The 144,179-nt window shown below is 40.8% G+C and overlaps 1 protein-coding gene across 1 annotated transcript; it reads right to left on the bottom strand.

The window, feature by feature from the left end:
* Positions 1–24,858: 24,858 nt before the first annotated feature.
* On the bottom strand, positions 24,859–113,120 carry LOC104033102 (carbohydrate sulfotransferase 9). The gene is made up of 3 exons (XM_075706097.1): positions 113,012–113,120; positions 44,593–44,630; positions 24,859–25,956 (listed from the first exon to the last, which is right to left on the bottom strand). Exons 1-3 carry the CDS (start codon positions 113,109–113,111, stop codon positions 24,859–24,861), a joined length of 1,236 nt encoding a protein of 411 aa, XP_075562212.1. The 5' UTR covers positions 113,112–113,120.
* Positions 113,121–144,179: the final 31,059 nt, after the last annotated feature.

Genomic DNA, 144,179 nt, shown 5'->3' on the forward strand with positions numbered 1-144,179 from the left:
GGGACGTACTGTACCAGATACTCCTTCTGACCATTAGAAAACAGTGCAAGACCTGAATCATAGAATCATAGAATCATAGAATCATCTAGGTTGGAAAAGACCTTTAAGATCATCCAGTCCAACCATTAACCTACACTACCAAGCCCACTCTAGACTAATCAAGGGTAGACCAGACTAAACCATGTCCCGAAGTGCCACATCTACCCGTTTTTTAAACGCCTCCAGGGATGGTGACTCCACCACCTCTCTGGGCAGCCTGTTCCAATGCCTGACCACCCTTTCCGTAAAGAAATTTTTCCTAATTTCCAGTCTAAACCTCCCCTGGCGCAGCTTAAGCCCATTTCCTCTTGTCCTATCGCTAGCTACTTGGGAGAAGAGACCAACACCCACCTCACTACAACCTCCTTTCAGGTAGTTGTAGAGAGCGATAAGGTCTCCCCTCAGCCTCCTCTTTTCCAGGCTAAACAACCCCAGTTCCCTCAGCCGCTCCTCATAAGACTTGTTCTCCAGACCCTTCACCAGCTTCGTTGCCCGCCTCTGAACACGCTCCAGCACCTCAATGTCTTTCTTGTAGTGAGAAGAACTACTTTGGGCATGGAAACCGTGGACAGAAAGTCCTCCCTTAGCTTCTGCTAGAAGATTGTAGGTAATAATTTACACCAGTGAAAAGCAAGTATAATGTACAACACTATCAATTCAGGATGTTTGGGACAAATCTGTACACACAGCAATTAAAAAAGGCATGCCTGTGTGTTAAATACTTACCAGTCTCAGTTTATGGTAAATGGAGGTGATCAGAAAGTACAAATGTAGGTGTTTCTCTCACGTTTGCCTGCTCTTCCTCTAAAGCCATGTCATAAAGGATACCAAGAGACATTCACAATTTGACGGCAAAAGAAAAACAGCTGACTGGATGTTTGTCTTTCTTGTTTTCAAGCTTCACTTCATTTACTTATGTCTTGAGCTTAGTCAAGTGGGGGTGCAGTCATCATTACACAGCTCTGCTCTTTCACCTGGTGCGTTTGATTTTTCAGTCTATGCCCTTCACAACCCACTACAGTGATTCCAGAAACTTCAAGTCCTAACACTGTCTTATTGACATGTAAGACCATCATATACTTCATATACTCACAGACCAACTTTTTATGTCAAGGCTGCAGGAGGAGTTCCTCACAGTGAAAGGATTTCAGTTAGGATGTTCCTCTACATAAGATTTTTTTCTCCCCTATTTCCTTTTCCCCCTCTGCCAGGAGTTACTGTACAAAAAGCTCCTTTTTAGTGCTCTGTTTCAAACACCTGTGGATTCCTTTGATGTAGCTTGAACGTGCCACATCTTTTCCCACCTGCATTTGGTGAAGTCATCTGATTATTTCAGCCTTTTACACCAAGGCTACTTCTGTCATACAAATCCTTTTCTTTGTTTATCCAAAAGCTACAAAAGGCACATGTACAAAACTCAAATTTCTTTCCTGTTTTGGAGCTGGCTGTTTGAAATCAGGGCTGAGGTTGCTTTCATAGCTTTGCCCTGACGACACGCTTGTTCTTTGGCACCTTGCAGACTCGGCTCCTGCAGCCCATTTGTTTGTTCACAAACAATTTGCTTAGCAAAACCAATAATTGCTTTTCCTTTTCTTGCAGATAGCATATATCGGCTCTTTTTGATCTGCGGAGCAGATCAGTGCCACATAGAGAAGGCAGAACATTAACAGCTTCTGTCATTGCTACCATTCTAATTGCGATAGATCTTCTGGAGGATTAGACAAAGGTTGTGGCCACATAAAAAGAGAAAGGCAATGCTTCGGGCACAAACCTGGAGCACATTGCACCGTGCCAGCTCTGTTCAAACACACACACTTGTGTTCTGTTGAACGCACAGAAGGTAAGGAAGACAGCCCTTGAGATGGCATTGAAACACAGAGGAAAGCTGCCCCAGTTTGTCCAGGGATAAATGATAAATTGGGAGATAAATGTTGGGAGTTGGGACCACATAGATTTTTTTTTTTTTTTTTGGCTTATGTATTTTCATCTTTATAAAACCTGGGTTAACTCATTTTGGACCTCTGCCCAAAGATGAAATATTCCTCCTGCTGCTATGCTCAACACAGTTAAGAAAATAACTTACAAAAGAATATATATGAAAAATTTAAAAATGGTGTTAATGTTCAATCCATGTCTGAGGGGGGGAGAATGCACAGTGGAATCTCGCTGTGCCTCTGCTTCTCCTTCACTGAATATTAAGTCTGAGTGTCTACAGTCATTTCTAGGGCACCATGAATTAAAGATCTCCATAGGAACGTAAGCCATGGTGAGAAGATGCTGCAACACGTAAGACACATCCCCATTCTGAACAAGGACTTCCCAGACAGTTGAAGCGTGCTGGATCTGGGCTTTCGGTTTGGTCTGTTACGGAGGAGAGGGCACACTGCCAAAGTAGGAGAGGAATGTGCAAACAGCTAATTCCAGCTAAAACAATATGAGGGAGAGAGGCAGAAAAACTCCCAGCACTAGATTCTGTCACCGCACTGAACAGGAGTGTGGGAAGAGTCCCTTTGCTCCTATGGTGTGTCTCAGGGACATCCATCCATCCATCCTGGGCAACTCTGTCAGATCTGCTTCATGGGGTTTGCCAGATAAGACTGAAGCAGAGAAAAGAAAGACCAAAATCTGGAAAAAAGGACATAATTTAGAAGCACTGGGTGTTTTCTTTGTAGCCCTTTTCCACTTGTACCCAGAGGATCTGGACTGCTCTCCCTTACGTTGCTGCTGTTAAGCTCCTCACCTCGGTTGGCTCCTCTCTCAGCACCACTTCAGGCTCCCAGTTTCCAAAAGAAATGAGGCTTACATGCATGTGCTCACTCTGTCCCCCACTATTTCTCTGGGTGTTCCTGCCCTTGATCTTGAACCCAATGGCCAATTTCAGCGACAACTGATGGAGGATCAGAAATCCCAAAGCTGTTCAGGTTCCTGCCACCCCCATGAGCATGAGTGGCCAGGGAAGGCTGCAGGTGACCGCAGCAGGAGACGCTCCAGGAGGATTTTCAGAAATGCCTGAGTGATGGAAGGACTTAGCTGCTGTTTTCAAAGTGGTGCAGACTCCTAGGACACAAAATTCCTTTGACCTTCCCTGGCTCCTGTCGACAAGAAGGTCTGAAAACAGGCTGTAAGCCTTTCAGAATCCACTGACGCTTGCAGAAACTCTCAGACTTTCTTTTCTGACTGATTAAAAGTTTTATTCTGTTGCCACTAATAAATCCCCCTCCCCTCACCAATTTATGTTTTATAAGCTTGGGTTAAGCTTTGTCTACTAAAAGGATCTTACATAAAACACTGCTTACTGAAATGTGATCTTTGCACATTTCTGAAGTTTTAATTTTCCTGTGGTGTAATCTTGTTACTTAGGTCATTCATTTTGTCACGCCTTGGTATCAGTCTGGTCCAGGTTTGGCTGCAGGGCTATGTTCTCCTGACATTTAGAGCAAAAATTCCCTGGGAAATCAGTCAAGAGATTTGATGTTGCTGCTGGCCAAGCTCCAGTGGGTTTAGTTTTACTCTCCTTCTCTATTTATTGTGGAATCTGTCTGTCCACAAGCTGCACATTGAGTTCCATGCTAGAGAAGGAGAACTGAAAGGGACAAAATGGCCATTCAGTTGGGGGATTCTTTCAGGCTTTTCAGAAAGGTTTTACAAGAAGCTGTGTGCTTAGATGACTGCTGAGCTTTCTTAGCCCTGCTCTATTACCTTCCTCATGAGACAATTTGGATTGACTGCTTTTTCTTTGCTCTCTCCCCCCACCTCAATAGGCAGCAATTGCAGTTGGAAAAGCAAAATTAAGATATAAGTAGTATAGACTACCACCTGGAGGCTTTTAATCTTTAGAAGTAGTTTAATTTCAACATGGCATGGACATGCCCTTTGCTGGGAATATGGGAAAAAAAGTCCTTTTTCTCCCCTTGTACCACAAACTGCTGCAACTGCCATTGCAAAAAGCTGCCTCAGTGGCAGAGACAGCAGGATTTGGTGAACTGGAGGGGGGGGGAGCAGGAAAGCAGACCTGGGCACTCATGGCGGGTACAGGAGAGTTGGGGGAAGAATCCCAGGTAAACTGGAAATGGGGGGAGAGAAGTAGCTCTCTTGCGGAGGGGGACAATGACATGCAGCAGCACAGGGCAGGGTGCAGGAGGGTCTGCATGTGCCAGGAGGGAAAAACAGCCCAACATGCTGGTGACCTGTGTGCTGAGGGTTGTGTAGTCTTAGCCAGTGGGGCCACAGAGATTTGTCTAACTTTGCTAGGTGAGACACTGAAATTCGGTTAAGCGCTCACAGATTTTATCAGCCGCAGAAAACGTAGTACTCCACTTTGTATATACCACTGTTGTATGCTCTTTAACATCCAGCCATGCTTTCCTGACTGATCTGAGTTGCTCTCCTTTACGGTCCAGCTGCTGTTTCTAAGCTCCTCACCTGCAAAGGCTCAGCCTCTTCCCTCCGAACCACTTCAGGCCTTCAGTTTCCTACAGAAACAGAGCTCAAAGAATCATGGAGTTTAAGACTAGACAGCAACAAAACATTTTCTAGTTAACTTTATATATCATAGACCATTACACTTTACTTCATGACACATTTCATGAACTCAATAACTTATATTTGGTTAAATATATTTTACAAAAAGTATCCTTCCTTGATTTGAAAACTTGTGGGATAGAGAATTCACCCATTCCCTTGGTAGCTTATTCCCAAGACTAATCATTTTCATCACCAGAAATGGTCTTTGTCTCTAAACTGAGTTTGTGTGAATTCATCTGCCATATAGTGGTTCTTATGCTATTCTCTCCCAGATTAAAAAGCCTCTTGTACTTCTGTTGTCTCCCCATGAGGATACTTATATAATGTGAGCAAGTCATCTCTTCATCATACTTTTGATAAGCTAAGCAGACTGAACTCTCCAAGTCTCTCACTCTAATGAGATTTCTCTAACTTTTTTTTTTCAGCTCTTGTTTGTGCCTTCACCACTTTTTCAACATGCTTTTTAAAATGCATTTTTAATACTGGACTCCCAGCAGGCATATTCTGAAGTAAAAGCATTTGTTGTAGCACATCTAGGAATTGAATTAGGCCTTCTTACCGCAGCGTTGCACTGAGGAAGCATTCCTCCTCGCTTCTCCGCAATAACCCCTCAGTCCTTCTCAGGATACAGACCTCATTCTGTAGGTAAGTCTTGTTTCACTCCGAGACATGAAATTTTGCAGACATTCTGTCTGACAGTGATCATGCTAGACAATAATACACTCTGTTGGTTTTGGCCATCCTTTTCTCAGTGTACTAATTTAAGTCATTTTCAAACTTTACTGGCAGCGATCCCTTCAGATCCCTTCCAACTGCTGCCATTACTACTCCATTAACTACTTTCAGAGATCTGTCAGCCAGGTCTGAATCCCTTTACAGCTCCACGGCTAATGTACGGTGGTAATGCTTTAAACAAATGTCACTCGGGATTGTGGTAAAGCCTCTAGAAATACTTAAACACATTGCTCTGTGCTGCTACCTCTGTCAGCCAATGTGTAATTTTAAAAATTAAATCTTTCCTGTGTTGTTGTTGGTTTTCTTGTTCTTTCTATTTTTTTTCAAGGTTGAGGCTCAGTGGCATAGTATATTTGACATGTGGCCCGGTGCTAGGAATCTGTTCTTTGGCCAAGCCATCTGCTGTATGTAATATCATGATAATATATATAATACACATGTAGCTTCATAGCGATAGGTTTTATACACCTAGTGGAAATGTATGCCATGAATGGGCTTATGCAGCATGTTCTGAGAAAGACAGTTTTGCTTCAGATCATTCAGGCTATCTTTGTAGATTACAGTAGTAACTGTCTTCTTAATACTATGTATTTTACAGGGTTTTTCTTCCTTCACAACATTAATACCTTCTAAAAGCTAAAACCTCAGGCCATAGAAGTGAAGATGTTGATCTTTTTTCTATGTGAAGGTTCTTCTTTCATTGAACTAACTGAAAAGCAGGGTCTGACTATGAATATTTACAAATTCAAGCTCTTTTGTCTGTAAGCTTCTAAAGAAAATCTGACAGTATGTTTTTCTTGAAATCCTTTGTACAACATTAGTTGCCTTTCTGACAGTTTTTCATGTTTACAGCTTGAAAAAAAATTAGATGAAGCCTAATAACTTGTCATACAGGTGCCACATTTTTACTTGACTAGGAGAAAGGTTTTAAACTCTGAAATGGCAATTGGAGTTATTCAGTATCTTTCATGGCAGAAACTGTATGGCTCCAGACATTCTTGTGTTGGCTCAATTGTCGACAAAGATAATAGAGATAGAGATTAATAAAAAGAAGCAAACACTTCTTGCAGCCATCTTCAGCTTTACTGATACCAGCTTCTAACCACTGAATGGATGGATGGACAGTTGGTTCATGAACATATGAGAACTGATCAGTTATCAATGTTTCGCCTTCATCTGCTGAAGTCCAGTGAATGTGCTCTGGGAGCACATGCAGCCACAGCAAACAGTCTTTTGAGGCCCAGAGCTCTAGTCCAGTATTCGCACATTTTCTGGCACCCCACAGGGGTGGCGGGTGAGTGGCTGATGCAATTCACAGAGACTGGATGAAATAAAGCACAGGGCCAGAGGGCTCTCCTGCTTTATGCTACTTTCACAGCTTGTCTTTCTTTCTAAGCCACATTTTCTCATCTAACCTCCATGACTGCCTTCTATGGGCACTTACAGATTGGCAAGCTGCTCTTTTGCAAAGCCAACTGAGGGAAAAAACAGCTGTGAGCTGTGTGATTAGTTAAAAAAAACCCAAACCCGAAGTACATTTATTCCAGAAGACTTTAGAGATAATAAATACTTTTTTGACGTGTTTGCAGACTTACCGTATCAATGCAGAGCAACCAGTCTGAGACCATTCTTCATGACTTACCTCTTTAGACTCATCAGTGTTCTCTTATCCTGCATCCACGCTTTGAGTAGATGGTAGATAGCCCTGCTATAAGTTGCTGTTTACAGTGGATTTTGTGAGTTTCGTTGAGAGAACTATTTTTGTGAAGACAGGTATTGTGTTAAATTAGTGTTAGAAAAGGAGGCACATATGGCTAATGATAGCTCGTCGAGGGTACAGGCCAAAAAAGTCTGATCCCTGTTAAAAATAGATCTACCTTTATAAGAATGCATGCAGAGAAAGGGAAATTTCTGAGACGTTCATGTTTTCACATGTCCCTTTTTGTATAAGCGAAACATCTACAATACCCACCTGATTTTCAGTTTCACACTGCATACTTGACTGACATGCACACATTTCTCTTACCAGCAACACAGCAGAACCAACATGCCAGTGAAAGGGATTCTTTTCAGCTACGTGCCTCACTGGCACCATTATCGGTGAGGCTCCTGCCATGGCGTGGCCGGTCCTCAGGGTGCCAGAGGGGGCAGAAAAACACCCAGCCCGGTCCTCAGTGTTGCAGGGTGGAGTTTGCGGAATGGGTTCTTAGAAAATGATTTTTGACTTGTAAACTCAATCTATTTGGTACGAAAGGCACAGAAGGGCACATCCATGCAGTCTCGCAATGCAATTTTTTGCTGTCCAGTTTCAGAAACTTGTAATTAATCCTAAAAGGTCACCCTGATCCCAGCTGCTTTGTCTCAAAGAGCTGACAGTGTACCTGAGAAATTGTAGATATTTCCAAGTTTCCAAGACTGTGAAGAGGCATAAAATGCACATGAAGTCCTAGCAACCTGTAGCCAAGAAAGCTCTTCTATTTTTATTTTATTTTATTTTATTTTATTTTATTTTATCTTATTCTATTCTATTCTATTCTATTCTATTCTATTCTATTCTATTCTATTCTATCCTATCCTATCCTATCCTATCCTATCCTATTCACTTAAATTATTTTATTTCTTTCTTTATTTACTTTTCTTTTTTATTCAAGTGAGGATGCTCAAGTGAGTCTTGGAGGGAAAAATAATCACCTGAGTTACAGGCAAGTGTAATTTATTGGAAAAATGGAGAATTTAAGCCACATACAAAAAAGAAAGTGAATGTAAAGCAATAGGGATCATAGTGTAGCCCAAATATCAAACAATTGGAAAATGTGTCAGAGATTTCTAACATGATCCAGAGCAAGGAACTTTTGGACAGGAAACTGTCCTGATTAAGCAGTGAATAAACAAAATGCACCTATTTCCCCACTGTTTCTTTGTGTGTTGGAGATACTGAAAGTTCTAGACCATTTCAGAAGTTTGGGCACACCACTGATTCACTTGGGGTTTCTGATGAGGCCAAAAAGAAAAAGGAAAAAAATAAAAAAGGAGCCTGGGAAACCCTATAACTGTCCAGTCTCAGTGGTGTTGTTACTGTGCCAAAATAAGGGGTCAGGGCATAATAGCACTCGAAAAGCTCACTTGCCGTAGATTTTACATAACGAGTTCCCAGCTTCTCTCATTCAGCCTGTGCCCGGTTCTGCAACCAAGACAGCACAGAGAGCAGATTTCAGCTATAAAGATGCCAGTGGGAGAGCTTGTTTTCCTTTGGCAAATTGCAATAAATTAAAGAAATGCCTCGGCGCTTGCAGGAGCAGGGGACGGGGGAAAGCAGAACTGAAAATGATAAAAAGAATCTCTCAGAATGTCCCAAAATAGTCCCTTTCCTTCTCAATGGCTTGCTGAGAAAGGTATGGGTTTGGCAAAGTAGCCTCTGCTGCTTCCAGTTGAAGTATGTTTAGGGATAGCTTTTTATACTAAAAAGCTGTTAGGCATGGTTTCCTAAGAACTGGGTTCTTCAGCCACACTTAGGAGTCTCCCTTAGGGCCACCAACTTTTCAGAGGTGGCCCTTGCAGCTCGTGTTGATGTGCCTGGCAGCAGTGGTTGCTCAGCCTGCCTGAAAAGTTTTGCCTGCTATCTCCAACTGTTGACTTGCGGATTGAATAGCCTAATGTGTATCAGCTTAAGCTGGGAATTTCAGTCTTAGCAGCACTTTTAAGTAAAACAAGGCAGAAAACAAACTGTGAGGCAGATTCTGCCTGGTAACAGCACTTCCATTAGCGGAGTTTCTGCGTGCAGAGGCAGTGCAGTGTCCTGGACTCACTGCAGCCACTCGGCTGGAGACAGCCGAAAAGAATCAGGGAGAAATGGGAGAAGGGAATTTGTTGGCAGCATGGCTGAGAGAACAATTTCATCCAACTTTGGTTCTGTATTTGTGTTTTCCCTCCTATTCAGGAGGACCTGCAGGGATCATGAGGATTTCAAGTGTCGTGGTTTAGTCCCAGCCAGCAACTCAGTACCACGCAGCCGCTCGCTCACTCCCCCTACCCCGATGGGATGGGGGAGAGAATCGGAGGAGTAAGAGTGAGAAACACTCCTGGGTTGAGATAAGAATAGTTTAATAATTAAAATAAAATAAAGTAAAATAATAATAACAACAATATAATAATAATAACAGTAATAATAATATACAAAGCAAGTGATGCACAATGCAATTGCTCACCACCCGACAACCGATACCCAGACAGTTCCCGAGCAGCGGTCGCTGCTCCCCGGCTAACCCCCCCCAGTATATATACTGAGCATGACGTCATATGGTATGGAATAGCCCTTTGGTCAGTTTGGATCAACTATTCTGGCTGTGCCCCCTCCCAGTTTCTTGTGCGCCTGGCAGAGCATGGGAAGCTGAAAAAGTCCTTGACTAGCATAAGCAGTACTCAGCAACAACTAAAAACATCAGCATGTTATCAACATTCTTCTCCTACTAAATCCAAAACACAGCACTATGCCTGCTGCTAGGAAGAAAATTAACTCTATCCCAGCCGAAACCAGGACAGTATCCACCCCTTATTCTATACCATCTACGTCATGCACAGGCCCTCCCCTTTCCAATGTGTTCCAATTAATCACCACCACTTTCCCTATCTTGATATACACACAGATATCATTCCCTTCGTCTATGGCCCATCCCTCTAAAATGTCCATTGAGTTCATTTAGTCCATGACTTTGGGTTCCATCTGTCATCACAGTCTTTCAGAGCAGGAGAGGTGGTGTGCAGTGTTGGACTGTTGCATGCTGAAGTCAGTTCTCATTCCAACATGGTTTCATCAAAGTTCATTTTCATTAAGCTGGGCAATTCTTACTGCAATACCATTGATGTGGCATATAGCAATCATAATATACAGTATTATATACTTAATATTAACCTACTATATTATTATATTAACATGCAGTTAAGAGATAACATATAGTTAAGAGATAACATACAGTATTATAAAGCAATTAATATTATACAATTCAGTTCATTAGCTATTTTCACCCAAAATCAAATTCCCTTGAGGTACACATTGGGCTTCCCCATCCTTTCGCATCACCCACCAAGTGCACCCAGGTCCTTGAGCAAAAGCAATCCCACGAATGGGTTTGCCTTTGCCAGAGGGGGAAGTAACCCAGACTGTCTTCCCCAGCATATTTTTCATGTGCACTACAGGAACTTTATCTCCTTCTACAGTACGTAAAAGTTTTGATTGGGCAGGGCCAGCTCGATTGGCAGATCCCCTGGTGTTGACTAACCAGGTGGCTTTTGCTAAATGCGTATCCCAATGTTTAAACGTCCCACCACCCATTGCTCTCAGGGTAGTCTTTAACAATCCATTGTATCGCTCAATTTTCCCGGAGGCTGGTGCATGGTAAGGGATGTGATACACCCACTCAATGCCGTGCTCTTTGGCCCAGGTGTCTATGAGGTTGTTTCGGAAATGAGTCCCGTTGTCTGACTCAATTCTTTCTGGGGTGCCATGTCGCCACAGGACTTGCTTTTCAAGGCCCAGGATGGTGTTCCGGGCGGTGGCATGGGGCACGGGATATGTTTCCAGCCATCCAGTGGTTGCTTCCACCATGGTGAGCACATAGCGCTTGCCTTGGCGGGTCTGTGGGAGCGTGATGTAATCAATCTGCCAGGCCTCCCCATATTTATATTTCAGCCATCGTTCACTATACCCAAGGGGCTTGAACTGCTTGGCTTGCTTGATTGCAGCGCATGTTTCACACTCATGAATAACCTGTGCAATACTGTCCATAGTTAAGTCCACCCCTCGATCACGAGCCCATTTATACGTTGCATCCCTTCCTTGATGGCCTGAGGCGTCATGGGCCCACCGAGCTATAAATAATTCACCCTTATGTTGCCAGTCCAAATCCACCTGAGCCACTTCAATCTTAGCAGCCTGATCTACTTGCTGGTTGTTTTGATGTTCTTCAGTGGCACGACTCTTAGGTACATGAGCATCTACATGACGAACTTTTACAACCAGGTTCTCTACCCGGGCAGCAATATCTTGCCACAATGCGGCAGCCCAGATTGGTTTGCCTCTGCGCTGCCAGTTGCTCTGCTTCCATTGCTGCAGCCACCCCCACAGGGCATTTGCCACCATCCATGAGTCAGTATAGAGATAAAGGATTGGCCACTTTTCTCTTTCAGCAATATCTAAAGCCAGCTGAATGGCTTTCACCTCTGCAAACTGACTCGACTCCCCTTCTCCTTCAGCAGTTTCTGCGACTTGTCGTATAGGACTCCATACAGCAGCTTTCCACCTCCGATGCTTTCCCACAAGACGACAGGACCCATCAGTGAACAGGGCATATTGCTTTTCATTTTCTGGCAATTTATTATACAGTGGGGCCTCTTCAGCACGTGTCACCTCCTCCTCTGGTGATATTCTAAGGTTTTTTCCTTCTGGCCAGTCCATGATCACTTCCAAGATTCCTGGGCGACTGGGGTTTCCTATTCGAGCCCGTTGTGTGATCAATGCAACCCACTTACTCCATGTAGCATCAGTTGCATGATGTGTAGAGGGGACCCTCCCTTTGAACATCCAGCCCAACACCGGCAGTCGGGGTGCCAGCAGGAGCTGTGCTTCAGTACCAACCACTTCTGAAGCAGCTCGAACCCCTTCATATGCTGCCAGTATCTCTTTCTCAGTTGGAGTATAGCGGGCTTCGGATCCTCTGTATCCCCGACTCCAAAACCCTAGGGGTCGACCTCGAGTCTCCCCTGGTGCTTTCTGCCAGAGGCTCCAGGTAGGGCCATTCTCCCCGGCTGCAGTGTAGAGCACATTTTTAATATCCTGCCCTGCCCGGACTGGCCCAAGGGCTACTGCATGAACTATCTCACGTTTAATTTGTTCAAAGGCTTGTTGTTGCTCAGGGCCCCATTTGAATTCGTTCTTCTTCCGGGTCACTTGATAGAGAGGGCTTACAATCTGGCTGTAATTTGGAATATGCATTCTCCAAAACCCCACAACGCCTAAGAAAGCTTGTGTTTCCTTTTTGCTAGTTGGTGGGGACATAGCTGTTATTTTGTTGATCACATCCATTGGGATCTGACGACGTCCATCTTGCCATTTTATTCCTAAAAACTGGATCTCCTGTGCAGGCCCCTTGACCTTACTCTGTTTTATGGCAAAACCAGCCTTCAGAAGGATTTGGACTATTTTCTTTCCCTTCTCAAAAACGTCTTCTGCTGTGTTGCCCCACACAATGATGTCATCAATGTACTGCAGATGTTCTGGAGCTTCACCCTGTTCCAGTGCTGTCTGGATCAGTCCATGGCAAATGGTGGGGCTGTGCTTCCACCCCTGGGGCAGTCGGTTCCAGGTGTACTGAACACCCCTCCAGGTAAAAGCAAACTGGGGTCTGCACTCTGCTGCCAAAGGGATGGAGAAAAATGCATTAGCAATATCAATTGTGGCATACCACTTAGCTGCCTTTGACTCCAGTTCATATTGAAGTTCTAGCATGTCTGGCACGGCAGCACTCAGCGGCGGTGTAACTTCGTTCAGGCCACGATAGTCCACTGTTAGTCTCCACTCCCCATTAGACTTTCGCACTGGCCATATGGGACTGTTAAAGGGTGAGCGAGTCTTGCTGATCACTCCCTGGCTCTCCAGTCGACGAATCAGGTTATGGATGGGAATCAGGGAGTCTCGGTTGGTGCGATATTGCCGCCTGTGCACAGTTGTGGTAGCAATCGGCACCTGTTGTTCCTCAACCTTCAGCAACCCTACAATCGAAGGGTCCTCTGAGAGACCGGGCAAGGTGGACAACTGTTTAATTTCCTCTGTCTCCAAAGCAGCTATACCAAAAGCCCACCGGTACCCTTTTGGGTCCTTGAAATACCCTCTCCTGAGGTAGTCTATGCCAAGGATGCACGGAGCATCTGGGCCAGTCACAATGGGGTGCTTTTGCCACTCATTCCCAGTTAGGCTCACTTCAGCTTCCAGTACAGTTAGCTGTTGGGATCCCCCTGTCACTCCAGAAATACAAATGGGTTCTGCCCCTCTATAGTTTGATGGCATTAGCGTGCACTGTGCACCAGTGTCCACTAGAGCCTTATACTCCTGTGGGTCTGACGTTCCAGGCCATCGAATCCACACAGTCCAGTAAACGCGGTTGTCCCTTTCCTCCACCTGGCTGGAGGCAGGGCCCCTCTAACACTGGTCACAGTATTCGCTGTTCACTTCCTGTAAATGTGAATCAAAAGTCCCCTGATCAAGGTCGGAAGTAAAATTAGCCCTCTTACTCTGTCTCGGGAACTGCTCACTGGAAACTGGAGCTGCAATCTTCCTGGGAGAACCTCCTTTCCTAATAGTTTTTCCTTGCAACTCACGAACCCGTGCCTCTAAGGTTGAGGTGGGTTTTCCATCCCACTTTCTCATGTCCTCTCCATAATCACGCAGATAAAACCACAGGGTGCCCCGTGGTGTGTATCCTCTATATCCTCTCTCTTGAGCATAGGGACGTTGACTCCTAATGGCTGAGACACTGGTCCGTGCAGGTGGGGAGTAGGACAGATCCTCTCTGAGTTGTTGGAACTCTTGGCATATTTTTTCAGACAGTTTTTCCACAGCCGAGACACAGGCCCGTAGGGAGGAAGAGAGCTTTTCTTCGTAGTCCCGGAGTTGTCTAGCCACTTCATCCACCGTTGGTGCCTCGTCGTCTTTCCAGGCTAGTATTGCCAACGAGTTGGAATACGATGCTGGTGCGCTCCGTACCACCTTCCGCCACATGGATTGTGTGCACCTGACTTCATCTGGGTCTTTGGTTAACTGTTCATCATTCAGGTCACTGTAAATCACCTCCAGCACGCCTAATTCCCTCAGGTACTGGATACCCTTCTCTACGGTGGTCCATTTGCTTGGGCGGTATAAAACATCCTCCTTGAAGGGATACCTTTCCTTCACGCTTGACAGAAGTCGCCTCCAGAGGCTGAGCGGTTTTGCCCCTTTTCCAATTGCTTTGTCAATGCCCCCTTCCCTGGAAAGGGATCCCAGCTGCTTGGCTTCCCTACCCTCTAAATCCAGGCTACTGGCCCCGTTATCCCAGCATCGGAGCAGCCAGGTGATGATGTGCTCGCCTGGATGACGACCAAAATCTTTTCGCATATCTCGCAGCTCACTCAGGGATAGGGATCGGGTGGTCACCATCTCATTTATGGGTTCTTCCTCCTCTGGTTCTCGTGATGGCCCTGGTTCATCTTCATCCCTTACTAAACGAACTGATTTCCTTGTGTATTTTTTCTTCTGTATAGGGGCAACTGATACCGGCGCAGGTTGGTTCTCTGGTTTAGCCGCAGTGCCTGCCACTGGGGTTGGAGTGGCTGCAGTACCTGTGGTGGGTGTTGGAGTAGCCGCAGTGCCTGTGGTGGGTGTTGGAGTAGCTGCAGTGCTTGTGGCTGTGGTTGGAGTAGCCACAGTGCTCATGGCTGTGGTTGGAGTAGCCACAGTGCCTGTTGTTTTGTCATCAGATCCAGAGACCCTCTCTTTCCCTTGAGGGTACTGAATAGTGTTGAACAGGGCTCGATAGGCATGGGCCAGTCCCCAGCATGTTGCAATGAGTTGTGTCTCTTTGGAGTTGCCAGGGTGAGAACATACTTCTTCCAAATACTTTACTAGTTCTTCAGGATTCTGCACTTGTTCAGGGGTGAAGTTCCAAAACACTGGAGGTCCCCACTGCCCTAGGTACTTGCGCATACGATCCCACACACCCTGCCACTCATAACTCTCCAGCCTTGGGGCAGATCTCTGGATGATATTCTTAAATTGCTTACTAACCTTTGTCAAAACCAAAACAATATTCCCAAGAAGTATCAATAGAAGTATCTTAACTGCCCAGGGATGTTCAAAATACTGAAAACTTTCTGTAATGAGGGAGGAAGCATTATAGAATAAGGTAATGAAGGTGCCATTCTGTAGTTCCTCCACAACAGACGTCTCCGAGGGAAAGGTATAATTGCTAACTCTCTCCATGAGGTGGTACCCGAAGTACAGTAATGACTTGTGTATAAAACCCAGATACAAAACCATGCTCAAGGTCAGGATTTTGATAAGGAACCTCCCAATCAAAACATCCTTAATCACTACAGAGCATAGCGCAATGCACAGACCAACACCAAGCTTTAACATGCACAGCCAAGAAAAGAACATGGTACAGATCAGATGAACTAATATCATGACCGGCAACTGTTAACAGACTCCTTAATACACTCTAGTTAATCTGTTCTTATCTCAAACCCTTCGTGCCCCACGTTGGGCGCCAAAAAGGACTGTCGTGGTTTAGTCCCAGCCAGCAACTCAGTACCACGCAGCCGCTCGCTCACTCCCCCTACCCCGATGGGATGGGGGAGAGAATCGGAGGAGTAAGAGTGAGAAACACTCCTGGGTTGAGATAAGAATAGTTTAATAATTAAAATAAAATAAAGTAAAATAATAATAACAACAATATAATAATAATAACAGTAATAATAATATACAAAGCAAGTGATGCACAATGCAATTGCTCACCACCCGACAACCGATACCCAGACAGTTCCCGAGCAGCGGTCGCTGCTCCCCGGCTAACCCCCCCCAGTATATATACTGAGCATGACGTCATATGGTATGGAATAGCCCTTTGGTCAGTTTGGATCAACTATTCTGGCTGTGCCCCCTCCCAGTTTCTTGTGCGCCTGGCAGAGCATGGGAAGCTGAAAAAGTCCTTGACTAGCATAAGCAGTACTCAGCAACAACTAAAAACATCAGCATGTTATCAACATTCTTCTCCTACTAAATCCAAAACACAGCACTATGCCTGCTGCTAGGAAGAAAATTAACTCTATCCCAGCCGAAACCAGGACATCAAGAAACATCATTCTCCCTTGGAGCTGAGCTTTTGCTCTGCTGCAGTCTTAAGGGTATTTCCATCAGAGATACAATAGCAAAGCAGCAATTTCTTATTGTGCACTGTCACCTGCAGCCATGATTAACATTTCCCCTTCTCATTAGAGGTTTCCCCTCTGTCCCTTTTCTGTTTTGCCTTTTTTTTTTTTTTTTCTTTTTTCTTTTTAAGAGAATACCAGAAGTCACAGCAAAGGTGACAGCTGGTGTCTATGGCTTGGAGTGCATTATAGGTGGTAACACCGTAAGTTCCTTGAAAGCAGAGAGATGCTGCAAACTCTTGCCCACTTCCCCCCCTCCCAGGTTTCCCACCAAGGAACCTCCCCCCAAAACCTGGAGCCATACCCATGATCAGAAGCAGGCACAGCTGCCCAAACTGCAGACCCATAGACCTGGCAGCATCCTGTCCCAGGCAAGCTAAAGAAGCAAAAAGAAAACCTGTGCAAGAGGTAACCTTGCAGTCCCTGCAAGTAGCTTAGGTTCATTTGGAATAACGTTGTGGCTCTGCAACATGCTAATAAAATGTTTATGTGCCGATACAGCATAGGATACCTTTGCATATACAATGCTGCCATATACATTCTCTGCTATAGCCAGAGATGAAACAGAGTTAATCTAAGTTCTGTCTGTACATCCCAAGCGATGGGAACTCTGTTTCTTTAGAAAGTATGTATCTTAATACACATTTAAGATCTTTAAAGTCAAGTGCAGGACTTAAGCTAAGTAACTCCCACCACCATTTCTGAGAAACATTTGGGTGAATGTTATGAGACTCACATATATATATGTGAGGTTTAACAAGGCCAAGTGTCGGGTCCTGCACTTGGGTCACAACAACCCCATGCAACGCTACAGGCTTGGGGAACAGTGGCTGGAAAGCTGCCTGGCCGAAAAAGACCTGGGGGTGCTGGTTGACAGCCGGCTGGACATGAGCCAGCAGTGTGCCCAGGTGGCCAAGAAGGCCAACAGCATCCTGGCTTGTATCAGGAATAGTGTGGCCAGCAGGAGCAGGGAGGTGATTGTCCCCCTGTACTCGGCACTGGTGAGGCCACACCTGGAATACTGTGTCCAGTTTTGGGCCCCTCAATACAAGAAAGACATTGAGGTGATGGAGCGTGTCCAGAGAAGGGCAACGAAGCTGGAGAAGGGTCTGGAGCACAAGTCTTATGAGGAACAGCTGAGGGAACTGGGATTGTTTAGCCTGGAGGAGCAGAGGCTGAGAGGATTCCTTATCACTCTCTACAACTACCTGAAAGGAGGTTGAAGGGAGGATGGTGTCGGTCTCTTCTCCCAAGTAGTTAGCAATAGAACGAGAGGAAATGGGCTCAAGCTGCATCAGGGGAGGTTTAGATTGGATATTAGGAAAAATTTCTTCACAGAAAGGGTAGTCAAGCATTGGAACAGGCTGCCCAGAGAGGTGGTAGAGTCACCATCCCTGGAAGTGTTCAAAAACTGGGTAGACGTGGCACTCTGGGACATAGTTTAGTGGGCATGGTGGTGTTGGGTTGGTGGTTGGACTGATGATCTTAGAGGTCCTTTCCAAGCTTAATGATTCCTAGGTTTTACTTTCATTATAAATAACCCAGCCACCAAGCCAGGAAACATGAAATTGTTACTCTACCCTTAATTGGTTTAGTGGTGGACTTGGTAATGTTCGGTTAATGGTTGGACTGGATGATCTTAAGGGTCTTTTCCAACCTAAATGATTCTATGATTCTATATATTGTATGTGTGCACGTGCATTTATAAAACATGTGCATGCATTTATACATGTGTTTGTGCATGTTTATAGGGAGGGAACTGCTATGTAGTTGAACTCAGCTCTCTGAACACACATTATTTCTCAGATGAATTGTAACTCATTATCATTCCTAAAACTTAAAATTCTGTCTCTGTGTGTGTCCGCTTTTATCAAGAATGAGATAATTCAATAGGCAGGTGCTAGTCTGCCTACATCCAGTTTTTACCCCCAAGTAGCTAGCTTGGGAAAATTAGACTTTAGCATTTAATATCCTACTGACACGTATTCACAATCCACTGAGTGCTGATTTACATCTCTGTGTGCTGAAATGCCCAGATAAACCTTCTCTGCTCCTACACCTTATGTCTCAGAATTCTGTTTCTTGAATGCAAATTATATGGGACACTTCAAATTTGCAAATCTTGGAAAACGAGCAGTATTGGGAGGTTTTGTGGAAACTATGGTCTCTGGAAGGACTTTGAGAAAAAAACCTCTGAGATAGGAGGAATTTCTACATGACAAGGACAAGACAGATATTTGTGCATAGATGGTGACTGACAGTACCATACTCTCAGGCAGACCTAGTGCAGCCTCAATGCCATGATAACATAGATGTGCTGGACTGGAGCTGGCTTACACTTGACAGCTGAGAGTGAACCCGCAATTGGTCTCACCCATTTGTGAAGACATACTTAAAGAGGGCGGGAAATTGTATGGGAGATGACAGAGGAAAGGCAACAACAATTACATATACTAAAAAAAAAAAGTTATGGTTGTGGCCTTGAGATTTTTCCCTTGCCTTTTGTAAGGACTCTTTTCTCTCTCTCAGGGTTGTTAATCGCATCGCTTTCTGAAGACAAATAGAAGAGAGCAACATGGTCTGTATCAATCCAGCCTCCATGTTATTAGTAGCCTCCACAGAGCCATAGACAAAGTGGCTATGTTAGTAGGAGATAAATCCTGAGAGTCTCTAGCAGCCAGGTAAACTGGAGAGTGTCACAAGGGTTGGCAGGACCTCAGGAAGGGCTGGGGGAACACGGCCCTGGGTACTGGCTTATACAGCCCTGGTGTTTGGAAGAAGGCAGGAGTTTGCGTACATGGATAGGATCCTCTAATGTCACTTACTGTGCTCAGATTTCTCTTTCTGCAGAACTCGCTGGTTGAGCATCACTTTATTTAGGGCTACTGCACCAAAACAAAACAGCTTGTCTTTATTTGGGCTCAGAATAAAATGAGACAGCAAGATTCTCACCCTGCCTCTGTCTGCTGTCCTCTGTACAAAAGGAACCGGAGGGGCACTTTCCCCTGGTCAGACAACCTGGCACTGGTTTTATGCTAAGGCAGTGCCCAGGCAGGCTTGACAGATGCACAGTGTTTTGAAACAGAGCTTGCATTCTTAAGGCTGCCAACTGCCCAGAACAGAGCTGAATGATGCACTTCTTGGCTGGAACAAAGCTGGGAAGTCCCCGGCTTCCTCCAAGCCATTGGAAGTAAAACATAAAGAAAGGGCATGAACATCCTAGGAATTAAATTCCATACTAATACCTAATCTCTAATCACAGCTATTTATCCACATAGTTCAATAATTTTAGAAGAGATATGGTATAATTACCTTCCGTTTACAGGACCACCTTACCAGTGGGGAAACTGAGGCAGATAGCAGTTCAAGTTTGTCCAATGAGTCCATGAAGTTACAGAACTTGGAGGAAGATCCAGGTCTCTGAAGTCCAAGTCTGTTACTCCAGCCACAAGCAGAGCTACATCTAACATACAGGAAACCTGTGGGACTCACTGCCATTAGCTACAGCGCCAAGAGCTCAGCTGTTGTCCCCCAAAATAGGTATTTTTATGAATACCAAATTTAATCTAAGACATTCACATTAAACTAAATAATACGACTGGTTCCTCCACCTCCCCACATATATACATTTCAGAAGGCAAATCAATCCCAAGTATCTGGGGTTATGGACAGATTCCCTCTGCTGAGTTAGTTACACCCCCCAGTGCTCTGTGTTCCTGCCCTGCCCTTTGAACTATAAATGAATTGGTCAATACAGGACAGGCGCATCTGTACTTTTTACGAAGTGTAATAATTTATGATCTGATTTTGGAGATTAGGTTCTGAGGCCAAATTCACTTAGTTTTGAAAGCATCACAGCAGGTTACACAGCTGATAAACTGGCATTAACATTACAGTTAAAAATAGTTATCTGATGCATTGATAGCCTGAAGGCACATACAACAAAGACTTTTATATATAACCCACATATACAATACAAAGCTCTATTAAAACATTTTCCTTTCAGAGTTTTGCAAAGTGTCACACTGTAATTTTCATTTAAATTTAAACTACCTTTAAAATTAAAGTGGTGATCTCCAATGACACATCACCAAGATAGAACAGCCCGAGGCAGGAGTAGCTCCAATAAATTTGGCCTTTTGGGGGAGTTACACCAGAGGACATTTCAAGAGGATGTGCCATGTTTGACTGCACTGTGGCTGCACACCTCTGACTTCCAGCAAGCAACAGTTTACCAGCACTTTTAGAAGAGATGGGCGTAATGGCTGTGTCTGAGCTTTGCAAGCCAAATCCTACATGGAAACTGCCTTATGTGGGCAAATATATCAGAATTTGAGAATGCACACGTATGCATTTTAAAAAAAAAAATAATTTATTTTTATTTATTTATTAATCAAAACATTTTTACTTGATTATTAAATAAAATAATTCCATTTTATTTAATACTGATTCATTTTAGAAGAAAGGCAAATATGGAACATTACTTTCCAAAAATCAAGTTTTTGTTTCAGGAGAGAAGCACAACTGTCTGGTGTTTGGAAGAGACAAATGAGCCAAGGGAGCACTCTCCTCCAGCTCCATCCCTCCCACGGACTCACTGTAATGCCTTTACAGCACATTTGACTTGCCCTGACAACCAACCTGCATTAGAGAAGTGCTTAGAGATCTTCAAATGAAGAAATGTTCATAACTAAAAAGCATTTACTGTAATGAAGCCCCTTAAAAGAGGCTCTGCATGCTGCAGCTGATCTCTAGTATAAGCGTAATTGCACCGAATGTTGTGGAGTGTATTTTCATTCCTCTTCTGCATACATTCAATATCATTTTCTGAGTAAAACAAACATCTGTGCACAATTGTGGAGGTGGGATTTTATACTAGTTATAGTGGATGACCTTCAGTTTTTGTTTTTGCCTAGCAGTCTTACAAAATATGTCAAGTTACAACCCAACCTCACACTTTGACCTTTTAAAATTTACTTTTAAAAATAGAGGATATCTTTTATGCTGCAAATTATGCCTTTATAATCCCATAAGTCAGATATCACAGTCCCACTTCAATTATGCTAAACTCTTATGTTAATTTTAAATCATGTAACTTAATTCCTGGCAAAGCAAGCTGGTGATTTTCAAAATGTGGTTAATGAGGCAAAGTACAATCTAGATTCTGCTACTGAGATCATCTGAATCCCTTAGGTTGCTGAAGATGACTATGGAGAGGCTCTTCTTTACAAAAGTCTGGGTTAGATTTTCAAAAAATGAATTTTTAAGTGCAGTTAGGGGCTATGAAATTTGAAGTTGAGCATACAAAGAAGTTAAATTACTTTCACTAGAGCCATAGAACAACAGTGCGGCTAAAACAATTACGCTTCTGTGCACATACATGCTTTAAAGGCCTTAAGTAGTGTCCTCCCCTTTTAAATCACAAATGCAAACCGTACCAGATTTTCAAGATGACAATCTAGGGACCTGATGTCTGTGTCCACAGATGCATGCAAATCAATGTCATTTTCCCTCTCATTTGCAGAAGCCAAACATTTGCTAATAACTTCTTTCACCCCCCCTTGACTCAAACAATAGCTTTATCTAAGACCAGTTAGTAGATGAAATCTTATGAGACTGTACAGCTTTTTCAACACAATTACATCCCCCCAACCCCCGAATCTCTGTCATTCCCTGATCAGATGATAGACTGAAAGTTTGTCACTAAAGCAAGCTCAAGGTGAAGCCTAAGTTCTTCAGAGACTTTGTTATTTACTACTATTTATTTCTCTGTATTAAAGAATTCATACAAAACTCATATAAATTGGCCTCCATTCTTTATTATCATGTCAAACTTTTTTCACTCATATGTTTTTTGGAAAATATTGGTACATGAGCCATTTTTTTTTGTCAGTAAATTGACAATTAATTAACACACATCCACAACAGACAAGACAAAGCAAATATACAGACATCCAAAGGTTGATGTACATTTAATTTTTAAGTAACATCTTCAATGGCCTCCCTACAAGGCAAGAGAGATTCATTCAGCATTTGAGGTGGGAATCAATATTTACAAGAGCAGAGGATCTAGAGATCTCCTGTGCGTCTGTGGAAAAGATGCTTTTTACAGCAAGGTCAAATCCAAGTGAAATCTAAGGCAGTTTTCACATGAGTTAGGAGGCTGGATGACACAAAATGAAAACTCTGGCAGGAGCTTCTCTTTAATGTCCTAATGCATGGTCCTGCTTGAGAGCAACAGTCATGAAAGTGCATGGACAAAAAAAAAAAAGAAAAAAAAAATGTGCTGGGTAAAGACACATGGGAACTCAATAACAGCCATTAACCGGCATGGTGCACAACACGGGAGTGGCAGCGTACTGGTGTCCAGCATGACAGCAGCTGCAAGGAACCAGCTCTCCAGCACAGTGCCCCAGGGGCCGAGCCCTCGGCCACTGGGCAGCTGCGCTCCCCATGGTGCCCCGCGCAGAGCAGTGCACCTCCGGCATGCCCTGCTCTGGGACAGAGCCTGCAGGAAAATCAGGAGGGATTTCTGCCAGCCAAGAGGGGAGTCAGACATCATCTTGAGTCTAAAGGGGGACATTTAGGGACACATTGTTCACCTGAGGAAAGGCACGCATCAGGGCGGTTCAACGGTTGGGTATCCCATCCCAAACACTGGTGTTAACACCTATGGGTCCGTCCAGGCACAGCGACAGCTCACACAAGTAACACTGTGTGCGTTTCCCTGTCCAAGGCATTCCTGCACCTCCTTGTTGGTGCTGAACATCCACTGAACGTGGTGATGATGGCTTGTGGGCTTTTTCCTTCTCCTCTTTGTTCCATGGCCCCAGGGAACAGGCTGGCTTCAGCTATGGGTGCTGCTAGTCACATACAGCACCACCTCCGACTGCGGCTGCCCGGTGTGCTTTTACCTTTCCCCCTCGGAGTGGCTTGTCCTGCTGCGAAGAGAGACGTGCAGAGCCTGCTCGGTTACACACTGGCACCGTGGAGGCTGGAGGTGGCTTTTTTTTCTCTTCTGAGGAGAAAACTGCAGGAGAAACAAGCAGTGAGGGTACATAGGAAATGGTCTCTCCTTTCAGCAGGGACCCACAATTACTCCTGTGGAAGGACTGAAGCCGTACATTTGCCTGAGATGAGGGAAAGGACAGCAATAGCGCTAGTCGTGAGTATTGGTTGGGAACACTGGAAAAGGACATTTTACTTTCATCAGTTTCCCGCCAGCCTGTTTCCTTATTCTACAACTTACTATATCAAGATGCTGGAGCATGATGCCCCAGACCACTCCAGGAAGCAAAGAATAGCTGTCATTTTTATTTTGGAAGGGCATAGGGATTTCTCCCTAGCCATTTTGCAGATTTCTCCTCCTCCTGGGACACCCTGGCCACCCATCTTACAATGCCATGTGCAACTGCGGGTTGCAGGAATGACCGCATGCATTGGTGAGACAGCAGTTGAGGGAGGAGAGGGAAGAGGAGGAGAGAAGGTACCTTTTCCTTTTATAACCAGGACTGTGGGACTCTGGACACAACTGCCTCTAGGATGAATCACCAATACCCATCCCACCACATAACACTGCAGCATCCATTCCACCCCTGGGGTTTGCTGGCTGCTGACAAGGTAGGAAGGACAGCAAAACACAGGTGACTTCAGGAAGCTCTGGGGACAAAACCAGTCCATGGGTTTGGGAGACAATGGGCATACACACCTTCTGTGTAACAAATTGCTGGGAGCTGAGCTGATTATCGGGCACTGGCAGACCAAGAGCGGTCACAGCAGTTGCAATGAAGTTGTTTCTCTGTACAAACCTTATAATGTCCCATAGCTACCACCCTAAGACTTTGCCCTGTCACCAAAGATGCAGACTATCTTGAATATTGGGACCACAGTATGCATCATGTGGTTGACTCCACTGTAAATTAAAATGGTAATTTTAACTCTAGTGCATCAATCAAAATGCAGGAGTGGACTGGGACTTCAGATCACAGGCTTACCCGATTTTACTCTGCTCAACAGTTGAGCTGCTGTGTTATTTGTAGGTTTATGCATTTGTATTCAAAAGCATCCTTCAATAAAAAACAATCAGGTCTAAAACCAGTTACAGTCTAATGGTAATCAAACAACCAAGCCTTGCAACTGAGAATGCTGCAAACATTTTAGAAAATTAGCCAATGCTTCTTTATTAATAAGTGACAGAAAGTAAAAAATACATTCAAAAATAGTTTCAAAAACAATTTCTAAAGCAGACACACCAAAAACAAAGAATCATCCTACTCTGAATGCTTTTTTTCTTAAACCATTAAAAGAACATTAGGTAAGCTAATGCAACAGCTGGCTGCGCTACTGCTTCCACAATATAATCCATAATGGTAAAAGCAGCTTTTTCACTCATTTTAGTGCAATTTATGCTGTTTACAGGTCTTTTTTTGTGCATTCTCCTATAATTTAATGTCAATTGATGTCACTCGAGCTTATAAAATCCCCACTAAGTCAAGACAACTCCACTTAGCAGTAACTTTGTTTCCTTTCAGAGCTCATATCAAAGTAGTTGTTTTGAATCCCAAAATGGTAAATATCTAATAGAAGCCTGAAGCTATTCTGGTGCTATACAGCTGGTGATGTATAATTGAACATTAAGTAATCCAAGTAATAGAAGTCGTAGGTCAGCTGTCTCTCCTCCTTAGACAATTTCTTTAAGTATTGCCTCACTACTTCTGCACTTGTTCTCTCATCAGAGGAATGTCTGTCTTTGAATTTAGGAAACTTCAGCTCGGCTGGAGCACCTACCAGCTGCAAAAAGTAATTGGCATCGTCTTCCAGGGTTTCAAACTTTCCTATAAAATCATAGTTGATGAGGCAGGGATAGCAGAGCTTACTGACTTGCTCCCAATGAATGTCCATTCCTACTGGGCGATGAGGATCTAACAAATATTGGATAAACTCCTTGAACTTAACTCCTGATCCTGTTTTCAATGCTTCTTCATTGGCGTTATGTCTATACTTCTTAATTATTGCCTTCCCAAATACTGGATGGTAATAGCTGTTCGGATGTTCGAACTTATCCCTGAAGGCAGATACCAGTCTTTCCATAGGATCACGTACAAATATAGTCTTGGTGTATGTGTTCAAGCGTGTGTATATCCCTTTTAGGTCATAACTGTCCAGTTTCCTTAGATGCTTTCCATAGTGCACATCGTCATGGGAAATGTTGTGTGCTGAAGTGGCGAGTCCATTAAGCACCATGAGGACCCTTTTCCAATTAGAGCAGCCTGCTTTTGGCACTTCGCAGTACAGGACCTTGTGCCTGTCCTCCACATAAATTCTTGATACCAGGTGCACGAGGTGGGTTCGCAGCTTCTTTCTGCTGTTGTATTTCTTACAGAAGTCATGCAGGAAGGACCTGCGCTTTTCCTGGGTGCTATCCACGTCCTTCCACTTGCCACCCTTGACTAACGTCTTGTTTAAAGGGTGCGGTGCAGGAGGCAAATACACCCCTCTGAACCAGATGAGAGGTGACTCAACCCTCTTCTTCTGGTCAGACAGTTGGCTCACCAAGGAGGCAGCCACCACACTGAAAGGGTCAGCCTTGCCCTGCCAGTGCCTGCCACCTGAGATGGCCATCTCGTGCTTTCTGAGGCCAGGAGGAGCACTCCTGCTCCACACTGCTCTCCTCGGCATCCCCGAAGGAGGGAGTGTGAAGTCCTGCAAACATGGAAAGGAGCAGAGGTTACAATGCAGCGACAGCCCAGCCTAGCATATTCACATTGCAACAGCAGCAAGGATGGCAGTGCACACTTGCGACCAAGCCACATTTAATACTACAAAGTCTCGTAAACCACTTGATCGATAAATCTAATTTAGCAACAAGCTGGGCTAATTACTGAAATACATGCTTCTGAAGCTTACCTGTTAGCACACAGTATGTCTTCCTACAAAAAAAAATAGCTTAAGCCACACCTTTTAAGAAATCAGAAGAGGTTCACACAGGGAGGCTGACAGTCCTGGTACGGGTGGCCAGGTGCTTTTCTCTACCGAACACATTTTCCCCTGTGCCAGCACTGGTTGAGTTGCATGGCCGCTAACAGCTCTCCGGAGCACACTGGCGCAGGCACGCTAGCAGCTGCTGCATCTGCTTCCACCGCTGTGACTTGGAGCAGGCCTTGTCCCCCAGTGGCTGCAAGGGCAGCACTGCTGGCAGGGGACCAACCTAGGGCTCCTAAATAGCTGACATCAGTAGGTTTGAGCAGGTTGTAGTGACAGATGAAATCCTCCCTCCAAAAAGGTCCTATTCCTGTCCCCCTATAGGTAGAGGCATTGGACTGCATGCACATACAGGTGTCTGCAACACGGATGCCTGCACCTGAGCTAGCTGCTTTCACAGCTGATAAGGCAAAATAGGTGCCTTTAGAGCCTATTCCATCTGACTTATTTAAACATCAACATTAATGACATCAACTAACTAAACATCAACTAGTGACCCTGCAAAGAATGTGAAAAGATGAGACTTTCCTCCCAAACATCTCTTTTCATGTCCCCAGCCACCGTGCAATCTACAAGCTGCAGAACTGCAAAGCTTGGATCCGTATTTTGCCATCAAATTCTTCAGGGTCTTGTGTCATGCAAATTGACTGAAGAGTTTCTTGCAGTTTGAATATTTCTGCTCTCTCATTCCCGAGTGGAGTCTTGTGTGTCTACTAAGGCTTGTAGATTTTTTTGCCCTGTCAGTAGGCAAGCCTGCTGCATTGGGACATCTATACAGCTGCCTATTTTCATTACACTTCTGGAGAGGGGGGATGCTGGTCAACAGGTTTTTAAACATCCTGTTGCAAATACCAGATAGCCAAATGGTTAGACAGACACACATGCACAGACTGCTGGACTGCTTTCATAAGCCTAACTTTTTTGGAAACCTACATAAAAAGATTCCTCTGCCATAAACTGATTAAACATTTACTGGAAAGTTGATTTGTGGACTGGTAGACTATAAGTGTGGATTTGGGGGATGGGAAAGTTCATAGGCCGACTCAAATAAGGCTGTTAAAAGTTCAGAGGAACAATGTAAGAAATGGTAATGCATGGAACACAATTTGAATTCCAGTTTGAAATAAACTGTATGGAAAAACAAGCAGTTCCAAGAAAAGTTAGCATATCTTGCAGTGTAATAATTTCCAATGACAAAAACAAAACCGGGGGATCAGGCTATTCTGTATTGCTGCAAACTACTGATGATCAGGTCTTTGTTTTCACTGCATTGAGTAAAATGATTTTTGTATTGGTGAAAGCAAATAAAAGAACAGAGCCATGCAGGACCTGTACAATTGTGAGAGGTGTTTTTAGAGCTGCAAAAGGATACTTGAATTCTTTCAGTTTGACATGGTCAGTTTTTCTAAGATAATTTGTTTTTTTAATTCTGTTGTCTAATATTTCATTCTTTAACGCAAATGAAACACATAGAGATTTATCCCTTCTGCCCTGGGACAGAAAGAATTCAGGAGCATAGTTAGTGTGCAATAACAGAAGGTAGTACTAGTAGTAAACCAGGGGATGACTATGAGCCTAATGGGAATTTCAGCATCATGGTGAATGGTGACTTACAAGTGCTACTGCAGAACCACAGACTTACAAATAAATTAAACACTTTGACCTTAAAAGGAAAACCTGGAACTTAAAAAGGTGAAAATGAAAAATACGGGATACACAGAAATCAACCACACAATACCAGGCTCAACAGAAGTAGGAATAAAGTTACACTACAATGCTGAAGTAACCAAAGATCGTGAACTCATTGGTGTGGCTCTGGGGAATTTTATAATTTAGAAGACAGTCTCTGGTGATATCTGACTGTTCCCCAATGCAGAGAAAATTCAAGAGAGGGCAGCAGGCTTCCTATGGTATGTAATCCGAATTTAGCAGTCTATTTCAAGAGATATTTCAGTGCAAAGACACTTAAACCATCTGAATTTCAAACTAAAGCCACTAAAATGAGCCCTACACTCTAGAGGAAAGTTCAGCCTTCTGAATTCAGCCTGCCATCCTGAGCTAGTGGAAGATGCCTCAGTTCCACCAGGCCAGGAGGGAAAAGGACAGACTGAAATATGTATGGTCTTGATTTTGTTCCATTTCAGACAGTCTGCCTGGGATCCAGGACCAACCTCGGGGGATAACCCAAGGAGATACCAGACGAAGATTGCATTTCAGTCTCAGAAACTGTGAATGCAGCTGTAGGAACCACTACTGAAGGATTTTTCATGGGATGAAAGACTTCAGAGAAGGATGGGCAGAACTATTCAGAGAAATCTCAGGTAACACCCTGAAGGAACAACATATGCACAGTGGGAGTCACTTGAAAGGGGCTCCCTCCAAGCAAGATGAGGCAAAAGAAGGAAAAACCTATCAGGAAAAAAAGCCCCAAACAAAAGGAAAAAAAACAAAAGAGACCTAGGGGAAAAACAATGACATGGGAAGTTCTGAGGACAAAAAAATTATCTAAATATGTAAAATACTATTAGTTGCTTCCCCTTTCCACTTCCCCTTCTCATTGAAACACATATCCCGTAGTGAATATAACAGTATTGGCTAATAAATGTTATTATAAGCTCCATGAGGGGTAGTGTGCTTGCAGTAAATGCTGGCTGTAACTTCCTCTAAGAACAGAAATGGATGGTGATAATTTTCAAAGGCATAAATGGCTGTTACATTGCCATGGAAGTTTTCCAACTTGAAAAAAAAAAAAGAGATCAAACCTTCCTATACACTTGCCTGAGTAACTAGGTTAGTAGCTAGTAAGGGTTAGATGAATGAAGGGATGAATCAAGCTTTACTTTTGATGAGAAATGTTTAACTAGGAAGTTTTCTTGGGAAACTAACAGAAATTGTTGAATAGACAGTGCCATATTTCTTAAAAAAAAATACCTGACAGTCTGGCATATTTAGCTGCTACCACTTTGATGTGCATGACAGAGCTGAAAGACAGATACTCTAAGAGGATTTTAATGTTTTATGATACTAGGCTTACACAAAGTGAGGTGCATTCTTTGGCTTCCTCTTGATGCCAGTGACTTTTCAATGCCCATTTTATGACACTTTAAAGATCTGAACATTTCCATGTTATGTTGATTTTTTTTCACAGCAGGAACAGGAAAAGAAGCAGCTTGCAAAAGCAATAAACATTTTTTAAAAAAACCTTGTCCATTATATCTACGTTCCTAACAGTCCACCTCACAAGCTGCTGAGCACCGTTATTTTGGAAAACACCTGAACATACACCAACAACAGGCAGCATGTAGGTAACCCAGATGAGTCACTAAGTGGATTCAGATCTTCCCAGGTAAACAGTCCTTACCAAACTGTTTGAGCCAAGTGTCCAAGTACAGGGATGGCCATTCATGGATTTCCAAAGAGCTGCTAAGTTTGGGAACCAGCTGCCTGGCATGGGAGATGAACTCCACCACCACCTTGGACAGATGCAAGGGTGTCCTTGAGACATGCTGACAACCTCTGCAGCTGGTTGTGTACACTTCATCTGAGAGTTAAAATCCCATGAAGTGTTGCACCCTTGCCAGTAATTATGCAGGGTGCCTTGTTCTCTGTTTGCATTAACACATTTGAAAGGAAGTTAAGAAATGGCCATGAGTCCAACTTAGAAGAGTATGCACATCATCTCTGTCTCTCCTTAGCTAGGCAGGAACTGAAGATGGGTTTAAAAATTAGTTGAAATACAAGGAAAAAAGGAATATAACAGTGTGAGGTGTTTGGCTACTGGCAGGCAACTCAGTGAAGCTGCTGAAGCAAAAGGCATTTTTGAATCATTAATGGGTTCATGGATTTTTTTGGACATTTTTATTACTGGAAATTCCCTGCTCCTCCCAATCCACAAAAGTATTTCTCCTCACTGTAAAAATAAGTAGCCAATACCTTCTGTTACACACATTGAACCTGTCCTTTCCTTTAATACCTTCACAAGCCACTGGGGTAGAAGAGATTGACTACTGCCAGGAATGGTTAAGACTCATCCAATTATGCTTTGTGGTGGTTTTACAAGGCACGGGTGGGATCTCATCTAGACAGTTTGCAATGAGAGAAACCTGCCATGCAACAAGATAATGATGTATTGGAAAGGATGATATTCCAGGGCTGATTTACAAAGATTTAATGGCTTGCAGAGCAGACAGTGCTGTGTTTCCTAAATGCTTTATTGCTGGATCTTAATTTTTACTAACAAGAATAATAAAATTAAGTGAGCCCAACAGAAAATGTAGGACAAAGAACAGGGGAGAAAAGAAATATTCTTTTTTATTGTGCTTTTCTGTGCTGCCAAATAACTACATTGTAAGTATTAGTAGTGTATGGTTTAGTTCTCAACATCTAGCTAATATGTCTTCTGTCCTAAAACATGCTTCCTGAAATAGTCCTCTGAGGTGCTTCTTAGGAGCAACTGCATGAATCACCTCGGACCCTACTGTGCTCTACCTTTTACTGTGGTTTGCACTTGACTGTTGCAGGTTTGAGTGCCCTGAGGACCCTCTCAGCACTATTATACTAAATAGTTAAGATGGGTGCTCTGCGAACACATGGATATTCAAAGATGATAAAAACGTCATTCCTTAAGACAAGAACAGGTTGAAATATTCTTTTTTCAGATGAAACTTAAGAAAAACAATTATTTAGAAGGACAAAACATTTGTGTTTTCTAATCAACCCAGGCAGGGGTTCTGCAGTACGTACTCACAGAAACTTACCCACAAGCAGCAGCAAAGACCCCCCAATGATGAAATGACAGGAGTTTGAAATACATGCTTGGAGTACATTGTATCTTTGCTTACATCCCAGCCCTTTGGTACTAGGCATATTCAGCAGTGCCAAAGTTCAGCATGAACTGAGAGCACTAGATACTTTATTTCAATGTATAAATGTATTTATTTACATCACTTCTCATATGAGGATTGTATTATAATGACCATATAATTTCAAGACCTTACTTGTTTACCTAGGATCTCTCTGTAGACAACAGAGAGAACAGGGCAGGGGGAGTGAGCGAGCGGCTGCATGGTGCTTACTTGCTGGCTGGGGTTAACCCACGACACAGAGAAAGGCTCTTCTGAGACAAGGTTCCTTTTCTGACTCACTCTCTGATTCTATATTGATCAGGGAGCACATGGAGATCAGTCTCTTAATTTAGGTATTTAGATGAAGGCAGCTTGAATACTGGAGGGCCATAAATCACACATCCTCTTACTTGGGTTGTAGATACGTGTGAGTCTTTGAAAAGGTAATATATAGCTTCAACCTAAACCTTATTTGCTTAACATATCAAGTTTTTCACATAACTGGGCACAGTTAGAAGGATTTCTTCAGCAGAGTTTCATGATTGTGGCAGATGGCTGAGAATTGATATGTAGTTGAAATATGAGGAAAAGTTTGCATGACTCCTATCTTCAGCAAGCCAGTGAAGCCTGGAGCTATTACTACCTCACTTTAGCTGTAAAAATGTGTAGAACTATACTTACACATGTATGTGTAAGTTTTCTTAAGCCTGCAAAAAGGAGGAATTATCCTTTCTTGTGCTAGAAGACTATCTGGAAAGCATCATTCAGAATGGCCAGACTCCTCTACTACTATGCTACCTGAGCTAACATGTAAATATGCTCACAACTTTCTCATACCATAGCAGCTGTGTAGTGTAATGTTGGTGAGCTAAACAAATCCCTACAGGAGCTCCCAATGGAGAGACTATCCAGGCTGGCCACAAGTGACAGGAAATATTTGCTGATGAGGTGCTTCACCTTCTCTGCAGTGGAGATAATCCTCTTGATTCATCACTTGTGCTTAAAACAGCTACTCCAGAGATAGGCACCACTAACCCCTCACCTCTCAGTGGAGTCATGAATTTTTGGCTTATCTAATTTATTCAGGGCAAATCACCACTACTCGATTCCTTACAAGCCAGGCTGACATATGTATTCCTTGTGAATGCTGCCAGTTTAGCAGAGGCACTTCTGTCAGAGATACCTTGTGGCTCATACACAATTCCATTATTGAAAAGGAAGAACGAAACAACTGTGTTTTGAACTTTCATAGTTCTTTCTGCCCCTAAAGTTCTCAAGAACCCACAAAATAGCAGCAAGCTTACCTTTCCTCTGGATTAAGATCTAGGAATATCTTGTCTGTGGAGCCATCAGTCCTGACAGGCAAAACCTTACTATAACAGACCACATTTTCCTACGAGATATGTATCCCTAAAACACATGTACTTGTACCAAGCATCTCTGCAATTACTAGAGTTTGGGAAAAAAAAAAGAAAAAAGAAATGAGTATAGAAGGTGCTCAGAGCTTCCTGCAGAGACTAAAAGGCAAACTTTATAGTTTGTAGCTGAAATACAATTAGGTTCAAGGGAGGTACTTGTGAACACTGAGCCAGACACAAATAAGAATAACTGATCATAGTAAGAAAAAAAAATACTGCAGGTAAATTTTAATTAGCAGATACCAGTAATTTTAAATACTGCTTTTCAAAACACAGCTTTGTGAATCAGTAACTATTGCCCCTTGAATCTGTTAGCAGAAAGTTTGGCATCTCACTGCAGGGTGACTTGGAGTTATGGCAAGGGCACAGACAAAGTGAGTGAAGAAAGAAAGGGCAGAGGGAAAGAGATTTTTTCTTTTTAGTGCAGCGTGGCCCAGTGTCGGTGAATGAGCTGGTGTGGAAAAATTTGAAAGGAGAGCACCAGTCCAGAGCTGGTTTTGGAGGAGAACAACCCAGGCCCACAGGCAATGGGGAAAGTGGAGAGGCCCAATGGGGTAAGATAAACAGTAACATTATCAGGATTACAGTAGTAGTCCTGTCCCCATTTAATAAGGGGACAGGAGGAACCCATTTGTCTTTGCCTGAGACCCTCACAGATACACGACTCCTAGCTTTGCACAGGGCTCCCCTCCTCTCCTGGCCCCCTGCCTTCACCTACAGAAAGCACGGTCACCCATGCTAATGAGGCAAGACAGTCTGCATGAGCCACTTCCACAAGCTGATTCATATGGTTAGCAACTTGGATGAAGGAAATTAATCTCTAATTTTACTTGCCAATTCTTGTTCAAGTCTGGAATTAACTCCCTCCTGTTTCTGCCCTTACAGTCAAGACATTTGGTTTCTCCCAAACATGCTCAGAACGGGAAGGGTAAGAAAGATCAAGGCACAGTTAATAGAAAAAGTACCAATAAACATGCTGTTATTATCAGAAACTAAGTAACATGTAACTTAGTGTGACAGATTAAAGATCCACCAAGACAACTGCAACCAACTATTGAAAACAAAAACAAGCACCCCCCCCCTCCCCCCCCCCCCCTTATTACTAATAAAGAAATCATTGTCAAGGTCAATCAATAGTAATGATAAATTGGCTTCTGGATAGTGCAGTGCTGATGCTGTTTCTCTAGCTTTCTGAAAACAGTTTCATGGGGCTGGTTCTTTGCAGTATAACTTACAGACTTGTAAATAAGCACAGAGCCATGGCAGCCCAGACAGCCTGTGTTTGGACAGAGCCTACATCCAGTTTGCACGGAGTGCTTGTCTCCAGATGTGTAGCTAAGATGCACTGTTAATAAGAGGCAACTTTCAGATCATGGCCCACTTAATACTTGGCCATATTTAGCCCAACTTCCTTCCTATGCAGTCACACTTGTTTTGGGCACAGGTAAACCAGTATGTTCAAACAGCATTTAATTCTGAGCTCAGTCCTCCTCCTCTGTGTGTACTCTATTAATAAAACCTAAGTCAGCCACTGCAGTCAGTGGCCAGAAATCTTCATCAGCCCTCACTCTTATTTCTGTACAGAACAATATCATAGCAAAGCAGCTTAAACAACCTGAAATTCAAAATGGATTCAAACTAAGCGCACAATACTCATTTTATAAAATAGTATTAGAAAAAGACTCTCGGGTTCCACTGACTGGTAGGTTTACTATATATATATACACAGGGAGTTTAAAACTGAAGATGGCACTTTCAGGTAATCTCTGTATATTACATATTGGTCTCTTATTTGAGTTCATTAAATAATGTTAACCTGACTACTTTTTCTTAACTTAAAGTACAGAAGCAAGTCAAATAACCTAAACAGTTCCCTCTGTTGACAAATGCAATTCTCAAAATCATTGCTTCCAAATACATAGTAATTCATATACACAGTCATTTTATGAAGAAGAAAATAAGCAACGCCTCTTGCACATTCACAACTCAAGCCAGGCAGGCATTTTTGACCACATTTCCTATTTTAAACAACATCTATTTTCCTCTTTAAAGATGAGGACTGATGCCTGAGGCTAGACACCAACATCTTTTTATCCAGAAGTATTAGGGACCATGTCTTGGCACTTGCTCATCAACACGCACCCTGCACAGGGGGCACACAGTCCCCATTGCCCCATCTGCATGAGTAGATATATTTCCAGGGAGGGAGATCTAACTGCTGGTCATTAACACTGGAGGTTAACTAACGCTGCATGCTTGGACTGAAACCCTGGCTCCCGTCTTCCAGGGAGCACTGTAACCTCCAGACATCGGATGAGCCTCTCTTTCTCTCTAGTTCACTTTTATATACAGGAGGGATATATAACACGGATCTTACAGGTAGCAGAAGTTGTAGGCTTGAATCTGCTTGGGCAGAGGAAGAAAATGAACATGGACTTCCCTATTTTAGGGAATGACTGACTTAGTTTTCACAGATATCCCAACACCATGTTAAGAAGACTGCCTGGCATACCTGTACCTTATGTGGTCCAGTCTGGCAGGTGTGAGCTTTCCCAGCGAAATGGCCATTTCTGGGTTTCCACCACACTGAGATAAATGCCTGGGTTGGATCTGTCCTGCCAACAGGAGGGCACACCTGTACCCACAGAGCAACAAACCTATGAGGCTCAGCTGCCTCCTCTGGGAGGTGATGCATGAGCAGATGTTGTCACAGATTTGGATTTCAGTTGAATTTAGGCACTTTGGTTTCCTTCCAAACCTGCCCCCCCTGAACTACAATGAAGGTATAGCTACTTAAATGTTGCTTAGATGTTTGTTCTGAGTAGCTAAATGTGGAGCTTGGGTGCCCATAAGATATTTGGAATAAAAACAAGGCAAAGAGCATGTGTTATATGGGGAAACAATGTGATTCTAAGCCCAAAGGTTTTGTGTTGGGTACCAAATCCTTTCCTCAATTACTTTAAAGGAATTACTTCAGCTGCAAATGTCAAGCTACAGACAAGCTGTTCAACAAGATGTTCTTAGAAGTGGCAACACAAGTGGTAGCCTAGTTTTGGAGGAGTTTCAATCACATTTCCCCATCCCATCTCTCCCTGGCCAGCAATTCCAGTTCCTGCCTGTACCCAACTGGCAGCAGTGGGCAACACAGTGGCTCACCACTTGCATTCGTGCTTGCTGGCCAGCCCTCTGCCCTCTCCTGAAATGGATATGGAGCTGGGATAGCAGCCACTGCCTTTTCCCCAGCGAGGACAAAATTTCCCCTCTGACCAGCCACCACCCTTCACAGCTCTGAGATCTTATCTTATAACTGTATCGGAGCTGGCTGAAATTGTTCCCGGCTTCAAATGTTACTGCAGGAGGACTGAGAGGGAGGTGGCCTGGCAGCATGACTGGACAGGTCTCCCTAGGGCACCCAGGGCATTTACAACCAGCAAAATGTAAAAATGAAGATGATAAACAACTGTACTCCTGCCCCACAAAACCCACCATCCCCTTTGAGAAACCTGTAATGTAATGCTGTGCTTCTGCATATGTGGCAATATTTCTCACATTAGTAGCTCTGGTAAGATCTACAGGGATTTTTTTCTGGTAAACAGAATGCATTTCTATCTTGTCTGCAGGTAAACACACTTATCTTCCAGCATAAACGAGACATCTTGCTCTTTTAGAAATAGTAAGAAAAGTTACAAATGGAACTAGGTTCAGCTGAAGAATATTAATGTATATTCAGGCATGAAGAATTCAATTTCCCCCAAATTGCTTTGGAAGAGACAGCAAGATCTCTAGAGGTCTCAAAGCATTTTCCCCTCAATCACAATTAAATCAAATCAAATCACAATTTAATTCAAATTAGATGACTTTATTGGTAAATAAAAAATAGAAATGTATAATGCACTCTAGGTTGGCAAATATCTCATATCTGTGTTTGCCTACATTCATACACTTTTAAACAAATTCATGTGTGCAATTTTACAAAAAATGTTAATAGTTGAGAATTGATTGCATTCATAAATTACTGTGGGACAAAATACACTGTAAATTTACAAAGGAGATTATCCACTGCACACTCCCTCCTCACACTGACTGAAAGGTAGCATACCCTATTTTCACTGAAGGGGGCTAACTCATGTTTATCATAGGTAAAAGAAAATACCCTAGTTTATTCTGTAGCTATCCACTTGGTATGCATTAACCTGCAAGCAGTGCCACAGATGATCAGTGTGCCATCCAAACCCTAACTAGTTTAAGCACCATCCCTCCTTGAAGCAGAGGAATAATGAGAAAGAACGGCGCTATGGTTAAGGGTAGGCGCACCGGCCAGAACCACAGTGTTTGGTTTTGTAACTTTGAGTAAGTCCCTTGACCTTCACACTTCATTTTTCCATGTCTGCAAAACAAGGAAAGATAATAATTGCCTACCCCATGTGAATATTGTGATTCCTAATTTCTGATTAACAGTGGTAGAAAACCCTTGCCATTTTACAGAGCAAGAAGGGACACTCAGAAATCTGAGAATCAGGATTGCAACCCAACTTCCCAGCCCCGATTGCCTTTCATTGCTCAAACCTCACACCATTTCTTTCAATACTTCTGTTGAAGATCCAGCCTTCTTAGTCCATTGCATACTCTAATGCTTGGTTTTTTTCACAAAAAGAACCATTCTTCATAAAATTGAAGATATTTTTATCTTCACACACTGCATGTATGTTCCTGTCTATACAGCCTGAGAAATAGTTTCCTCCAAAAGGATATTGAAGGGTTCTCAAATAAACGTGTCTGCTGTTCTTATTTGAATACTTCCTCCTCCATTTTTCTGAGATTCACCATCTTGACACTATATATTATTTCATCAGTGAAGGACTGTTATGTTATCGGAACTTGAAGGGGGCAGAGGATGGTATCAGGAGCAGCCCTGATCAGCCTGGAAAAAAGAAAATGTTACGTGTAGGGCAAGCCTGAACAATTTTTCCTGTCCAATTTTCCTATCTGATCAGATATCACACAATGAATGGAAAATTAATTTTTAAAAAATGCAACTTCTGCTTACTGGCAAACAAAATGTGCAGGGGGAGCAGGAGGGATCTCATAGTCAATCACACAGGGCTCAGAGGTGCCCACCTCAAGCATATGCATGTAAACAAGTGAGTACCAACAGGACAGCATGATGGGGGAAGCTCTCATATCTTCTCTTGGAAACCAGCATGGCTGGGTGCCTCTCCACAGTGCCTGTACACTATTGCACGTTGGACAGGGAGCAAACAGGAGGAATTAGGGGTCTGTGTGCAGTCTCACTGGGATCAGAGAGACGCAGTGGGACAGCTCACAGGACTGGAGAGCTGCCATGGATGGATATAGGCTCTTCAGGAAAGGCAGGCTGGGACAGCAAGGCAGGGAATCACCCTTTCAGTCAGAGAGCAGTGGGGACACATAGAGCTCTGCCTTTGAATAGATGAGTCAGTGGAGAGCTTGTGGGTCACGACTAGAGGGCAGACCAACATGACTAACACTGTGGTGGATGTCTGTGACAGGGCCCCTGATCAGGAAGAAGTAGTAAATGAGGTCTTCTGCAGACAACTAGAAAAAGCCTCATATTTGCAGGCTCTGGTCTTCACAGGGGAATTTAACCACCCCAGTATCTGCTGCAGGAGCAGCAGAGCAGGGCACAAGCAATCCAGGTTTGGGGAGCGCATTGATGACAAATTCCTAACAAAAGTGATCAAAAAGCCAACAATGAGAGGTTGGCTGCTGGACTTCACACTTAAAAACATGGAAGGACTGGTCAGACATGTGAAGGTCAGGGTGATGGCAGTTGCCATGAGAAGGTGGAGTTCAGGATCCTGAAAAGAAGGAACAAGGCAAAAAGCAGGATCACAACCCTGGGCTTCAGGAGGGCAGTCGTTAGGGTGTTCAGGGACCTGCTTAGATGAAACTTGTGGCATACAGCCCTGGAGAGGAGAAGGGTCCAGGACATCTGGGTGAAGTTCAAGCATCACCTCCTCCGAACTCAAGAATGGTTCATCCCCATGAGAAGGAAATCAAAGCAAAGGTAGCAGGGGTCTGCATGTGTGAAAAAGGAGCTTCTGAAAAAAATTAAATGTAAAAAGGAAGCATACCAGAGGCAGAAGGTGGGACAGGTGACTTGGGGGAATACAGAGACACTGTCTGATCATGCAGGAATGGGGTTAGGAAAGCCAAAACCCATCTGGGACGGATGTGAAAGGCAACAAAAAAAGCTTCCACAGGTCTATCCACAGCAAAAGGAAGACTAGGGAAAATGCGGCGCCACTGCTGAATGGGGTAGGGACCTGGTGATAGATGACACGGGAAAGGCTGAGATACTTGACACCTTCATTGCCTTGGTCTTTACTGGTAAGACTGGCCTTCAGCAACCCCATGTCCCTGAGACCTATGAGAAAGTGTGGAGCAAGGAAGACTTCCTCTGGTGGAGGAAGATCAGGTTAGGGAATATTTAAACAAACTGGACATAAACAAGTCCATAGGACCTGATGGGATGCACCCATGAGTGCTGAGGGAGCTGGAGGATGTCACTGTGAGCCTGTTTGTATTATCTTTGAAAGGTCATGATGATGGGGGAAGGTTCCTGAAGACTGGAAGAAAGCAAACGTCACTCCTGTCTTCAAGGAGGGCTAGTAGGAGCATCAAGGAAACTACAGGCTGGTAAGCTTCACCTCAGTTCCTTGGAGCATGACGGAGTAGGGGATTATTCCTCCCCAGGTGCATGTCACTTTGCTGAACTTCATGATGTTCCTGTTTGACCATTTCTCCACCCTGTTGAGGTCCCTCTGAATGGTGCCACACCCATCTGGTGTCTCAACTACTCCTCGCAGTTTTGTATCCTCTGACAACTTGCTGAGGGTACACTCCGTCCCACCATCCTGGTATGTAATGAAGAAGTTAAACAGTATTTTATTCAGGTGTGACCCCTGGGGTACTCCACTGGTGACTGGCCTCCAGCTGGACTTCGTGCTGCATAGATTTATGAAGGGGAAATCATGCCTGACCAGTCTGATAGCCCTGTACAATGAGATGACTGGCTCAGTGGGTGAGGGGAGAGTACTGGATGTTGTTTATCTCAAATTTAGCAAGGTTTTTGGCACTGTCTCCCATAATGTCCTCATGAAGTACAGGCTAGATAAGTGTTCAGTGGGTTGGACTGAAAACTGGCTGAACTGTTTAGGCTCAAATAGCTGTGCACAAAATCCAGCTCGAGGCCAATCACTAGTGCCCCAAGGTCAATGGTGGGTCCAAAACTGTTTCACATCTTCATTACTGACCTGGATGATGGGACAGAGTGTACCCTAAACAAGTTTGCAGACAAAAAAAACCTGAGAGGAGTGGCTGGTACACCAGAGAGTTATGCTGCCATTCAGAGGGATCTCGACAGACTTGAAAAATGGGTAAACTGGAACTTCACAAAATTCTACAAAGGGAATGCAAAGTCCTGTACCTGGGGAAGAATAACCCCAGGCACCAGTACAGGCTGGGGGCTGGACAGCTGGAAAGCAGCTTCTTAGGAAAAGACCTGTGCGTCCTGCATAACAAGCTGACCGTGAGCCAGCAATGTGCCCTCATGGCAAAAAAGGCCACCAGCCTCCTGGGCTGCACTAGGCAGAACATTTTCAGCAGATCAGGACAGGTGATCATTCACCTTTGCTCAGCCCTGGTGAGACACACCAGGAGCCCTGTGTCCAGTTCTGGGCTTCCCAGTAAAGCAGACATGGACATACTGGAATGAGTCCAGTGTATAAATGGACATGGACATACTGGAATGAGTCCAGTGAAGGGCCGAAAAGATATTTAAGGAATAGGATCATCTGACATACAAGCAGTGACCAAGAGAGCTGGTACTGTTCAGCCTGGAGAAGAGAAGGCTCGGGGGGATCTTAACAACGTATATAAATACCTGATGGGGGAAGGTGGTGGGAATAAAGATGACGGAGCCAGACTCCTCTCAGTGGTGTCCAGTGACAGGACAAGAGACAGTGGGCACTAATGTAAACACAAGGAATTCCATCTAAACATAAGAAAATACTTTTCTGCTGTGTGAGTATCAAGCACTGGCACAGGTTTCCCAGAAGTTGTGGAGCCTCCATTCTTGAAGGTACTCAAAATCCAGCTGGACGTGATCCTGGGCAACCTGCTCTAGCTGACCCTGCTTTGAGTAAGGGGGTTAGACTAGGTGATCTCCAGAGGTGCCTTCCAACCTCAACCATTATGTGATTCTATGAAGCACATGAAAGTGAAGTGATAGCTCAGTTTGTTAAGTGGGCTAAATGCATTAGTTCTCTTGAAGATTTTCAAACTCCTAATTTTGGGGGAACAAAGTAAGTAACACTGAGGAATATGACCCCAAACTGGGAAAACAGCAACAAAGGACACACCTATTAGATAACGTCAAAGTAGCAGCACTTGGAAGCTGGCATACCTGGACTGAACTTTTTCTAGCTAGGTCATGTGAGAGGATGGAGGGGATAGAGGAGAGCACTTAAGTAAACTACAGCAGTGCACAAGGAAAACCAAGGAGTTTGGACTGAAATATGAATTTTTTTCTCATATTAATATAGTTTTATTACACCATGTGCGTACCTGAAACACCCTTCAGGTTGTAAGTTATTCCCCAACATGGTCTGTGCAACAAACTTACACTGTCATTTAATAGAGGTTTGAGTTTTCTTTCACCTCTTTACTTTGGCAGGTGTATACATACTGACAGTACATCAGAGCTGCAGTTATCCCTGCTCCAAGCCTAGGTCTAGCAAGTACATTGCTTCATTACAGTCCTTTCTGTGTTACTGTTTCCCCAACCCCACGTGCAGAAGGGGAAATTGCTACCTGACAGAGATGTTAAAAGACTAAGAGATGGATATGCCACTATAATAGAGTCTGCCTTGAGGGAAGAGCTCCTCAGGGACAGAACAGTGCTTCACAATACAGATATTCTGTATTGTGAAGCACTCTCACCAGCCTCCGGACCCAACCTGCAGCTTCACTGCAGAAGGGACAGACTCAAGTCTGAGCTCAAACAAAGCTGGGATTTTAACCCAAAAGTCTGACTGTGCAAACTACTTCAGCTTCTAAATGCAAGTACGCATATTCTTGTTAGTCCTTCAGAGCTTCTGAGAGGCACCAGGCAAAACCACATGTAGGAGTATAAATTAAGACCAACCACAACACAGACAAATCTGAGTGCTAAGGATGAAACATAAAGGATTGCCTTCAGACACATTTTGGTTGGTGGTCTGTAATGTGGTTTTTTTAGCCAAGACTTCTGTTACACAGAAGTACAAGGTTTGTTCTTCTTTCTTTGCGTTTCCCTTAGCAGTAGTTAACCTGCTACAGCTAATCAGGTTGTACATCGGTGCCAGGATTTACCCTGAAGTTGCAAAGGTAGTTAGAAACAGGTATTGAAAAGCAAAGTGCATACCATTTTTGGATGTCTCTGCTCAGGCAGAGTTGTAGATGACTGCTGCTGTTAAATGAACATGCATACCTATATACATACATGACAAAAAAGGTGCTCAGCGAAAACCAGCAAATGCCTTATGATCAAAGGGAACAAGAGCCAGAAGATGATAACTGTAGTCAAAGGTTTTTAGAAGCAGATACTACCTTGGTGTTTTATCTATGTCATATTTCACCAAATTTTGCTTAGGTTTTAGAAAGAGCTAAGAACCACATAGAAACAACAGCGGTCTTCAAGATGTGAGAGGTCCCCACAGACAGTGAGGGGTTTACCTAGCAGGAGATCACCAGGACAGCAGCCTTATCATTTCCCCATCCCCTCTCTGTTTCAGTCACCTCTCAACAAGACATTTCCTGCTCTTTGCCCCTTTGCACTCCTGCTCCTGTCAAGTCATAACACCGTTCATCTTCTGCAGAGCCACTTCTCCCTCACTTAAATTTCTGGCAGCCAGTTTAACTCAGTGTTGTTGCACTGACTTAAAGGGGACTACAGGATCTTAAGCCAGATAAGTATCTTATCCTGCATATAAAGTTTCAAGTTCAGTATTGAAAATAAACAGAATCCTTCTATGGGAGATATTCTATTAGGATCAACCCCAGTTCAAATCTTTTTATTGAAGTAATATTACTACAAATCAAATATGCAGTGCATGTGCAATTGTGCCCTAAATAATAGACTTGAAAATGAAATTGATTTCTAATTTGAAACATTCTTCCTGTTCTTGGAAGTCAAAAGGAAGTTACTATGGAATGGGCCATTACCAGCTTCACTAGTATCCATTTAAAAGTGAGTGTCTACCATTTGTCCCCAAATGAACTTTTTACAACTTTATTTAGATACACCTTCCACATATCAAGACAATGCAACTTTCCTGCAAAATCAGGTGTTCTTAAGTTAACTGCAGAGAGACAGAGCAGGTGAGCAATTCAAGGAGGGAAAGGCAGTGGCATGCAGGAAAAGACCAAAAGTAGACACACTTGGGTTATGTAATCCACCTTTTTCATCTGTGACAAATGTGCTTTTTAACACAATATGCTCTTCCTCAGAAAAGGGCAATGTCATCCACAGAGCTGATTTTGTCACACAGAAAGTGTGCAGAATTAGGTCTCCAATCAGCCATTCACAGCCCTGTCAATGTAGCCTCAAGTTGTGTTTTAAAAATACAACTGCCCCCCCTTCTGGCCAATAAGGACTCCCAAAAGTGGTTTTGCAAGACATTTCAGGCTAATTTTCAAATGCAGTTTAGTTTTTAAAAGTTAATTAGGCTTGTTTTAGAATATAAACTCTCAGTCGAAGCACAGAACTTCCATTAAGTTTCAAAACATTTCTACACTTATTTAGAAAAAGAGAAGATTTTCCTTTGCTTAGGTAATGTCATATTCTGGGCTAAATATGTTCACCCATCAATTACTCGACATAAAGGGAAGGCTGTAACAACTCTGATGGAAAAAAACTCCGGCTTTTATTTGCTGTCTCAGGACCAAGCTTCCTATAAACTTCCAGACCCAGAAGGGCTTACTCGGTCAGGAGTGGTGCCAGCTCAGGCCACTGGAAGTGACACAGTGACATCTGTGCCATGCTCTGCCACGGCAGGGGAAATGCTGTTAGACCCAAACCAGGCTGCCTTAGGTGGTCAGTCACCTGGCAGGTTAGTCCTCCATCTAGATGATCAATTCACAGATAACAGTGATGTAATAATGCCAATGTCTCAATTTATATCTTGGAAGGACGACTACTTAAGGGAGGGTAATTGCTGGAATACAAACATTTTAATGACTGCTTTTTAAGTGACATTTCAAAATAAATCTCACAAACAACACAGATATCCATTTATATGCCATCTGGTTAACAACATTCAGTAAGAGGACAAGAAGCCGAGGATGAGAAGCAACAAAACGCTTCTGTGTAAGTTGGGTCCTTTCAATCCAGAAGAGCATGTAATTTAGGAAAGCAAACTCTGGGTTTCCTCCTCTCTTTCTGTTTAAGGGATTTTTTTTTTTTCAGTATAGTTCCTATATCCTTTTCCTGATGCTGAAATGCTAAATTGCAATATATAAAAGGTTTTTTTCTAAATAAATACTCCTAACTGATACAGTAATAAAGACAGAAAACACCTCCATAAACAATGTCACAGTTTAGTGAAGCCTCAATGAAAATTCAGGGCAGAAATGAAAACCTAAACAACACTGAAAGACACCACTTACATGTTCTGTGCATGTATTTCATATCAATAGCTTTCTGTTTTTTAAAAGGAATACTAGCAAAGAGGAGAAATTACTTTTTTTTTTTTTAAAGCATAATTCTGTGCTACAAAATTTGATACTAACAAACAAATCACCTCTAGGCTTTGTCCTCACCATCAACGCATTAAGAAGTAGATGAACTAAATTGCTTAAATGGCTTAAATGGCAAATCTTAGGTTTAAATAAGAATGATGGCTACTCTTGTGAACTCAGCACATCTGCAGAGCCAGGCGGTTGTCTGATATGTGGTCCTTAACGTACCTATATAGTTAATATTAGCCTGCCCTGTGAAGTTCTCCTCTTTGTAACTGCTACAATTCTTCTACATGAAAAATTAAGTAACAAGAAGTATGAAAGTGTCAAAATACCTGATTAATTATCTGTTGTTGCAATTTCTCTCCAGACTCTGAAAGAGAAAGAAAATAATTAGTTTGTACATACTTTAATGAATATGATCATGTACATACAGAACAAAACCCAGTGAATTCAGCAAAAAAAATAATCAAACCTTATAATTAAGAAATAGAATTTAACATGTACAAATGACAACTTCAAAATGGAAATCTACCTAAGGTAAAAGAATACAAGCCCCTCTTAATCAAGATATGATAAAAAGAAGCTTGAGATAGGTAGCCAGTCTTGCTAGTCTGGAACCCCACAAGGAATTACAATACTCAAAGCAAAGACAACAAATTTCAAATATGTGCTATGAAGCATCTTAATGTTGTGAGATGTACTGCTGCATGTATACGTGCCTGAGAGACTGGTAGCATCCAGCTCAGGATTTGACCGTTGGAGGAGAAAAGCAGCTTCTGCCATTACCCTAAAATAAAATTACGTGCCTGTGTAAAGGCACCAGCTGGCTCAAGGGAGAAATTCTATCCTGATAATACCCACAAAGTGGCAAGTTGAACTATGGTCTTCTTTCCTTATTCTGGCCACCTTCTGCAGTGTCCTTCAGTGTGCTCCTGAAGACACGATCAAAGCCTAGACAGAACATTGCTTTTCTACAGCCATCTGGGACCCTAGCAGCAATGACACCTCAAAACCATTCTTTCCTTTGAGATCAAAAGGGACAGTAATTTTGCCTCATTTACTGTTCCCGTGCACTAGTTGTCAAAAGGGCAGCTGGTATCAATTACCCTCCCCTTGGTACTGGAAAACATCCACATGTATTGGGGAAAGTCAGGAATTTCACACTTACCTATCCAGCTAGGCTACATGTACTCAGTGTTTCGGTTTTGGGTTTTGGGTTTTTTTTTTTAAAGTAATAATGATAGGACACTGTTTACAACCTGTCAGTATCACTATTAACTGTCAGGCGAGCCTGTTTCTGCCTAACACGGGTGGGTGCCTTGTCCAGCACTGGAAATGGTACCCCATTTCAACAGATTTTTTTTTGCACTGGTATGTGTGGCACAAGATAGAATTTTTAAAATGAGGTGAAAATATTTCAAGTGTTAAAATACAGCATAAAGGTTCTATTAACTAAAGGAAAATCATCTTCCCTACTTGTCCCTGAGAATACTCCTCAAGGAAAGCATTTTAGATAATTCAGATAAAGATAATCACTTTAGGCTATATTATAAGATTGTCTCTGATGATAATTATTTCCTGCACACTTGTGTTGTATTTTTACTTGCTAAATATAAAAATTATGCTTTTTTTTGGGTAAAAAACCTCACAAAACCCCAACTATCATTTAGGAGAGACTTCTCAAGATGTATTCCCTTGTTCACTGAGTTCATCTTTGGGAGAAATACAATTTATTCTTGTAACTAATATTTTAACCAAATAGATTGTTGGTAATAGAAGATTAAAGGAGTATGTGTTTTTAGCATTCTCGAATGATATACAAGTTGCTAGGAAAGCAGAGTGTTTGAAATCTCTGGTTAGATCAACACTATTTTGCTCAAAGGTTTGTGGACTTTGAATACTGATGCTTTCCTGTTTCCCAGTACATTTGTTTTTAGGCTATTTTGATTCACTTTAAAGGAATTTTAATAACTTTCTGTTGACAGCATGGACAGCTGGTCTTGAGAATTAGTGAAAATTCACTTGCTGACTGAGGAAGGAAGTGACATCAATGAGTTTCTAAAGTCAGCCCAGGGGGAAAAGTGCACTCTGCCAGAGTAGCCTTTCATGCCATTGTATTTCCAGTGATGCCTTGAGATGCAAATGGCATTATCAATCAAACTTGTGGTTTCTACCTCAGACAAATATAAAAATGAACAGAAAGACTGGGAAAGACCTTTGTGGCCATTCCTGACACTGCTAAGGAAAAGGTGAAGAAGAATTTATAGTAGTTCTTTCCTTGTTCACTCTTAGTTCTTTCTTTTGGTGATTTAAATACTATAGTATCAAGGAAAGGCAGTTGCAGAAGTGTCTGTATGATATACCAGTAATGATGACATGGGTTAAACAGGACAGAGATTGACTAGGCTGTTTAGGATAGAAGAAAGATCAAATTCAAGGTCACCAGCAGATTGAATACTGTGTTCTCCCATTTATTTGCTAGATGATCCTTGTCCTCATCACAGAACAACTATGTGAATTTGGCATAGTCAGCAGTTGTGCTCAGAAGAGGCCAAGGTCTGTAATAACAGGGATGCTGCAAATTAGGGTGGAAATACACTGGCACCATTATATGGGGAAGCCTGCAAAGTCCCGGTGTGTACTGCACTTTTGTTTTAAAGAGAAAAGCTACAAAAAGCAGTGAAAAACCACAAACAAATGAAACAACACCTTCTTTCTTAGCTTGAACAGTCTCTTATTTCCCTCTTCCTCACTGCTAATAGATCATCATTAAGTTAAAAAGAGAAATTCTTTCAAAACCAGCAACCATCGACTAAAAATGTCCCTACAGAATTCAGCTTAAAAAGAGAAAGGATTTTAAAAGGCACAAGAATGTTACGCTGTGACAACGCCTACAGCGCTGAAAGGGGGTTCAGTTTCCAGCTGATGGCTAACAGTAGGGCAGTAGAAGGGCTTCATCATTGAAAGTAACCAGAATTTTGTTTGTCCTGCTTTTTTTTTTTTTTTTAAATCCCCAGAATTCTCTCACAGTGACTAGTTAGTAATCTGCGTTTTGTTTATGGCACCCTCAATTTCAAGAAGGATGTTTCTGTTTAGGTGCCTTTTGATCACTTGTGGTGACCATCAGCATTCACTAGAGGGATTCAAGAAGCACCACTAGAGAGAGCACTCCAAATTCAAAGGACAGGAGGCAATAGGACACTGATAAAACCTGAACTGTCAGAACACGTCAGCCAGTCCCAAAGGCAACACCCGTGTTAGTCTCACAAAATGCAGCTAATTCTTGAGACTTGCCAGAAATTTCATTGACAGTAGACCTATGCATGCTAAATTCAAAATTTATGACAGTTTTTCCAGAGCCACTGCAATGAAGTAGCAGCTTATGCAAGATGAATGGATGCATGAACATCAAACTAGCTGGGAAATTTAATGTGCCATCTGGAAATTTATATGGAAGCTGCCCAGCAGGTAGCTGGTATAGTCCAAGAGACACATCTTCTGCAACTCAGACTGCATGTGAATGGCTTGTTCTTCTCCTATATGTCTCCTGAAACTTCCTTTTTCTACCTGTCATCTGGCAAACTGTTCCTAAATGGGCTCAATAGTGCCATCTGACCAGTCTTGAAAACACAAGCAAATCGAAAGGCCTTAATCATAGACAACTACACTTCACTGATACTTTTGAGTCGAAAGATGTATTTACCAGCACAAACTATGGTTCTTATTTGCTGAGGCTCTGCTCTCCTGCTGCTCTAGCTGAAGCTAAAACTGGTGCAACTGGATTCCAACAACGGTTTTGCATCAGGACTAGAGAAACAGACCTCCCCCAATTTATTTTTAGTGATTTGCTTTTATCTCTCCAGATGCAAAAAGTGTAAAACAATACCTTTACATGTTTTTGGATGGTTGAGATAAATGGCCTTCTTGGGTTGACCTCAAGCTATATCACTTCAGAAAAAAAAATTACAGCAAACATCCTTTAAAAGATTTCTCTGTATTTTCATACACTAATTAGTATACTAATTCCTGTTTCCAGGGCAAGTTGGGTCTTTCAATTTTTTTTTGCTTGCTTGTTTCTATTATAAGGAAGATTACCTTACTGAGAAGAATAATGTATGTTTTCTAATGTAACTGACCACTGCAAGACACAAGAGTGAGTGTGCCATAATTGATGTTGTCACGAGGAACTGCAACATCGACACCTCAGCCTTACGCACGCAACCTACACAGAGAACAACACGTAATTATGCACACTATGTCCTGCTTACCTCCATACAAAGGAATGTGATATTTGTGCAGGTTTACAGATTAATCTGCTGTAATTCCTTTTAATGTTAAACTACTTCCAGCTCAAATATAATTAAGATCACCAGGTACAAAAGATTCAGATTGGAAATATGAGTACACTCCAACAGAACAAATAACAGCTTGATGCTGTTTCTTATGTTCAAATACTTGGATACATTAAGGATTTTGACAGCATGTTTGTTCCCTAAGTATGTAGCAAATGAAAAAAAAGGTTTCATTTCAAAAGGCAAAAGACTACTACTGCATTTAATTAGAGTGTAAAATCCCTTAAATACACAGATCTGCCAATTTATGTGACGTGACTGCTACAAGTCCTAGCAACAAAGGATTTCTTTTTCTTTTTTCCTCCCAAAAATCAAATCCTAATTTATACTTCAAGCAGCCATCACCAACATCAATAAAATGAAGGCTTTGGAATAAAAAGTCTGTTTCCTTAACTCTTCAGATAATCCTACTAATATCTGTGGCATGGCAGCAAGGCAGGGGACAAACAGAAATTCTGGATCTGTCTCCCCGTTCCCAAGTGTCTGAGGGTTTCCAAGCAGACTGAGAGAAGTGTAGAGAATCTCAGGGGGCACAGCAGACCCTCAGCCTTGCTCTGAAACAGCCATATGCATTGTCTGAAACAGCCATATTCACTTAACTGCAAGTGGGAACGGCACTACTAGGAAATCAGTTTTGAAGAGATAATTCGATATTCTAACTATCAGTTTAATTTTGTTTTTCCAGTTCGTGACAGAAGCACTAACAGCTTTGGAATTTACCTTTTTTTGTAGACTTAAATAAACACATATGCGACTTACTTGGTTATGATCCACCCCACTTTCATTACTGGTTTCCTAAACTACCAGAGCAGATTCTGAGAAATGAAAGGAAACCAAATCACTCATTTGTGACAAACTTCTGCAGCAATTTCCCACGGCACCAGAGCTTGAGGAAGAAACACTCAGATTTGTTGTTCAGATTTATAACTGAGAAGGTGAGACACTAACAGATTATCTTCTGTGTAAGCCTATAACTTGACACACAAAGATTAAAATATTTAGGACAGAACCATACATTTCCTATAAATTATTCACAGAATCTCTGAGATCTGTAGGCATCTGTGCTGGTTATGGCTGGGATAGAGTTGATTTTCTTCAGAGTAGCTAGTATGGGGCTATGCTTTGGATTTGTGCTGAAGACAGTGTTGATAATACAGAGATGTTTTAGTTACTGCTGAGCAGTGCTTACACAGAGTCAAGGCCTTTTCTGCTCCTCACCCCACCCCACCAGCGAGCAGGCTGGGGGTGCACAAGAATCTGGGAGGGGACACAGCTGGGACAGCTGATCCCAACTGGCCAAAGGGATATTCCGTCCCATATGACATCATGCTCAGCGTATAAAGCTGGGGGAAGAAGAAGGAAGTAGGAGAAATTTGGAGTGATGGCGTTTGTCTTCCCAAGGAACCATTACACGTGACGGAGCCCTGCTTTCCTGGAGGTGGCTGAATACCTGCCTGCCAATGGGAAGTAGTGAATGAATTCCTTTTTTTGCTTTGCTTGCTTGGCTTTTGCTTTACTTATTAAACTGTCTTTATCTCAATCTACAAGTTTTCTCACTTCTACTCTTCCAATTCTCTCCCCCGTCCCACCGTGGGGGAGCGAGCTAGTGGCTGTGTGGTGTTTAGCTGCTGGCTGGGGCTAAACCACAACAGCAACACAGCTCCTGCAGATGTGCATAGCATTTTCCTCCTCCTGCTCACAAGGAATTCAGAAAACTGCTCATTTATAGCATTGCCTTCAAAACCTAGTTTAGCTTACTTTTGTACCTCTGTGATAATTATGTAACTGAATATGATTACAGTGGCCTAAAATGTATTAATCTCATCTTCATGGTATTGCATAATCCTTCTCAGTTGTCACAATGCCAACTCATAAGTTGCCCTGGCAGTAGGAAACATAAAAAGAAACCCAAGTTGATACTGATTGAAGCAAATGAAGGAAAGCTGGCCATCTCAAAACACTGAAACTCTCACAGCATTCCAAGGTTTCCCTAGCTAATTTTTCGTGATTACTTTTGATATGAAAACAGGCCTTTAATTGTCAGTCTCTAATAAGGATGCAGAACTGTTCCCTGGGAGGTTCAAAGGACCCTGGGAAACTAAACATTTAAGAAAGCTTAAGTAGCCAAATGCCTTGTGTTGATTAACATACACCATTCAGTTTCCACCTAACAAAGTCATAACAAGAAGAAACCCCAAAGGAAAAAAAAAATTAGACTGACAAAGAAACATTAGTCTTAATAGGACTGAGGGCCCTCATTCATTAATTCCATTGTGCATAAAGAGGAGGGGGGGTTGTAACTCAAATCCATTCCTGGACCAAATCCTGCATTGACTAACACTGTGTAACTGTATTTAGGGCAAGGAGATGTTAGCATATAAGTTAATTAAAAATTTGAAGTTTTACCTGCCCTCTGCCTCATCAGCATTCATAAATATTTTCAAATGAGACAGAACTACCAGATGCCCACTAACAGAATTAGTAGGCAGGCTTGTTTGCCAGTTTTCTTCTAGAAGGTTGTGCTTTATGTATCTGGGAAAAGGGAAAACAAAAATTTGTCACCTTCATTTAAAGATGGAAGATCTGAGATAATGGAAACATGCCAGACAGCCTATTTGGTTTTAACATCAACAAAATATTGATATCATGGTTTGGATGGTTTCCAGCTGAACGTCATGTATATTTTCAACGTCTATTTGGCATTCATCCTGTATCCAACAAGAATAGTTTGTTTCAGTTTTGTTTTACAGCTTACTATCCAACTGCTTTGAAATGCTTTTTCCTTTCGTCCAACTACTTCACATCTTTTTCAGATTCCTGCTCTCTTAAGGAACTGAATGGAGCAAATCATGGATTCCTACTCATCTGCAAATAGGCAGGCAAAGATCAATTAATTATGGCTTAGCAGATGCATTTCCTCAGATTCTGTCACAAATCTGTGATCCAAATCCTAACGTAGAAACTGCCTCAGTTCTCACACTGCAAGGGCCATTGCTTTTTAATTTGAAATCACATGGGCGACCAGCCTCCACTTTCACATTGCTAGTCATGTATGGTGCTTTATATTATGATCGTCTAGAGGATAGGTCACATAATCTGTTTTTGACTATGCTCCAGTGTTGAGCTCAATTGCTTATGCAGTTATCTTCCACAAAATAGGTTTCCGGGCTTTGACACAAAAGAAGCTGTTTCCACCCGTCAGCTGGTCCATTGCAGTTTACCGTATCAGGGTTCTTAGTATGTGTTAAATGAGGGATGGTCGACCCTGATTTTTTTCCACTGAAAGAAAACTAGCTGGCATTTACTCTAAGAGCAGCACGGTAAGAGATACCATGATGGAAAAGACTATGGAAGCAAGTAGAGCTTGAATCTATATACTCAGACTCTACACAGAAATAAAGCTATGGACATATAGAGCTATCTCTTTAATATACCCTGTTATGGTCTTAGGCAGCTGAAGCTTTGCATTGCACTCACAGTTGGACTGAAACATTGCAGTAGTTTGGCTTTGGTTTTGGTTCCTACTTGGTTTCTGTCCATATTAAGAACATATGGTTGCCCCCACCCAGACAAGGAATGTGACTGCAATTGAAATTTGCAGTCACATGGCAAAGCCACACAGAATCATGACCATCCAATCTGGCATATCCTAAGGAAGGTCAGCTGTTGATCTTTCACTTGTAGTGAAGATGAGTCGATATCAAGCTCTGAAGCACACTATCCCCATATAATCTTTAGTAGAATACCCTGGAAATGGCATATGAAGATGAAGGCACCAGTACCAATGAGAAGCAGCACACAAACTCCTACAGGGTTATGTCCACGGAATCTTATTTTGACTCACCTGCTAGGACAACTGCACCACAAAGAGCTGAGCTACAAAGCTTCTCTGGTGTGAATCAGAAGCAGTGGTGTGCAAGATGAGCACGCAGCAAGCCCAAACAGGGGTGGAAAAATCCAGCTTCTTGGCACTAATTACAAAGTAGAGTCCCACAGCAAAGTCTCCATGGGAAGCCTTAGTCTACAGTTTCTGTATTTCAGAAATAAAAAGGAGATGAATCGTCTATACAACATAAGGCCAGGAAGTGACCAGTGGTGATGAGAGCAAATATTCTTTCAATTTACTACTCATTCCAAGTTATGCCTACATAAATAAACTGTACTTGTTTGAATGTGCCATGTTTCTTTGTTTAAGGTCTAAATGTACCACTCTAAGGCATGCTCTTAGCACACTGGCCTCAAAAATCTTCTCTGAAATTATTCCATTTGGAAGTTAAATATTCCCCAATGAGAATGTGACTCTCACAGAAAGACACCACTCATGTTTACAAGGAAGATTACATGAAATTAATCCACTAGTAAAGACCAGAGAGGGAAAAGGAAAAGGTGAAATAGGAGCTCTTTGAAATGGAACCTTAACACCTGGAAAACACAAAAAATTCCCTAAACAGGATAATCTTACAGTGAAAGACAACTAGGAGGAGAAAGGCAAAGAGAAACAAAGCTACAACATAACCTTTCCTAATGCATGGCTCTGAATTAAGATTGGTCAGATATAAAACAAAAACCTACAGCAATCAGTTGCTGCAGGGAGTACAAATTTATCTACGTTTTGTATAACGAGAGTATGACCTTTTGCAACCGACTCTTGTGCTTGAATTCAGCTGTAGTTATTGGAAGTCATTTGTAAAAGGTCATCCATGACTGAGAATATAATATGAATCCAAGATGCACAAGGGTTCAGGTTTTTGCTACTCAAAAGAAACTGGGGAGAGAGAAGCGGGGTGGGAAGCTCAACCACTGCTACAGATTTGGTTCTCAAATGGATTTGGAGAGATGAAATACTCTCGTCAAACTAAGTAGTCAATTTCTGATATGTGAATGTGAATTATTAGAGAATACACAGTTTCTACGTTTGTCATTGATAAGTATGTTACTGAAACGTTACCAAAGAAGGTTATATTACCAAATAAGGCTACTTATTTGCTTATTGTAATTTGAGTAAATTTTTGATGTCTAGAGCACTGTAAAACCTCTTCTTCCCACTGTTTCTCCATACTAAGAAAAGATTATGGATGCTCAGTTTTTCTTGTTATAAAGAAATAAGGTTCTCAGGTAAAGATGGGAGTTTATAGCCATATTAAACATCTATACCTGCCTTTCTGCATACACAACTTCATAGAATCATAGAATCATTTAGGTTGGAAAAGACCCTTAAGACCATCCAGTCCAACCATTAACCTAACACTACCAAGTCCACCACTAAACCAATTAAGGGTAGAGTAGCAACCCCACGCCTCCTGGCTTGGTGGCTGGATTATTTATAATGAAAGTGAAAACTAGGAATCATTAAGATTGGAAAGGATAGTACTGTGTGGGGTTGTTTTTTTATTTTTTTTCCAAAAGAGTACTAAATAGGTGATATTTTAAGGATCTCCTTAAAAGAAGAGCCTATAATGATGTACAAGCAATTCTCAACAAGAAAAGTTCAATAGCCATATAAAAACATTTTAGTCATGTTCTCTGAATGTGCTCTTTGAACATCAGAAAATTCAAAGTGTATCCTCCATACTGACAAGGCAGCTGACTAGGAAAAAAAAAAGGGAGACAATAATTTATGGGTAGAAGTAAAAGGAAACTCGCGTAAGGGAGAACTGACAGTAGTTATTTAATCAAGATCTTATGAGACCACCTCCCCAAAAATCCAAAATCAACTCTTTAGGCTAGTCTGCAAAGGATTCACCACTACTATATGACAGCACGTTTAAGCTTTTACAAAAAAAGAAAAAACCTTGTACACTTAATGTCTTTAAAGCCAAACCTGCAGCTCAAGCTTGTAATCTGCCCTACCACTAACTTTGGCTAGCCGAGTAGCAACGGAGTATATATTGCACATACTGTGGCTAATTGCAACCGCCTCCTTTCCCACAGGTGAAACACCCTGATGCTCCAAGCCTCACAAACAGCACCATACTCTGCTTTGGCAGAAGCCTTTTGCTTATTTTAGAAATGCCCGTTGTGCCTCCCTCCGCGTGCCATCCTTGCTAAGCCAACTTGGATATTGGCAGTGCTCAAAAGTGGAAAGCGGCAGGGGTGATAGAGCAAGTTCAGCTGGAGAAATCATTATGAGAACTGAACTCACATATGTCACTGAAAACATGGTTAAATGTTTCCTTTTAATTAAACAGAGACTGAAAATAACAGCAGTAAGGTGGTATCCAGTACCCAGAAACTGCAGAGTACCCCAATGCCAAAAGCATAAATGATGTGCTGTATCAATTTGATCACTCGGGCAGAGCCTAAGCAGACATTCTCAGGTACAGCACACCTTTTTCATGCACAGAAGGTAAATTGTCAAATGGGCTTTAAAGCCACACCTGCAGGTTTTGTACACACAAACATTTTGTGCCCACAAAAAAATACTGCTGCTGCTTGCAAAGGACCATATGTACATACCAAAAGCTGGTACCTAGGTACAATTTGCATCCATAAAATGTGCAGGTGCAATTTTATGGAGACCTATGAGAAGAACGTGACCATATAGCACACAACTGCTATTTACATAGCAGCTTTCAGACAACAAGCTAAGTAATCTTCCTGTAGGATGTACCGTACCAGGCACAATAAGGGGAGGCAGAATTTTACAGCTGAAGTCGCAGCCATGTTCATGACTGGCAGATTGATTTAAGAGACAAATCTACCCAGTCCTGGTTTGCAAACCATGGGTGTGTACTAATACTGGTAACAATGACGATACCCCAAACTGAGGGTAAGATTAGTGTGTCTTCTGCAAAGGTGAAAAAGGAATTCTGAAAGAGTCCTTAGCACCAGGTGATTCAAAATATTTTTTTATGACTGAAAAAACCCACCTTATTTATTCTTTCCCAGTGAACTGTATTCTTTTTCAGGCATTAAAAAATAATCCTGCATGTCTGACATGAATCAGCATGTGAATTACTGACCAAGTTAGCTTCAGCAGGTATTAAGTGACATAGACATAATAAGGTGTCTTTATTCACATGTAAATTACTAATTTCTACTGAATTGAGCACTCAGGATAAGATATTTCTCTTTTCTTCTGACAGGGGAACACAGACAATATTGTATCTGATTATCAACAAAACTTGTTATTGGCTTCTTACCAACTTCAGGGGCAAGGTCTTCACATATTTCCACAGATTAAGGGGAAAAGGCATATTTCCATTTAGCTTATTATTAGTATTCATTTATAATGGACACAATTCTTTATATGAAATCTAATTAAAGAATGTGAAAAAAAACACAAAGGAAATGTGGAAAAATTTTCTTCAGGTTAGAAGATATTTTGGACTAAAGCCACACCAATTACTTTTACTTAAATAATTAGTGAAGAGTAAAAAAACCCAATTTGACAGGATTGAATTTCCTGCCTTCTGAGGGATCTAAAAAAGAAAATGTGATAACTATGCATCCACCTCCCAGACAACTTTTGGGCATCACTAACATATTGACCTATTGCTGTAATTAAAGTGATTTGTGTACTTTGGATTGTTTACAGTATAAAGGCTAGGTCCAATTATTGCAAGTATATGAGAAGCAAATCTTCAGAAAACTAATTTTACATGTTGACGTTGCTGGCAGGGAGTGAAAGGAGTGGCCAGCATTTTTAAATGAATGGTTAATTAGATGTACAGCGAGAGACTCTGGAATAGCAGAGCTGCAAACAGCTCAGAGTTTCAACTTTCTTCTGTTCATATGAACATATCAGTAATGTCCTTACTTTCAACAATACTTTTGTCCCTTTGGATTACAGATAACTAGCACTCCCAGGATCACAGAAAAAAAAAAAAAAATGGAAACACTGCTGGTTGCTACTGTATAACACCAAATTGAAGTTAAACATAGTAACAAATCCACTGGAATAATGGAAGCTAGGCTTATAGATCACAGGAGAAAGCCATACAGACACAAAGAAAATAAGTCATAAAGAAATCCCTCAATTTTTAATTCTCATTTCTGAGAAGAGAACAGACCACTTCTATTAATGCAACGCGGACTCCTATTTCTTTGCTGGAAAACAAATGGCATCATGCAACCACCTACTCATACTCAACACCCAAATAATGTTAGCTAAAAATACCACTGGTCAAGACACATCACAGTCCTGATTCAGCTAAAAATTCTCATCTTGCTTAACAGGCTGATTTTCAACCATATCAGCCCAGATTAGCCACATCAGCTGTGCAGATGGAGACAGATGTGTAGCTGGGAACAACAGCGGGGGCAAGAAGTCCCCTTCTGGGGAAGCTCACATGTGGATCAGCACAAACCTGCTGTAAATCCACATCCTCAGAGCCCTCATCTGTCCAGCTGCTACTGAACCATTGGCACCAGAATACCAAGATTTGTCACATATGACTGAATAGTTCAGATGAGCAGCAATAACAAGTCTCTTGAGTGTCTGCTATTTTTTTTTAGGGCTTGCATTGTATGGGACACCATTTTTTTAAATACTTTGATACATTGTCTATTTGGCTTTCCAAAAGGTATTTGATAACATCTCTCACAAGATTTCTTAAGGAAACTTAACAGACACAGAAGTAGAGGGAACATCTTTGCATGGATTTATAATTATAAAAGAAAATGTTTAAAAGATAGGAAACAGAGCACAGGAATATGAGAACAGTCAATTCTCACCATGGCAGACAGTCCCCAGTGGAGTCCTGCTCCCTCATGTTGAGGACCCATGCTCTTCCACATGTTCTAAAAAAGCACCCGAGAAAGGGACCAAATGCAGATGACAATGTTTCATGATGATATTAATTTATTTGGGGTGGAAATGATGAAGGCTAAAGAACCTTTTACAAGAATGGGTTGGTAATAAAATGGCATGTGAAGTGCAATTTATGCAAAGTGATGCTAGGAAACTTTTAGGGGAAGACTTTCAATTTAAACTCAAAAGTGGTGGACTCAGTTCGGAGCTCATTGCCACTCAGGAATGAGATCTTGGGGTGGTAAAACTTCTGCGCAAACATCACCTCTGTGCTCACAAGTCAGAGAAAGCAAATTGAAGGCTAGAGGAAAACCAAAAAGAAAGGGTTGTGTTTCTGTATATACACACATTTGCATCTTAAATATTACATGCAATTCTGATCCTTCCACTCATGTGCAGAACTGGAGAAGAACAAAGGAGGGTAAGGTGGTGGACTGAAAGTAGACTGGCTTACAAGGAGCAACAGCTACTAAACCTGGCAAAGCAATGATCCAGAGGAGATATGATAGAGATCTGTAAAATCATAAGTGACATGGAAGGGGTGAATCAGAACTGACTGTTCGCTGCCTCTTCTAACACAAGGCCGGGGGCATCAGATGAAGCAGGCAGATGGCAGGTTCAAAACAAACATGAGGAAGCAGCTCTCCACGCAACTGGGAAAGGAAACTCGGGAACTCTTCGCCAGGGGATGTTACGGCTGCTAAACTTTACATGGATTCAGGGGACAACCAAACAAGCTGAGAGATGGGAAATCCTTTGGGGGTTGATAAGCAAACAGAAAGCACCTCTGGCGCAGGAAGTCCCTGAAACACAAGCTGCTGGAGTTTGGGAAAGTCACGTGAGGGGGTTTCACTTTACTGCTAGGATATTGAGCAAGACAGAGCTTTGGCAACAGCAGCAGTACTGGATGAAATGTGCCACAACACAAGATGCTAAAAAAAGCGCCAAGTTTAAAATGCTTCAGAGTCTGGACAGCCTCAATAAATGCATCCACCGCAGCTTACTGACATGGCTCATGGGACGAGTAAAGCTATGTTCTTTACCTTGCATTGCTCTGAACAGCGGAGGTACATCAGCTAACCGGTGAAATCATTCTCAGTTCTTGACCCCTGGGCACACACAACGTGATTACTATGCTTTTTCCCAGCACTCAGATCCTTTGCACACATACAAGCTGTCTTCTGGTCATGCCAAGGACCCCTAAACCCTGGCAGTGCTGAGCAGGGAAGCAGCCTGTTTATACCTAAGCTCTTCCAGGTGTCACAAATGAAATGTTTCCCCTTTTCTTCTTGTGCTTTCAGGGACCACACTAGAGGGAGGTTGCAGAGCAATGCTCTTTTTTGATCCTACAGTTTTGTTGTCAGAGCATATGTGGGAGATCTTAAACATGGGAGGGCATGTTTTCCTCCTTTGCTGAAGGGGCATAGTGATGTCCTGCTCTGAGGGGATGCCCTACCTATCACGGTGTCCTCACATAGGCTGCTTTTGATCTCTCCTGTTGAGCTGATACACATGCCTCCAACCACAGGAGACTGACCAGTGCTTAGATAAATTTCCAAGGAAAAGAAAGAACAGACTTACTGAATATTAAAAGTATTAGGCTCTGTGTGCAATGAAAATAAACGCAATGACCTTAGTGACTTTCAAAGTTATCTGGAAAGCATACTGACGGCAGGGGATTGACTTGCAGTATCCTAAGCCACATGCTAACACCAGACCATTCTTCCATGCCACAGGCTGGAAACACCAAGTGTTTAGGAGGTATTACAGGAAATTTTTTACCACCGTCAATTTGCTGGTTTTCTGGTTTTGCTCCCTTGGAACTGCACAAAAATCACTAGAGAAAAACAAATGAGCCTTTTTGAGAACTGAGCTGTGCTGGATTTTTTTCATAAAGCAGATATTAATTTAAAGAATACAAATAGCCCAACAGCCATTAAAATGAACTCTTAAGCACTATTTCTAATTATATTGCATTGATTAAATACAACTATATTTTAATTAAGCTTTGTTCATATAGTAGTCCTCCTATGGTTTTTTCTCCTTCTAGAGGAAGAAATGAATCTCTTCTTCTAGAGATTCGTTTTCATGGTAAATAATGCTTATCACATCATTTATTTTAAAAGCGAAAAACAGTATCTGCACAAGACACTAAATATCTTAGTTGTGTTAGGCAAAATCAGCTGTCAGCTTTAAAGTTCACCTGCATTGAGAACCTGCAAGTCAACGCCTGCAGTATTTTCATTGCTGATTCTTATGTCCTACTAGGAGGCCCACTTTTAGCATTCTAAGATGTTACAACTCCAACTGCTGAGTTGTATTAACAGATTGTGTGAGCCCTCCCAGTCTATTTTGACGTAAAATCAAGTTACCTACAATTATGACTGAAGACCAGGCAATGACTTACCCAGCACCGGTACAGTGGAGCAGATATCCTGAATGTTAGTGCCTACTGCCCTCTACCTGCTTCACTTAAAATGCCTAAGCAGCAAAACCAGAGAAAACTTCACTTTCCAATTTTTTAAATTCTCAGTCTAATAATTAAGCTGGTCAAAACTACTCTGATTATAACTGATTTCTAATCTTTTTCTTTTTGATTACAAAAGTAAGAAGTGTTATTCCCCTCTTAGGTTGCAAGCTACATGAGGGAATGCCATTATGAAATGTGCAGATATTTATTTCTTGCATAATTTTATCCTGTTTTCATAAAACCTAATTTTAAATTTCCCTTCACAACATTCAGTGAGATTGTGAATTCAGATGTCCACCTTATCTTTCCAGGAAATGTGGTGGGAGCTGCACTGCAGTGAGGTTCATCATGACAGACAGAGAAAAAAGAATTTCAGCTTGTAAATCTTTGTCCTGCAATATGATCTGTGCAGTGAAACACTTATACAGGCCATCTGAGCACCTGGCACACACTACAGAAGGGCAGACCTTGATGCCTGCACAGATAAGACTGCACCATAAAGGACAAAGTTCCTATAAGCCATAGCAAATAGCTAGCACCATGAATGGGGACCCAGAAAAAGTTTGTCTCAATAGTCTTGACCTGTCATCCAGCCTAAGCGATGCTACTATAATCCACAGTTACCATGTCTGACTTGCATTTTAAATTCTCAGTTCTGCCCAAGAGAATTGTTTGAAATTCCTTAGCTATAGAGAATCGACAGGAAAACTGTTCTCTTGGTTTTTGTTAGAGGGTATGCATACACACTAACCTCTGGACTTTAATGCTGCTTCCCTCTGACCTACAGAACAGAAAATATTGCCATGTCCATTTGTGGAGGGTTGAAAGTCATGCAGAGGGCAGTCAGAGAGCCAGACCTGACCTCAAGTCCATGAATGCAAAGGCAATGCTATAGCTGTGGGTATACATCTCCATTAATCATGAGCAACAGTTCTGAAACAGCAAAGATACAGGAAATCATGGCAAGTTGTTACAATTTTATTATCCCACCTGCAGGTCTTCCAAAATGCCACAGTGGCATTCCCTCCATGTAAGGTAGGAATTATAGGGAAATATAAATGCCCACTTAGATATGTAGCTACTTGAACTTGTGTTTCTGAAACTGTTTAGATTTCCAAGCTTCAGTATGCTTCCAACAAAGACTTAATCTGAGGCAATTCAGTTTAAAAAACAAAACAAAACAAAACAAAACAAAACCCCAAACCCAAAAAACTCCACATATGCTTCCACCATATTAGGTCCTCGTCACTGCTGCTTCTTCTTCCCAAGCTCTGTCACCAGTAGTCTCACAGTTACCATCCCTTCCCATTCCCAGACTCATTCAGGTTCACACCTGGAATATTCACCCCTGGCTCCACCCTCTCACTACAGCTGATTAATTTCGTAACTAAGCCGTCAGACTGCCCAGACAGCTAAAAAAACCCCAGGTAACACTGGATCAAGGCCTTCTATGGCAAGCTAGCTCTGGTCAGAAGCTGAGGACAACGCTGACAGACACACTACGACTGCATGCCATGCTTGCTCAAAGTATGTGTAAACTAATACTTGCATTCTGCATGCCTCAGCGTTAAGCTGGCCTGGCAGACACTGTCCCTGAGTGCCTTCTTTACTCTCTGTGATTGACAGTAACAGGCAGAAAAAAAAACAAAACCCAAACTAAAAACAAACCACCAGCAAACCCCACCTGCTTGGGACACCCCTTGGTTCACTCTCCAGCCCACAGTGATTATTTATCCATCAGAGGGGTACGGAGAAAAGAGGTCCCATGGCAAATTCCCACAGCCATGCAGCCAGTAGGTAAAATGCATTCTTTATCAACACAAAGACAGCTTTACAGGTGTACCGTGAGCTGCCAATATGCCCATGTGTGGCCAGGCTGCCAGCGAACCTTAAGCATCCCATCAGAAGATCACTGGGGTACAGTGGGGTCCGGCAGAACAAACCACCGGAGCATACTGAATCTAGATGGTACGGAACTGTGTCAAGTATTTTAAACCCTTTAAAAAGTGCACTCCACTTGGTATCTTAGGTGCTTCATGATTGGTATGTGTAAATGAGGGCTCTGTTTTTGTTTGGTTTTAACAACAGGAGTTTTTGCATTTGTAAAAACATAGCACAGAGATTTTGACACTCAAGAAATGCAACTGTGTTTGCGATTATTCCCCTCCCCGCTGCTAAATAAGATAATTTGTTCCACTTCAGGTTTTATTAATTAAATTAATACTAACTGAGCAGCCTTTTGGTATATTTTTAGCCTGAGTGGTTTTTGCACTAAATCCTGTACACTGTAACCTCTCCTTAGCCTTCCCCCATTATCCCCTGTCCCAGAGGAAATGTTGCAGTGCAGATCACTGCCCTGAAACTCTGTTTGCAGATATTTATGGCTATACATGCATACCCTTGAATCAGTAATTAAAAAAAAAAAAAAAACCAAACAAACCAACAGATTTTTTAGAAGATATTTTAAAGAAAGAAGCTTTTACAAAAAAACCCCAACCCAAACACGGCTAATTTTGTGTGACTAAGTGCCCCCTAGTGACAAAGTCCAACTCCAAATAACTTTCAGAGGCACTTCCAACCCTTACACAGTTTTGGTTCTCAGTATCTCAAACATCTTTTTTTTTTTTTTTTAAATTTTTTTTTGGGGGGGGAGGGTGTTTCTTTAAAGAAAACGAAGCAAAACAGCCAACCAAACTCTATCTCAAAAAAAAAAAAAAAAAGAAACCAAACCAAACCAAACCCATCAACACTCCCCCCGCCCCCCGCACTGTGTTAGCCTAAAATCAGACTTATTTAATCAAAAATTACTCCAAACGCTTCAGTCTTTCCTACATAGGTAGCATCAAAGTCAATGTAAATATTCCTATAACTCAAGAGAGATGCATAGTCAGCTTTGTGGTGGGCTGTTTAAATTACACAACATCCAATGAACTGATACACTTCTGTTGCTTCTAAGTGCTGTCTGCCACTGAGTGGTGATGCTGCAAAAGTAGAAGACAGAATTAACTCTGGGCCAGCCCTGCAACCCTTGCCTCTTGCTACAAATTCCTCACCCCACACTGAAGCCCTCCTCAAATCAGTCATTCCTTCCCCAGAACAACCCACCCATGTGCTGGAGTAAGCATGACTAAAGGGCACGCATGTAGCTTCATCTGCTGTTATCTTCTCCAAAGATGTAAGTGGGAAACATATATGTAGGGTAGCTTGGCTTACAAACAAGCTCTTAGGAAACAAAAACACCTCCAAAAGCAGAAATCCTATTTTTTTTCTCCCGCAAACATTTTAAATTTGTGAAATTAGAGAAATCCTAGAAAAGATACCAACGTCTTTACTTTGTACTGCTACTCCTTAAGGCGAAAGCTGAAGATTCACAAACTATTCTTAATACAGAAGAAAACTCTGTGTGTGTGTGTATATATATACATACATACACACACACACACCCCCGACACACACTGCAGATCCATGATCAGATCTGGGGATGCCACTTCAAAACTATTCATCGCTCTTCTGTAAATAGTTCTCCCATTTTTTTCAAATGTTGTCTTTGGCTTTTAATGTGGAGAATCTCACACTGACAATTACACTTCTGTTTGTAAAACAGCTCTAGGTCATCTTTTAAAAGACCAACAATGACTAATTTAAGTAATACAGTCGTCTGCTATGCATTTTTTTTTTAAAGAGGATGTCACTTCAGTGAAAACATATTTTTTTGTCTCCACACTTAATGAGCATGAATTATATTTTCCAGTTCTTCTAATGAAGTAATAACCTTACCACATTAATTTTCTTTGCTGCACTGACTGTCTTTGCACTGTTATAATCAATGATGTTAGCTAGAAAAGCAGTTTGCCTGTGTGCTCACAAGTTACTGTAAAACTGGGGTTTTAGTCAGAAGTACTCCTATATTCCTCTGGAACATTAAATTGAAGGCTTTAAATACAGCTTTTCAGTCAGCAAGTTCCTACAGAAGATAAAGAACAGCTCATAAAACAAAAAAGACATGGCAAAAGAGACAAATTGTTCAAATGCAGACAACATAAAAATGCACTGAAGTAAGTTCAAATCTCCTAAGGGAATTTTGCTTCCTTAGAAACAACAAACACCAATACTAAGATGCTCTAAATTGCAATTTGACCTTTCAAATTACTGTCAAAAAATGGTACATTTTTATTGTTAGTACCTGTTCTCAAGTTTTAGCAGAGTACAGATTGCTGTCTCTCTGTTCATATTCAACATTGGCTAATATTGGTTCGAATCGACATATAATGCCAAGGACTGTAAACGCAGACTAACTATCTACCCATGGGAAGGAATAAACCCCCTTTTAGTACGTTCTCAATCATGACAGAAAAATCCAGTGCCTTCTTAAGGCTAATAAATGTAGACAAGAAACATGCTCCTCTTACGCTTTCATGAGACATAAAGCTCTGTGGTTCAGTGTCTGTGGAAATTTCTTTTGAACATATTAAAATGATCTTAGGGCTCTACAGAAACTCTGGTCATAAAACAAAAAAGCTAGGATAGTTAAAATTAATACATCATAAATAAAACATGCATTTCAGTATATATTAAGTGACAGGTCTCAAACTCCACTGCCACGCACACGTTCACAGAGCAGCAAGAACACATGCAATTCATTAAACCCACTCAAGTGTGCTAGTTCTTCCTGGCATTATTCATAATTGAAACATTTCAATTTTAGTTAACAGAAAAAAACCTAATTTAAAAGTAAAACAAGGAAATTAGTTCTGTGTTTCTGGATTACTATCCCATAGTGCCTTCAACTATCCACATTTAGCCTCGGGGGTTTAATTAAAAAAAGTTTCTGGGGTTTTTTTGGGTTTTTTTGTTTTTTAAAAAGCGGCAATGTAGCCCACTCAAACAGAAACCTTTGCAGACACAGATCTCAAAGATTTTTTCCAGTATGCTATACAAAGCCAGGCAGAAAAACAATAAAAAAAAGGTCTCCACTTACATTTTAACTATATACCTTGAAAATGTCATTCCTTAAACAGGAATACTCTTAAATAAGCATAAGAAACAGACCTTCCCACAGATGGGCTTCAGGTCAGGTCCTCATAGAAGAGAATCCACTGCTTGTAGCAAAAAGCAGAGTAAGAGCAGTGTATCCTGCAGGATATACTACTGCGGTGACAGACAACAGGATAGGGGTAACAGTCTCCATCTCCCCCTACTTGTTCCCCTGCTTTAACCACAAAAGCTCCCTGCCAAGTACCTCCACAGCCCTACATGGTCAGGACACCTCATCTGGACAGCCTATACGAAAGGAGACAAAGCACCCTGAACGAAACGGATTGGTTTATTACAATGAAAATTAATGGCCGAGATTTAGATTTTACATCTCAGACTCAATATTCACAAGCCAGAGGTGCGCATAGCACAGGCTCTGACCCAGGTCCACCATTACTCAATATTTGATTTGATTTGATGTTGCTTACAGAGATGAGTGTGGACAAAGCGCATTTCCCTATTCTTGGTCTGTTTTAGTGGCTCACTGGGGCCCCACACTGCTGTCCTCAGACACAGACCCACCCTCTGAAATGAAAATAATCACACCAAGATATAGAAGACCCCATGTGCAACACAGGCACACCTTGCGAGACTAGACTCTATAATGCTCATGAGTGTAGTCTCACTGTACATGTTACACCCCTGCCCAGGGCACCAGCACTTTGTAGGCAGAGCTGCCTGCACTTTTCCCGAAGCCCTGGTACATTCCAGTGCCATAGCCAGAAACACCACCAACTTTCCTCTACACTGGGCCCTCCAAAGAACGAGGATAAAAACCTTTTTTTTAAAAAAGTAATTCTGAAATCTCATTAGAGTATTACCTAAGTGGAACTGAGAGAGCCCTGGGGCAAGGGACCACAAATTTTTGCTTTATTCCTTCATTCTCCCCTTGCAATCCACTTGCGGTTACCTGCTGGAGACCAGATAACTGTACTCAGCAGATTTTCTGTCTGGACCCATGTGGCCCGTTATTGTTGGGCAAACAAGCAACCAAATTATGTCCCGCTTATGTAAAATCATGTGAAAGCTATTCCAGCGCAAGACCAGATGCAGGAGGAGACTATTATTCTGGGCTGCAGCTGATGAATTCCTGAAATGTAGCTCCGCATTGTTTCTGTTACCTTTTGTCAAGGTATAAAAAAAGGAAGAAAAAAACCAGTAAGTTCCTTGTGAAGACCCCAATTTCCCTAAAAACCTGATCTAGCTTCTTTATCATCTCTTCTCTGTAAATTAATCTTTTCATGATTTGTGTGGTGAGGCAAAAGAGCTGTACACAGTTTTCTATTTGCATGATAAAGAATTGATTTTACCTGAAAGTGGTTGTTACTCTTGATCTCATTAGTCACATGGACCCAGAAAAACCCCACAATTATCATGTTATACAATTCCAGCTTTTAAGTTTTGGAAAATTAATTATTACTATTATCCCTTAACACAGCAATATCAGTAAATCTTTACCAAAATGTCTACAAGCCTTTTTGATTTTTCATTTGGAAGAATAAATCACTCTGAAAAGCAAAACAGCTAAAATAGTTATCATGCCGTTGTTTAAATAGCTCCCACCACAGACAAAAATATGCCGACAAGTCTACACATGTCCAAGGTCCACGCCTATGTAAATCAAAAAGACAGGTGAAAATCATTCTATTCATTTAATAGTCACACGATATAAGAAAGGAGACAAAACCCTATACTCCTAAATGTTGCTCTGTCTCTCCATAAAATCATCCTCATGAATTCAAACAGCAAGCGAGTTACCACTGGAAAGCCGGCTAAGTATGTAAGTGCCATGACTGCAACACACCAGCAAGGGGAGTAGTAACACTTTGAGAACTACTGTCTCCAGCGACAGTAAACTGTACATAAATGTAATAATGTATAGAATATTGATGCCGGGCTGTATAGACAGTGGAAGAGACATTTATTCTACTGAAAGACTGAGAAATTAAAAAACAAACCCTCAAAACCCCCCAAACCCCCAGAGTCTTGCAACGCTATTCGTTTTTGAAAAGAAGGTGGAAGTGCACGCATATGAGCAGTCTCCGATCAGCCCAATATGCCACCCAACATAAAACCCCGGGCAGCAAGACAAAACCCTCTCAAATCTGTCACTGTTCTTTCTAATATATTTTCTCCTTTTAAACAGCAATGACTACATATTCCTATGGGAAGGAGAGACACTTTCTAGCTTCCTAAGAAAATAAATGTGTGGCACCGCTGGGGCTCATAGGTAGGAGGGCGGAGGCATTCTCAAGCCTGAGTTGCAATCCCTGCTAAGGAAAGTAGAAGGTGAAATTTCTTAAAGCAGGCTTTCACTTCGGGATTTCGTAGTTAGGGCAGATAACTGGCACTTTCACAGAAGAGTACGTTTGATAATTGCTGGTAGACTGATCTTTTAAATGCTCATGCCCACAGCACTGACACAGACCTGCCCGTGCGGTGGTACAAAAGGAAGAGCCGGACATCCCTGAGCTCCCACCACAATGGGAGAAGAAGAAGGAGCACTGACACTTCCTCTTTGCTGCATCACGCCCACTCTTCCCTTTCAATCTTGTACTGCTATAAGGTATAGATACCTCTGAGCTGTGGCACTGCCCAACGCAACTACAGCCCAGCCACTGCGGAGCAGAGGTCCTCAGTCCCAAGCAGGGAAATGCTGCACTACAGAAGCAAAGCTGAGAAGCAAAGCTGCTGCCTGCACCTGGTTCATCACTGCAGCCAAAGTTCCTGCATTCATACCTTTTCTACACCACTGTGAGGTTTTTAGAAAGACACAAGAACCCCTCTCCCTCCAAAATGCTGCAACTTTGTAACAACCGCTATGCAAGCAGGTAACCAAGACATTTAATCAACTTGTAAATACCCATGTGTGAAGACATCCTAAGTACTAATCATGAAATTACTATGCATGACAAAACTCAGAATAGTGTTTTGCTGTAATTGTGCATAATTTAACTCAAAAAAAGCAAGAGGAGTTTTATTTGGATTCAGAAGAAAGAGGTCAATTTGATGAAAAGGAAAAAATGCTGTCATTTTTACTAGTCTGATAGAGAAATTTTTCACCCAGTGTAAGAATTTTAGGATGTTGCTTCTCCAATGTGATGCCAGGGGCACAAGCCATCAGCGAGGGTGACATCTAATAGAAGAACTGGTGTTCCAGAACTATGTTTTTAACAAAAGAAATCTACCTCTGTTACCTTAAAGTACACTTACAAACTGCTGTTTCAGCCATTAGAGGCAGACATCTGTATCTCATAATATCAGAGTACAGCTGTTACAATAAAGCAATATAAAATTTTCCTTCCTGCTGATAAGAAGGAATGGAAATATTAAATGAAAAAAACCCAGATGGTTTCAGCAATTTCCTAATTATTTCCTAACATTTCTGAACAATGGTCTCAGTAAATTTCCTGATTTTGAGTTTGTAAGTGGATGTTGATGGGGTCAACTCCAGGCCTGGCTTGGACAGTTTGTTGTTCTTCTACCACAGAAGCGTGGGACAGAAGGTGGCGTCTGTCCTTGACACGCTGCAACTGAGTTGGGAGAGGCTGAGAGCCTCCTAGGATTGGTTTTGACCTACCCAGACACTCAAATGCAGACTTTGTGCTCCTTTTGTACCGCGCCCTTCATTAGCGCCAACCCAAAACACGATCACATCTAATCCCTTTACCTGGCAGAAAGCCAGCAGAGTAAAATGAGCTGGCGTCCAACCTCAGGACTTGCGTGACAGAGAGGGGAGAGAAACCTCAGCATGAAGTGCCCTCCACCGAGAGGAGCTTGCCTCACTGCATGGGTCCAAGCAGCCTAACCAATGTTCTCTGATGCTATCCTGAGGACATCACTCCTTAGGGCATAATTTTGGGGCCAAAAGTAGAAAGAATATGAGAAAAATCATGTCCTAATATCAGGAATAAATGCCTTTTGCAAGTAACCAAGCTCAAAAAGGGAGCAGAGAGCACAGAAGCTATTGTGAGAAACTGTCTTGATGCTGATGCAAATGGTCCTGGTTTCTTCCAAATAGACTCTAGCACTTGACCTTTAACACTTACCTTTCCAACAATATATTCTTATTAAATCACAATCAAAATTCCTTCAAATTTATTTTAAATAAGACAAGTAAATTACATTAGCATAAACGCATCTCAATCTTAAGAGGCAGACCCCTTGATAGGTAGCTTTCAATGCACATAGATTGCAAAAATATGAGGATGGCTTTAAAGACCAGTTTCCAAACTTGCCTAGATTGCAGATGGGTTGGTAACTCTTCCAAAAGTAGTAAAATGGGTGTATTTTTCCACTGAAGGTGTACAACTTTTCAGCTTTTGGAGACTAAAAATGTAATTCATCGATTTTTAAGACCTCTGGAAAAATAATCAATTTTGGTTTACTTGGAAAAGGTAGTTACAGGGTATCTTTTCAAGAAACAAGTATGTGTAAATGCAGCATTCTCTATGCAGGCATGATATATACCACAGCCCTGCCTAAGATCTCACCTGCAGTCTTTATAGACTTCATTCATAAACTAAAATAGATCCCATAATATTCATGTAACCACAAAAGCTTTTCTTTTTCCCTGAAAGGATGGTAGCTTTAGACATCATGCTAAGTGACTTTACCTGCACATCAACAGCCCCATCATAGACTATCTACTTCCTTTTGCAAATACCAATTTGGACCCCTCTGGCCATGGGCCTTGCTGGGTCAGCCTAGAACAGACAAGCCCAGGCAATCCCACACCCCTGGATGGGAAATGCAGGGCAGGACTCCAGATCCAAATCTGCTAATCCTTCTTTTTGCTCATTTCTATCTTCCCAATTTTCAGTCTCCGTATCACAAACAAGCTCATGGTGACCCAGTTTTCCCTGTGTTGTTGTTCTTCTTCCTTATGTAAGTCTGAAAGCGTAATTTAATTTGCAGAAAGCGAACAAATACTCAAACCCACAGAAAAAGACAGGATGCTGAACAGAAATGCTCTGGGATGAAGCTATAATATGAAAATGAGCACAGACATGGCTGGCTTTTTGCCCTTCCATCATTGTAAGAAGAAAGACACCTCTCTTCCAGAGCCTCCTAGCTCTGGAATTTGAATATACATGCCTTATCTTCCTCCTTCCCCTTTAAGGTAGCAGAAAATTTTATCTCTAATCTCCTTCTCATCTACTAGATAAAAATCCAGATTCAATGTCTTCATTTATTTAAAAAAAAAAAAAAAAAAGTACTATTATCAAGAATGTTCCTAATTATCAGTTACCTTGAGAGCTAAGAAACACTTTTCCTATCCTGGGAAAATATTTTGGGTTTTTCAAAAACTTTTCTGCTCCAAATTGGGAAGAAGAGTCTAAGATTACAATGATTTTCTAACAAAAAAAAAGCACTTTTGACTAGCTGAAACTTCCAAATAATTTCAAAACATTTTGTCCTTTTTCTTAAGCTGCAGACTCTTACAAATTCAGAATAACTAAGAAAGGATCCTTTTATTCAGAAGATGTCAAAACAATAATGTCAACACAGGTCTCCAAAGAAATGAATTTAAATAGAAACTTCATTTGACACTTTCTTTTCCACACACTGTTTCACAGTTGCACTGAATCAGCATTTCCTTCTGAAGGAGAATATTCTGTCAGAAAGATCCCTGACTTGCTCTAGGGCTCTGTGCTTACTTGTATTTTAGCAACAGGAGAATCAAGGCCTGAAAAGATGTTTTTCTGCAGTAAGTACTGTAACCCTCCTCCTCGGGGTCCAGCTGCCTGTGATTCCAGGCCCAAGGCCGGTATGGCACAGCTGTGCTACCTCAGCTCAGATGTCTGAGAAAATTGTGAAGTTGTAGGGCAGGGATGTGAGAAAGCATGCAGGCTAGAGCCCCACAAGATAAGAATGGTAGAACTGCAGACAGAGGTACAGTTATTGAGCTGGGGACGCATGCCACCAAGGGATTCAAGAGAAAAAACACTGAGATGAGAAGGTGGGGGTGCAAGAAAAACACAGCGTCTTACCTGCTTCTTTCTGTTCTCTAATTTCCTGAACTAATGAGTATTTAAAAAGAAAATGCACAAAATAGAAAACTAAACTGACTGCAGTGAAAGCTCAATTATCATCTAAAGTATTAGTTCATCTGTATAATTTTAGCTCATTTCCCATTGCTACAGCAGATATTCACTATATATAAATGTATAAAACAGTATTTAGTATTACCCTCAAATAATCTTTCGGTATCATACTTAATTTTTTCACTTCATGCTTCTATGTATCAAGGGTCTAATCTTACCTGATTATTCTCATTTTACTGCATTATTTATCATATATCCTCATTTCATAGCTTGGAATGAATTACGGTAAATCTGTACATCTAGTGGCTTCCTGATAAAACACATTTTCCAATGTTATTTTTAAGCACTTGCAATACAGTGTGGCTGGGGTACTATGTGACAGATGCCATGGAATCCCTGAACATTTGAAGATTACTGCATTAATTTTATAAGAAGTGTTATACTTATCTGCATGGGCTTGTTAGTGATTGTGTTACTGCCTAAAGAGATGAGTTACTGCAGAAACAAGTGATCAGCAGAGGCTGGGAATACTGATACCAGAAAAAGCAGGTTCTACACCATACCCAGAGTAGTCTATAACAAGGACATGCATTATTTAACATGTATTCATTAATTCTCCCATTGTAGAAGACAGGTGACCTGCTCTTGACTAAGCATACACGTAGCTTATTTATAACATGTTTTCTCTCTTCTGAATAAACCCTTTTTTGCTTCAGGAGAGCCTTCTGGTCATCACATAAACCTGTCATTTCCAAACTTGTTTTAATATAAGGGAAGATGGGGCAGGACAGGCAAATGGGTTGATTACCACCACAAGATCCAGGTCATGAGCCATCTAGATTTAGCTGGGAGAGCGCAGTTTGTGGGGCTGAATGGGAGAGGCTGTTTCTGGCCAGGGCTCTGCAGCATGTTCTGCAAGGAAGGGGATACTTCAAGGATGTCTAGGGAATAAGGCACCTTCCAGATGACCAAAAGCAGATCCGGTGAAAGGTTTACACCAGAACCATGACACTCATCAGGGCTGTGGGCCTGCACTGGGTTTGGCTCTGCACTAACATAAAAAAATTATTCCATTTGCTCTCATAGCTTTAGTTCAAGAAATAGGATTGTTCTTCTGTTGGATGTTCTGACCTCTCATTTAATGGCCAAGACCAAAATGAACACAGACAGTTATCTTACTTAACACTGAACTGTGGGGGACTTTTTCCAAAGCACTTTCAAGAAAACAGGCAGTCGTCATTGACCACTAGTAGTTGTATGCCACAACTCCACCTGATCTCAAATAGCATCTCATTCACAAGCCTCTCTAGCCTTAAGGGGATAAAGAACTAGCTTATGCATTAATGTATACTTGAGTTTCTTCAGAAACTATAAATATGGGGCTTCATTTGAACAGCATCATAGACAGCACACTGCAGTACCAAATTTGTAAGAGACGGTAGTCATTTTCTCCTGAATTCAAAGGATGCAAAGGTTAGACGTATAACAGGACCACATCAGTTACACTCTATCGTTGATATGACAGTGGATGATAATTGGCTTAATATCCATGAAAAAGAAAGCAAAATGTTCATGCTAATTTATTGGATTAGACACCAAGTTGTTTGCATTACAAAGTCATCGAACAACTACTTTTAATGGTGCCAATGTAAATTATCACAAAACAAATAATTTGTTTCACAACTGAAATTGTAGAAGTGTACTGTACTACCAGATATACTTAAAATACAAAACAGTTGTCACTCTCTGCCAGTCTTGCAAACTAATTGTTTAGTGTCCTTGTAGCATTATAGTGATGCATAATCGATATGCAATTCACATCTTTTACTATTCTAAATGTATTTTCTTCCTTTTTCTAAATTCAAACTATACACAAAACTAAAGCTATATTTTCACATACGATTAATTTCATAATAATTTTGTTAAGTCTGCTCCAACTCAGCCTAAAAGATGTGGAAGAAAACAGTTTTGTTTCTTTTAGCTTAGATTTAGATTTAAGATGACAAGCAGCAGCAGCAGTGTGAGACACATATAATAGGGCTTAATTACATCTCATACAGCCTTAATTACAAGAAGTGGCAGAAAAACCTGCAACATTTCATCACTAGAGAAAAGTTATCAACCTTGTTTCACAAACTTTTAGTGTAGATGTGCTAGTAATTGCTTACTGCCTGCATATAGGATTCATATTTGCTATTCACGTTGATATACTTAGCACAACTACCACATGAAATGGATAGCCAAATTAGTTTGATGAATTTTGTAATAATAAACCTAGAATTTCCTCAAGATGCTTAGGGAATTGAAAGCCTGCATTTACAAGCTCAGATTTCTGCAGCAACTGGTTTGCCCTTTTTTCTTCTTAAGTTCAGGATAAAATATTGCTATTGTTATGTCATTTAATATCCTTGTTTAACTCCCAATGCATAGGCAAGATGTTCTATATGCCAACATAAGTAAAACAGTAATTTCAGAACTAGTTGAACTACATGATTTCATTCACAGAGGAAACTTTAAACAAGCTGGTTTCTGGGCACGGAAAGCGAGTAGAAATACAAAAACATCTCCACAGTGTCCCGTATGACAATTTTAAGAAATTTTTTATTGCCAACTTCAGTTGTCCATTATTTCACGACAAATCAATTGCAGTTGTACACATTTATTTAGGTGCAAGTGATAACCTTTCATTACAACCCAGGAGGAACAGGTTTCGGTGAAGAAAGCCAGTACTGTGTTGATTATTGTATCATTGACGGATTCACACAGGCTTTTTCTAGACCATTTGTAACATGCCATTATGCGTTCACCTTATGTTATGCATTATGTGATTTATAAGGGAATTGTTAGCAATTGCCTAATAATAGTTTGAAGATACAAGCAAGTCCAGAATAATTTAAATCATTAATTCAACACTCTGTGGCAATCTGTCAAAAAAAAAAAAAGTTTGTCCAGCAGTGCTGACTTTAACAAGAAAATGACTTTTTGCTAAAAATAACCTGCAAAAGAATTCAGAGCAGGCCTAATCTATTCCTGCCTTCTTTGATGATATTTAGTATGGGATGATTTTGTAGACATTCTGCTATATTATTGCTGTTAAAATCTTTGAGCAACAGCACTCCAAAATGGGTTATTCAGCCTAAGCTATTTCCTGGTCATTCTTCATAGCACAGCCAAACACTTTTGCTGTGCTGCAGAGACCGCGTATGAAATGCTAACTATGTGTTGACATTTTCAGTTTCATTCCATGTCTTCAAGAAAGAAGGTGTAAACACCAGGGAAAGACCACTAAATATCTGGCTCTGCTATAGGCGTCACAGCCAGTGGCATCAGAGTCGATACGGAGGACAGGACTGTTACGGGTGTGAGCTGGGGTGCACGTAGCACTTGCTATATAGGACATTGTTGGCCAGCTATCTGGAGTTTAGACTTGTAGACAAAGACTATAAAGAGACAGAAGTTATTCATACCATTTTCCTTCACTCCACATTTTATTGCTTTTCTTGCAGTGCAGCATGGGATGTCTCAAGCAGCAAAGCTTAAAGTAACTCTCTTTAGGTAGCTGGTCAATAACTTGCGACATATCCCTGACAGAAGATTAAACTCCCTTTAATTTAAGGATTCCTGGAACCCAGCTGAATACTGCTGCTACTCCTCAGTCACCCAGTTGTTTAATCCGCTATTCACTACACCTTTCTGTGGCTATCAGCATTAGTAGCAAGTTCAGTGCCTCCTCTAGAAACAAAAGAGCCAACCAACCAACCAAAAAAAAAAGTGTTCTTTAGCTTCCTTACTTCTAAGGTCTGAGCATTTCTAATAAATATTTGATTTTGTCTTCTGCCTGTGGCTAATCCCAGTAGGTGCCAATAATTTACTCATCTGCCTCATTGGCATTTTTGACAAGGGGGAAATCAACAACGTGCTGAAAAAATGTTGTAACGAAGATGGTAAAGAATAAAAACTTGGGCTTAAATCCTGATTCCTGCAGAGCCTCATTAGTGTAATTCACCTTGTCTCAATTCATCACTGCTCATTATTTACAGTTCTTCAACTCATCTACAGTCTGTATGACCATGTTACCATCCAAGCCAACATGTATTAGTTATTCGTGTACGCTTTGGTGGATGGTATCAAAAGGTTTACTGAAATGCACGTATTATATCACTTGCCTTTCATCTGCTTATTTTGTAATCTTATCAGAAGGTAAAAAAGCAATCTGGCTAGAATTTATCCTTTCTAAGCTTATGTGTCTTATTGCTTATGGTTCCATTATTAAAGCTGAGGAAAATAATCTTCTTTACTCCACCTCTCAATGCATTTATCATTTGCCTGCTTTTTATGGTTCTAATTTCACTAGCTCTTCCATTTAGTCACAAAACACTCTCAAAAATGGACCCTGCCATGAGAAAAGAAATGTCTGCACAATAGGGATAAGGTTTGTGGAAAGAAGCCCAGAAATAGAAGCCAAGGCGTAGCAAATTTTGTTCCTAAATCTGCCTCTTCTGACCTTAATAAACTGCGTGTGCTAAAACCCAGTTCTGCAGCAAGAAGTGCAAATCAACCAGCCAGAGCACTTCATCACTCCTTTTACTTTAACCACATGAAAAGTCCCTCTTGACTTCAGGGTCTACTCAAGTGTCACAAGCTAAGCACAAGCTTCACAGAAGGAAAAAAAATCAACTACAGTAAATCACAAGCCTCATTTATTAGCTCTGAGGGCCTACCTCCCGCAGATGGAGGAAGCAAGAATACAAAGCATGGATGTTTGTGCCGCTGAGGAGCTCTGAGGTCCACACCTGGCTCTGCACAAGCCAATTCTTCTCATGCCTTTTTCTGTTATGCCAGCATTCATTCATATTTCATATTCTCTTTGTTATTTGTTGTTGGGTTCTTGAGGTTAGTTTTTGCAATTCTCCAGTAGGACCTGTTGTATGACCTCCCTGTTACACTCTTCCCTTGCCACTAAGTTTACATGCACACAATCCTCCTCTGCACCTGCAAATGGCAGAAATGGTTTGAGATGTTATCCTCTACACTTCAGACCAAGTAGAGGTTCTTCAGTCACCAAAAAAAAGACCAAAAGTAAAGGAATTGGGGGCCTCTGTCTGTTTTAAATAGGCATGCCAACTTTGTCCACAGAACATTTACTCAATCAAATGGGGCTGATACTTAAGAACTGTATTTTTTATGTCATTTTGCAAGTCCCACTAGACTTTAAGTTTTACTGAGTACAGCTAGAGCATTTTTCCTTAAGTGTATTTTCCTTGAGCCAAAATAAGTCTTCCCAGCAAAAAACCAAGCCACCTCCAGGAAAAAAAAAAACAAACCCAAAACAAAACCCAAACCCCTCCTGCAACCCCCAAACCCAGCCCAGTAGTCCAGGACAACACCTACCCACCGCTAGCACATTACAGTAATATGATGCCATTTCTCAAATGACCAAGGAAAAATAAATCAATTGTTATAAACTGAAAGGGTAACAACATCTGTCAATTCAGTTTCACATGAAAAAATAGTTTCTCCTCTTGGCAGTGGAAGGATGATGTTGTCGTAGGCCAGTTAGAGAATCTCTGACCAAGAGGTGGATTTTCAGCAACAAGAGCAAATGACTGGAAGTGTTCAGCAAAAGAAACGTGTGAACACAGTTGGGGAGGGAAGAGGAGAAAGAAGACTGAAGAGATGAAGTCAAAAGACATCTGACTCAATATTAAGACATTAAAAAAATCATGATATTAAAAATAATCATGATAGAGACTGATCTAAAAGAAAATACACCCAAATAAAAGGGAATACAGTGCAGGAACAGTTGAAATCAAGGAATACTAAAGCAAATGCTGATGAACAAGCAGTGACAGAAGAGGAACAGCGGTGTTCAGCCTGATCTGGGTGCAGAAGCAATCTGAACCACTGTATTTACTTTCTCTTTTTGTGTTGGTTTGTTTTTTTTTTTTTTTCTTTTTCTTTTATTAAACAAACCACTTCTGTTTACTCCAAGGAATAAGAAACAAACATTTAACATTTCAGACATCTGTGCAACTGAAAACTCTGTAAGGCCATCCGGGAACACTGTGGATATGTTGAACAGGACTCAGTGAACAAAATGGATTTGCTCAGACTTCTGTGAATGTCATTGACCTCCACAAGAATGAAAATATTAAAATTAATGATTGCACTGTAAGTGTTACACCACCAAATAGATCCAGTGGACCCTTGAACAGCATGAGGAAATGAGCAGCTCTAATTCTGTCTCCTGCTACTTAAGACACATGGAGTGTGGGGTCATGCTACCCAGTAACAAGCAATTTAGGAAGTGGATCTCCTGGCTGGTGCAATACCTTCTCACAGTATAGGGATCCTGAGGGTATTTTGCAACACAGCAGTTGCCAACTGAAACACAGGGACACCTGTTTCACTGATGGAAGGACACAACACTTCAGTGCTGGTCAGAGAGATACATGCTAAAGTGTTTTGGCAGCTGAGGTAGAGGGCAGAGAGGGGCAACGCACACATAAGCACACACTCCGAGAATGCAAAAAATCCCACTCATAATTCCTTCTACATTTCTCAGCCAAACAAGTCTCCTCACCCTTTTCAATTCTGTAAGAAAAAAGACCCACAACTATGATTCACACAAAAAGGTAGAAAGGATGCAGCTTCACACGCTTACCACTTTGCCTCAAAATTCAGGTAAGATTTACAGCACTTTCAAAAAGAGGTTCCTATGAAGTGTCTCAGTTGAGTTACAAAAGAGACAGACATTCCAGGTCACACATGACTTCTGAAAATTTAGACTAGGTAATGTGTAATAAACATGTAATTTCTCTTTCATTAGTAATTTTTTGGGGGCATAGAACTTAATTACAGTCTATTTCATTAACAATTACTGCATCCACCTATTCAAATACAATGGGTTGTGGAGAAGAACCGCACAGCAATATTTTCATATCTGGCTTTAGTCAACATGAAGCCATATATATTTTTTTTAAGCATTAGTCACTTTTAATTTCAGAACTGTTTTGCTTGCATAGGCGTACTATATTTCAGAGCTGCATTATACAACAAAATCTTACGCATTTGCAAAATTGTAGTGCACAGCTGTTTTGTTACTTATACTCCATCTTAAAATTGACTGGATGGAAAATGAAGTTTGGCTGAAAACAATAACTTCTGATCTCATTTAAGCTCACATAACCCCCAATGAAAGTCTCTCCTCTTTGAGCTGAAAATGTGATTCACCAGCAAAATAAATGCTGCCCTGAAACTGCAGTCCAGAAAGAAAGGGGGACTTTCAGTTTCATTCTTTTCTTGTTTGGTGGTATTCAACCAAAAACCTACAAATTTAATTTAAGAACAGATGACCCAACACAGCTGACTCAAACTAGAAGGTCAGTAAAGCTGGGAGACAGCTGCATGAATAGCTTGCAGTGACCAGAAGCTGTAATTCGCAGTAAATAAGTAATTACCTGAGATACAAGTCAAACTAGTTCTATGAACAGTCTTTGTTGAATGCTGTTTTTAAAGAAGTAAAAGCATCAAAAGTTGTTTGCATAACCAATTGGTTAGGATAGGTTACAAGCAGAGATCTAAAGAGATTTCATTCAACAGAACTAGAGAAATAAGGGCACCATCTTATCTCAGGTAAATCAGTGGCACAACTTACAGTAATTTCAAAAAGAGGAGTCTCAGACATCAAGACTAAGGATGGTATTTGTCTCCTAACCAGGAATTCTTCTCTCTACTAATACTAGAGAGACATGTTAGAGAAATCCTCAAAAATGATGGGTTTGGTGTTTGTTTAAATGAAGAAAGAAAAACTAAAGACATGCCTTTATGCCTGTGTCATAACCATGCTGTCAGCCCACATCCTCATGTACAATACGCTGAATACTGGGCAACAAAATTAATGCCTGTCATGCAATAGGTAGCTGTAGGTGACTGATAAAAGGATCAACGGTTTCCAGTTTCATATTCAAGAAGGCACAAGGAATAATACTAGGCAGCATTTCATAGTGTTTTGCCCCATAATTTAGTCCTGTGATGTACATTGACAGTTACCAGCTGCAAGCCTGATGGTGACAAACCAAAGGCAAACCAACCTACTCTTCCAGAAGGGTCCTGTCACACCTCCTGGTGCCCACTCCAGCCGTGATGGCTGAGGAGCTGCAGAGTCACTAAGTGACATGTTCACAATGGGGTAAGAGGAGATGTAGCAGGTGGTCCAGGGGACCGTACCGCTGTTGGTCTCAGCCAAGTCCCTGATAGATTCAGTGAAGACTAAAAGGTGAAAGAGGGAACATCAGTTAACCAAGGAAGGATTACAAGATAAGGCCACAGCCAAATTTTGGGGAGAAATCTTACAGAAGGAAAATTTTCCAGCAGAGAACATTATAAGCTCTAACAGCACCCAAATACTGAGGCTTGACATGTTGCAGGAGGGCATTTCAGCTAATGAGGGGCAACCCTCTGAGGTATGAGGCAGAGATCCTCTGCTACACCCCTAAAACACCATAACACACCAACATCTTTGCACAATAACTGGGGCTGGCTGCTGTTACAGAAATAAGCAGCAACTTTACTTTGAAAAGAGTCAGGACTTAAATAGACCTACTTGGTAATTCAGAAGAACAATCATACTTTGACAGTAGGCTACCAAATATGAACACAAAAGGAAATTTCCTATTAAATGCAGGAAATCTTCCCTGTTTCAGCAACAAAACCTGGAATGCCACCAGGCACTAAAGAATTAAACTGTGTAAAGGAAAAATAAGTGAAGACTGAAATGATTGCTGGTGGATATTAGCCCATGAAAATGCATCAAGACAGTTACAAGGAGCTCTGTCAACAGTTAACCTTTCACTGTATTTCCCCTACAACTTCTGTAATACACTGTAACATTCACTTTGTCACTGAACCACAAATCCAAATATATACCATCCTATGAACTGGAAAAAACATCTCTACTGATTTCACACAGAAGATAGTGCACGATCAGTATAATTAAGTAATTTGAAAATAGAAAAAAGCAGGTTCTGCAAGTTTTGAGGCACAGGACAGAAATCTGTGCTTCTGCATTGTAATAGGTTATTTCTCCTCTAAAGGCAAATGTTTATGATTCTATGCCATTCCATGGGATTGTCTCAAGATAACTAGATCTTCTACATTCAGCACATAAATATATTACTACATTTATTCCTATACAAACAGCAATTTCCCACTATTACAAAATGAGCATACAATGAATCCCATATTCACCCTACTCCCACAGTGCCTCCTCTTTCTACAGAATGAATATAAACTGGGAAAGAATTAAGCTTCTGTGGCCAACTCATATTCTAACACCTTTTGAGTGCTTGAAAAGTAAATCTCTCCAAGCTTTTATAAATATATAAAATTCAAATATATACAGGTAAAATTAAAATTCCTTTTATTTATATATGTACACAAAGTTTTAAGGAAAAGCTAAATAATGCAGTGTCATTTAACACAGAATGTCAATAGCAACTTCCCCTTCTTTTCTCTGCTAGAAAACTTTAATTATAAACTTAATGCTTTGTGGTACCAATGTGGTACACAATGTTTTGTACTCAGTACAAAAGTCCATTTCAGGCCTAAAAACACTGGTATGGTACTATAAAGCCATTAACTTTATATTAAATTATACTACATTTCATTTATACTACATTTCATTTTAGCTGTGATGGCCCAGTAATTACTACTGATTGTTTCTGATCTCTCACATATGAAAAAGCAGGGCTGGTAAATTAGTGATGATAACCAATAATGAGAAGCAAGGGCATTTATACTTTCCCTTAGTATACCATTTAATTGTTATTAAAAAAATCCATTATGCTCCGTATTTTACTCTGTAAGGCAGTTCCAAACCATTAAATATATCTTTTATTTTCTCTCCTTTTTTTTTAAACAAAGATCACAAGATATTATCACACTACCTTTTCTCTTTCACTGCACTGCCAGGCTCTGGCCAACCAATTCTGAATTTGCTTTCACTTTCAGACATTTATCTGCATAGTTAGGTGAAAGGTATTATTAATCATATCCTGTTGCTAGGCTACCTGGAGATGTTCATTTAAGCTTAATGTTTCTCTTTGTTAAAAAGTGCCATGAGGAACACACAGATTTGAGACAAGAAAAATACCTTGCAGAAGCTGCTTTAAAAAAAAAAAAAATCCAGACTCTCAGAATATGCATTAACAAGAAAAATAATTTTTAAGACTCCAGCATAGTCTACAGTTTGCATAGTACAGCTTCATTTGGAACGTGGACCGTTTGGATAACTGACATGCACAATAAGAATTAAAATTGAGGTTCAATGTGCAGCCTCATAGCTGATGGAAGAGCTTTAAAGATACTGCAATGTCTTTATTTAGAAATAGTTCATCAATGAGAGCGTTATCTATTATTCAGTGAAATGAACAGAAACTTATTTACTACATATAATTTGAAGAAAAATACAATATATGTCTAAGTAAATTAGCATACTGTTTATAAGTTTATTGGTGTAAGTTTATGTGAACTTACACCTCTGCAAATTAATTTGTATTCATTCTAAGCCTTTACTACATCATAACACAAGATACTCATTTCACAAACACATTCTGTCACATAAAACAGCTTGATGAAATCCTACCAGCCATACCCACCGGTACACATTCATCCACTGAGGGGTAGCATGTAAACTTAGCTATTCATCCTGCAGACATCCTACTCACGTATCTGCCACATCTAGGAAGAGTCACCAATGACTTGAAACAGGTTTCAATTACATGTTACAAAGTTCTGTGTAACAAAAGATGTTAAGGAGCACAAGAGTGGGATGTGACTTAAATGGCTCTTTTTAACTAGTGAGTAGCAGTCGTTCAGCTGATTTGGAAAACATGAAGCAAAATCCTAGCACAGGCAAGGCCATGCATAATTTTACTCTAAGCTGGCAGGATGAAGTTCTCCGACTCTCTCAAGGTCTTCAATACAGCACTGCTCCCTCATTTAAAAATCTGCAAAAGGCCTTGTCTATATTACAGCTTAAATCCCATTAGTGAACTGAAGCAAGACAGGCCACATTGTTTCCCTTCCACTCTGCCCCAGCTTGTCTACACAGAATTAAAGGCCAATTAACCTGCATTGTGAAGCTGATGTACATAGCTGAAATACAGCAGTCTTACTCAGAGGACTGGCTAAAAAAAAGGACCTACTTTGAATGACTTTCCAAGAATTTTGGAGTACTGATACCCATTGTAATTCAAATGGATGAGAGTAAATCCCACCTCTGTAAGATCCTTTTCCATCACTGAAGACAGAAAGCATCAGCTTTGAGAGTATCAGTATCTTGTATATACACCCATCTGGAAATTTGGGTTGCAGCCCTTAAAAACATATAAGCAGCAGCACCCTCTCAACACAGTGGGCACTCATAACATCCTAGTTCATCCATTCTGCTGAAATGCAAAAATTCCGAGTGTCAGTGTAGACTGGCAAATCTTCTGTTTCTGGGGAAAGTAAGCCTTTTTCTGAAGTTCTGCCCTGAAGGTGAGCACAGTGCTTTGACAAAGTGACAGTAAGCAGTGCTACAGAGTTTTCAATAGATTCCTGGCTTGGATACTGGTTATCACAGGAAACACACATGGGTGCAGACAGTACCATCAACACTACAATTAAAGTAGTCTTCACCCTTTACAGAATTAAGAAATGAAAAATGACTTTCAGAGACCAGCAGTGACACTGGACTCTTCTTTTAACTCCTGCTACCTAATGTTTAGGTGCCCTCCAAATAACAACTGCAAACAGTTCTCTTCCTGATTCTTTGTATGAAAAATGGATGCAAAATACTTCTGGAAGACATTACTGCAGTGCATTCATGTCTCACCAAAAAACAGTACAAAAATGTCTGTAGTATGGAAAAGTAAGTGATTTTTCGGAGTTTCCTTTTTTAAAGAAATTATTTTCAATTAACTTTCACTTCTGCCCTAACTTTATAGGCACAGAGAAGTTTGAATTCAGCATTTTCAAAAGTACTAAGCACTGGATTCTTAAGAGCCTAAGTAGAGATTTTTTTAGAAGTTGGGTTTATGTCATTTGGGTTTTGAAGTGTCTACTGGTTAGTTTAAAAAGAGTTTGTTTCAATCAATATTCAATACTATTTATTCTTCATGGAAAAAGACAAGAAAATGTTGTTGTCCAAAATGAACCTAAAAGCCTGCAGGCATGTTTCTGGCACCAATTCTGGTCTAAGATTCCTAAGTGCAGTCATGTTTTCCTTTGAGGAAGCTGAAATGAAGCCAAACAGGCAATGCTAGGGACTAAGCTAATGGTGATGATGTCATCATAAGAATTTTGATTGTTTGATCAAGGACAAATTACTTCATGCCTTTAAAAGCAGCAAATATGAGGACAAAAGTCAGCTGAGAACTTGTCATAATAGAAGCCTTCTCCCACTCGTGTTTGGAGAGGTCCAAAAGATGACTGCAGCTGCTCTTGCAGAATAAGCAGAACCATAGTGGACAAAGCAGGAAGAGAATGTCCTGGACATGACAGCATAAGATCTCTAGTCTAAGGGTGAGAGAGCTTTAGAAACCTTGCCCAGTTCACAGAACCCAAAGTGAGCATCAAAAGCATGAGGCTGGTGTCTTTTTCACAGTACTCATCTGTTGTCTTAGGCTGTATTTAGTGCCTAATGTTAGAGAGGTATTCACATCATTCCACGGTCAAACTCTCAGATGCAAATAGCATGAAAAACACAGAAAGAGGTAATACTTTTTACTGTGGATACTGACATTCAAAAATGTTGAGTGAAAACATGCAACACCTGCACAAAGCTAAGACTGGCTGCCTGACACAAATAGTGAGGAACTGCTTCTCTTCCACACTGCGGAAGTGGCCAAAAGGACAGAAGCTATGTCAGTTTATGGAAGGAGACCAAATGATGTCTTGTTAAGTTTTTTTTAGGAAAAGAATGAAGAGGATGGAATACAGGCTTGGTAACTTATGACACGTAGGTTGTCTTGAACAGGGGAAAAAATTCTAGCAGCTCAAAAATCCTTCTGCTTGGTATACACAGAGATGGAGCAGCAATTTCAAAAGACTAAAAGATTACACTGAAGTTGAATCATGCCTCCCACATAGTTAGGGAAGGAGGGTAAGTCATGAGCCCTGAATTATTTCATGCTGCAGCAAGACTGCTAGTTATACACAAATTACATAGCTTGAAGCTAGCCCAAGGTGTCTCCAACACAGTGAAGTTGCTATTTGTGGATGCAATTTAGAGCATAGAGTAGTTGCCAGGTATCTAGTTCCAAACAACCTGGCTGTTGCTTTGCACCCTTCATATGTATTTAAATAAGTTTTGCAGCCTGAAGTAGCACAAATGTATACAAATCATATAAGTGACTTGCCCGATATAAAAAAAAAAAAATATCTACTTTACATACAAATATATAAAGGTATCACTAGTTAGATTTAAAAAAAGTAACTTAGATTTCATTTTAAAAGTGGAACATGCCAACCTCAAAATGCTTTGTTGATCGAACACTTTTGTATACATCATTGCTGACAGTATACTAAAAGTTATATTGATGAAGACCTGTATCTCTGGCATTGGTTTTTATTATAAGTGTACCAGATAGCTATTTCATCAGTGAAGATCTATTCAGTTTAAAATCTTGCAAATAAATTGTTCTGACACTACAGCATTTTTTAAGAATTCATTCAAGGAAGAAGAGGTTCAGTTTCATTTTGAAGATCAAGTATTTCTTCAGAGAGAAAAACACCTAGAACTCATGTGGCACTGCTTTAAGTTTGCAGGACTATGTTTTCTCATTTAGTAGTTCTGCTTTAATAATGCTTTGTAGAAGTACTAACTCCACACCACTACCCAAGTTATTTTTCCCTTGTATTTCAGATTTCAGGTGGGTGGGGGAGAAGGGAAAAAAAAAACCAACAAAACATCCTTTCTTGATATGAGATGCAATTAGGTAAAAGCCTTCATTTTCGACTCATCACAGTCAGTTTTAATATTAGAAAAGAGTATACCAAAATATCTCACTTATAAGAGTTAAAAAGGATAGCTGTGTATGTGTAATCTAGTTTTAGTTTTGAAGCTGGCAACAAATACATTCTGGTAATTACACCTCACCAGAAGGAAAAAAAAATAAAAAAAATATAAAAATTTAAAAATCTTGCTCTGCCTGGTAGTCTGATAACCACAGCTGCCACACGCATCATGTGAAACATACCTCTCCACACATCCTGATGCCTCAATCAAGAGCATATATAAAGATTATTCTACAGCATGGCAAAAGCAGCATTAAGGTTCCAGGGCTAGAAAGTAATGATGGAGTAATGTACTAATATTGTCTGACATTATGCATTAAAAAAAAAAAAAAAAGCAGCTTTCATGAGACTACCACTAAGAAATATGAGAAGTAAGATACTATCCCACATCTGGTCTGGTAGCATGTAACAGGAACAAGTATTGCATGCTTCTGTACAGCACAAGGAAACCCTTACAGTATAGATAACAAATATACTGTTTAATTTCACACTATTTCTGGGTTTCCACTCCCACTTTGACTTTAGAGACAACTACTTGATAGCTTACCCCTCTTTTTTGGCCTGTCCTTCCTTTCCTGAATTGCCTCATCCATTGATCCCACCAGATTGTACTGAATAGGTCAGCTGAGCTTTAAAAAGCCAAAGAACAATTTGGTCTTCTTGCCAGTCCAGTGGACAACTAGCCTGGATCCAGGCTAAAATTTTGTAAAGTTTTACAATGCTAAGTTAGTGGCTGCTCTCCCACACTTCAGTAACACTGTGCTTAATGGGTGGGAAGAGCTAAACATGACTTTTATTGGAAAGGATTTACTGGTTTGGAGAAAGGAACCCTAAGATTTTCATGCAGATTTTTATCTCGTTCACTAAATTTAGGTTTCCTTCTACCATACTCTGTTGGTATATATAACTGTTGGCAGCTGTCTCAGCAATAAGACATTAGGATGGCAGAAAGAGAGATGACATGAGCACTTGAAAGAGTAGAGGCAGTGATACCCAAGTTGTTTTCCCAAGAAGCATCTGTTTGTCAAGAGGCAGCACTGTCAAAGGGGCAAGGGATCTGAGTAGACATAAGACCTGGATCCTGTTCTGTTTAATAGCTGCTCTGCTTTAAGTGCTTGAAAAAAATAAAAACCAATTGTCATCTGTCCCTTCTATTATATGCATGGCAGTATTTGGAACTGTGGCAGCATTTTAAATAGGCAGCATCCTGTCGTAAGGAACTCTAACTAAAGCATGCAGGGCAAATTCAGTAAAGGACACATTTGCTGCAGCCTCAGCATCCCCAAATACAATAGAGAGAAAGCAGCAGATAGTTTCTTCCCCAGCCAGAAGATAACCTCCTCTCATCCCGCAGTCCCCGACATGGGGAGCACACCAGTGAAGCACTACTGTAGGCACTGTCGCATGGAGTCTTCTTTGCCTGTGAACATTACAGTATCTTGTACAGCTCTCCAGAACCACTCAATTTATGGCCAGCAGCTCCTCAAAAAAGTATCCCTTAATGAGGTGTCTGTGAGAATGATTTAAAGCTAACTGAAATTACTTTCTCTCCTAATAAGCAGCTAGTTCTTCGAGAACTTAAACACACCACACCTACTATTTCACCTAATAAGACAACTCACTAATGTGATTAGTGAGTAATCCCACTACTGCTGGTATTTTGTATGACCAGACTTGACTTGAATTTCTATAGACTCAGCTATGAAGTATGAACCTCCTCATACTACCATGCTGAGCATGCAGGTTTAGTGCTCACTTCTACAACATAATGTCCTACCTGCAAGTACTCAATTTTGTGTAACCCCTAGTGCATTGAGGTTCTCCACATAAGTAACGATGCCTTTTTCATGACACACTTCTCATCTTACAACTTATATTCAACTTTTTGCCATTCAGCTAAGCAAAGGGCAAGCCAGCATTTTAAGGGCCCAGAACAGCTTTTGTTTCAGACATCACCAAGCTACCTTTCCAACTTCATTGCTCTTTATACTCCTCATTTAACCAATCAAACAAAATCTGTTTCTTGTAACAATGCACTCAGTGAAGTCCTTTCTTTGTGTGTAGGCTTTGTCTAAAATATTCTCATTTCTCCTATAGTAGTACACTTCAGGTCTATTCCCTTCACTGTTTCCTCAGATATACAACAGAGCCTCAACGTCTCCTGTCTTGTTAGCTCTGTGCATGCAGCTCAACATCTGAAAAAGTTCCACGTTCCTGCAACAGGAGTAAGATTTCAGCTAATACCACAAGTGTATTTCCCAGAGCTACAGTCTATGCCCATCTTACAGAGATATCCAGATGTCTTGGTATGCTCCAAGTTTGAGAAGTGGTTCTTTTCTTCTACCTTGATTGAAAATGAGTTCTCTCAAATATAGTTTGTCCTTCTCAACCTTTGTTATCTTCATCCCTCATGAAATATGTCTCCTCATCTGGAAAACTCATTTCACTTGAATTCTACTCTGGTTCCACCTGACAGCATCTCTCTGTACTTTTCGTCCAAACAACCCCTGTTCCACTGGCTCCAGAGATCTGACCTCAAGATACTGCATTTGAGCTCTGATGGCCATGTACTGCTGTTCATACCAGAATAACTGCAGTCTGAACTGACTGTTATAATTTAAGCCACAAATATTTGTTAGTAAGAGGCAGAGGACTGTAACAGATCTCTTCCACATAGTAAAATAAATGCAAAAAGATTTTTATCTCTGGAGTACTCTACTAGCATACAAGTTTTAGGGCATGCTTTGAAACACGCTTTCAATTCAATTATTGTTAATTGCAAAACATGAAGGTCATGGTATGGACTATACATCTTCAAAATGTTTATTAAAGTAACACTGATCACTAACTTAACTAGTCATATCTGCAGTGCTATTTTTCTCCCCCTACCTTCCTTCTCTTCATAGCTTTTCAGGTTCACAGCACATTTTTTTCAGTATTCCTCTGTAGCAATTCTATAATTCATCACGAGAAATAACAATACACAAAGAGCAAAGGGTTTCAATTTTCCTAGGAACTACTGAGCTATAACAACATCCAACCACCAGTGCACCTATTAAGTGAAAAACATCAAAATAGGACCCAGTCTGATTAAAAATACCTTTTTAAGGAAATTCCAAGAATCAATGTCTATGTTGTTAATACCTGCCTTAAGGTAATATTTGAAACTCTGCTGAAAATCAAATATGCCAGCTGTAGGTAGATGTTATCATCAAACTCCTATAGTGTCTTGCAGTTTCTTCCAAGCCAAGAGTTTTTATTGCTGCTACAGGAAAAAACCCAAAGATCTGGAATAACAAACAACTCTGAAAAATAAAGTAGTGGAAAAATACAACTGTAAAAAATGGTATATATAAATTAGAAGTAAACTTTCCAATATAGGTAGTCCTCTACAGACTATCAAAGCCATGCCAGTAAGATGGGGGGGGTGGTGGGGAGACACGACGACAAACACACACACACACGCATGCACAAACAACTGAATATCAAGAAAGCCACCTTTTATATTATGGCTTAGATGTTCCCCAGAAAGGGAAAGGGGTGTGCCACCATATTCTAAGGGAAAGAAAGGGGGACACGTAAAACCCCATTTGTATTCTGAGGTTTCAACATCCAGTGAGGAATTTAGCATTCTAACGACTTTACGTTCCATGTATAGGAAAACATGAACTTTGTTGGGTTTTGACTCTTAGGTTTCTTTTAAACACAGGGATGATTTTTTAAACATGATTTAGATCGCAAATGTCATGGCAACCTTGAACCACTACGAAGATGTTTTACCCAAATTATATATTTTCAAGATGCCAAAATATTGAATACATAAACTATTTATGTTTGGAGACAGAAAAAGAGTAAGAATAGCACTTTAATTGGTTTGTTTCTACATACCCTCACACTCACACTCCTATGAAGTTGCAAAGAAGGTCAGTAACCCATGAGGAATGCAGTATAATATAACAAAGCATCTGTGGATAACTCCATCCCCATTTTTTGCTCTTTGCTTTTATAAGGAGTCACAAAAATAATTCACACTTCATTATTTTTGTAGCACCTATGAGCAAAATGTACTCTGTTTTTTTTATGTCAGCCAACCAATGAAGGAAGACAAACACCATAACTCCAAACATCCCCCACTTCCCTCTTCTTCCCCCAGCTTTATATGCTGAGCATGATGTCATATGGTACGGAATATCCCTTTGGTCAGTTGGGGTCAGCTGTCCCTGCTGTGTCCCCTCACAACTTCTTGTGCACCCCCAGCCTGCTCGCTGGTGGGGTGGGGTGAGGAGCAGAAAAGGCCTTGACTCTGTGTAAGCACTGCTCAGCAGTAACTAAAACATCTCTGTATTATCAACACTGTTTCCGGCACAAATCCAAAACATCAGCCCCATACTAGCTACTCTGAAGAAAATTAACTCTATCCCAGTCAAAACCAGCACACCACTGAACTACCAGAAGTTTAATCTTTTAATATTCAAAGTGCCTTCTTACACTCAGTTCCTCTTGCTCCACATATATAAAACAAGGGTGTGGGAGAAAACATCCTGCAATTACTAGCCGGAATGAACAAAGCATACTTCTGTCTGCCAATCTCTAACTCTTACATCACTTGCAATACTTCATACTGAGGGGAGACCTTATCGTTCTCTACAACTAGCTGAAAGGAGGCTGTAGTGAGGTGGGTGTTGGTCTCTTCTCCCAAGTAGTTTGCAATAGGATGAGAGGAAATGGGCTCAAGCTGCATCAGGGGAGGTTTAGATTGGATATTAGGAAAAAATTCTTCACAGAAAGGGTAGTCAAGCATTGGAACAGGCTGCCCAGAGAGGTGGTGGAGTCACCATCCCTGGAAGTGTTCAAAAAATGGGTAGATGTGGCACTCTGGGACATGGTTTAGTGGGCATGGTGGTGTTGGGCTGATGGTTGGACTGATGATCTTAGAGGTCCTTTCCAACCTTAATGATTCCTAGTTTTTACTTTCATTGGAAAACAATCAAGCCACCAAGCCAGGAAACATGAAATTATTACTCTACCCTTAACTGGTTTAGTGGTGGACATGGTATTGTTAGGTTAACGGTTGGACTGGATGATCTTAAGGGTCTTTTCCAACCTAAATGATTCTATGATTCTAATAAGTTCTATTTTTTATAAAAAGTTAAAAGCATGGCTGAAGTTATCTAACTCTTGATAAGGAATAAACACTTTCCTTCAGTAAGCATGACAAGATAATGAACTGTACCCACTTGTATATAAGAATAATAAAAATAAAATAAATCATTGAACAGCTTTAGGTTATGGATGCACCAGAGCAAATAAACCACAAACAGTTTGTGCTAAACCCATGCTGATCTGGAAAGAAAAGTCCAAAAAAGCTGGAAAAGGAAAAAAGTTACCTATATCTCATCTACTTACAAAAATATATTCTCTTCCGAATACCCCAAGATCCTACTGCATATATAGGTTAAAGGGACAAGAAATAGTGTATTAAATAACAATGTGTGTGTATTAAAAAAATCTGGAACGAAATGCAAGAGAAAAATACAGCCCAGAGATTTTTACTTTCTTATGTTTCAAACAGCTAATAGAATTCTTCTCTTACCCAGAATTAAATGCTCTTGCTGTTTGCCCATTTTCTGAATTAGAACAATTAGTCTTCCTTCTATTTCCCATTGTGGACTCAACATGTGCAAGACTTCGGACATACTATTCTATTTAGTGACCCTGTCCATGTCTCACCATGTTTCTTTCCAAACTGAGAAGTGCAGGGATTACCAGCAGAAAATGCTGAGCTATTGATGTCTCCCTGAACAAGCAAAAAAGCTGGTTTTGTAGGAATGGTATCTCCACTTTGTCCACATGAGATGGAGCCATTTGCTAGGCTCCTAATGCCCTTCTGTACTGCTGCTCATTCGCGAGGACAATAGAGACCTTCAAAATTATAAAACAGCTGTACAGCTCTCAGACACCTCAATCCAGGCATCACATGGCTGGTATTAGAAAAAGGTAGAACAATATTTAAAGCAAAACCCCACTCTACTTCTAATTAAGGTCTGTGTATGGAAGTCTCTGGTATCTTTTCATGCTCTGTAACTTAACAAGTAAATTTATCCTGGTAATGGTTTCTAGGCATAGATCTCTCTGGAACTTCAGTACCCATGGACAGTGGGCATTAAAATCCATACTTTCAGCTAGCAAGAAACCAAAAGCCTTGAAGGCCTTCAACCTTACATCACCAAGCTAACCAGATATGGAACTAGCATCCAAAGCACTAAATAACAGGAGACAAGGTTCAGAGGTTAAATACCATTTATTTGTAATTTAAGGACAGAATTAGTTGTCCTGTTCAAACAAAATTGCTGTTGCAACAAATAAGGTCTTTATGATGACAGTACTTTGGAGAGCACAAGAGGATATGTACAAATAGCCATGCTTTGTACATTTGACCACTAGTAAGAACATAGTTTCCCCCAGCTCTGATTATTGGTATAACTGGACTCCTTTTTCCACTTTAGCTTTTATTGTAAACATTTTCTTTTAAAGTATTTTTGGTACAAAAGAACATCCTAGCAATAAAACATTATAACATTTATTTAAAAGGAGGAGGTAGTTTGAGGCTCTTGGCTGCAGCTAAGAAAAGCAAAGGAAATTAATGCGCTTAAGCTAACTTGCTCTTCTTTATTTATTAGTGCCTATTGGTTCTGAGTATTTTTCTTGTCCTACTTTAATATACTTTATTATATATAGCTGTTGGAATTAAAATTATAAGAGAAGAACATTCTGCCTGAGGGACTGAAAGAGAAATAGGAGAACAAAAAGAAACAGTAAATCTGTCAGGCTCAGATAAAAAGAATACTCAAAGAATTATTTGTGATAGTTTGGATATTGCACAGAAAATTTAACAACTTTGTCTTGAGAAGGTATATTCTTGATAATAAGCAGCATCTGTAGCCATGTCCAGTTGAGGTGTTGAACACCACAAATTATCATCTCTACAACTGCAAGGTGTATTTTCCACTGTCTTTGCTCTGCTCTTTGCCCCTTTAGAACAATCCTTCTTTCAAGTTACCAGTTTACAGCTCAAGTGTGTAGAAAACATGAACAAATCCATACATTTTTCTTTATTAGGCTCAAAAAAAAATCAAAAATACATCTACTTTGCTTTTGATAATGAAAGGCAACAGAAAGGGAAATAGAGCATGGTAAAGACTTACTATATGCCGAAGTATTCTATTAGGACTTAATTTACCTGATGCAAAATGTTTAAATGTTATTACCTGCCCCCAAAAGTAAACATACAATACAGATCTATGATATGTAAAGAAGAATATATCAGCCTTAGAAAAGAACTCTTGCTTAGACCACTGTGATCAACATTAATACCTTTAATATAAACAGCCACAGAAACATCTTCCACCACCACTTCTTTGAGGGAGTGAATGGTGAAATGAAAAAAACCTATAACCTTTATATGTGTTTCTAGTTTAAATGGTTAGTGAACTATAAATTGTAATTTTCCCCTTCTTTTGGTCCTTACATGTGTGAATACTCAAGTTATACACAACTGCCTTACAGATACTGACATAATATTTATTGAAAGTCTAATTGTGAAGATATTAGATTGTGTTTTAATTCAGTGTTTTATTATTTATTATTTTAATTAAATATTTAATATTATTTATATGTCAAACCAAGCAATGCACAATATATTTGTTGAGTTATTTTGTTTGGTGGCTTGGTTTTTTTTTTAAATTTTGCTTTATTGGGACAAATATACAAGGACATACAGAACCAGAAAATTTGAGATGGTGAACAGAATTGGATAATAAACAGAGTAAACTAAATATTCATACTGACATACCAGTTACTGACAGTTCTTAAACTAGGATAAATAAGGAAGTATTTATACAATTCACATTTTATGCACTACCTGTTCACTTTGCAACCCCAGCTATTGAGCCTGTGTACAGTAGCCATTATCATTTACAATCAAATTTACAAATCATTCTTCTGACTAGATAATACATTTTTATAAGATAAATGAATTGGTTATAAGAACTCTTATGCTCTGCTTTCATTGCTTACAATCTTGAGGAAGGCAAATTCCTGTCTCAGGATTTATTTCATAATGGCCCCAGGTTTTCAGAGTTTCTAAGAAGAAATGGAAGGAATAAACAGAACTTCATCTTTCTGTGAGGAATGTTCTCTTGCCTTCATAAGCAAGGGTCTCAAAGCACACTGAACATGCAAAAACCTTTGTTGAGCCTAAGATGATATGCCCCTGTTAGTAGAGGATCCAAATACCAGAGGACACCTGCAAAGTAGGAGCTGGCATCAGCCCTGCTTTGTAGACAGGGAACTGGGGCATCAGAGTTTTCTGTATTGTTCAAGGTTCCTTAAGAAATCTATGGCAAGTTCAGACAGAACTCATTATCTTCCACCTTATCTAGGACCGCAGTTAAGAGCTCACCCTTTCACCCACAAGAAAGGGATACAAGAGTTCAATGCCATAAATGTCTGCATTTGTTGTTTACCACGTAAGCCCATTGTGTGTCAAGGGAAAGCCACCTACCTTCATAAAACAGAAAGCAACTTCCTGAATGTACAAAGGCTGAAAGAGGGTGCAGCACACTATACAGACCTTCTCCTTGCAGCATTTCATTTTGTGGATCTATTCTGTATTTTTTTTTTGCTTCCTATATTCACAGAGGAGCATCTCCACTTGGTTGATTAGCACCCAAACTTAAAAATGTTAACTTGAACTATACAACATACAAAGGGTTAACTAAGCTGAATAACCGTAGAAGAACCTGGCAAACCTTTGCAGTTTTATATAACCTAGCAACATGAAACTCCTTTCTATTCCTGGCTAGATTTCCTTTGCACACCCTCTTTAAAATGTTTATATATAAAACGAACACAAACTGTAGTACCCCTAGGAGGTATTCACAAGGCTAATTTTAGTCAGAGGAAACCAGCCTCTTTCTAAACTCTCTTTTAAGCCCTTGGAAAGACAGCAGCTCCATAGGAGATGTTCAGAAAAGGATAATTAAACTGGATTTGTAATTCCAACCAGCAAACAAACAAGAAAAAAAAAAAATTGTTATTTTCAAACTTCAAACCAGTAACTCACCTGCATCCGTGCCTACCTGCTCTCAACTCATTTTCAGATTCACCCAGACAAATGTTCCTGTTCCTACCAGTCTGCCCATGCTCCAAACAACAAATACTACCAACTCTCTGGCCCAGTCTCAGTCCAAACCCGCGTGTGACACCAGCCTCACTGACGCGACATCGCAGGAGACCTAAGTTATCTTGTAGGGCAAAAGGAAGTGTCCTCCTCTCCACTAACCACAGTGGTCAGGAAGATTAGCCTACTGACCCTAACATTTCTTCACCAAACTCTGTCCCACACATCTTGTCTCCTTCTTTCTCCTATATTTCATGACTCATGTGCCTAGGCTTAAGATGCAAATCATGATTTGAAATCTCTTTACATCTTCCTTGATGAATCTCCATACACAATTTACAAAGCCTTCCATAAGTCCCCTTAGACCAATACAAAACTTTTCCTTTTTTCATATGCCACCACCATGGTTTGCTTGAGAGAGTATGGAAAATCTTCTGCAACTAAATTAGGGGTCAAATGAGTCTACAACCATGATCTACTGATGTTCCAGGCTAAAAAACTACAGCAAATCTCCATTTTAATTCTTTTAACTTAGGACCTGTAAGAGAAACAGCATGTACTCAAGAAGGGGCAGGAGAGCAGCACCATCCACTACAGGACTATTTACACCCAAGAGCATCCAGAGACACTCTTTTTGGGATTCTACAATCAAGGGCTGAAAGCATTCAGGAGTCTTGGTGGTGACAGCCATGTCATGTTCAATGCCATGTGGGAAACATCTTAGAATACTTCCTTGCTCAAATCCAAAATACCTCAAACTTTTCAGACCAAAACTGAGCTATAAAAGTGGTCTTATTTGCTTGAAGCATGAAAAGCATAACATTGAAGTAAGCTGACATTACCCTCATTTCCATAAAACACTGCAACTAGTGACTGACATTTTGCAATTTAAGCAAGAGAGGAGTCAAACTTATACTGACATTTCTACTGTCAGGCAAAATGTATGAAGCATGCATAAACCTGCACTCCCATCTACTGCTTGTCACTGTATCAACGAAAAGCAAGTGCATATGTCACTTTCTCCTATCCATTTGCATTACACATAGAAGAAGGCACGACGCTCTGTATCTTCTCAAATGCTGTTTTATATCCAACAGCGAGCCTTTACTGTTTCAGTACAGTACCCACTAGGACAGGCTGTTTAATAGAAACTATCAGGTTAGAAGTCATCCTCAAAACAGTTGCCATGTGCTTAGGCAGTGCCTAGACTTTTTTTTTTTTTTAACTGAACAAAGTGTTTGAACTTCTTCAGCAGAGATTCAGCAGTCTGAAATACATATTCTTGCATCTCTTAATTGGACAATTACTAAAAATAGACTTCTTGAGGACTTCTTCCCCAAGAAAATTTACTCTTGAAGAAGGACATGTTTTGGTACAAACACATTTCTCCAAACAACAAATGCATAAAGGAAAAATAGAGTGAGAGGGATTATATTACTTTCCGAAAGCTTTAAAATGTTTTATTGGCTCTGCTTTGGAAATTACTTAATCTATGACTGAATGTTGCCTTTTTCTTACTTTTGGGAATTGAATTAAAAAGGAATGCAACCTTTATCTAACAATTCCAACAAAAGACAGTACAGTTTCTATCAGAAAATGTAACTTAGAATAAAAATAAAACCCCCAAAAGTTCAATGAAGGATGGACAAAACTGATTTCCCTATCAGACTCTCCAACTCATGCTTCAATAAACTGCACAGGCAGACTTTGCTCACAAAATTCTGAGGTCTCTTCATCTCAAATCAAAACTTAATCGATTGCTGTTGCAAGGTCTCTTTATGAGAAATCATTCTTTAGAGGACAGACTGCAAAACATTTTCTAATAGTCTATGAAGTACTGTAGCTAATTAAAAAAAGTACATTTGTCAAATAAATTAAGTGATACATTATCATTTGCCTTCTCACTCTTAAATTCAAACACAGTAATCTATAATGCATCTCCAATATATCAGCATGAGTTAAGGGGCCTCTGTTACAGCTAGTAAAAGCCTCAATTACTCTTCTGAAGGAAAGTCTGAAGTCTAGGGGTTTTTTTCCATTTTTAACAGGACACTGAATTTAAGCTACATATCAGATATCGCTTTGAATCAAACAGTTTCTTAAAATGCAAACCCAGAGATTAAATAATGTAATTTATTTTTATTACATTTTTCTTTGAAATAACCAAGAAAGAGCTTCTATTTTTTATTTGTATTTAGTTTCTACTTTGATAAAATTATATTTCCTGGTAAAAATAATTCTGAAATATTTTCAAATAACCTTAACCTCAATTTACTTAATCATTATTCTTCTGGGATGCAAAGAAAAACAGATCCTTACAAAATTCTAAAAAAGTCTTTACAATTTCATTTTCCAAATTTTTTTTTTCAAAGTGTAAACTCTTGTCAGGAAAATAAGTGAGAATTTTTATGAAAGTGCATGTAGGTACTTGCATCTATTTAGTGTTAAGCATAATTTCTCTCAGAGCCTTTCTGTGACCCACCTAGGCTTGTGGGGTTTTTTCCTCAAAAAGTTTGTGGTTATTGGTGGTTAGCTAAATTGCTTCAAATTAGGAAAGTTACTTTTTTTCCATTCATGCATCCCTCACATCTGAAAATTTCATTCAACAGTGACCATTTGACACTACTGTCACCTTCCTCATTAATTGTCAGCTAAGCCAAGAAAATTGAATTTTTGTCTGCTAAAGTTTAGGCAGATGTTTCATAGCTACAACACCCTCAGTTGCTGTCAGATGCTCAGTTTCTCTCAGCTGAAGAAGTGAACTGGCGTACCTATACCCACTAATGACAGACAGCTCTTCCGAGACGAAGTGGCAGCAGGTCAGTTCCTCTAAGCAGTCGAAAGGGTGATGGCAATAGCTTCACAAACACTGTTTAATCATTATTCCGTTCCCAAAGGTGTTGCAGCTGATTGATACACTAAAATTTCATTCTAGATGGTGATAAAAAACCCAAGCTATCCTACTATCCTATTTGCTATCCATACCCAGAAAATGTTTTGCCCAACTCAGACTGTCAGCTCCATTTCTAATCACTGTACAAGCAACATTAAGCAAACGTGGCATTCGGAACACTTGGTGTTTTATACAAAAACCACAGAAATCCTCATGTATTTCTCTCCCTCTCAATCTTAGGCACCAAGAGACACATGTTTTGTCAAAAGCATGGAAAAAATATCCATCTAATCAAAAACTAGTCATTATTTCAGTCATGTTACTGACCTCACTGGCAGAGAAGTGCAGTTTTACCTGTTATTCATTTTTAAAAAATGCTAATCCTCCTCTTATGGAGAAAGTGCTTTATACCCAACCCCCTCTTCCCCCAAATGTCTATCAGATCTCTGACCTGCTCTTATCAAAATCTCCTTGAAAGACAGTTTATTTACACACACGGGAAGTCAATCCCAGAACAGTCATGAGTACAGTTAAATAGATATCTCCCCCTCCTTTTTTAAAATAATTGGAAAACATTCTCCAAATTACTGTCAATTCTTTGATAGGTACAAAGCTGAGGTGATACAATCAATCATTCCTGACCTATAGTTTTTGCTAGAGAAAAGCACAGAAAAGTGGCAAGAATGTAAAAAAGTAACCAGGATGTTTTGCTGAGTTATCACCCATTAGCCACTTTTTTATTTTTATGATCAGTAAATGACATTCTCACTCCGACACAAGGTGGAAAAATCTGGTTTAGTGATCCAATGAGACCACACACTGGTGAATATTTCCATAGAATTAAACAGCATAATATAAAAAAATGCTACTAGGAGTCTCCAGTACACTCAAGCTGGGCACTCCTCAACAGAGGAATCCCAGAGGAAGAACATCAGGCCAGATGACACTGTACAAATTGATGGAAGAAGGAATAATCCAGGGCTACTGAACACATGGCCAATCCAGGAAGCCTCTAAATTATAAATCACAAAGGGCAAAGAAAATTCTCTGAATTGTTACTATAAACTTGCTTTATTTTTACATAGTCTACTCTAGGCAATGTTGCAGACACAATATGCTAAGCTTGAGAGACCTTTGGACCTGACCTGGTTTATTTTTTCTTGTTCTCTACCAAAGAAAATTGGTTTCATAAGTCTCTGCTTGAGATACTTGAAGGTAGAGGTGACCTGGTATGTCTTACATGGCAGAGGGTGATCACGTTGCTGCTACACTACCCTCTGCTTGGCTCAAGTAGCTTTTCTCTTTGAAACTCACGCTTTCAGGTTTGCAGCAGCCTGAATGCCTCCCCTCACTGGTACTCGTGGCAGTCCAATATTTTAAGACCAAGTCATTATGTACTATAAACATTCCTCATTTAAAAGACTATTTACGATCCACTTCATTAAACTGTCCTGTTCAGAAAAGAAAACTCACAGGAGTTTGATTTAGGCTTTTTGCTTTTCTTGGACCCATCTAGTTTGTCAGTCCCAGGCATTTTTTTCCTGAATGTCACACCTCCAAACCTATTTTACCTCACTTTCTGCCTTCCCTCCTCTTCCACCATTCCTTGTTCCCCAGCTCATAGCACCATTACAAGGCAGGGCCTCCACATACAAATGCTTACTGTTACTTTCCATTAGATGTTTAGACATCAGATTAGGCCTCCTTCCCCCACAACAAATATTTTGTTTTATTAGTAGCTGGAAAACATTCCTAGGTAGGTGCAGTTTCAAGTGAACATTTTGTATGATAGAGTATGTAGCAATACAGGAAATGCAAACATATTTGTTTGCTCAGTTTTATTGCTATTTATTTAAGAACAAAATATGACTGACTGTAGCAATATAACTACCTGAAACATTACCTCTATGCCACAAATACTTGTTGCACAAGTCTCTTATCACATCAGAGGAAAACAACAAAAGCCAAAGAAAAAGAATATTTAGAAAGAAGGCTAGGGACTTTGCAGGAACAGACACTTTGACAAACTTTCAATCAAACTTCAGTGTTCCTTGCACAAAAAAAAATGTCCTTGTTAATTGTACTGATCACTTGTATGATCAGTAAAAGCATCATCATTCTCTCAAGCACAGACCTTTTTGGCACAGGGAGATCTCAACATGAGGAAGATATTTGTACTTCTCACCATAAAAAAAAGATAATACTCCTATGCATTCACCATTGTAAGCCTTTATGAACTGCAGCCGCGTTAACTTCTTCCAGATATTTGGAGGGCAGCAAAAGAAATAGCAGTGGGAACTGGATTTCTGGAAGAACCTGAAATATCAGAAGATTTCTCAAGGCAAAAACACAGTTTTGGCCAAGTTAGTCAAAACGCACCTGCAATATTAATTCTATGTTTCCTACCCTTCAAAACTGCTAACTCTGTGATGACAGCCTTCTTTTAATGGTGTCACTGGAATATGATTCAATGACAGAGAATTTAACTAATGATTGATACATGAGAAACAGCACAGTCAAAGGCCAAAAATATTTTAGTGGTAGGAACTGCCAAGAAATAGTTGGACCAAAGTAATATGTACTCATGAAAAACATTAACATGTACAATAAATATGTAATAGTACAAAGTAAGTTTAGCACATTTCTCATAACAGAATTAAACAACTGTACTATCTGGCTTACCTTCCTTTCCTGTCATCAAAGAGCAAGAAACCATTCACCTTTCTCTGCCATTTTTTTAAAATCTCTCTCATTTTTCTGTGGCTTCAGGTAGTAAACAGTAACAATGCACATTTGTTAGTGAATGTGTCAGCTTTAAGAAACACATTATTGAACAAGCTGAACTAGCCTTTTTGATCCTTTCTGGGATCTTTGGCCGTTGCAGGGGGGATGAAACCAAAAAAGTCCTGTGCTACCAGCTCTGGCATTAGATATTCTGGCAGTCCTGTGACCCAAAGGAAATACCTGGTCTTCAGGCACAAATGAATGCTGAAATGATAGCAAAAATTTGCAAAATAAACAGATGACCTCCCAAGTAATTAATATGACTGCCTTAAGCGGATACTAGTCCACGTAGATTAGCCCATTTAAAATACCAAGATTAACCTCTAGCTTTCAAGAAAGTTGATTATTTATTTGTAGTGTGGCATTGGTCATCACAGACTAGTCTTTGCTTAAATTGACTCCCAACTGTCATTCAGCTACGTTTTATTTACAGCATATTAATGCCAGCCACACAATATGCATATTTTGGTAGCTGGAGAGGCAAGGCCACCTGTCAATCACAGCATCACACTTTTGGCTGGGTTATATTTATATCAGCCCTAAACTTGATGCCAATAGAGTTTCATTATATTGCATGATCAATCATAACTTAAGAGGTAGCACACCTCAGCTATTTGCAGATTAATTCTACCAGAAGGGAATTTCTGCTCAGAGGTTAAATAAATCATGAAGTATTTATACCTCACTGCAACTACCTCAGCCTACATAAGCCCAGTCTCATCTGCCTGTTCATCTTCAAAACAGACACAATGAAGTGAAAAATTGTAACAGAAAAGAGGTAGGGTGAAATTAATTTTGCCATCTGTAAGAGGATAAAGCAAAGTAAAATAAAAATCAAAAAAGTACAATAATCACGTCCATATTATTTCTTATATTTCACATATACTTTTTGTGTGTGTCATCCCCGCCCCCCCCCCCCCCCCCCCCCCCCCCCCCCCAATCCAGTGAAACTTATTTGAAAGCAAGGGGCAAAAACAGTCTGGGGTTTTTCTGGTGGGGTGGTTTGGGTTATTTTTCGCCCGAGACATGTTTATCATCTCCTTCTCTCTGCCACCAGTCCCAAGACTGCAACAGCAAAACTTTGACATAAGATCAAACAGAGGAAGAAGAAAAATCATCAAATAGTTCTTGTAAAAATACATTTGTTTTACATTTTGTTGCTTCATTGGATATCATTTAATCAGAGGCCAGTCAGCCAACTCCGACTCTAATGATTTTGCTCCTACAAGTAATTTCTTTAGTGATTAGGAGTCTATTCATATCAAATGGACTTTATTATTGCATTAATAATTCAGCAACTCCCACAGCAAAAGAGTAAAAAAGAGAAAACCACATCCAAGTAAATTCTAGTCCCTCTATCAACCTTCCTGCCCTGTTTCTTTCCCTCCCATCACATAACATGACAGATTTGTTTCTTCCCCAGTGTCAGGATTTTATGTATTCGATGACCTCTTAGAGGACTGCTAGTAGGCAGAAAAGATTAGACAGCTTGAGGATCTTATATTCCTATGGAAATTTCAGTTTCTAAGGAAAACAAATATCTGTCACCTTTACTAATAACTGTTCTGTGCAGCTACTTAGCTTGAGTGTTTCTAAATAGCTTATAAATCAAGCTGAAGTTCATGAAAAGTCTTGATTCTTTGGCCCTACATCAAGAACAGAGCTGCATATCTTTCTGGAAAATGTACCATAATTCTTGACCGCAATTACAGAATCATCTTAAAATAATGACATTTAATGAATTATGTACGTAACATGTTTAAAGTAACAGGCTGCATTTTACACAGAATTCAAGCCTCATGACCTCTGTCAACAGATTGTAACCCATTAGTTCTCAATAGTGGACAACGCATACTGTGCATTAATGAATCTTTAATGATAGCAAGAAAGAGCCAGAAAGAAAGAAAAACAAAAATAAAATTAATGCATCTACATGTGTTTTATTCATTTATCTTGCCATGCTTCACTTAAAGTGTACTGCAATACTTTAATATACTGTAGTATGGGGGGGTTTTAATACAATAGCACTATTGCAACATAGATTTCACTGCATTATTTGACCACTAAATGTTTTTCCAGGAATAAAAAAAAATAATTTTGCATAGATTAGAAGAGCAAAAGGTGAGATTCTATTGACCCAACTTTATTAAGCTTTTGCTAACTAAAGCCTCTCCTTCAACCGCCACTGTAGTAAGACCAAATTCAGGACGAATAAATTTGAAAAAGTAACAAGGCTCAAGGGTATTTGGTGGAAGAAACCCAAAGCTTCCATGACTAGTAGCCATCCTTTACCAAAAGAGCTACAGCTTTTCTTACCCACTCTTATCTCCAAAGCCCTCTAAAAAGGACAAAGCTGGTGGCCTCTCCCCTGCCAATCCCCATCAATAACACCTTTTTGGCACTCTACTGACAGTTTGTGTCCCTCAAGAGCATGGACTTGATGTTGTGCCCCCTCCAGTGGAGTAGCTGACCCTCCCACAAAGTTTGCATAGCATGCACACCGCTCTATTTTCATTCCCACTGAAATCCTGCCAAGAGCGGCCGCAGCAGACAGCTTCCCAAGCAAACAAGAACAGTGGGAATCACTCACAGCTATGCAGAGAAAACACCACTGGCACATCACAGCACATGGGTCTCTTCACCGGAGATCCATGGCCCCCACTGTAACCCAAGAAAGCAAGACACTCGTTCACATTAAGGCTTGCACGGTGTCGTGGTTTAGTCCCAGCCAGCAACTCAGTACCACGCAGCCGCTCGCTCACTCCCCCTACCCTGATGGGATGGGGGAGAGAATCAGAGGAGTAAGAGTGAGAAACACTCCTGGGTTGAGATAAGAACAGTTTAATAATTGAAATAAAATAAAGTAAAATAATAATAATAACAATATAATAATAATAGTAATAATAATATACAAAGCAAGTGATGCACAATGCAATTGCTCGACACCCGACGACCGATACCCAGACAGTTCCCGAGCAGCGGTCGCTGCTCCCAGGCCAACCCCCCCCCAGTTTATATACTGAGCATGACGTCATATGGTATGGAATAGCCCTTTGGTCAGTTTGGATCAACTATTCTGGCTGTGCCCCCTCCCAGTTTCTTGTGCGCCTGGCAGAGCATGGGAAGCTGAAAAAGTCCTTGACTAGCATAAGCAGTACTCAGCAACAACTCAAAACATCAGCGTGTTATCAACATTCTTCTCCTACTAAATCCAAAACACAGCACTATGCCTGCTGCTAGGAAGAAAATTAACTCTATCCCAGCCGAAACCAGGACACACAGACATGTGTTTGGGAACCATCAACTGCTGCATGAGAGCAGGAATGCACTTTTCTTTTTAAACATAACATTAGCTCCTAACTATACCATTCTCTGAAAACACAGTATGGTTATGCAGAGTCAAAGTAACCTCTCATGTCATACAGCTCTGAACAACAGAAAAACCATGAGGTTTTGGCAACAAAAAAAAACAACTCAGGAACAACTGTGTGTGTTTCTCTTCCCAGGGTCTGTCTGCTATTTTTAAAAGTTTAAGCAAGAATATCAAGTATGATCAAAAGTCAGAGAGAAAACTGCCTTTGTACACAAATTTTTATTATTTCCTATTAGCCAAATTTTCTTTCCTTAACAGAGCTATTTTGTGGGTGAATGATGAAGCATCAGGCGCTGATATTTTCCTGTTTCTATTTAATACAACTGAGTGCTTCCAGCTGCAGCTAACAGAACTCACACACCACATCTCCCTAGCTGATCATAACAAAAACCAAAAATCTCCAAACCCTCTTCTCTTGCAAATAATTTACCAAGAGGCAATATGCACATACCTAGAGCACAACTGCATGACTCTAAATAACCCCAAGTTCACGTGAGCTGTTTCTAAGTGCATGCTTGTATTAAGGCTAGATTAGAATATATATGTAGCAGAAAGTATTACAAACCTTTAACAGCTTCTTCCTCTTTACACACGTACGTACAGCTGGGCAAGTTCTTCTATTGCTAGATTATAATTGGTACTGAAATGACCTCCTCCATTCCAATCACATTAAATATAAAATCAATTAACACCTCCTCTTCTCTCACCTGGCATTTGCTCACAGTGAAATTTAATATTGATTCTGATTATTCTTAACCTTAGGCTGCTGATCTTCAGTTACTTTTCTGCATGTTACCCAGTGCCCATGACATGCAGAAGCCGTCCCTGAGGTGCATGTCAAATTTTGTGGCTATTAGGCCACCATCCATTACTTTCTAGGGCAATGAAATTCTTTGCCAGGGGACAAGCATTGCCTTGCTATATCTGCTTCTCAAGAAACTCAATTTTCCAAAGCCCACGACTTTCTTCGAGTTCCTGCCCATCCCCATTTTCTGCTTGGCTCACAGCAGGTTTTGTGCATGGGAACTGAACTCCTTACAACCCCCGTGCCTCAACACCAGCTACCCTGTATCCCACCCCTGCCAATCCAATTATTAGTTTGGAAAGGGCTAGCTTTGACCATGTCCTGCTTTTTTTCTTAGAATATTACAGAACTGTAAACAGGAAAATTATTATTAAATAGATGATGCAAAGTCTTGAATCTTCTTTGCTTATCATCCTAGGTCACCTCAAAAAAAAAATTTTATATATATATATATAAAAATATATATATTTTGATAACTCATGTCATTGTCCCTTGCAGACAGTGCTAAGTGTAGCTCATAGGAAGCCAGAGGATTAAGAGACAAAAACTGTGCCTACTTTTAGTCTGATTTTGCTAGAGCTATGCACTGTGAATTTTTGCCAGGATCGTGTGATAGAAAGCTGCATGGTCAATATAAACAAAATAATTTGAAACAACAAAGCTGTGAGGGACAAATTGTATTTGCTAGCAGGTATCACACAGGTTTAACAGAGGTCAATGACACTCTTGGATGTTGTTACTGTGGGGAGGCTCTCAATGTGGTAAGGAAACAATCATTTTTGGTGGATATGAGTGGGACTGGAAGGAGTGGGAGTTCCTAAAGAACTGCAGGGGATAACATTTTCTAGGTTGCAAAATACTGTTGTCACTTGCTGCCAACTACATCTTCGCTAAATCAAGATCAAACCAATCAAAATACAAAGCAAATGGATGTGTGTGATATTTTATTCCCCATCACTTTACATCAAGTGAGGCTCATACATGCCTAGGAACAGTTTCATCTATATACAGGGCAATGTGTAAAACACAGCATATTTTGCAGCTTTCCTGAGTAACGAATATTTACAGTTTAACAAAAAAGAAGAGCCTTTAAGCCGATTTGGTCATTGACCCTGACTTTGGATAGAAATGAACAAGCTTTGGAGTTCTGGGGTTTGGGGTTTATTTTTTTTTTTGGTCTGTTTAAACATAGCACTTGATACTACCCAACTAACTCTCCTTTTTGGCTCATTACAGTAACATTCAATCCCACAGATATAGCCACAAGGCTCAAGGTTGGAGGAGATGGGAAGGAAAACACTATATGCTGATGTGACATGAAGCTTCCCAGTTTCAAACTGACAGTTATAAAATGCCTTCCACAGATATACTGCAAAAATGTAGAAATGTTCTTCTTCTTTGAATATGCCATTAACATAAATACAACAAAAAATATAAAAAGTGAGACAGTTGTCTGAGGCAGCAGGGACCCAAACTTGAAAGCCCAGCCAATCTCCATGCTGCCATGCAATAATGATTACCTTCAAAAATACAAAAGAACCAAAAATAAAACCACTTTTTCCATGTTTAAAAAAAAAAGTTAAAGGAAATTTTCTTCTTCCTTGAACCTTTTGCTCCAAGACATACATCACGTTTTTTCCAGCTAAATCATACATGTGATCTGTAGGATGTTAATCCCTTGTACACTGAAACAGCTCCCATTACTTGTAACCTGTCAGCCTCCTGACCTTTAAATGTTTATTTCACAGATATTGCAAGATGATCAAGATATATCCTTAATTTATAGCAATAACCTGTTTACAGTAACCCCAAATGAGTAAAATGGAAGCAAAAAGACAGAAACATAGGCTCTTGAGACTGAACACCAAAACAATTCTTCCATATAAACTGATCCCCATGTATCCAAATATCTGACTGTGGTGAGAAGATAGGTTTCTGTCTAAAATATTTCTCCTACCAGCAGTCCCCACTCCTACACAAAGAAGGGAAATAAAGAGGATACTGAAAGTAAATATACATGCATACAGTATATATATACACTAAAAACAAATACCAGACTTTCTAATTCAATTCTAGTAAGAAACCAAAGGTTTCCCTTGGAATTTTGCAGAGACCACATCACATGCTTTAACAGGGCTGTTTGTAATCAAGTGACATATCAAAGCAGTTCAACATCAGACACAGAGGTAAGCAGCCTTAAATGTACTCCAGCAGCAACCACTTGCTATTCTGAAAATAATAGCAAAAAAGAAAAAAAGTGCAGTGCACTTAAGGAAAACAGAACAAGTCAGGAACACAGAAACTTTTATCTCAAAGTTTTTTCTACTATTACTTCTAAACAATGATCTGCCAGGTGAAAATTACCTCTCCAGCCTCCTTGCTTTGCAAGGCTATCTGTATGTCTTAAATGGTACTGCATTATATAGTTAGTTCACTGAAGAGACAAGACTGCAGGACTTCGTTGCCTGAATGACTAGCTTTTAAGGAAAGAGCTTTCTGGAACTGAGGAGGTGCTATGAACTGAAAGTTATTAAAAGCAACAACAACGGTGGACAAAAACTGAAACCTGACCACTTCACTCAATGACAGCACATCTGCTAGAAAATGATAAAAAAAAGTATATATACTATAGAAAAAAAAGTATAGCTACTTAACAGAAAGAATGATTGCCAAGGGCTCCATGTAAAATCACATTTACAAATGTCATCTAGATGTTCTGCTCCAAGGATCTGAATAACTGGAAAACAGTGTGAAGATGACCTATACATGTTTCATATCCAATTCAAAAGAGCATTCTGAAGGCAGCGTGACTGACACTCAGCCTTCCCAGGAAAGAGGACACTCCACTTCATAAGTGTTCCAACTTCAAGCCAAAAAAAACTCCAGCAGAAGTTCCAATACAAATTCTGAAGTGAGTTCAGTTACATACCTATAAGAAAGTTACAGCAGCCTCTTTTGAAAGTCATGTTTGAAAACAGGCAAGAAAGAGTAAGTTCAGGTATCCTCAGGACAATTAAGATATGTGCTACACCTTTCTACAAGTAGACCTCTGTGGTCTAGATATGAACAAGGTTGGGTGGGTTGTCAAAAGCTTATACACAATAATAAACTAAATGTCATCAGCTTCTGCTCAACCATATTATTGCATACATAGTGAGAGGAGCCCCAAAAATCTCATCTCATTTAGTTTCTTTCATACCACTGGTATGTGGAAGCTAAATACCAAAGGATTAAAACACATCACCAACTCAGAAACGCTCTTCCACAATACCCTCAAGAAAACAGCATGGAAGGAATTTCTTTTAAAAAGAAGGATTTCTAAAATTAGATGCAATTTAGCTACAGGAATGATAAAAATAAAATGAATGAGAAGAAAGATTGAGGGCTACTAAACATCCAGACCTAGGAAGAACAGATAAATACACCCTTAAGTGTTCCGTGCTGCAATATGAAATTTTAACACTTCTTCTTAAATCTTCCGGGTTTTGTGACTGCTGAAGATAGGGTGAGACTCTACAGTCACTAACTCTGAAAACCATCATTTCTTATATTTAGCTTTTACTAGTGTTTTTAGATCATTATGGTTTGACAAAGTATCAGTCTCTACCTGTTTCTTAATAGAATTTTTTGTGCAAAGACAACTGTTATCTCCCTACAGCGTGCATCTACTTAAAGGGGTGGGGGAAGGAAACCCATTTTATGTTATGGTGAAATTCACCTAATAAAATCTTGTAGTATTTCTGGGACTCCAACAACTCTATAACTGCTCACCAAGCCTCATTAGAACATCCCAACATTAATAGTTGGATATTGTAAACCAGGAAAATTTTCTTTGCCATACCAGTGGCATTCTCCAGCCAAGTTCACAAGACTCCCATAAGCTACCCAAGACTTCTAAACCAGAAATATTTCAAGGTTACTAAAAGAACTAAATTATTCATGATTAAGAACCCTTATTGAATAGTGCCCTTTTCTCCTTTATTTACAAGCCTGGTTTCTACAAAGATATTAGTTTATTGTATTTAATGAAGACTGTCTGGCAAAACTATGACTTCTGTGTAAACAGTTGCCTTGCAATTCATTGCATGTGAACTGTCCTTTAAGCCACATGAATGTTTCTCCATTTATGCAAGATTTAATTAAAAATCAACCCACACAAACAGCAAAGACTAAATATTACCATGTGTATGCACACATTCATTTGCTACTTAGAGTGTCAAGATAAGGAAGAAGGCTCCACAGACTCAAAATATCTCACCAGGTTACCAAAGGACCCAAAGCATCCCCTTGGATTACCAAGTCTGGCAAAGTGGGGAGAAAAGCCCCCCTGCTTATGCCAAGTAGCATGGATAGAGTCTGGATAGCTACAGCAATAGCAGACTAAATTGAGAAAGCTCATGCCAGTTGATGGAATTTCAAACTTATCTTAAAATGGGATTTTTATCCGATTTTTTATTCTGATTCTTCACAAAAACAAGAGCCTGAGGAATGGGGATGAGGTCTGTGTGATGAAGCTACTCAGGAGCTGGATGCACAAAACTGCAGGAAAACACACAGGCTGCAGAAGGATGCCTGGGCACCCATAGGCTACTACAAAACTGGTACCCTGCAAAAGGAGGAAAAAGCATGTAGAAAAACCCCAGTATCCTCAAGGTGAGATACAAAGCTGCCGGGAAAGAGAAGAGGCAGACTTTCCCACCCTCAGCAACTAGAAACCTATGGGAGGACAGAGGCAGTGCAGCCTTCTTCACATTAATTAGTGGTCATACTGCACCCCATGAAACAGTGAAGTAGTCCTTCATAACCATGAACTTACTAGGCGTACTTCACAAAAAAGAATTACATAAACTTTAAGAGGAGGAAAAAAAAAAAACCCACAGCAAACCCCCACACAACAATCCCAGCATACAGATCTATTCACAAAGATATTATCAGATTATTTTGTAGTTATCAGTTACACTAAATCATACCAGCCCCCCCCCCCCAAAAAGAAGAATGTTAAAGTACAATTAGAATACCTAACTTAAAACTCCAATTCACATTTATAACATAGCAGTATTAAAATGCAAATGTCCTTTGCACCCCACACTCCCCTAATTCAGGTGATTCATGGTATAAAACTCAACAGCAACTCTGGGACACCCAGCAGTTTGCTTCCCCTGTATAAGGTTAACAGTGCTGGAAATTACTAAGCATGTAATTACTTTTTAATCAGTGCCACAATATTTGATGCTTTCACTGAAGAATGCAAGATTGTTATGAAGAACTGTCAAGTGAAGCTGTAGGATGTAGCTGAATTCACATCAGGCTTCATTTATGTATATGAATTTATACATAAGTGAATATATTTATATATGGAGAACTTGAAGTACTCCATATATATTACATTATCAATGTCGGTGTCAATGAAGTTTTCAGCCAGATAAAGTCTGTATGTGTTGACACTCATGTCAGCCTATTCTCGACAAGTCTGTTCCTCACTACTCCACTGAACTGAAGACACCCAACAGAATGGCTCTGCTACATCTAAGTAAGGATATATCATCCTGTCTTTATATGCTCCATGCACAGAGCCAAACCAAGAAACTCGCCTGTTCTCTCAGTCTGCTAATGTCTTTGAAAAGCCATCAGAGAGGACCACCATGTAGACAGCAGCTGTTTCTTAGACATCTCTAAATGAAATATTTTCTCTTTTTTAAGGTATAGGGATGATGAACGTGATGAGAAATAATCTGAAGACTCCAAGCACAGTGGGAGGGAGCAGAAGACATGGCTGCACTGAGAGATGCATCCAGCTGCCAAGCCTGTGGGTGTATCTGAAGTAGATGGACAGGATGAAAGATTAGGGAAGGTGTTCCTGGGCTGGATAAATTTGAGTGATGAGGGAAGTTTGCAAAAGTAAATCAGAAAAAAACATGCTCAGATAAGATCAGGTCTAGAGGAAAATAAGACAAATGGGGGAATCAAATCACAGTTGAGAACTCAGAGATGTGTACTGCAAGTAGAAAGAAGAGAGCCAAAAAGAGAGAAAGAAGCCAAACTATGAAAGAAAATCAGCATTAGGTCTAGTGTGAAAAGATATGAACAGCTAGAAAGAGAAAAGGTAACAAAGACAATGGTGAGCGTGAAAGCAAATAGTCTGACTTTAATATAGAAGGACAAACTCTAATAAGGAACCCGCAAAATCTAAATCTGATTGGGAATCATTCACACCACAGCTAGGAGAGCCTGAAAAATAATTATGATTATCGCAAACAACAATCAAGTAAAACATACTATCTCTTCCAGCGATTGCGATTTATAAAGGCTCCAAGTCAGATATTCAGAGGAAAGGGGTGGTAAGCAGCAGCACCTCACTGGTGCAGAAAAGATACTTTCCTAAACTCAAACACAGCCAACTTTCCATCCTTCAGCAACCACATGCAAACGCAAATGCTGTAGGTCTTGAGCAGGACACTGTGGAAGATAAAAATAGTTCTGCCTACAATAAACACTTGTCTCTACAGGCTCATAGCACAGCAGTTGAGAAGCACGAGGCACCCTTTCCATTTCTTAATTGAACATCAAATCACACGCTCAGCCACTTGCAGATTAAAACTAGCTTTTTTACAGCTGTGCGACTAGTGATACAATTACAGGAGCACATAAAATCCTTGTAAAGATACTTGTCAATTTGGGATTCTCCAGACACAGCTCATCCCCAAAAAAGCCACAGTGCACAACACATGGCAATACAGCAAAACACAGCATGCCGGGGGTCGGCAGGGGTGGGAAGCAGAGCGTAGTGCAAAATACCCATAACTGAACTAACGTATATTGTGAATAAGCAAGAATGTTTTATTTTGTATCAACTCTTAAGCAGCATGCAGGGGGGGAACATTAGAGAACTGAGCTCCAGAAGGTTTAGCGGAGATACAGGTGTTTGAAATAAAAAAGAATGGCTCTCTACATGTTAAATTGGAAGAAGAGGTAAGAGCAGACACCAAAAAATGGGGTTTTGCCATGCTCTTTCTGACGTGCATGACCTAGCAACTGTAGGGAATGCCAAAATTCATTTTTTTTGATCTTGCTGAAGCGGTGTCACAACAGCAGTCCAGTGAGATAAAAGGGCACTCAAAACTGCAGTCACACTTTAAGCTCACTAACCATTCTGTTACTCTCCCATAGTTTCCATTTTATTATGGAAATGTTTTCACATGGAAATGACTTATATGTACAAGGAGAAGCCTCTCTCCTGAAGAAGATTATGGCAATACATCAAAGAAAACCTCAAAGAAAGCATCTGGTTGCCCAAAAGAACACAGTATGTTCTAATTCCCCCTTTATTATATTTTTCCTGTTTCTTTTTAATGGTAGATACATACAGACTAAAGAAAGGAGTGGAAAAACACAGTGAGAAACAGTAACAAGGAGCACTGCAAGGAAAGAAAGGTTAATTACAGCACAAGAAAAGATGCAAGGAATGTGAAGAATGTCAGCAAGTAAATAAATCAATAATCTACAGTCATCATCTACATTCCTGAACTACCTTGAAAGCACAGATATCTGCCCTTAACATTCCTAACAGTAGAGATTTTCAAGGAAGACCCCCCCTACAGCGCGTTGTCTCTGCCAGCACCCTTGTGTCAACAGCTGATTACAAGGGAACCTTTCCAATGGGAGCCTGTGCTACCTCTTTTAATAGCTTTGTTAATACCACCTTGGACCAACCCAGAAACATTAACAAGCTGAAATTAATGTGATCACTGCACTTAGTTGAAAAAAAACCCCTCAAGGTCAGTGTCAAACAAATTGCAGGAATAATGCACTAGATCACCCCTCACCACCACCACCTCTGGTCTCTAAAACATACCGGAGCCTAGCAGCTCACACAGAATAAAAGAACAGATCAATAAAGCCAGAAGACTAATGCGGTTTTACAGATGTATTTCTTCACAATGGTATCAGCACAATATAAAGTAAGAGTCTTACAGAGGAAATGGAAGCTGAGCAACAGAGACAAGAGGACATAAAAGTCAGGACTTGTTAACAAGTTGCAAACAGTCCGTATTGTAAATGGGGGAAAAAACCTAAAGAAACAAGCAAAAAAAACCCCAAAACCCAAAACCCCAAAACAAAACAAGTATACAACTAAAATCAAGGATATGCCATCAAATAACATGGCAAAACAGAAGTGGATCCACACCACAGTGGGTGTTAAGAGCCTTACTGACATCCACCCTATACACATTTCGGGGGGGGGGTTACTTCAGACTAACTCTAGACTGGTCCTGTGAACTAAGCATCCACTAGAGGTTGAGGTAAATAGCCTAGTGTAGTTTCATCCACAAAGGAATCTAGATCAAACTGTGGTACAAACCAAAATATGGTAAATGGGGAACAACAGAAATTCAACTCAGAAGTATAATCCTGAGCCAATGTTAACACAGATTTACCCGAAGTTGCAATATGACTCTGATGCTATATATAAAAAAAGTCTTGTAAGTGCAGTATCTAACTCTGTGTCAAACAAACTACAAAAAAATTGGGATAGGATGATTCCACATGAGCATTGTTGCTTAGAAGACCACTTTTATCTACAAGACATAGCAGTAATTGTCCCAAAATTGCTTTGCCACACAAAATAAAATATACAAAACCCACAGAAAAATCAGCATACAGAATTATTTCTAAACTGGACTTGCTTGGCTTCATGCATGCACAATATGCTTTTGCAACACTTGCTTTTGCAAATGAAGCTGACACAATACGATTAGGCAGCTGGGGGCATCTTTTCATGCAACTCAAGAAATTTCTTAATGCTTATATGAAGCACAGCAATTAAAACAAGACTGTTTTCAATGCCATTCATTTCAACGCCATTTCAATGCCAAACAGGGGGACTCCCCCCAGCTGGCTGCACGTATTGAACAGACTTTACAATCATCTTTGAAGTAATGGATGTGCTTGCATTAAAAAAAAAAAAAAAGAAAGAAAGAAAGAAAGAAAACCTACTGTACCTGTATGTTGTTCTTCAATCCAAGCTTGCAGATACATGAAGAGGAGTAGACCAGCTACTCCAAACACCAGTACAGACACAAAGACTTGTCTTAGGTTCATGACCCTATCAGAGGGCTACTTTTCAGCTTTCAGAAGGACGCATGGCTCACTTTTCTGAAGTTTTCAGCATGCCTGCATCTTCTTCAGTATCTTTCCCTGAGACACTGACCTGGAATAACAAGAGATGGAGCTAGTTCTCGTGTTACATTTTTATTCTTCACCAGAGACTGTGTAAACAGCATACTATATACAAGCTGGAGCTCTTACAAGCTATTACTTTCAATGCTTAAATTTCTATTCGCAATCTTGATGATCTTTCTACCCCTGGATGAGTTCCAAGCAGAAGTGTTTCTCGAAGTGGCCATAGTGACCATTCCACCTGCACAGCGCTGAACACCGCCTGCTGTGGTAACAGAGGGAGGTGACACCCCAAATGAGATGCCCAGGTGTCACAGCAGTACACCACTGCCCACCAACCATCACAGCTGAGAAGCTACAGCAGCAGCTGGAGGCCCGCCCAGGTGGCCAGGTTGCTCCCCGGTGCTGCCACCTCCCCGAGACGTGCAACCCAGCACCTCTGCTTCTGGACCACAAGATCCTGAGCACCCAAGGAAAGGATGCCTGCAGGCACCCCCACAACACAACAAGTCTGCTCGCAGTGCCTCGGCATTGGTTCAGCCTACGCTTCGGGGAGTCGTACAATATGTTTACCCTCAAACATGAATCCAAGTTGAGTTTTGCAGGGTTAGGGAAGATCATCATAAGACAATTTCAGTAATGCAGCAAAAAGGGAATTAGTGGATCATCTTTTTACTCAGCCATTTTGCAACATGGGAAGGACTTGTCAAGAACCCAATTCTTGCCACTAAGTTCAATGGAAATGAGCTCAAATGTAAAACCTTACCAAAATGATTAGTCTTGCACAGCAGAGGACCCTGCACCTGCCACAAAGGGGCCATCAAAATTGATAACAACAGAACACAGAAGACACCATGCATCATAAAAAAAGCCAACTCCTTAACCCGAATCAGAACACGTTCACTTTGAAAGTGCATTATTAGAAGCTGAAGAGCAGCTGTTGAAACTGGCCTGCACAGAAAAAGACAAAGTGTCAAAATTCAACACAATGGTTACCCTTGTAAGTGCATGTCTGATAAAAGTGTCTGGTAAACCACTACAAAGAGTGCAAAGAAAAACTCAAGCTTGTAAAGGAAGACAGCCTACTGAAAAATATTTCAAAGAGAAATCTCTCAAAAGAACAGAGCTAAAGTACATGTGCATCCAAATAAACAGCAGAAGAAAATGCAGGCATTTAACTGTTATTCTGAAACGTACAAGTACTGCGTGTTCCACAAGTTTGTATTTTTAAATAACTCAGCACTGTTACATCTACAGTTGCTGAGTTTCTAAAAATACACATACACGTAAGGCTCAGCAGGAACTCCCATTAAAAATAGCTGTTGAATGAACAAAGTAACTACGTTACAAAGAGACAAAAGATTTCAAGAACAAAACTGTGTTCAGAATTTTACATTTTTTTCCAATTCTGTGCCATTAAAACTATACACTTCTCTGAAGCACAAACTTGCCTGCAGAAAATGTAAATCAGAGTTTAGACATTAATCATTTTATACATAATTGTTCTGTAGAAGACAGATAGCTAGACATTAACAGAATGTAAACATTCTGTCCGAAGTCGTTTTTGTACGGGTCATGAAGTATACGGTTCAAACCTGAAACACGGAAGGAAGGTGACTAGGTGCTTTATTCCATCTAGTTCTTTCTGCCCTGATTCTGCAGAGATGGAATTTCCTACACGTTATATACATGTACCTGTTTGCAGCTATTGTGATGATGCACAGGATTGGAAGGAAGCAGTGAAGATTGGGCAAAAACAAAGAAAATGGTTGGGGAATTCTCTGTGAAATGCCTTTTGAAAGGTGTGGGTAGTGGAGCCTCCTTTCAGCCAGCTCTTCATTAACTGTTTTCACTTACACCTCTTCCTACAGTGTCCTCAGCATTCTCAGACTTATCTACCCTAAAAGGTTTACTTAGGTCTTTGCACCTAACTTCAGTCCTGCAGCAAATGCACTGTTTGCATGTCTTCAGAAATCAGTCTGCTGACAAGACAGAAGCTTCCCAGCATAAGCAATGCTTCAAGAACCATTAGTCAAAGGACCAACAAATACAAATCTCTTCTGTTTTCCCCCACACAAAAGCCATGTTGTTCATGTAACAGGCCATTGACAGCATCTGGATTAGAAAAAAAAAAAGCCAAATAAATAAGACATGAAGGTCTGAATGAGTATCTTTGAAAGAAACAAATTAAATTGCAGGTACTAGAAAGCAGGAATCAGTTTCTTTTGGAAAAGTTGTTTGGTATTCATAACTTTCTCTCTTATAATAGAAAAAAAAAGCAATCCAGACACACACAAGGAACAGTGGCATACTTCCAAATAAGCCTGCTTTTGTCGTTTGGTCACTTGTTTCCATCTATAACCGCACAAAACTCTCGCATTTTCAGCCCTCCTTTCTGAAAGCTTTTCTTGCCCACTCAAGGACAGTGGTTTTCTCAGGCCACATGGATGACGCTGAAAGCAAAGTATCTCACACCACACCTCCATGAACATTTCCAACATGTAGGCTGGCACTGCTGCTCTTTCCAGCCACTTGCTCTCATCATCCCTGACTGCCGAGGTCTTGCCACCACCATGAAGGCTTACACACCTGCACAGTAACATTCAGAAAGCTCATCCAGCTAAAAACTGCTCCAGAAAGAAGGAATAGGGACCTTACTGCCAAAGTCAGGAAACACTGGTTTAATCAAACTACAGCCCAGAAAGGATTTACCCAAGGAATAGTGACGATGGTTTTTCCTTTAGCAATACCAGCCACCACATGCGTCCATGATGCATGATGGCATAGAATATACAGCTGACCTTGCCCAAACACCATCATGGTTGCATGCAGCACCATCTACAAGCCCTGCATCATCACCTTTCGGATGCACAGTAAAATCAGGAGCACTTCCAAGCAATTTAATCTGTGAATAAGAAAACAGATGTTTTTTTTTTTTTACTAGGGTAGTTTCGGTTTTGAGTGGATAGAAGTTCCTAAAAGGAAACAGCAGTTCAAGGTGCATTTTTTTTAAACTACCAAACACACCCTAAAGCCAATTTACTCCACCATCACAGTCACTACAATTATCTTTGTATCAAGAGTTTTCATGCTGCTTGCAATTAGTCTAATTTATTTAAATTTAATTTATATGAAACTGTGTTCTTTGTTTATGTGTCAGCTAAGTTTTAAGATTAGTTTTAAACAAGAGTAACATTAGTTTTAATTAAGACTACCTATTTTCGCATAGGTGAGACTCTAAATACATCAAACCCATCCAAAATCTGAAGTTGTTCTGCTACCTTATAAGATTTTTAAAAGCTTTTCAACTTGAATAAGTAGTTTAATTTATTTAACATAGTGATTTGTAACCCACATATGAAAAAATAATAGCGACATTAAAAAAAGTCTGTGTCTACGAGTCTTCTAGGAGAACTTGAAAAATGGCCACACAACACTGACAAATTTGCTCCTTCAGTATTAAAAAGCAACGGTCATGGATAACACTTTTTAGCATCCTGGCAAAGAGGAAATACCTGCAAATATTCTTTAATCAAGATGAATGCTCTCTTGCGGCTGTGAAGGAAGAGCCAACAAGCAATTACTTTCAACCTAAGTATTTTCAGAAAAGATCAGCTATATCCAGACAGAGGTTCAGCATCCCTAGTTAAGCTGTAAATCTTTCTTTGCTCCCAGTCCTGGGCAACATGGCTCCACTGGGCAGTAGCTTGATCATCCTGCTGGATAGGATGCTTGCTACAGGGAAACTAATGTAGCCTAAGAAACTGCTGTGTCCCTCTCACCTATGCTGAACTCGATTCTTTCTTCAGCCCAAACTCACCCCCATCTCTTTTGGAAGTATGGACCCCTATGTCCCATCTGTTTCAACTCAAGTCTTCACAGAAAATGTCATAGTGACCCACACACCCCAAAATTTCAAGTCCTTTTGAGTACTGGAGAGAGATTACTACATCCTGTTCTTATCCATCAAGGAGAAACAGTTAATCTGGCAGACAAAACCACTACATGCCTCAGATGACAACACAGACCTCTTTGCAGCAAAAATTTAGAAACTTGACAAGTTTATAATCATTCACTTCTGAGACCAAATTGTTTAATACCATTGTCAAATTTAAGAGTTTCAGAAATCCACATTCCACTAATGTAAAATTCTTGCATTTTTCCCATTGTTTTGGGTCCAGTTCAAAGAGGCACATTCCTGTACATGGCCAACACAAGCAATTGAAATAGCATAGCCACCCAAAAATGGGGAAAAGTGCATCTCCTGATTTTGGCATGATTCCTTATTTCAGTACATTGTCCACCTTTTTCCTCCTGGCAAGCAAATACACCTGCAGCTGAGGAGAAACACTGCCAGCACTCACGTACCATTCCTGGCTTCTTTTTCCAGACCACACAAAACCAATGACATCTGGTTGCAGTACGTTTGGCTAACTTAAGACTTCCTTACCCCCATTACCCTCACCATCACCTAGTTCCAAAATCAGAAACATACAAAAGCAAAACATTAGGTTGCCTCAAACTATTTAGAAACCTTTCTTTTTAATTCCCCTACACCTTTTTTCCTTCACCTGAAAAAAAAGATGACCAAGATGACTGGCTAGCCAGCAGAATACTGATGAAAAAAAACCCAGATGCTCTTTATAATGGTCAAAGTATTCATATTACTGTGGGTTACCACAAACTCCCACCCGCTCAGCATCTCCTTGACACAACTGAATTAATGAAAGCAAAATGAGAAAAAGGGCACAAAAAGCTACTGCAACCCCCCACATGATTTTTTTTTTCTTCCCTTCTTCTTTCCTCACCCCAAGAACCAATACATTTTCTGATGCCTCCACTGGAGTATCATGGCAAGAACATTTTGCACCAAAGAATGTCCTGCTGGACACTGGCCCAGGCTACTTTCAGCTCAGTCAGCGGAAGGAGGCAAGGATATCTTCTCAATCCAACGCCCCCCCTGCCTCCCTCACTTGTCATCTGTTAGCTTGTGTCCTACTTCATGCGTAGGTGATCCTCCAGGATCGCCTTTCCACTGTCCACATCTCAACTTTCTGGCTTCGCAACAACTAGTGCAAGGCACAGCTCCAGCTCTTAAGAATGCTTGCACAGCTCCTCATATCAGGAAGTGCTACTCTTCGTTCTGGTTTATTCCAATGGTTGCTAGGAATAAATATATGACATTTGCCATTTTCTCTCTCGAGCAAGTTACACTGAGTATTATGGTTGGGTGAAGTCAAAGTTCTTACTGAAATTTGAATTAAGTGCGTAACCAGATCAAGATAACCAAACTCAGTGCTGCTGAGAAAGTCTGCAGAAAAAAAACCCCACAAACCAAACAACCAACCAAACCAAAATTCCCATAATGCAGCCCTTCCTGTCCATGGGAATCTACTGGGGGAATGGGAAGCAATGGTTAACAAGCTGGCAGGCCTCACTACAGGGGCTGAGTACAGATGGGGCAGGGCAGTGATGAGTTTCTCTCTCACCCCATGACAGACAGTATTTCAGTACCTGGTGCCAAAGAGGGAGTCACCCAGCATCCAGGCCCACTGGTACATCAGTACTGCTGACACCTCAGCAACTTCTTCACCTGAAGAGCTGCTTATAAGAAGGTTGTGTCAAAATGTAAACTGAAGACACAACCTGGCCTGCGTAACTTTTATTGCTGGCAATAACAGAAGATTACTACCTATCAACCTTGCAAATCAAGATAAGAAAATTTTGTTAAGAGTTCTGTAAGACAAAAATAATGAAATATTTTATATGAAATACGTAGGGTTTTCTTTTCAAAGGAGAGCAATGTCTAAACAAAGTGAGCATCCTTCACTCACCCACTGAAAATCCTGAAACAATAAAGCCCTTTGAAAAAATAGAGCTTAAAATTTCAAAATTTCAAGAGCAGTCAGGAAATTCCAAACATCAACATCACCAAAGTAACTTCCCACCCAGCCAAGTTGCACATATTTAACATTTTTCTACTTCACTCTCCCTTGTTACATAGCAGACCACAATGTTGTTATAGCAATTATGTTTTGTTATTAATGCACTTTATAGCATACAACATGTTATACAAAATTAGTAACATGGCAAAGAAAATATGGTTTGCATTTGATTTGGCCATTTCAATCTATTAAAGTCACTAGCTCCTCATTATCCTTTCAATATATTTCCAAAGAAAAAACTCCTTTTAATGAAGCAATGGTTGTAAACAAGACTCATTTTAGTAAAGAAGCATATATCGTTTTCCGATGGCATTAAATCTTTCCATAGGAATTGTACTAGGTGACTGCAAGCAGTCCATAGCACCTGCATTGCTTCTGAGAACATGCACAAATATAACCACTTACCTGGTCCTGCTCCTCAACCACAAATCCTATTGAACTTCAGACCATATTATTTTAATCCACACAGCGATCCTCAACCACTTGTAGGTTAATTAAAGCTGCAGTTCTAATAATTATTCTTTATACACAAACAAACAAAAGCTATGCTTGTGTTAACAGCAGATAAATGCAGAGTTGTCCTACCCATGAGTATGTAGGTTAACACATCAGCCTCATGAAAAGTTTTGCTTGCTAAGAGAACAGAGAAGACACTCTAGTACTGAAAGTGATGGGTTTGGAACTTCACCAGTTCACTGGAATATTCAGTGCCAAGGCTTTCATTCTACAGCTGCAGAACATCTCGTTTCAGAAAGGAAAAAGCAGCATTATTCTTCATAACAGTTCCCAGTCAGGACTAGGGGACCCTCCTGCACCTCAGCAAAGACAGGTTTGGCATGCTTAGTTCTTACCTGCCTGAAGCACTGCTTGAGATCAGCGAGCTGTCCCATGGAAGTCACCTGGATTTGGGAAAGTTAAAAAGAAACAGGGCTCATAAGACAGCAACTTGATGGCGCTCAGTCTTTTCGCAGGTTGGAGGTGGGCTTTCTTCCCCCTCTTAGGATGGGGGATATTAGGAAAAGGTCCGTGTCAACGTGAGACCCGCCCTTTTTTAAATTGGTGAAATTACACGATCTTGTTTATTGACTGCAGCGAACCAGCATGCCAAGCAGACTTGCAGTCTGCCCCAATCATGCACTCTACTGCTTGAAAACACACAGGCAACACTAGCCCATTTTTTATTATGGAGACGTGCCCTGAACGCCCGATTGCCGGTGTGTGACGATGGGGGGCGGGGGGGCATGAGGAGTCAGCAGAAAAGTTGCTCCTTCAGCGGGGCGCTGCCTCGCACGGTGCCGCAGCGGGCGGCTCAGCGTTCCCCTCAACTTTTGGGGGATGCTCCGGAGCCCTGGGCGAGCCACAAGCCCTCCTCTCAGAGCGGAGGCGACCCTCGCCGACCGGTCCCGGGGGTGGGAGCCCCTTGCCACGGACGCACCAGACAGCCAGGGGCGCAGGAAGCAGGCGGTCGCCCCCGGCCCCCCCCCGCTTACCCCAGGGGCGGTCCCCGAAAAACGTACCGGGGCGGCCTCGCTGCCTCCTCCCGCTCCCGCCGGTGAAACTCCCGGCACCCCGGGGCTGGGCGGTGCCGGCGGGGTGCTGCGCCGGGGGAGCCGCTGCTTGCGGGGCCGGGGAAGCGAACCCCGCCGCCCCCCCCCCCCCCCGCACCCCCCGGCCCACGGCTGCGGGCCCCCGCCCCGCCGCGCCCGCCCCCCGCGGCAGCCCCTCACCTGCCCGCCGCTCCCGGGAGGCGCCGGCACGCAAACTTTCACCGCAAAACTTTGGAGCCGGGCGGCCTGGGGAGGGGCCCCTGCCTGAACGGGACACCCCCCTCCCCCCCCCCCGCCGGTCCCCGCCGGGGCAGGTAAATCCAGCGTTTGGCCGCCCGCCCCGCCGCCGCCGCGCCTGCAAAGCCGGTGTCACTGCGCGGAGAGCTGCACTCCCTGCCTGCCTCTGCGCGCCCCTGAGAGTAAGCGCTTTGCGAACAGGTTTTGTTTGCTCTTACATATCCAGAGGTAGGCTCTCCCTTTGCTAGCAAATAAACCTGTCTGCGCTGCCAGGTAGAGGCGAGTCATAGCTGGGATTAGCCTACGGAACCAGGGAGCATAAAAACTTTGTTGTCTTCTATGGGAAACGGGATGACAGAGAAAAATATTTAATTTGTGCTTTGTTAGCACTTCATATGTGCCTTGCAAACGTTATCAGCTTATTATAACAGTGGACCGGCCATGCAGATAAACGACATTATCTCTCTTTAACCGTCACGTTACTTTGCTTACATTTCTTCCAGGAAGTCCTTGAAAAAATAGCTCTAGCTCTTGCTAAGATGGGGTAAGCACAGAGGGGTTCTGACTTTCCAGAGCTGTGCTCAAACCAATTCTATCCGTCTCTCTCCCCTTCAGGGATTTCGCTGCAGTTCTGTGTCCCTAGAATTACCCCAAGACTTACTTTTGAAATGCTCCCTGACTCACTGCCCCATCACTCACTTATGGTATAAGCCCTTTGTTGGAATAGCAGTAACGTAACCCTTCATGTTTTTACAACAGCTTTTACCCTAACAGGCCTCAAATCATCTCACACTCTGTTAAAGCCAGCACACAGGGATCACTTCTCCAACCAGCGAAGCACAACCACCTTCGGCGTGAAGCTGAACACCGCCAACCCGCTCAAACGGTGGTTCAGAGCAGGCAGTGGAGAGCTGTGTGCTGCTCTGATTTCCACGGGGGTTTAACTAAGCAGAGTGTAATTACTCCGACCAGAGCTTAGACATTGGGGATAACACATGTTCATTGAAAAGTGCTCCAGGATCTGAAGCAGCCACAGGCAGCCAAGACCTGTGCACGGGGGTGTTCCCTATGGATTTCCAATCCAAGCGCTAAGCCATCCTGCTTAGTTTGGGTTCTGTGAGTACATATAGCCTCACTGTGGTGCTATAAATTTTCTCTCTTTTATCGCACTTAAGGATCTCCCTAGTCACAGTTCATTATAGAGGCTGGCAGCTCAAAGCAGACCCAGGGAGCAAAGATTTTTCCTTTAAAGCCAACCATGGATCCACTTTTAAAGTTCTGGTGAGTAAAGACTATCCCTCACACCTGTAGCTTGTCTGGCTCCCTAGTACAAAAAAAAAAAGGGGGGAGGAAGGAGGGAGGGAAATAGGTTTGACAGCAGAATATGTCAGTTGTTTGCTATTTCACAAGAGCTGAGCACATTTTCCCTTTTAGACAACCTGGCAGGTATGTGATACTGTGGTAACAATATGCCCTAATGAAAAATGCAACCTCAGATTTAAATTACAGATCTATTAGTCCCTGATGTCCAGTGAGATTTTGGAGAAAAAGACATGCCTACTGAATTTTAGTTTCCTGAGGTAATACACTCAGAAGATTGTAATGAAGGTCACTGAAGCTTCTAATAAGGATATACAGATTAACCTTCTGAGTGTTGTAGATTCACTCAATAAGTACATGCTGCAAACATATTTCTTCAGATTGATCTACTCAGGCTGTACCCATCAACTGATTAAAGTTATATATAACACTGAAAAGATCAGATGTTTTGATTTTTTTTTTGTTAAAGGAATAAATTAATTGCTTTGAGATAAAGCCAAGTCTTGTTTTACAACTTAATAAACCTCGCTGTGCATTTAGCTTATGTAATACTTGTTCCACCACAGGTTCTTCTAGTGCAGAGGGCATATTCCAGCTATGGATTTAAGAATCTTTACAAGAGTAAAAATTCAACCTGCAGGTGAAATTAGACACTGGATTAGGAAGCTCATCAACTACATAAATATAATCAGCACCTTCTGAAGCCTGACATGTAGCAAAAAAGAAATGAATTACGAAGGGGTGGCGGCAGTCTGTCTGTGTCAGCGGGGTTGGTACGGAGCCAGCACGTGCATCAGAAACCCTATTCTTGGCAGGTTTCTGCATGTTTCCTATGTCTTCTGGTAGACAAGCAGCTCAGTGGTTAAAGTAGCAGAGTCATCTTCTGAAAGCATTGGAGCAGCAGCCAGGTGGTGATGCCACCTCCTCGCAGTAACAGGAGTAGTCAGTGCAGTTAGAAAAGAGAGATAACAACAGGTCACGAATTGAAACTGAAACCTGACAAAAATTACAGGTCAATTTGCTGAAATAAAACCACCTTTACTCTACAGTAAGACCCATTTAGGCTTTTTAAGGATGTTTTCTGTGTAGATTTTCAGCTCATCTTAGCAGCAACAGCCATGGAGGAAAGTTTCGTGTAGAGCGTAGGTCACAGTTACCCACGCTCACAACTGCTTCTCTGTGAACTGCTGGCACACGCGGGTGTAAACCCCCTGAAACCCCATAGGCGTTCGGGCCGTTCCCCTGCGAGAGGTGGGACAGAAACCATGTGTGCCATTGCTGTGAGCTGTTAGGAAACCCCTTGCTCTTGCTGAACTTTCCACGCAGCCCAAGTTTCCATTTCACATTTTTCAAAGTATTCAGCAAAGCTAACTCAGCCACCTACACAGGTATGTGCATTTCAAGCAGTCAGAAGTCAGGATTCTTACGTTTAAAGAAAAATTTAATATGAAAACCATGACTCAAGTAGCAGCTGTGACAAAACTCTGCCTGTTTGGCCTGATCCTTTTCCAGAGGGGAAGGATTAGACCTTCAGAGGGTTTTTTAGATTAGGCAAATTCATTCCAAGTGCCATTACCATTTACTGCAGTGAATTTTGGGATGGGCCACACTGGCACACTTTCAGTGCTGTGTGTTGTATATCAATATAGAGCAGATTAGACAAACCTTTGGTGATTAAAAACATTTTATCACTATGAAGGTGTCTTTTGCTCCAGGGCATAAACCATTCAGCAGGTAGTTTCATTTTATTTCCTTGAGCTTTTTTAATCTTCAGCTAATTAGCTAGAAATACACCACCTAACAACATGCTCCTTTTCTCAGTTAGGAGGCTAAAATTTGCCTCCGCTAAGCATTGCTATGGGGCATTTGCTTGTTTCTTTAAAAAAACTGCTGGCAACTTGGTATAAAATTCATTTGCTCAGTAACTGGCATGCTGGGGTAATTATCAAAGCCTTTCTAAGCAAGTTGTGTGCTCATTCAAAAATAGTAGGCAATCCAAAATGTCTGTTGTTCTTCAGCTATTAAAAAGTTTAGTTTTTAAGAAGTCTCTAAAAGCAAACCCAACTTGACTTAAACACTTCAATAACTTAACTGTGAAGCTATTTTATTCTAATGGGTTCCTGTCTCAAAAGACGGCCAAAAGAAAATAGTAGCTGCAATCTTTTTTTTCTGAAGGTTAGTGCGTTATCTTACTCCAATTCTAAAATGTTCTTCAAATGGCAGCTACTACTCTGTCAAGTGCTGCAGGGCTGGAAAGTGCCTCAGGATGTCCTGAAAATTGATTTTCTGAAAAAGCAAATTCATTCTGTATTTAAAAGGCTGGTGAGGGCTTCCAGTCACAGGTGTAAATGGGAAGGTTAAGATTAGCTCCCCTTCTCTTACTCGCTCTGCCCTAGCACTGGGTGAGCAGGGTGTATGTATGTTCTTATGTTATTACATGATACTTTTGCATCTTAGATCGAAGTATATCCAGTTTTGCAGGCTCTGTGCATGGAGGTTTTCAAGACAAGACTGGATAAAGCCTGCAGCAACCTGGCCTGACCCCATGGCTGACCCAGTTGTGTGCTGGAGGCTTCCTGTCATCCCATCCTGTGTGGGTTGTCCTATGGTGTCTTCCTGGATAGCCCATCTAAAAATCAGGAGGTCACACTTTCACCAAAAGTCTCATCTCACTCCAGAAATGAGAGTTGAAGACTGCTACCCTACCACAGGATCACAGACCACAAATGAATGAATGAGGTCCTTAACTAGCATAAGAAGGGTTTCTGTTGAAATGTGGTTTGTAAAGCAAGGAGAAAGTTCCTCTGAAAGCCTTCGTCGCTTTCATGAGAAAATTCCGAAAGAAGTCTGTTTTTCCAGGCCTTTTGAACAGTGTCTGTAAAAGCTATGTGACATGGTAATTTCTAGTTTGCCTAGTTCTAGAGAAGGGGAAATATTTATCTTTGTTCTGCCAAATAATGCTTGATTATGGTACCTCCTGGAAAAGAAGAGCCTGTTGTATTAGAGTGCCTAGCTGGGAAACAGTTTCTTTGGTGTTTCAGTTATTGGTATCACGGTGTTCACACAAAATTAATTGTGAATTTCTTAACTGTGTAATTTAAATGCTCTAAAGGCATTCATAAAGATCTTGAAGGATATATTCTTCATGCTTGTCTTTCAATTTTGACTGAAGGGACATTAGCAAATTGTCTCCGTCCTTACTGTGGAGCCTGTATTTCTCAGCTACGACTGACTACTCTTAGGCATTACACAAACCAAAACAACCCCCGCCAAAACCCCTCTTAGAGCAATTTTACTATCTTTTACATGACTACTAAATGTCAGAGAAGTAGAATCTGAATATTGTGCTTTGGTCTCTACACATCCCCTGGTTGTGAGACAAACAAAATTCTCTTACTCCCCACAGCACTCTTGGTAGTAGAAAGTTCTGCACTGATTCAACATCTGTTGACAAGCTGTCTATATAAATTGACAGAGAAACTAACTGATACATGAAACTGATTGTGCCTCCAAAGTGATTCACAATCTGTTGAAACAAGACACCATACCATTAAACATGTAATTCCAGCAGTGTTCTTGTTCCTCTTCCATCCTAAAATACCTGGAATAAAAAGCAGAAATACGGTGACATGACAGTCTGGAAGCTGCCCTGAAGCACAGATGAAGGAGGATTGAATGAAATAAAACAGTATAGAGTTCTCTTAGCCAGTGTCAGCATTGTACTACGTTGACTATTTGCATTGCTTATTAGGACCAATGGATGTATTTTGAACCCATTCTGACAGACTGGATTCAAACACTGGGCAAATTATGACATGGTATTGATATGTGCTAGAAAAAAAAAGTTACTGAGAAATTCTAGGGCAAATGAGGGTGGAAAGTAGAATAAAGACTACGCAGACTGACAACCAGACACTATAGAGTAGGAAACAGACAAAAAGAGAACTACAGATTTAAAAAAAAAAAAAAAAAAAAAATCTAGTGTGGGCATTAGTCCCAAGTTTGGTCATCGTGTAATGATTCACATATGGCCAAGTGTCAGTACTGTCCTATGCCTTTGCATCTGCGCAAGGTGTTATTACAGGCACAGTCTAAGGAAAACGAGGTGAAATATTCTATACTGGATGTATGCTGGCTAGCCTAAGATTTGGAAGCAATTTCACTGCTCATCACACACTTCCCTTTAGCTAGAAGTTGAGATACATATGAAACAAAAGATAGCTTTTGAGGGGGGCATAACCAAGAGGGGCCTGTTATTGCCTGTTTTCTGCCAAAAATATTCTCACAGCTGGGTTTCTAGATGAAGATATTACACTGAGACAATGGTGATTGCTCTGGTGGGCCATCTTCTTTTAGCTATAAACTTTTAGTCTAATTACTATGCTAATGTAGCTAGATCTGTTGGCAGTATTTGATGGAGTTGACCATCATGTGTTGCTGTTTTGCTTGAGGTCTAGAAGGGTGGATAAAGCTGCACATCTCATTCTCTTATCCCTCCTCCTAGCTGGATCATTGTTTGGACTTATGCATGCTCCTTATTCTGGGAACATCTTCACATATTAAAAGCTCTTAGTTAAGACTGGGAGATGAGATGGATTTGGGAGTCAGCAGCATGCATGGGCAATTACACTCCGTATCTTCATAATAGCATAATCAAGCTTTCCAAACACTAAAGTGCATAACTTTACACACTAAAAGGAAGAGTAACCTGGGAAAACTTAATATACCTCTAATGTTGGACTGTTCAAAGAGGAGGAGATCTGGAAGAACTGTTTCAGCTCAGGCTGGGAACTAGGCTTAGAGCCTAGAAACAGGGGGCATGGCAGAAGGTTCTCTAGCTGAGGGGATTTCCCTCCTGTCACATATCCACAGCCACTTCTCCTGCCTTCACGCTCCGCTGCCACAAAATGCTGTAGAAGAAAGTGCAAGTGAACATCATGATGGAGCCCCAGGATCATAAACTCCTAACACATCTCACAGGTTTCCTGCTAATTTCCCTTGGCTCGGCTCAGCTCAACTGTATATAAACCATGCTCTCCAGGATTTGGCTTACTTTCTCTCCAGTAACTAGGTTTCCCAGGAAGGTTTTTCTTTATTTTTAGGAAACTTTTCCTCATAACCAATCTAGTTTTCCCTCACTGATTTCACGCCCTTTTCTTCTTGTTCTTTTCCCAAAGGACACAGAATAGCTCACTACCTTCTTTGTGGTAACCTGTCACATGGTAAATCATTGCTTCCTACTAAGGAAACCATTGCCCAGAGCAGATGGTTTCCTTAATAGCAAGCAATCATCCTTTACCCTATGTTTGAATTCTTCAATGAATTTATCTCACTCATTAATTCAGTGTAAGCCTCCTCCTTTCTGTCTCTGTCTCATTGTAACCAGCCAAAGGTGGTTTTCTCAAGGATGCTTTAAATGACCCATTCTTCTGTCCAGGACTTTCTTTAGACTTCTGACTACTGAACTCACCTTTTCCAGATGGTGTCGTGATTTTCCATCCCTCCATCTTTGGAACGAAATTTAAGAATACTTGATAAGTAACTTGGGACAGATTGTGAACTTCCACAAATGCATTTGTGCAGTGCTTTCATTGCTAGAGACTGTTATTCCACACCTGGAGAGGGGAATATGATCTATCATCCCATCCATGAGAGAATCTTAAATAATTTTAGGGTTCCTCTTTATGTAGGAAAACATCTATGTGCGCAATTAAGCACTCGCTATCAACCAGTGGAGCTGTAGCATAGTCTCAAGTGCCTTTCCTAGTACACACCTGATCTGGGCTTCACAAATGGAATGATTGCTTATATTCATTTTTAAGTGTTTTTTAAAAAATGTGCACTTGGGAATTTAATCAAATTTTGGAAATGGAAAAGCTTAAATGTTTTAGTTGTTTTGTAATTTTTGGGATTATCTTAATTACTATGGGAAAACAGCTAAAGAGTAAACAAAGCAGCCTGTTACTCTTTTTTTTTGCTTTACAAAAAAATGCTCTACTTCATAATTACCCCTTTAAAGCTAAGTGCTTAGGCACAAAATATACTGTTTAGGAAATCTTTACCATCATCATGGCAAATGTTTGACAGTACTTGTAGAACCACAGCACAGATAAAACTATCTATTGTGTTGTTTATAAACTGCAAATTATTGGTTAGTAGAGACTGAAGGTTTTTTTATTTGAATGTTAGACAGGAGAAGACACTGCAAGAAATGCGGGCCCCTTACACACTTAGCATCCTTAACATTTGTGGGTTGTCATCGACCACATTTTCCAACTACAGCTGTCTTAAACTATTTTTGATCATATATGTTAAGGTCAGCACATATATAAATCTACATGCAAAGATGATGTTGTATACTCTTTTGATTTATAAATATATTTGTATGTTCCTTTGTTTCAAATTTGCAGGTCAACTAAAAAACCCTGAGCTTATGAAACCAATTTAAACTTCCAGCAGTGAATTAAAGTATCAGGATTTTTTGTTTATTTTCCTTCATCTCTTTCACAGACATCAAATTGGTGTTAGGTACACCATTGCTGCTTGTGTCAGTGTAATAAGACTGACTGCCAAGTTATGTGTTCATAAGAAAATAAATGGAAATCGTCAGGATTTTCAGGATTGTCTGCTGTAAAAAAAAATCCCATATGTTAGGTAGCTCACAGGGAAACCATTATTTGCAAATCCCATTGACACCCTGCTGTCAGAGGTCCATACAGCACACAGAACCAAATACATTCTCTCACTGCACTTTGGATTTATTAACCTAGAAGTCCAGAGCTCCACAACATGAAACTTGGCTCTTATTGTGTCTGCAGCCTGGGCCACTCCAGAGTTTTCACCTGTGATTGCTCTTCTCACACCCCAGGACCTGCAGAAAATTACTGCCACATCCTTTCTTCCAGGTGGAGTAACTAGCCAGCTGCTAGCTGCCAGCTGTGAAACAACAGATTTTTACGGAGGACTGCCCCAAAACCATCAGCAGGGACTAACAAGATGGAAAAATTCAGGCTCCCACTGAATCACCAGTCTTACTGTCACCAGCTGCCAATTTATGGGGGGGTGGGGGGGTGGGGTGGGGAAGGAAGGGAGAGAGGAGAGAAGTTTTAGTAAAGGAATTAAATGATATTTAGTAAATGAGATAGGGAGCAGTTTGTCTTCAGATCATCTTTTCTTTCTAAGTGTCTGCAAACATGCTTTTAGAGTATGGGTTTTTTTAATATAAGGGTAAGGTAACCTCTGCAGAAGGTTGGAGCAAATGAGTTAGCAGCGTTTGCTCAGGTCTTCTTGTCCCAAGTGTACGCATAGTGCTGTAATACTATTCTGGGGCTGCAGGCTATAGGTATGATTTCTGTTCTGCCACCCTACCAGCAAAATGGGGCCTCTCATTTAGCTACATCAGGTCATGGTTTGCAATTGATGGATCAACTTCAAATAAAATGTATGAAATTCACCTTATCACATAAATGTATCTTGTATTCAGCACCTGCCTTCATTATGCTGCATTTTCTAGCAGCTGCCTGTAAAGATTACATTATATAGAAAAAGAGACTTCTAAGCCGTTAAAAAGGACAGAATGCAATCCTTTAAGAAGGTGATGGTAGTATGAAACATAGACATTTTCAATAAATGAGTTACAGCACCTTTCAGGTACTACACTTTCCCCTGAGCATCCTTTTTCATTTCTGCATTGTTACAACCACACTTTCTGTTTCAGTAAGGTCTTTTTTTCCCCTATCCTAGTGTTAGAAAGCCAGAACCACCACCATTACCTCTATCATCACCACCACCAAAAGATGGGACAATTTGACAGGAAAAACTGCAATATCAGCTACATGCAATTTCATATCTTGAAGTGTATGGATAAAAAGAGTTTTCCATCCTTTTAATGTACATTAGCTTTGGGTGTAGGGGTAGGGTGACTATTCAGAAAGAATGGCTTTTCTTCTAGTCAACAGGCCCACAAAGACTGCTGCTTCATAACAATAAGTTTTCCTCTAAATGAGATCATGAAATATCCTATATTCCAGGAAAGCACACTTTTGCATTTGAGATGATAATCACTGATCAGAGCAGGTCAACAAATTTCACATTTCTGATTTCCACTGCATACAGTGATCTTGTAAATAAATGTAAATATTTGCATGTACTTACACACAGCTATTGCAAAACCTATGGGGAATGCATGTCACAGCAGTGGTAGCAGTTTATGGTGCTGGGAGATTGGGATCCTGTTGCCAACTATCAGCTTCTAATGGTCACAGGTAACACATTTTGTTCTGGCATGTCCATGATCTCCTGCATGAGCATGAGTAACTCTGGTGTTAAAGCTGCCAAAACCTTTGGGTTGAGGGTCCTGAAGGTAATGCTGGCTGTGGCTCACTTGGCACCCAAGCCAGCACCCTCCTCCATATTCACAGAGGGTGAGTCACATTATTTCCACAGAGAGTCTGACAGCCATTGCAATTCCTTGCTGCTTCTGCTTTGAGCACATCTAGATCTTTATCTGTTTCTTCCAGGACTGTTTCTCAGAGGGAGGGTAAGTCCTGGAGATGCTACGATTATTTAGAAATTCCCTTTAGCTATTGTCAGTCCCTTGCTCAAGCAGTGAAAGAGCAGCTCCTCAGGCTCTCTCCGACAAGACAGTAGCCGGCCAGGAAGCTGGTGCAAAAAGTCTAGAGCTTCCCACTAAACCTTAGCAAGCGCCAATCAAATGCTACGTGCTTGGAGGAACTGCAAGGGAAACGCTATTTCATCTGTAAATAACTAACCCCACATTTAGCTATACCGGTGTAAATCTGCAGGGACTCTTCTGAGGCTGATGGGGCAGCTCTAGAGTTACCTTGTTTAGCAGAGCCCCACATAAAAAATGGGTGTGTGCTCAGGAGGACAGTGGCTCTATCTGAAGGTTAAGGTACACAAAAACATTTCAGGAGCTTGAGGAAGAAAATTAGTGTGTGAACATGAAAACCTGAGGAAGGAATGAAGAAATTAATTATCAGACCAAGGGAAAAACAAAGAAGCATGCAGAAAAACAATTAGTAGTTGAAAATGCTCTTGAGTCCAGTAACCTTGGAGAATGCATTGAACTAGTGATGGTGGTTGCTGTCACTTAAGGCAATTATTGGATATCATATAAACCTTTTTTCAAACCAAGACAGAATTGTTTATGTTTTAGGAAGCAGCCATCAATAGTGAAATTAAATATCTGAATGAATGCAGGAACATGTTCTAATAAAACGTGAAGGAAGTAATCAGGGAAGATTATCAGTCTTGTCAGCCTGATATTTAGCAGTGATAAAAAAAGAAAGCCTGGTGCCAATGTACTTTCCTTTCTGCAGGCTGAGCCTATCTAGCATAATATTAAATGGCAGAGACTCATAAAGGGTTTAAGAGCTTCTCTGTAGGATAGAGCTGAAGACACGCACAAAACTGAGATTTACACTAGATTATTAAAATGGTTTACTCTTAATGCCAAACCAGGGCATCCTGGGATCAGCAATAACTTCCCCTGATTGCACAGACCAGCCTCTAGTCATGCAGTTGACCTGAATAGGACGCTGATGAGTTGCAAAGAAGTGAGGCTTTATACTCTGGCCTAAAGGAAAGCAAGACGTGACCAGCCCAGGACAGAAATGCAGGACCCTCTTGCAACCCACTGATCTTTTTTTCCTTGTCCCCAGGGAACACATGAATGATGACAGTGCCCAGCTACAAAATGTTGTCTCAGTCTGGAGGTCCTCGGTACAAATCCCCATGCAGGCAGCCGAAAAGGAGGTCACCGCTTGCAATTATAACCTTACACAGTACCATGGATACAAATAACACCCAGCAATAGAGTACGGCCTCTGCCTGCAACTGTAGCTCAACAGATGCTCAAGCTTAGCTTGCAGGACTGAGAAAAGGATTTTTTGTTTTATAAGCAAGACTGTGTGCAGATGAACTGAGGATCGCCTACAGATCACAGAAATAAAATCTACTACTTAGCAATTTTTTAGGTCAACGTACGGCATGTCACTCTCTTCTCTCACCTCTTTCCTGCTTATTTTATTCCAGAAAGTTGTTTGCTCGCTTTTCTCTCATGCTCCAGAGCTGAACATCAGCAACTGAAATCAGTGGGCCTTGCTCAGAAAACCTCCTAAATTTATTAATGCTCATCATTGACGAGATGGCTTAAGACAAGTAGCACAATATATTTGCATATGATTTCACTTCTTTTTCTATGCTTTTATTATAATTGTTAATGCTCATCTTTGATGAAGTGGCTCAAGCCAGGTAGTAAAATATATTTGCATATAATTTCACTTTGTTTTTCTGTGCTTTAATTGTAAGTGGGATTTGTATTAAAAACCAAAAGTAAAACACAGAAGCTTGTGTCAAAGTTTGTGTCAAAGCTTCACTGTGAAGCTTTGATGCAAACATCTGCTTCTCAACACATTCTCCCTGAAATCTCAGAAGGCCACTTTAACAGCTTTGGAAGTTGCACACTTTTTACTTAAGTTCTAATATCTTTCTTCAACACCCAAGTTTCTACCATTAAATGGTAACCTTTTTAGCTACCCCATTATAGAACCTTATGCAGTTTTATTATAGACTGGGCTCTAAACCCCTGGAATACCAACAGAACAATTTTTGTGAGATGACATCTTCAGACTAAATCTTTGTATTTACGTTAATGATTAGCATAAGTATTAAAGCAATATGCCTGAGTGAATTTTTCATTTGCATGAAGAAAGCTGTCTCTATCTTCAAATTGACACTCTTCCTAAGTTGATCAGAACCTTAAAATTGCTTATCATGAGTCAAATTTCCATGATTAAGGAAAAAAATCTAAGTAAAGCTAGAGAGCTCCATATGTACTGGGTTAGAGACCCACAGAGGGAGTGTAAGTGAAAGATGTAACTGATTCATAATCTTAAAAGTATAAAACAGGTAGCCATTACAATTTATGATTTCTGCCAAACTATATATTGATTTCTCTGTCCTAAGAATCAGCAGCTTTCCCTGCTGATTGAATTCTAATTACTCACTCTATAGTTACATTGATTTTAACAGACTTCTGGACAATTTTGTACCAGGCTGGTTTCAAATTACACTTAATGAATTTGTCATGACTATCGATATAAAAACTTCCATTCTACAGCAACTTCAAAGAGAAAGAAACTGCTTTTCCTCCCTTCTGCATAGGCCAGCTTGTACTGCACTCACCCAGAGCAGTTAGCTGGCCTTAGGCTGCCCTTCGTGATGTCTGTGGGGAGAAAAGGCAGAAAAGAACAGTTGGTTTTGTTTGTCTGAACCCAATGATGAGCACGTCTCCAGCAAACTGTGATTAAATTCATTGTACAGGTTAGTTTTATCAAACAGAAATGCAATCACTTTCCCTTATTTCATGTATGGGGCAAAGTCCCCCACCAACAGGCAATGAGTGAAGTGTAGTAAAGACTAACAGCAAAAAGTTTAATTATAGCCTTTTGATCCGTGCACTTTGGAAATATTTGGCTGCAGCCCATATGTATGTGTCTGTGGGGGAGACATGGATTACACATCCAGGTGCCGCGTGGGTGCTGTGGGTCCGCCTTTATGTCCTGAAGCCACGGGGCACAGGTGACAGCAGCGAGGTGCCTGGCTCAGCCACCTGAGGCTGTCCCCAAACCTCTCTGCCTGCTCCCAGGGTCACTCCCTCAATGATCTGCCTTCCTGCCAGCATACAGACACAGGCATTTGCATAAATCAATACCACAGTCCGACTGTTTTACAATTAACTTCAGGGAATCCTTTTCGGCCTCACAGTTTTATTTCCATTTACCTTGGGCAATGGCTCCCTGCACTTTTGACTTATTGCTATATAAAGGAGCATTCAATATTCGGTCAGGCTGAAAGCTGCTGATTACATTCATCAGCTTTAATAAGATATGTTATTAGATCCTATTTTCTTGAATTATCTATAGACCAAAGATATGATCAATGGCAGCCTTTAAATATTTCCAAGTCAATATTTCCAAAGATGTTTTCATTCAAAAGGACCTAGAAGTGTTTTACAACTGAAGGCCCAGATTCTACTTGCAGGCTTTGTTAGGCTTCGTTTTCTTCCTTCTGAAGTTCATTATTTTGGGTGCAGCAGTTCTGATGCCAAATGTGGTTGAAGCAGTAGGATATCTGCAGGTCCAGACCATACCTGCTGTTTTTATTGTTACGACTATATCTAAACTACCGGACGCAGTAGTACCCTGGAGTCCTGTTCATGGATGCATCTCCCCTGTGATTTCAAGCCCACGTCCCGTCCGCTCCCACCACCATCATTTCCAAGGGAGGGAAGTGGGGTGTGCAGCACCCAGCTGCGGTGTGCCCCCACTGCTCTGCCCTTGCCCTGAAGGGACCTGGCTCCTGCCCTGCGCCTGCTGCCTGAATGAGAAGGACTTTTACCTGCTCTCTGGTGGAAGGAGTGTGACTTCAGAGTATAATTTTCAGTGTAAATGGTAGAATTGTGGGTGTGTTAGAGCAAAAAGAAAGAAATGGAGAAAACCAATTAATTTAAAATCAGGCAATGATTTCACAGCACATGCCTATTGTGCATTCAAAATCATCCACTTACTACACATACCCCTTCTGGCAGTGACATACACAAGCTTTACTGCAATGACAGGTTGTTTTATTTTCTAATGAGGAAATGAACAATGAGTTATCCTCCTTTAACTCTGCATGTAGAGAACAATTCCAGTAGGCAGGAGAGTTAGATTATTTTAGATGTTGTTTTCTAAATTATAAAGCTTCCCATGGAGATAAACTTTCTTACAGTCTCTGGCAAACTACCTGGTGATTACTCTGCTAAGAGTAGTAAATGATCTAAAAATATGTACATCATCTTTTGAAGGAGAAAGCAAATTAAGACAGTTTTTAAACCTGAAAGCCGAGCTGTTTGTTCTCTGTTAGGATAAACACATCGAGTTAGGGTTTACTCTGAACAGCCTAACAGAAAACAATCTGCATAAATAGGTGAAATTTTATCAGACCATGAATAAAAGATTCAAACAGAAAATTGTTTTTCTTTAGTTTCTATGAGGACTAAAAAGAGCAAAATTACCGGGCTATTTCTTTCCCCTTAAAATCTTTTTATATATAATGGTGAACAGATGATTCCTTCAAACTTCACTTGCAATGAATTCAAGACAAGATAATATCATCATCCATCTTCTTGATGAACCTCATCATCTTATCTTCAGTCTAAATCCAGGAGAAAAACTGAACAAGCCATGCATCTACACATGTCTTCATTTAAAAATTAACAGCTGAAGGTTAGAAAATGTTTAAGGTCAAACTTCTAAGCTACCATCTGGAGCTCATTTAACAATTGCCAAGAACATCTGCCACCACGGCACATGCCTAAGACAAAACTTAGCCAACTGTGGTGGGTTGACCCTGGCTGGACGCCAGGTGCCCACCAAAGCTGCTCTATCATGCCCCTCTTCAACTGGACAGGGGAGAGAAAATATAATGAAAGGCTCATGGGTGAAGATAAGGACAGGGAGAGGTCATTCACTAATTGTCATCATGGGCAAAACAGACTCAACTCAGGGAAAATTAATTTAATTTATTACCAATCAAATCAGAGTAGGGTAATGAGAAATAAAAAATAAATCTTAAGACAGCTTCTCCCACATCTCTTTTCTTCCTGGGCTCAACTTCGCTCCCAAATTCTCTACCTCCTCCCCCTCCAACGGCGCAGGGGGACAGGGAATGGGGGTTGCGGTCAGTTCATCACACGTTGTCACTGCCACTCCTTCCTCCTTCAAGGGGAGGACTCCTCACACTCTTCCCCTGCTCCAGTGTGGGGTCCCTCCCATGGGAGACAGTCCTCCGTGAACTTTTCCAACATGAGTCCTTCTCACAGGCTACAGTTCATGAACCCCATGGGGTCACAAGTCTTGCCAGCAAACTTGCTCCAGTGTGGGCTCCTCTCTCCCTGGCTCCACAGGTCCTGCCAGGAGTCTGCTCCAGTGAGGGCTTCCCATGGGGTCACAGCCTCCTTTGGGCATCCATGTGCTCCAGCGTGGGGTCCTCCCCGGGCTGCAGGTGGATATCTGCTCCACTGTGGACCTCCATGGGCTGCAGGGGGACAGCCTGCCTCACCATGGTCTTCACCACGGGCTGCAGGGGAATCTCTGCTCCGGTGCCTGGAGCACCTCCTCCCGCTCCTTCTTCACTGACCTTGGTGTCTGCAGAGTTGTTCCTCTCACGTATTCTCACTTCTTTCTCTGGTTGCAGGTTGTTGTGCAGGTTTTTTTACCCCCTCCTAATTATGTTATCACAGAGGTGCTACCACCATTGCTGATGGGCCCAGCCTTGGCCAACGACAGTCTGTCTTGGAGCCGGCTGGCATTGGCTCTATCAGACATAGCGGAAGGTTCTAGCAGCTTCTCACCGAAGCCACTCCTGTAGCCCCCTCGCTACCAAAACCTTGCCGTGCAAACCCAATACACCAACATCACCTTTTCTTTTAAGAACAAAATCCTAGAGTCACATGAGCATGGGCTGAGATGCTTTGCTGCCAGCAGTCAGAATTTAGTCCAAATTTAGTGCTGTTTGGCGAACAGTGGAGCTGTTAATAGATGAAGACAGTTTTGTAGTTCTTAACACTGTTCACCATCTAAAAACCTTGTCTGACAAATGATAGTGTCATTTACAACTTTGCAAGACACATGAAAACCGTTGCGGGGAGGGGATATCTCCTGACTGATGAGGACTGAAAGGCAGTTGTGGGGTAGTCAAAGTAAACTCCCATTGCTGCTGTTGGAGCCATCCCTCTGCTGTGGCTGCAAGGAGGCTTCAGCTCTCACATTGCTGAAGGCAGTATTTTTCAAAAGTGCTGTAAGTGAAATATGAATGCAGACACTTAAAAGCTAAACAAAACACGTCCTCAGAGGTGGGTATAATATTCTCTGAACTTTTATGACAAAACTGAAAGATATAAAAATCAGAGAAACACATGGCTTACAAGGTCTAATTCCTCAGATAGAGCTCTGTGTCTTTATTCATATTTTAAGATATAGCAAATCCCACTGGCTATTAATTCCTTAAATCAGGGAAGACATTTAGAGTTTTAAAAATACTGTAAGGTTGCTGTTCTTTACTCATGTGCATGAATTCCTGGTAGCAACAAGTAGATGATGTGAGATGAAGACCTATATTACAAAATACAGAAGAAATAGCTTTTTCTTCATGGCCTGTATGGAAATTATCTGCTCTAAGTGATGGACATGACATATAAAATGTCTATTAAGATACGATGAAAATTTTAACTAGAAGGAGATGTTTTACATGATTGCATCATTAATTTAGTGATTTGATCAGACAGGACAGATGCTTTCAGACATGCTTAGTGTGTCAAATTTCTGTAGTTTGGTAAATGTCATGCATTGGATTATTTTCCATAGGTGAAAAAGTAATACAATATATTAAGTATTTAATGATTCATCTGTACTATGTAATAACTGGTATGTGCAATTCAAGATAATGCATATGTATATTAATAGGTATAATAAATAATTTGATTCCATTTACAGAACACTGAATCTGTATTTTAATGGTGTCTAGAAAGCAGAGAAAATTGAAATGATTGCTTTCATTCAATTGAAAAGCTGTGAATGTGACTAAAATCCCCATATTGATTATAGATCAATTTACCTTTGAAACTGAAAAACAGGAGTTACACTCCATGTCTTGTTCTTTATGAGGTTTTAAACTGCATTGCATTTTGTATTTTAACACATGGCAGAATTTAATCCTCATCAGAGCACAGGAGTTATGTAGAAACTGGTAGTTGTCTCATGGTGTGGAGAAGATTAATGGGAAGTATTGTGTTTTGTTTTTCTTTATTATAGCTAAACATATATCTGCTAGAAGGTTATCATCAAATTGGGGTTTTTAAAAAATCTTTGTGTCTGTATGAAAACAAAGAGAAAGGTGCTTACTGCCAAACCTCCAAAAAAGCAACTGTTTGTTTACCATAATTCAGAGCACTGTTGTCAAATCCATGACATGAAAGACATTGAATGTGATCTCCACCTGGGCTTGTCTTTCCAGTTCTGTTCAAGAACTTTAACTAGCAGAGGAACTTGTTACTTTGAATGTATTTTTACTTTTTTTCTTGAAGTCTAGAAATTGTTTATCTACAGTAGGATCTAAATATTTTCTTTGCTTTTGAAATGCTCCTAGTCTGGAAAGTCTGCTCACAACTGAAACAGAATTTGTAAGCAGGCTGGCTATCATGGTGTGACTCTAAAGACACCTCCTCACCTGATCCAGATTAATTTAGACTGTCACTGAATCCTCAGTCTGCTGAGTCTTCCTGGAGTAACTTTTCTGCATTATGAAAATTTAAAAAGATCTTCTGCTTTTGAGAATGAATTGACAAGTGAAAAAGTGATAGCTTCTCACAGCATAGCCACAGATGTAAAGCAAAATGTCTCCAAACTTTAATTACAGTAAAAGAACAGAGAATGCTGAGATTAATGGTAAACTAGATTTATGATATCAAACATTTCAAAGCCAGAAAAACCTAGAAGTTAAGGTTGACAGGCAAAGTTGACAGGATTTTGTTGTGCATTTTTCATACTTTAAAATAGCAAAGAAAAATCATGTTTTATGTTTAGCATGGAGCAGGAGAAAGACAAATCTGAGCAGAAACCTGCATGGGAGTTGTATATAAGAATTCGGTCATGTTCTTTTAAACAGAATTGGAGCTTCTTACTGGGTTATTTTAGTTATTATTTTTTGTTTTGCAAATAATGCCATAACTCTACCAAAGCTATAGGAATGGCTAAAGCTGTGCTTTGTTTATTTGTCTATAGTTGGTAAGCATGTGTATTTGCTGCCCATGCTTGCTAAGCTCCATTTTTTGTATTGTTGCAGATATGTAAAAAATAGTCACAATTTATTGCCTTAATGCACGTCTAATATCAGCCAGTGTCACCAGCTACTGCACAATACCTTCTTTGTCCCTCTGCAAAATAGGGATGTTAATACTGTTTACATTCACTTTATCTCAATGCAGTATCGTGCTCCTTAATCACGTCCTACAAAGCAAGCACGCTTAAGCCTTGCAAGTCCTTGAGGAAGAGGGAGAAAAAAGGAAAAGAAAAAGCAGTACAATTTGAAATCAAATTATATTGGAGGGTGGGGGAAATTTAAACCTGGGGTAAACTAGTATCAGTTGGATTTTTTTGAAAGAAAAAAATCATGTGGCCAATATTTTCCCTTCGCTTTTATTGAAGATATTTATAGGATTTAATAACCGCAAAGACTCACGCTCAGCATCTAATGTTACATGCTCTGTTGAGGTTCTAATGCATATAATGCCATAAGTAGAGCATTGTGATACCTTAGTGGAAACAGATTTTTGTATGCTGCATGTCACTCAGGTGGTGCCCCCCTCCCACAGCCCTGGCTCTGGTCCTCTGTCACCCCCCCGCTCCCCACAGGTCTTGCTGGGCTGCCTGGCAGTGGTTTGAAGCTGCCTAACAAGTGACAAAATAATCTTTTTTCATTCTGCCTCGTGCTAGCCCAGCTACAGGTTTTGGTGCCACCAAAGGCAGACAGACATTTGAAGAAGAACGATGAGAATTGGGGGGGGGAATGAAAAGCTATGTCATATATACCCTCCTGACTCCCAGCTGCTGCAAGCTGGTGTTTCAGGATATTCCCCTCTATCATTAGGCAGAGGCTAGTGTGGAGATAAACCGGCTTGTGGTGAGATTCAGTCAGGCTGGGGAAAAGGAGTGAGGGGAAAAAAGCATGGAAAAGGGACCAAGGAGTAATGGGCAAGGAGGGAAAGGTAAGAAGAAAATTGGAGACTGCAAGAAATAGGGGAAAACAGAAAATTAAGATACTAAAAAGTAGGTTAAAGTGTCTGAGAAAAGGAGTTGGGAGGGAAAGAGAGGAAAGGAAGCACTGAAGGTTAGTTTGAAAAGTTTGCTGATGCTGTCAAAAAATGTGTAGTATCAGGAATTCCCCAGAACTCCCCAACTCTACAAACAGGAGAAGACAGGCAATGGCTGAAAGAGCTGGTCTTATTTTAATTAAATGTTTATTTAAGTCTAACATATCTGAAAATTATAATTGGTTTCCCCAAGCAATGCCCTTAACCAAGCCCCTTTCACAGAGATCTTTGAAAAGCAGTCAACTCATGAAAAATCCCAGTTGGCAACCCTTTTTCCCTGAAAAAGAAGTTTACCGAAATCTTCAAAGGCCAGAATCTGGCGTAGTTTTCTCTTGGGTAAAGTTGAGTCTGCAAGTTGAAGCCCTGCCAGGAAGCATGATGCGTTCCAGCTAGCTGCAAGCATGGTCGCTGTGTGCCCAGACCCACTAGCTGGAGTGATCGACCTTCCTGCCCATCTGCTTGCCCAGCCATCGATACCTCAGCTCGTGTGACCTGCCTGTGCTAATGGACCCCATTTTTGTTAGCGGGCCAGGTGGCAAACTGCAGCCATTCAGCAGTCATCTCATGAGCAACTGAACTACCTCCTTACCGCAGCCAGGATGGATGGTTGAGGGTAGAACCAATGCAGCTGTTCAGTGTAACCTATCCCTGCTCATGGACCGTTAAGTGTCCAGCTGCGGCACTACAGAGCGTGGTCTATAAGCAGGGGCATAATCTCACAGTAGGAACAAAATAAATGAGTTTGCACAGAGTTTCATTCTGCAAAAGCTAATCTGCTCCCACTGCACTTCAGTGTCAGTGGAGATCCCCTGTACTAGCAGATGAAAGACAAGATGCAATACCCATACACCTGAGCAGGCTGCTGTCATTCAGAGACCACAGAGCTAAGGCCTAGTTTAAATGATCGTTTCTTTGACAAGGCTTCTGCTGACTGCAATCACTTCTAATGTGTAAGAACAAATCTTTCCGAAGAAAGACTGTTAGGTTCCTACTACTGTGCAATTAAAATTCACAGGGGTATTTAGGGAAAATTAAAATTCATGTCCTTGCTGCAACAGGTGTAAAAATGTATGGAGTGACTAGTCACCTAAAAGCTCAAACAGACAGCAAAACTTATAAATATGCCTGATATTGGGAAACTATGGACCCAGCATTCTGAAAATCAGGTTCTTTTAATGTGTTCTAGGTAGTATACTTTAATATTCACATCACATGGTCTTTGTAATTCTGATATTAGAACAGACACAGCATAAAGGTCAACAGAAAAAAAACCCCCAATAATAATGAAGCAAAAATGCATATGTATTCATGTCTTAAGCAAATATGCAATGGAGCTGGCTGGGCATGTTTAGAGGAAGCCATTTTTCAGCCAGAAAAATCTGTTTCTGAAAGAAAGCTCTCAACAATACTTTATAAACATTTTCAGTGTGGAAAGGATTTCTGGTCAGACTATGTGTACCACCAATTATCCATGGGCTACAGACCCCACTGGGCATGGTGGTGTTGGGTTGATGATTGCACTGATGATCTTAGAGATCCTTTCCAATCTTAATGATTCCTAGTTTTTACTTTCATTAAAAATAATCCAGCCACCAGGCTGGGAAACACAAAATTGCTACTCTACCCTTAATTAGTTTAGTGGTGGACTTGGTAATGTTAGGTTAATGGTTGGACTGGATGAACTTAAAGGTCCTTTCCAACCTAAACGATTCTATGATTCTATGATTCATAGAAAGGGTCAAGTCCTTGCTATAGCTCATTTTGTCAAGGGACCTGAACCTCTGACTCAGAGAGAAGTGCCCGGACTCCTCAGCTGCAGTAAGAAGCATTTCGAGGGGGACATTTAGAGTGGGTCAGTACCTTCCTCCCGCTCCTCTGCCTTGCGCTCCCTTCTTGCCCCCAGCCCAACACAAACAATGCCTGGCACTTCCCTGGGGTGTGTGAGGGATTCTAAAATGGGATGTCTTCCATGCTGTTGGCAGCTGCCAAAGAACTGGAAGAGCCTCCCGCCCCCCAGCAAGCCTCTCAGTTAGAATCAGCCTCTCTCTCTATCATTCTTGGTGGTTGTTAACAGTCGAGGAGTTCATAAGAGGAAATTGAGTTTTCCATTTCTGAAGAAAAATCAAATTACTTGCTTTTGAGTCTGAGACCTAGGCAGACACAAATAAACCAAGTATAATTTTGTGATATCAATTTAATTGAATATTTCTTGCAAATTATATGACCACCTGGATGCAGTCACAACAATAACAACAGCAAATCAATGTTTGTGAGGAAATGCAGTTAAGTATTAAGATCTAATAATATGCTCCCTTGGAAGCAGCTGTAAAATTCTTTGTTTCCCTTTGAAAACAGAATGTTAAGAATGCCAAGAACCAACAAGTGTCTAATATTATACTTCCCCAGATGAAATGAAAAGATATCGATTTCTATGAAATAGATTCCCTAATATGTAAACACATTCTTCTAAGGCTTAGAAGAATCATGTACTTTTATTTCTGGTCTGCTCTGAAAACACTTGAAGGAAATATTTTATCAAAAAAGTAAAATAAAATGTTGTGTATGTTTCCTGAAGAAAGCTCCCCAATTTATAAAGCACCTTCACTTAGTGGACATATAGGTTCCTAACTTTACGTTATATTTACTTGAATAAAAGGCATATCTGAATACTAAAAGACATGGGTCTGCAAGATTACTTCAGTGTGATTACATCATGTCATGAGGCTGTATTTCAGAAATGGATCTCCTTTGTACCTCTTGCAAAGCCCTGTCATGTGCTACCTATTTGAAATGGTTATTCTACTGCTTTACACCAGCACAGATGATCACAGAGGAGATAAATAGGGATGAATCAGGTACAGAGTACCTCCTTTTACTGGAGTGGTTTTGCAACTGACACTTAGGGGTTTCTCATTAGGTTAATCATTCCTTTCATTTTGTGGAAAAGGGAAACCTTTACAAAGATTTTAGAATTTTATTAGCAGTATGTTAGTCATCTATGAGGTCGTTCATCCCAGTTAATGGGACAAGAAGCAGAAATGCCGTAAATACCACAGAAGAAGGATGATACTGGCATGTTTCCAGCCTTGCTGGGTGGAGAAACTGTCAAAACCCTAGATTCGGAAATATTTTTCCAGTGCAATCAGCCATTTGAGCCCTTGGACTCCTTTTTAGAGTCATTTGTCCGTTATGATAAGCATAACAGGAAATTTATGACTGTATCTAGCTATTTCTATATACACAAACTGAGAAAGACTTTTCAGGTTTAAGCATCTTTCCTCCCTCTTTTCTTCAGAATGGACTGCCATCATTCAGATTTAATTGAGGCACAGGCTGTTCTAACTCATCAGCTGAAGTACCCTTCTTCATGGCTTGGCCATGGAGACTACTGTTTCATAAATATCTTCCATCTCCCAGCAGCTTTGCCTTGTCTTGAGCACATGCATAATGGAAAAGGAAAGGCCCAGTAGTTACCAACTGCTCAATAAAGGACAAAGAACATTCCTGTGTCTGTCATGCAACAATGCAAAAAAGCAAAGAAGAAAAGCATGTGTTATATTCATGGTTACCCAGGACAGCAAAAGGAGGAGGCAGCCCTGAGATTAACAGAAAAAATGATCTGATTTGTGATGGTCACAATAACTAGATGGAAAAAACCCCATATATTACAATTCAAGTTAAATAAAAGCCTGTTTCTGCCTAATACCTTTGAGAATTTGTCTATGAGCACTTCATTATTTAAACAGCATTCCTGCGGTACAGCCAAGTTTAGAAAGGATTTATTTAACATGCCATTACAGCAATTAGCCCCAGGGAAAGTTCAGTTTGCATACCCAGCTTCTAAATATGTCTTGAGTTTGTATTTATCAAGTGAGTTTCCTTTTCCCCCCTACTGAGTATAAATTTTTCCTTTTTTCCTCACCTCACAGCTCCTATGAAGCTTTCAACCTGAGCTCTTTTCTGACCACCCGGAATGTTGAAGCTCCATTCCAGAGACCCCCTTCCA

This window comes from Pelecanus crispus, chromosome 2 (assembly GCF_030463565.1).
Source record: "Pelecanus crispus isolate bPelCri1 chromosome 2, bPelCri1.pri, whole genome shotgun sequence".
Classification (NCBI taxonomy): domain Eukaryota; kingdom Metazoa; phylum Chordata; class Aves; order Pelecaniformes; family Pelecanidae; genus Pelecanus; species Pelecanus crispus.

Bases quoted from the DNA above. Each gene is read 5' to 3' on its own strand.
- LOC104033102 (XM_075706097.1), bottom strand. From the start codon at position 113,111: ATGAACCTAAGACAAGTCTTTGTGTCTGTACTGGTGTTTGGAGTAGCT. The intron at 44,631-113,011 runs GTACAGTAGGTT...TTTCTCTTTCAG, and splicing joins GATTGAAGAACAACATACAG to AGTCTGGAGAGAAATTGCAA. The intron at 25,957-44,592 runs GTATTTTGACAC...CCATGTTTGCAG, and splicing joins AACAACAGATAATTAATCAG to GACTTCACACTCCCTCCTTC.